Source organism: Capricornis sumatraensis, chromosome 1 (assembly GCF_032405125.1).
Source record: "Capricornis sumatraensis isolate serow.1 chromosome 1, serow.2, whole genome shotgun sequence".
Lineage (NCBI taxonomy): Eukaryota > Metazoa > Chordata > Mammalia > Artiodactyla > Bovidae > Capricornis > Capricornis sumatraensis.
In genome coordinates, this window is record NC_091069.1 from 19,061,850 (window position 1) to 19,205,584 (window position 143,735).

Below are 143,735 nucleotides of genomic sequence, written 5' to 3' on the forward strand. Positions count from 1 at the left end.
GAGAATTTTGAGCATTAGTTTGCTAGCATGTGAGATGAGTGCAATTGTGCGGTAGTTTGAACATTCTTTGGCATTGCCTTTCTTTGGGATTGGAATGAACTGAGCTTTTCCGGTCCTGTTGCCACTGCTGAGTTTTCCAAATTTGCTGGCATACTGAGTGCAGCACTTTCACAGTGTCATCATTTAGGATTTGAAATAGCTCAACTGGAATTCCATCACCTTCACTAGCTTTGTTTGTAGTGCTTCCGTAAGGCCCACTTGACTTCACATTCCAGGATGTCTGGCTCTAGGTGAGTGATCATACCATCGTGATTATCTGGGTCATGAAGATCTTTTTTGTATAGTTCTGTGTATTCTTGCCACCTCTTCTTAATATCTTCTGCTTCTGTTAGCTCCATACTATTTCTGTCTTTTATTGTGTCCATCTTCGCATGAAAATTTCCCTTGGTATCTCTAATTTTCTTGCAGAGATCTCTAGTCTTTCCCATTCTATTGTTTTCCTGGATTTGTTTGCACTGACCACTGAGGAAGGCTTTCTTACGTCTCCTTGCTATTCTTTGGAACTCTGCATTCAGATGGGTATAGCTTTCCTTTTCTCCTTTGCCTTTAGCTTGTCTTCTTTTCTCAGCTATTTGTAAGGAAGGCCTCCTCAGACAACCATTTCGCCTTTTTGCATTTCATTTTTCGCATTTCCCACCGGCTGTCGGAAAAGACTGAATCCGCTCAGCAGTAGGCGCCGCCCACCTTTTTTTTTACTGATTGGCTCCGGTTCCTAGAGTAGGAACGGGATGCTTTCTGGGAGGGATGCCGGATTAGCGGAGCTTCCTCCCATCGCTCGCGGAGGCTTCCCTGCGGCTGTAGAAGACGGAAATCCAGAGTCAAGAGTCTGGGTTTCCGCCCGGAGGGCTCTTCCCGCCGCTCCCGGAAGCTGCGCTCGCTGCCGGGGTAACGGGTCCCGGCGGCTGAAGCGGCTGAAGCGCCGTTATGGACCTGGAGGAGACGGTGAGAAGTCCGGCTGCCGCGCGACCAGGCGACGGGGCGGGAGGGCCGTGAGGCTGAGGAGAAGGCGCTGAAGGACGGCTGCTGGCTGTGGAGGCGCTCTGGTCTCGAAGTGGGGCGGGTCAGAAAGGGATGGAGCTGGCGGGCCGCGGGTACCGGCGTGGTGGGGGAGACAGGCTGGAGCCCCTGGCTGGCTGAGGTTGTGAGTGGAGACGGGGTGAGGTGTTGATCGAAGGGGGTGTGTTTTAGGGGGAGGATGAGCTTGTGGGTTTTGTGAGGTGGCCGCCCTCGTGGCTCACCTTCTCTAGACTGGACCACCCGCAGGTTCCCTTTGATGCTGGAGGTTGGGCGAGGGAGGCCTGGGGCTAGAACCCGAATGCCCCCCAAGTAACCCCTGTAGCCCCAAGTAACGTCACATCTCCCAGCACCTAGTCTTTGGGAATCCTCGTCTCGGCCTTGCGTAGGGAGGGCCAAATTCGGGTGTGAGGGCACAGCCAAGATTTCGCTAGTTACCAGTATAGGGTCCCTGAAAACTTGACCTGTTTTTGAAATCAATTGGCCGTGCGTTTTGCCAGTCTTTGATGAGAGTCCCTTGGACTGTGCGGAGATCCAACCAGTCCATCCTAAAGGAAATCAGTCCTGAATATTCATTGGAAGGACTGATGCTGAAGCTGAAACTCCAGTACTTTGGCCACCTGATGCAAAGAACTGACTCATTTGAAAAGACCCTGATGCTGGGAAAGATCAAGGCAGGAGGAGAAGTGGAGGACAGAGGATGAGATGGTTGGATGGCATCACCGACTCAATGGACATGAATATGAGTAAACTCCAAGAGTTGGTGATGGACACGGAGGCCTGGCATGCTGCAGTCCATGGGGTTGCAAAGTCAGACATGACTGAGGGACTGAACTGAACTGAACTGAACTGGTGGTGTTAGAGGAATATTGGGTAATTAGATCAATGATAATAAGATTTCACACACCAAAGAGCTGAGAATTGATTATTCAGTGCCAGTCTATGTATATACAGAAGCATCATGCTGATAGAAGGCTTTTCTCATTGTAGGTGCTCGATAAATGTCTCTTGAATGATGGTTAACGGTGTGTAGATACTGGGTTAATGAAATGAACAACTAGAACTCACCATGAGCCTGTAGAGTTATGAGTAGGGCTCTTGTCTGTTTTGCTCAACGTCACATCTCCAGCACCTAGTTAAGTGTATACATAGTAGGTACTCCTTGGATTGCTGAATGAACAAATGGAAACTTGAAATAACCGTAATAAAACTCTGGTTCCTTTATGTTGGGTTATGTGTTCTTAGTGTCCTGGAGGAAGTTCCAAATGGTATGCTGTTTATGTCTTCTCTATACTTAAATCTCATCATCTTTTTTCCTCACAGCATTTTCAAGTTTTATTTACTCATCTTCCCCCACCCCCCACTTTATCCCTACCACCTTTTTTCTTCCCTTTCCCACACACTGTGTGTTTTAGTTTAATTCTGTTTCAAACTGCTCAGACTGAACTGCTGTTCTCCTTGTTTGTAGATAATAGTCTCTGGTATGTTTTCTATTTTCAGTGATTCTTTACTGATAGAGTAAAATTGCAGGGAAACCTTTAGGTAGAATGGCAGGGTTTAGGTGCAGTGTGTTAAATGTGACGTTCCTTTTCTCCCACAGAGAGAGTTCAGAGAGCGCTGTTCTCAGTGTGCCGCTGTTTCTTGGGGTCTTACTGATGAAGGCAAATATTATTGCACTTCTTGCCACAATGTTACAGAAGTAAGTAACAGGTCTCATTTATGAATTTGCTTGTGCTTTAAAAATTGCAATGTTAGCCTAATATATGGCATAGTACCCCCCCCCCCACACCGCCAAATTGATCTATTTTTATTACTAAGCAGTGCCCAAATACCGAGAATATAAGTTGTCCTCAAGTACTGACACAAGGGTTAAAGACTTTGAATTAGATTTAGGATGAGCTTCTGAAACTATCTTGGGCCATAAATATAAGTGTTTTCCTGATTCAGACTGTATGGTGTATTTATAAGGGGAAATAATTAAACTTGCACTACTTGGATGATGATAAATTTCTTTTCATTAGTTAGTACTTATTTAAGAGTTTTTAATGTGCCATGATAGCATGGAGGTTTGGAATATACAATGTTAGAGGACTATCATGAGTATTAGAAATATACATTGTTTTCATTATGTCTTTGCACAATGCCTTACACATCATGAGTGTTTTCTTATCCATTCATTCATTTCCTCCTCTTTACAATGTGTGAGATACACTATTATGCCTGTCTACAGGTAGGGCAAGTGGGCCTCATCAGGTGAGTTTGCCAAAGTCTCATGGCTAGATAGTGTTGAGGCAGGATTTGAACCTGAGGCTTCTGACTCCAGTGTTCATTTTATTCTACCACACCTGCCTCTTAGGACAAAGGCTGACATCCTGTCCTGTGGGTCCTTGGTAAATGGGACTGCATTCACACAGGAAATGCTAGGTCCTCTTCTCGTCACCACAACCCTCAGGACAGAACAACATAACCGAATAATCCAGAGGGTGGACAGCCTGCTGTTGGGTGGGCTAAACACACCAGGACTTTTCTCTCCGGAAGAGGATTTGCTCAAACTCTACAGAGCCAGTAAGAGGAGATATGTTTATTATCTTTGCCCTGTAGTCCTCCGGGATTTTTGAGAAAAGTGGTTAGTTTAGCTTGCAACTATTATTGAGACAGTCATTGTTCTTCATTCTGCTTCCCATTTGCTCACCCACAGTATTCATAAGATGTGAACTCACTGGATGAAATTGTTGGGGTGATGATATGTTCATTACTTCGTTTGTGGTGATGGTTTCACGGATATACATACACACACATCAGATCATACACTTTAAATATGCACAGTTTGGTCCTTTGCTTTGATGTTTGTTGAGGCATTAACAGTTTTTGGTTTTGTACCAGCAGTGCAAATGTAAACATGGTGAAGCAAGATGTGTATAATGGACTGTCATTAGCAGATGAAGACAGCATATACTTTCTTTGGAGAAATTAAACTATTAATACATTAACTAATTGCTTTCTTTTATTTGTCTTTGATAGTATTTCTGTTTATTTCTGTCTGATAAAATCTGCTGCAGTCAGTTTTTAACCTGAAAGATCCTAATACCAGTATTTCCACATTTGAAAGGTACCAGCTTTGTATGGAATAACCTGTCAAGAGTGGAGCCTTCTGGACGGTGGGCACCATCTTCCTATAGGCCCAGAACCTATCTCAGTGCCTCCCGTGTGATAGACAGAGCTGTGTGTTGCATAACCTCAGTGGTTCTCTTGGCTTTATGGCACGTTCTTTAGATAGAAAAGGACGTGACTGGTGTGGGCTTGGTGTGCCAATGTTTAAATCCACCTGGTGGGAAATGGCCGGTGAGCTGTGGTTACACCTATGGAGAGTGGAGGTTGTGGTACAGCTTTCCGTGTTTTTCTGCTCCTTTCATTGCCCCTCCACTTACTCTTGTATGTAATTTTCATTTTCTAGATACCCATCATCTGAAGGAAGGCCTTCTGAATTGATAAAGGAATTAGAATGTTATCTTGATTGACTTTATACAGGAATAATATTTTCAGGTCTTAAATCTGATCTATGTATAGACATTCTTGCAAGTATTTTGTGGGTATTTAATAAAGGTATAAGTGAAGATTGTGTGAGTTTAACAGATTTATATGATCATAAGAACAGATTTACTGTAGAAAATGTAGAAATGATGAAGGTGAAAGCTACAATCACCAGTGAGCTCAACATACATTTCAGTAGCTTCCATTTAGTCTTTTATATGAGAGACTGTCTGTATATGAGAGGGGCAAGGGGATATGGGTGAGTACCCCCAATCTTGTGTGAATGTGTTAATTAACTGTATAAATAGTCCACAGTAAAACCATTCCGTGGTTACAGCTTCAGTCTGGGTATTTAGCTTTTTTTTAGCTTTTAGTTATTTTGCATTTTGTCTAATTCTTATTTTAAGCCTTCCTCCGCCATCCCCCCCACCCCCACTCTTTATAGGTTTTACCTTTTTTTGTTGGGTAATTGCTCTGGTATGTGTTCTGAAGTGTCTTATGTTCTCAGTGTGGCCAACCCCATCCACCAGAACAGCTTTGAATGTGGTTTCTGTGGAATACAGAGAGAATGTATTCCAAAAATCCTGTTGTTAGAGGCATTTCTTTTATTCTTAATGAAAGTTGAAGGTAAATTTCATTCCAAATCTCTAGATTTAGACAAATACATAGGTAGTGTTCATTGTTGGTTAAAAATCTTCACCTTTCCCCCATCACGTAGGGCTGATGCTTTTATTAACTTATTTTGGTTGTGAGAGAACCGGAATCTTAGGTCCCAGCCCTTGAGAGCACTTGGAATTGAAGACTTTGGGGTGAACTGTACTCATCAATAAGTCATTCTAAAATCCTATAGGTCTGATTAAGAATGAAAGTAGTATTTTTATAATTTCATAAAACTGTTTTAGAGTATGATTCAAACACATAGAAAAGTGGAATGAAATAATCTGTGTGTAGCTTAGGCATTGCTAACTATAATAAATACAGAAATTATTTTAGTTTCAAAGTGGTTTGGGGTGGAGAAAAAAGGGTGAATAAATTTGACTTTAGGTGTCAAACAGTTAAAAACTGATTGAAAATAAAAGGTTATTCATTTGACAGTCATTTATCTGGTATAACTATTCTCCACACAGTTTTAGGTACTAAGAAGTTCTGAATCAGAAAATAACATAAAGGCTAACCAGAGTGTTCCACTTTGTCTAATTTTCCCAAAATGCTACGGTCACTGGTCCCGGCATCCATGGTCTGGTTCATTGCACGCCCCAGGGCATGCTTGGAAACACGGTCGAGGAGAAGTGAAGCTACCTGTGTATGGCCCTTTTTAATGGTTTGCTTCTGTTTCCTGCAGAGATCTAGGGAAGTTATAGACACTGGGGCTATTCCTAATACTAAAATACAAGCCATCAACCGGGGACTTAAAAGAAAACGAAAACTTGGTAAGCTCTTTCTTCATATGTGCTTAGTATTTTTCAATCATGTTTTCATTTTCATAATTTGGGGGTGTGCAATTGGAATTTTAAATAGATTCTAATGAAGTTGCCAGAATTTTAAGCCAAAATCGAATTAAATTTGATAATTATTTTTGGTAAAATTGGAAGCAACTTCTTAAAGCATACCCATTTTTTATTCTGTTTATTGTAGATGATTTAATTTTTCAGTGGTGCAACTACTATGCAAAAAATACTATTAGTCAAGGGAGTGTATTTCTTTGTATCTGTTGGCGTATGTTTCTCTATTCTGTATCTGTAATCTCTCATGACTTGCTGTGCTTTTAAAGAAAACTGCTTCTTTTCTGGCATGTTTCAACTATGGAGTTGTCAGGTTAGGCAAGTTAAATATGATACTCAGCTTTCAGAAATCCATTTCTCACAGTGATTTTGAACACACCCTTTTATAATAGGGAAAATTAATTTCCTTTAAAATAACCTCAGCTAGGGTGTACTGTGAAAGGCAATCTATTTCATTAATCCAGGGAGTACATATAATTAACCATTATTGAGAAGAATCTAAGGTGAAGTTTAGTTGATGCTTTTTATTTTTGTGACTGATTGCCTAGAGCCAGATGCTCAGGTTTGAAATTAGGCTAATGATAATGGCGGACTCTTCTACATGAGGTAGCTTTAAGGATACATACATGAAATATATAATATATATAAATGTTTGTGAAATAACTGCATGAAATACATTGCTGTTCTTAGATGAATAACAGAGAATGCCTAGATGCCAACTCATGTTCCTGTTTAAACTTTAGTAGTGACAGTTTTTATTAGGCTAAAACCTGATTAATCTTAATTAAATTTAACTAGAGTAAAACCTGATCAATTTGGACTTGGCATCTAGGTAGTAAAAATTGTATAGTTTAAGCTTAAATTGCTGAAAGAACATCAGGTGTTTCAAATTAAATGTTGAGAGTCTTATATTCAACCTCTTTTTCCTTACTTTCTTCATGTGTAAAGTAAGAGGATAATACCATTTATTATAGAGAGTAGGAACCCAGACTCAGAATTTAAGATACAACTGTATTAGTGTGTCAGAACAGGGTGCAGGAAGGAGAGAGCACACGTGGCTGGCTATAGCTCAGGGAGTTTAAACTCCCTCACCTTTGCAGGCTTCTTATTTTCAGTTCAGATCAGTCGCTCAGTCGTGTCCGACTCTTAGCGACCCCATGAATCTCAGCACACCAGGCCTCCCTGTCCATCACCATCTCCCGGAGTTCACTCAGACTCACGTCCATCGAGTCCGTGATGCCATCCAGCCATCTCATCCTCAGTCGTCCCCTTCTCCTCCTGCCCCCAATCCCTCCCAGCATCAGTCTTTTCCAATGAGTCAACTCTTCGCATGAGATGTCCAAAGTACTGGAGCTTCAGCTTTAGCATCATTCCTTCCAAAGAAATCCCAGGGTTGATCTCCTTCAGAATGGACTGGTTGGATCTCCTTGCAGTCCAAGGGACTCCCAAGAGTCTTCTCCAACACCACAGTTCAAAAGCATCAATTCTTCGGCACTCAGCCTTCTTCACAGTCCAACTCTCACATCCATACATGACCACTGGAAAAACCATAGCCTTGACTAGCCGGACCTTAGTCGGCAAAGTAATGTCTCTGCTTTTGAATATGCTATCTAGGTTGGTCATAACTTTTCTTCCAAGGAGTAAACGTCTTTTAATTTCATGGCTGCAGTCTCCTATGCAAACTAAAACCCTTTCCAGAAAGTGAGTTAGGCAGCAGAGGCGGGGAGACCTTGTGACACTGAGGTTAGGGAGGGGCACAGGAACCCTGTGACTTTCTGTGGGGAAGAGGGCATCTTGGAGTCATAGCAGCAGACTTCAGAAGCTTATTTTTTCAGAGTTGCAGTATTTGTCAACCTGGGATGGGTAAAACATAAGAGTCTTAACAGATTTGAGCATTTTCTTTTAACTGGTAGTTTTATTTAAACATGTAGCATTGTCCATTCCTTCAGAATCTCTTAAGACTGTTTTGAGGTTGCAAGAAAATAACCTATTAATACTTAAAATACATGGTGACTGGACCGAGTTCAATAAATCTTAGTTTCCTTGCTTTCGGTTTCACACTCGTACCTGGAACCTTCCTGATGAAAGGAGAAAGCTGTTGAGCAGTTCATTTTCTTTGTGTGTTCTTGTTGTATGCCCTTTCCTGCCATCTTGGAGCTTCCCTTCTTTGCTTTGGTTCATTCATTCTCCAAATACTCATTGTTCCCTTTCTGTTTGAGTTGGAACAGAGGAGTCGGAGGAGAAACAGTGGCTGAGTGTTGAGTATCCTTTAATTTAGGCTTCTGCTGGGCATTGTTCAGTACATTTATAAAACTTGTTTTCTTTTTTTAATGTGGTGACTAACCATTTTGCTGCCCTTATATTGATATTTCAGAAAAATTAAATTTACTTTAGCATTTGTGTACAGATTTGCCAGATTGGAAGCGAGAGTATAAGAATGGAAACTCTACTCAGGGATATGAAAAAATTCCAGTTGAAGTGTGTGAAACACAATTGTAACTGTGCAGTAGCATTACATTTAGTAAGTAAGAAACTCAGATGTCTGAAGTCTGTCATTTGTCATTTAGAGAAAGGCTGGGATTGGTATGTGTGTGAAGGTTTTCAGCACATACTTTATCAACAAGCAGAAGCCTTGCAGAGCCTTGGAGTAGGCCCAGAGTTAAAGGTAAGTCCATTTGAGTTCAGATATTAGCCTTTCATTTTGTTGTTTGAGGAACAGTAGACTTAGAGTGGAATTAAGAGTAGTAGGGTTATCAGTAATAGCACTTGGCCTATTAGAAACAATCATTTTTCTGATGATTTTTCTTTAATCCTTTTGCAAGACCAGCAATCCCCAAAATGTGTTCTCTAGGGGAACTATACTGTAAATAAGCAGTACATCCAAAAGAAAGTAAGAAAGGTTTTAGTCTTCAGATAATTAGGAAACATTAGGTTAAAGTAAAACAAATAACTTGGTCCACTTATTGGTGCCTTTTATGTGTTAATGTGCTGTTTCATTTCCTAGGGGATGCAATGTGCAGTATTCACAATTTGAGAGTAAAATCCTCTGGTGTATGTGAGTGGGTGGGATGGGGGGAGTAGCATCCATCAGGACTTCCAGAAAATGCACTTTGTGCAGTGGTACATTAAATCAGTGGTTTTCAAACTTGAGTGTGTATCAGAATCAACTTGGAAGGCTTGTTAAAACACAGATTGCTTGACCCCATTCCAGAGTTTCTGATAAGCAGGTCTGGAGTAGGGCCCAAGAATCTGCATTTCTAACAAGTTTCCAGGTAACACTGATGCTGCTGGAGTCAGCTTAGTTGGAGAGAAGTTTCCATGTGTATGTGGAATGAGTGAATAGGACATTATATAGCACTATGCTTATAAATGAAAACAAGAGCAAAAAGTGAAGGAAGAAAGATCAGCTACTGAAGTCACCAAGAAAAGATTGGTAAAGCAGCCTTTCCTATTCAAAGCAATGAATGTCTGCAGCAGGCAGGCAGAGTCACTCATAGGCCAGTGCATAGCCCAAGTGGTGAGCCTTAACCTTGACAGTCATTGCTTAGGTAAGATTGCTGGTAGCCTGCAGGTTTGTGAATCTGGTTTCTCCTGGCATAGGTATCCGATATATGAGAGTTTTTAATAAATGGTTTCAGGTAGTTCCACCAAATAGCTTCAGTAGGGTTTACACCTGTATAGCTTTCTGTTGATACCTACTTCATTGAGATTATCCTAAAAACAGTTTCTCTGAAATAAACTGATAAGTATGACTGTTTAGACCTGACCAGCTAAATGCTGCAGGAATGGTGTTATGGTAACCCAGGCTCCAGAGTCAGAACTGACTCTAGATCCTATTTATGGGTCATTTTGGCCATGTTACTCAGTGTCTTCAGTGGTAAAATATGAGCTAATAACTGTTTTGCAGGATTGTGTTAAAGCTTATGGATGCCTTGTGCCCAGTAGGTGATGAATAAATGGAAAAGCTGCTTTGTTTTGTTTTATTTTCACTTGGACAGAGGGTGGGAGGAGGAAGGGGTGTCAGTAGGTCACTAAACGCAATAGCAACTTTGCTCCTAACTAGAAGTGTAGTCACATGTAAGTGACTTTCTTTCTCTGGATCTTAATTTATTTAACTTGTAAAAAGAAGGGATTCAACTAGGTGATTTTAAGGAACTAGTTCCTTCCTTGCCTAAAATCTAAGATTAGGAAGACTATATTCAGTGCTTCTCATATACCTGATACTGAAATGATAATTCTTTCAAGGAAATTTAAGTAAGGTAAGAATACATTTAGATGGAAGCAGTATGTGAAGTACAAGAGAATAGAGGTTCTGTGGTCTGGATGTGCCAGTATATTTTCATCATAACCTGAAGCATTCTTGTTTCTCTTCCACATTAGAATGAAGTTTTGCATAATTTTTGGAAGCGCTACCTTCAGAAGAGCAAGCAGGCATATTGTAAAAACCCAGTTCATACCAGCAGAAGGAAAACTACGGTAAGTCACATGTCTGACAAGTGGGACCAAAAGACATATCTGGTGAGAGATAGAAATGAAGATGAAGTTCCACCTTACCTGAATTATGGTTTTCAGAGGAGTTCCATTGAAGAGGTTTCATTTATAGTCTAGAAGGAAAGGGTCAGTGATGTAGGCATTGAAATTAATTTTGACTTCTTATTGACGAGTTGAAACATAAAGAAAATTGTGGTTAAGTTTCTAAAAAGAAGTTTAAAGGAGTTTCTATCATTGTACTATTAAAAACTGTTTCACAGATGTTACTCTTTTTGCTTGGAACACCTGCTTACTTTACCTGGCATTTCAAGATTCAGCTCAGTTGTCATCTGGATGCTTTACCACCCCACCCCCATCCATCAAAGCAGTTATATTTTTAGCAGTTTGCTTTTCACTGCTTATTAAATGTGCCATGGATCATTTTGTTTGGAAAAGGGGAGGATTCCACTGCTGGGAAATGCAAGTTTGATAAGCTTTGACGTGTTTTATGTGTGGTTCTTACTCTCTAGGACTGTCAAGGGATTCTGACTCTGTTTGACACACATTTGTTAAGAGCTTGGAAACTTGGCCCAGTGTTTCCTTGTTTGGTTAGGGTCTCATAGGTTCCACACGCAGAGTTTAGTGAAAGAAATGAGACATTTAGAAATTGCAGGAATGAGAAGTCAAATAGCAGATGGAGCAGGAATAATGATAGTTCAGTTTTAGGCAGTAAGTTTGAGACAGCTATTGGACATCCAGGAGGAAATATGGAGTCCTCAGATACAATTCAGTTCCAGGGGAGAGATCTGGACTGGAGATAGAAATTTGGAAGTTGTCAGCTCACACTATAATCAAATCTAAAATACCAGTGTTTGTAAGATGCACCATTATTTTTAAGTACCCCCAAGAAAAAAGAAAATGCTGCAAATTAAATTGTGCCATGACGCTGACTGTAAGATAGTCCTGATTTCAGGGATGTTAAAATATGGAGATGGGGGAGTGCACATTAGAATTGAAAACAGTATACATAGTAGATGGTATTTAAAACTACAAGACCAGATGACATCCCTGAGGAGTAAAGACAGAGAAGAGGACCAAGAACTGAGCTCTGAATATTCATTGGAAGGACCCTGATGCTGGGAAAGGTTGAGAGCAAAAGGAGAAGGGGCCAACAGAGGATGAAGTGGTTGGATAGCATCAGTGACTCAATGGACGTGAGTCTGAGCAAACTCCAGGAGATGGTGAAGGACCAGGAAGCTTGGCATGCTGCCATCCATGGGGTTGCAGAGAGTTGGACACGACTTAGCGACTGAACAACAGTGAAAGGTGGAGTCAAGTGCACAGAGGGAGACATTGTTGTAGATGGGAGCAGGGAAGGGCGCAGAGGCTGACAGAGGGCTGAGCGTGTGCTGTGGGAGTTTCCTTAGGATTGCTTCAGTTTTCTCAGTGATCTCCATGTATCGGCCAGCTTAATGGTTGCCTGGCCCCTCGTGGGCTCACCTACCAGAGGGGATGTGCTTGACAGAAGAAACAAGCATTATCCTGTCCCTGGGTTATTTTTTCCGTCTCATTCTCTGTGAGTTCCTTTAATATGAGCTTTTTCTCCTCACAGTGAGATCAAGTTTCTGGCCTACATGACTGAGAGTGTGGCTTTTTGACTGTAATCAGCTCCCCAAGGTCATGTCAGTTAATGAGGCCTTTAGGTAGCTGGCCAGCTGACCTTTCTAAGGGACACTCTGACCGCTGTTTCAACGATACACTTGTGAAAAATTAAATCATGGTAAGAGATAATGTATGATTGTCAAGCCTCAGTGTGTCTGGAGTCATTATTGACACTTGATGTTTTTATTGGTGTTGATGCTAGAGCTATAGGAGAGGTGTTAGTTACAGAGAGAACTGGGCCTGTTGTGTCTGCCTGTTTCTCTGCTCGTGCTTGTTTGGCATCCTTATCTGAGAAACATGGCCCGGAGCTGCTGAGGAGCACGTGCAGAAGTCTGGCTCTCTTTGTCTCAGGGACCAGGCAGATGGCTGCAGGTCTCTAGAGTGGTTCCTTCTCTGGTGTTTGTGATGCTCAAGCATTGTTTACAGTTTGTGGAAATGAATTATGTTGTAATTCCAATATAATCATAATTTATATTCTTTTACAAAATAGGTATTAGAAGATAATTCAAGCCATTCAGACTGGGAGAGTGAGCCTGAGCTGCTGAGTGACGTGAGCTGTCTGTCTTTTGCTGAAAGTGGAGCAGAGTCTCAGCCTGATGTCCGCACCCCAAAGCCTTTCCCCGTCATCAAAGCATCACACTCAGGTAAAGATGACAAACTAATGCTCTGGCAGTGCATCTTAGAAATAATGTAGTCCTGTCTCTTCATATTCCAAGGAAGGGAACTTAGCCTAGCAAGGAAGAATGATTTGTTGAATCATATGGCAAGGAGAAAGGTAAACTGAATGAAATGTTAGGGCAGTTTTTAAAAAGGTACCTTGTTTCTGCATGAGCTTTTAGGTGTGATTTTTACAGGGAACTAAACAGTAGGGCTTCCTGGGTGGCTTAGATGGGAAAGAATCTACCTGCAGAAGACCAAGGTTCCATCTCTGCTGGTTGGGAAGATCCCTTGAAGAAGGGAATTTCTCCCCACTTCAGGAGCTGTTCTTGAGAATCCCATGGGCGGAGGAGCCTGGCGGGCTACAGTCCATGGGGTGTAAAGAGTCAGACATGACTGAATGACTAACACTTTCACTTTTCAAGCAATAGGTAGATCCAAAAAGGAGGCTAGCTCAAGTAAGATAGCCGTGGGCTCAGAATATTAGAGAAAAGTTGTAGCAAAGAACTAATAGAACTTAGCCATGTGGTAAGATAGACAGGAGTCAAAGATAAGCTGCCCAGTTTCTCTGCGTAGACTAATGCAGGCCGAATCAGATCACCATATTGTGTGTGTGTGTGTGTGTGTGTGTGTGTGTGTGTGTGTGTGTGTGTGTGTGTACGCACACATGTCCATGTATGTCTTACTTCCTGATTTAATTCCATAATTTAAAATAGATAAGGAGTGTATTTAAGGTTACAGATTCAGACTTTCTCCTCAGAGCATTTATTCATGATTTTAGTTGTTTCTACATTACTTTTAGAAACAAAAACAAAGAAACATGATGGAAAACAGAGAAAAATTTTATTATAGATTGTGAAGGTCTTGATGTGTACTACTACAGTTGTTTGGGAGATAGCCTGCAAACTTCCTGGTGTTAGGAATTGCTGAAGTCTGCATTACATGTGGTTGTGTAAAATTTTCAGCAAAACATTTCTAGTATGGACTGCTTCTTTGCAAGCCCCTCACCCTCCAGAGATTAAAAATTCCTTTTATCAGCATATCCATGTTTCTTTTTATTTTTTGTCATTTCCTTTTTTTCCTTCAGCATAACTGCATTTCTTGATGGGCTGCACAATGACACAGTTATCAAATAAGTTACATTTTGTGTCCAAAGAAGTTAGGTCTTAGGATAATCGGGCAGCATGGCATGTGGGGCTTCCTTTTCCGTGCCTCAGGCCACCTGACTCAAAAAATCTCAGAAAACCAGGACTCTGAAGCCATCCGAGCCTTTTTAGTAAGACATCGTGATTGTTTACCTGTGCTAGGGATTTTTGTTTGCATGTTTGTTTCTTAGTAAATGATGATCCTTAGAGCTTTATTTTCATTTTTCTATTAAATGTAACTATTAAAACAACTCATTATTAATGTAAAACTATAAAATTCAGATATTCATGGGAATTCCCTGGCAGTCCAGTGGTTAGAAGTCGGCCCTTCCACTGCTGGGGCCCGGGTTTAATCCCTCATTAGGGAATTAAGATCCTGTAAGCTGTGTGGCCTGGCTGAAAAAAAAAACAAACAAAAAAAATAACAACAGATGTTCATAAAGAAAGTAAACTCATGAGTTATTGTACCACCCCAAAATAACCACTGTCACTGTATTCTTCTACATTCTAGAAGGTTTTTTATTCATATATATATATAGAGAGAGAGAAAGCATGAGTTTTGTTTTCCAAAAATGTGAACTACTTCTTGATTCTTTAAATTTTTTGATCAAAATTCTACATGCATGTTGATTCAGTTTGATTTATAGGACTTGCTACACAAATAAAAATAAATTGCAGTCCACTATCTCCCTCAAATGTCCCATTTCCCAGAGGCATTCATTTTCAACTTTTTTTTAAACGCTGTATCGCTGTATCACATGCTTCTGTTACTACATCTTGATGTCTTGTTTTGCACACGAGCAATTAAATTCCCACTATGGATGATGAATCCTTAGCTCTTTCACTCATCCCTCACTGTCCCTCCCCACCCCCTGCCATGTAGTTACCAACACACAATTATGAATTTCTCCTTCTCTAGCTTTCCAATATAATTTTTTGCTTGGTCAGTTTTTTGGTGCTTAAATTGTAAATGTATATAAATATCCATCAGAGCTGAGTCATATAGCTTACTATGATTACTTTTTCTGTATATGCTTTGGTTTTTCCAGAGTTGATAATTTGTTTGCTCCTGCTGCTGCTAAGTCACTTCAGTCGTGTCCGACTCCGTGTGACCCCATAGACAGCAGCCCACCAGGCTTCCTGTCCCTGGGATTCTCCAGGCAAGAATACTGGAGTGGGTTGCCATTTCCTTCTCCAGTGCATGAAAGTAAAAAGTGAAAGTGAAGTCGCTCATTCGTGTCCGACTCTTAGCAACCCCATGGACTGCAGCCTACCAGGCTCCTCTGTCCATGGATTCTCCAGGCAAGCTTTCTATTTATTTATTACTAATCTATAATCTGGGCTTCCCAGGTGGCTCAGTGGTAAGAATCTGCCTGCCAGTGCAGAAGACACAGATTTGATCCCTGGGTTGGGAAGATTCCCTCGAGAAGGAAATGGCAATCCAATCCACTATTGTTGCCTGGAGAACCCCATGGACAGAGGAGCCTGGCAGGCTACAGTCCATGGGGTCACAGAAGAGTCAAATACAACTTAGTGAAACTATGAATCTATAATCCATGAATCTATAATCTATTACTAATGTATCTCCACACTTCCCCTCAGTTCTGACAATCTCTCAATTCCTTAGCTGTCAATTTCGTCTTCCATAATAGATCCTGGAACTTCTGAGCTGCTTTGATCTAGAATGATGTATCTCCAGACCTCTGTCTTGGGGATCTCTTTACCACCATCCCGAGAAGTCTGCCACCTGTCTGTGGTTAAATTTCTGATTTCTTTATCTCACTTCATCTTCTTTCTTGGTTCACACCCTCAATTTGTGGAGCATCTTTTCTTATTTTGCTGAGGATATTAATGTTATTTCCCACTGATTTAAAGATTTGACGGTAAAGTGTCTTCCTACAATGTGGGAGACCCAGGTTCAATCCCTGGGTCAGGAACATCTCCTAGAGAAGGAAATGGCAACCCACTCCAGTATGCTTGCCTGGAAAATCCCATGGATGGAGGAGCCTAGTAGGCTACAGTCCATGGGGTCGCAAAGAATTGGACACGACTGAGCGACTTTACTTTCTTTCTTTCTTTGCCTTTTATACTAGAGAGTTTCTTCAAGTGTTTAGCAAGCCTAAGAAGGCTAGTCCTGTTTAAGAATGGAGATTGAAAAGTTGATTGAAAGCTTTCTACCCACAGTAAGTCTTGTCACTTCTGCTCTGGTTTATTTTCTCAGTAAACCTCCAGCATTGTCATCTTTAAATCTTTTACCCCTCAGCTGACCAGATTTTCCAGAAACATCTCTGAGTCTTTTTTTTTTGTAGGGTATAACCCCGACTGTCCTGGGAACTAATTTTCGGGCAAGACTGGGGAGGAGGAGTCATTTGGCTGCATGGAGCTTGGGAAGGAATCTGGGTGTATAACTTTTTGATTAGGCTTCCAAGCAGTCCTCCTGGTGTTGGTCTTACCTCATGCATTTTCCAGGCCTACCTGGTTTAACCAACTCCTGAGCCTTCCTTAGAGGTCCCCAGGGAAAATTACATTGAATTCTGCCTTCCCTACTGCTGGCTATGAATCCAGCTTTCTCAGCACTGCTAAGGCAATAATCACCTGTCCATTTGCTTTTCAGCTTTTAACATTTTATTGCTGTTATCTCTTTTTCCACGTTATTTGTTCTTATATATATATATTTTAAAAATTTCTTTATAATTAAAGTAGGACAAAACAGAAGCTAATGTGTTGTTTTCAATCTGCCATCTTAACTGGAAGTTCCTACATGTTTTTATATATGTAATATATAGAGAAGTTTTTAAAATGATATTTTATAAAAATCTGTGTCCCTGTATATTCTTTTAAAACCATAGTCATCAGCCTTTAGCATCCATCGGAGGGATGGTAGGGATGGAGGGCCGGTGAGCTCAATAATTTGCATCCCTACCATGTTCTCAGGTGATGCTAACATACCTGGTCCAACAGCTGTACCTGGACAACCGTCCAATGTGTTTACACAAAGCATTGTGTAAATTGTTATGCACTGTTTTCATTGCATGGAGTTAGTTAATTAAATTTCTAGTCACTTAGGTTGTTTTAAATTATTTCCTTATTATAAACAGTGTTGCCATAACATTCCTTGACCCTGAACCTTTGCATTTTTTAAAAATCATTTCACTAAGATGAAATCTTTGAAGTAGAGCTGCTAGACCATTGGTCACCAAATATTTATTGGGTTCCTTCTCTACCTGGAGCCTGTTCTGAGCTCTGTGGATCCCATGGTGAACAATACTGTCTGTCTTCAAGCTGCGTAGAGTGTCCTGGGAGGAGCTGGACAATAAATGCACATGTGAAAAAGAATAGGGCAGTTCCTGATAAATGCTATGAAGAAAGGATCTTTAGGATTTAGAAAAGGGGATTTTGAAGGATAAATTGGAGAGTTTTTGCCCAAGAAAACTTGGAGTCTCTCAGGGTTATTCCTAGTCCTGGTTTTCCATCTACCCTCATTCCTGGCTTTAAACACCAGCTATATTCAACAACTCTAAAATTCCTATCCTCTCAACTCTAGAATTTTATATTCAGCTGCCTACTCAGCATTTCCGTTTGCATGTTTAATAAAGTTTTACACTTAACATGTGCGGGTCTGATATCTTGATTTCTCTGGTCAGGCCTGATCTGCCACCTTCCTTGTCTCAGTAAGGGACATCTCCATTCTTCTTGTTGCTCAGGCCCCAAAACCTTAGACTTCTACTCGTTTCCCCTTGTTTTCTCATACTTCACATCCAGTCCATCAGCATATCTTTCTGACTCTGCCTTCAGAATATGTCCAGGGTCCAGCTGCCCATCACCATCTACAGGATAAGGACCCATTGCTGCAGACCTGGCATCATGGTCTCCTGTGTGCCGTCCCCTAATTCCATTCTTCATAGCAGCCAGAGTAACCTTTTAAAAATCAGAAATGAGATTATGTTGCTCTTCTGTTTAAAAGTTTCTGGAAAACTCTTATTATACTTAGTTGAAAATCTGAAGGACAGATCATGGCCAACAAAGCCCTTTAACAGTTTGGTTTCTTGTCATCTAACAGTTCTCTCTGGTCATCTCCTGCCACTGTCCCCCTCACCCGTGGTGCTCTAGCCACACTGGCTTCCTTGCTGTTCCTTCAGGTTGACTCTGCTGATAGACTCGGTGTTCCTTCCCAGATGCTTCAGCCTTCCTCTCGGATTTCATCCCGCTCTCTGCTCAGGTGTCACCCTCCCCACAGGGCTTCTGGGACCACCCTTGTGAAAAAGCACAGGTCTCTTCCCTTCCCATTGCTCTGTATGCCCCTACATTGCTCTTTTCCATGTTGCTCTTAACCACTGTCTGTCAGGTTTTTGTTTTTTTTTTTTTTTGGTCATTTACTGTCCCTCACTACTAGTATGTAAACTTAAGGAGAGATGAGATACTGTACAGTCATTTCCCCAGACCTGGAAGAGAGGCACAGAGTAAGATGGACAAGTATTTGTGGAAGGAATGCACCCAGGATGAAATAATGCCACGGGGGAGGACGGCCGGAGCATGGGAGTGGGAGAGGTGCTGCCTTAGCTATTGTTTGGAGAGCCTGTCCGAGAAGGGGACACAGGAGTTGAGGCGTGACTCAAAGGAATGACACATTTTTGCTTCGCTTAGTAATTGTTTGTCCTTTTATTTATTTGAAAACTTGCTCCCGTTCACTACAAAAAATCCAGGAAAGACAGATCGCTCCTGAGACTCTCCACGCACCCCACTCCCACAGAGAACCAGCACTTAACGTTTTGGCCAGTTTTCTTCCAAATCATTACTGCCCTTTATTGCCAAGTTGCTCTGTGTAAAGAATCTATCGATAATTTTAAGATACTTAAAATACCTCTTTGGATTTTGCTGTTTTTCTTCTTTTCTTGTCCAAAATAGTTGCTTACACTTAAAAAAAAAATCTCCATTTGTCCCTTAAGAAACGACCTCTGTCTGTTCTGGGTCTCTTGATGGAGTGGAATATTCGCTGCGGAAGGAAAAGGGGATCATGAAGATGAGTGTACCACGGACGCTAGCCTTCTGCTATCTGTCATTACTTTGGCAGAGAGAGACAATTACTCTTTCAGATCTTTTAAGGTAAGCTGGGCCTCTTACGGTGATGCTTTTGCTGATTATCTGTGTGACAGCCTGTGGATATTTTGGATTTTACCAGGAGGCTTCAATTAAGGAAGGGAAAGATTAGGTAGTCTGAATTCTTACTCTGAAATGTAATTCTCCCTGGGCTAAGAATTCATCTCCTGGGTTTTCTTATTTATATAGTAGAAATAATAGTATTTATCTTACATTGGGTATTAGAGAATTTACCATCCAATGTGAATAAAATGCTTTGAAGGTGAAAAGTGACATTTGAGTACCTGTACAGTATTAAGTATTTTTCATTTTTAAGAGAGAAGATGAACAGATGACCTTCACATGGCAAATATTAGTAGTAGTTATGGAAAAGCATACCTTGGTGTTGTTAAGAGCTAAAAGATAGGTTGTCTGTGTTTATAAGCTAAAATGGAAAACAAAGCTATTAGAAGAACCTGTTATGTGGATAGTCAGCATGTACAGTTTTCAAGATTATCTGCAGGGTTTTATAGGTAATGAATAAATTATGGTATGGTATGTAAGAATTTCTCATTAAATAAAAGATGGACCACAAGCATTAATGTGTTCATTTTTCCTTGCTCATTATGTGTTCTAAGTGTGTGGGGTGATTTTCAGAGCGTAGATTTGGAACCAGAACCCTGGGTTCAAATCCTGGTTCTATCACTTATGTCCTATAGGACCTTGAGTAAGTTATTTAATTTCTTTCCACCTCTGTTTCCTCATTGGTAAAATGAGGTTACTAATAATAAGTACCTCAGAGAGTTCAAACTACTTTCAATACTTAGTACTACATGAAAAGCACATAGCACCTGGTGCATAACAAGAGCTCAGTTCTAGTTATTGCTGTTTATGTTTTCTTTATCATCATCATCATCATTGGCACTAGGCCCTTTGATTAAATAAAGTGCCTCCAGTAAACGAGAATAATGCCTTTGAATGTGGCCACATCAACCAAATGACAAGGCTTTTCTCAGATGTGATTAACTTGACATGCAGATAGTCCATGATTCAGTGAATTTTACTGTTACGTTAAAACCTCATCTTGTTCTGTCCGCCCTCATTGGGTGATCTCACCCTTCCCCAAGGCTCTAATTACCATCTGTATGATGACGACTCCTAGATCTGGATTTCCAGCCCAGACTTGTCTAGTGAGGGCCAGACCCATATATTCACATATTCAGCTGCCTGCTGGATACTCCTTCATCATCTTTCTCCTCAGTCCATCTCTCCCTCCACTGATTCCCTTCTTCATAAATACCCTGTTTCATCTCATACAGGCATCTGAGACCCGTCCTTGACTCTTTCCTCTCTCTGCATATAGTTTAATCAGTATGTCCTCTCAATTATACTTCCAAAATAACTCTGAGAACCGTGTTTCCCCCATTCCCTCTGTCTCTGTCTTCACCTGGGTTACTTAGCCACCTCTCAGGTGAATCTTGTGCCTCTCCTGTCCATTTCTTCCTGGTAACCTGAAGGATCTTACAGGAAGGATCGTGTCACTGGAGCTGGATGAAAGGGCTAGCTGTTCTACACAAGGCAATCTGTAAGGGGGTAACAAAACTCCCGTAGAAATCAAACAAGGAAGAAATAATAGTTGCCCATAAATAATAGAGAAAATTATTTGCCCAAAAATTCTTCTCAGGGAGAATATTTTATGTGGTTGGAGGGATGGGATAAGATCCTACACGTTTGTCTGTCTCTCTCCCCCTCTTCTTCTGCCTCTCTCCATACCCCTCTGTCTCCCTCCTTTTTTCCTTGCTTCCCCCTCCAAGGGGAATTGTAAACTGCCTTCAAGAAGATTAGATCTAATTAGCTGGAGGGCTTTTATTGTGCTCTGTGGGACACATAAATTTGAGACCTGGTTTAATTGCTTGAAGGAGTAGAAGAAAAGACTTTTATCACTGGTCCTCTCTCTTGCTTTTCTTGGAAAAGAGCTCTAAGTCACAGGTTCTCAAAGTTTGTGGTCCTGACCAGCAGCATCAGCAGCTTCTGGGAATTTGTTAGAAAGGCAAATTCTTGGACCCATTCTAACCCTCTGAGTCAGAAACTCTGGGAACAGGGCCTGGTAATCAATCTCTGTTTTAATAAGCCCTCTGGGGATTCTAAGGGATGCTAAAGTTTGAGAACTACTATTGCTACACCCTGAATAAACTATTTAAAGAACATTGATTTGAAGGGCCTACATTATTAGCCTTTCCACAATACCCATGTATCTTAACTGATCCTGTATATCACTTCTCTGTTAAATCCTTCAGCAGCATCCTCCTTAGGATAAATTCATAACCCTTGAGGAGCCTTTAAAGGACCCTGTACTTAACAATTATAATAAGTAAAAACAGCCAACATATATTCATTCCACAAATATTCACTGAATATCTACTATTTGCAGGTGTTGCTCTAGGGTCCAGACCCTTGAAATACATTTGTGAACGATATAGATAAGGTCCCTACTCTCCTAAAGTTTAAGACTATAGGAGAGGACAGATAAGGAAATACATAAATAAGTAAATCAGACAAGAGAATGCTGTTCAGAAGATTGAAATAGTGTGATAATGATAGAGAATGACCAGATGGCTGCTTTAGATGGGTTATTAGGGAAGGCCTCAGTGAGAAGGTGGGATTTAAACTGCACTCTGAATGAAAATAAAACCAGCTGTTGAGTATCAGAAGTACTAGCATTCCAGGTAAAGAGAGGTTGCTAGTGCCAGGCCCTAAAGCAGTTGCAAGCTCTGTATGATCCAGGAGCAGAGGAGGCTGATGTGATGGGAATGCGAATTTGAAGGAGTAGGAGGAAGATGAGGGCAAGGAGATAATAAACAGAACCAGACATAGGTCTTTGTAAACCAAGTTAGGAGTTTGGATTTTTTTTTTTTAAGTATAGTTTATATACAATTCACCTTTTTAAAGTATACAAGTCAGTGGTTTTCAGTATATTCACGGGGTGTGCAGCCATCACGTCTATTTCCTGGATGTATTCATCACTCCAAGAGAAAACCCCATACCCATCAGAAGTTTGCCTCTAAGTGTGACAGTAAGCCACCAAAGAGTTTAATGGAGAGACATGATCTGATCTGGTTTATGTTTTCAAGATTGTTCAGGCAACTGTGAGGAAAGTGGATTCTCGGTAGACACGAGTGGAAGCAGAGAGACTGGGTGGCCTTTTCTATACTTAGAGCAAGAGGCAGTGGCTTGGATTAGCGTGGTGGTGATAGAACCAGAATGAAGTGAAGGGGTTCAGGATGTGTTTTGTGGGTGGACACAGCTTAACTCTAATGCAGTGCTGCTTAAACTACCTGTAATGAATAGCTAGTTTGTTAAATGGCAGTCTGTCACAGATCGAAGCCTTTGGAAAGTACGATAGTAGTACAAGTAGAGATAGTATCTCCAGGGGTCATGACTGGAGTATTGGTTTCTTGGTCAGGAGGGGCGAATGAAACGCTGTCAGTCTATCCTACTGCTCTTTTTTTGCCTCTGTTTTTCTTTTTACCATTTCCTCCTACCTAACATACTGTGTATTTCACTTACTTGTTTTGTCATCTTTGTCTTCTCAGTGCAATGTAAACTCCATGGTAACAAGAATCGTTTATTGTTTTGTTCACTGCTGTGTCTCCCAGCCTCGAATAGTGCTGGGTATATAGTACTTGATAAATTTCTGTCGAATGAATGAATGAATTGTAGATAAGTATGCATGAATACTTATTTGTATTTATGTGCTAAGTTCTTCAACCTCAGTAATTTACTCAGAATAGTTGACCGGTTTCTATGTACCAGACATTGAGACAGAGTGGTAAACAAGTGTTTCTTTAATTGTTCTTCCAGTGATGGGTACCTACTGTGTACGGTCATAGGCAAATGGTGGGCAAGGAGGTATTCTAACAAGCAAAACAGAGATCAAAAAGGTCTCCTTGAGGAAGTGATTTAAAAGATGAGTAGAAACTAATCACATCAGAGAAAATAGGGATAGATAGAAGGAATGCCATATCTACAAGCCTGGTAAATTGGCAAATAAGATAAACATACCTTTCAGAAATATTTTATCTATTTGGGCAGAAACAGAAGAGATTATTAGATAATCAACTAAATCTTGTCTCTGCACAAGGGAACAGAAATACAGATATTTTCAGGTTAACTATTCTTAAATCTATTTGAGATATACAATATACTCAACTGCTTCTTAACTTTGTCTTTGAAATATAATATTTTCCCCTCTTTTGCTTACTTTGCCAAATCAGTACATATCTTATATTGAAAGTTTTTCAAAAATACAGATTTGTTGAAGAGGAACATATTCCTTACATACATGCTTTTCAGCATTTTCCGGAAGAGATGAAATTATATGGACGTGACAAAGGAATCTTTGCCATAGAGGTAAATTATTTTCTTTCTTACTTTGTAGTCACTTATGAGACATTAGAGCAATTTGGTAATTTATATTCATCTCCTGATTTACTAATTCATGTTGAAGTTTGAAAAAGTCATCTACTTTTTGTTCCATTCAAATATGGAACAGTAATCATATCTTAATAAAGAGTAGAACTATTATTTGTATTTTCTTTTTGTGGTTTCTTCATTGTTTAGGCTGTTTTCAGAATACAGCTTTAGTGTGAGATATGTGCACTGCAAATAAGTGTACTGTTGAGACTAAATTTCAGAAGTTTTATATAGAGAACTTGAACTAATCTCAAATTTTAAAAAACAGTGTGTTTTGTTGTTATTTGCTCACTATGTTGCTTTGGAGGAATGAACTGAAAGTTACTATGTTAGGGCTGCCCTGGTGGCTCTGATGGTAAAGAATCTGCCTGCAGTGTGGAAGACCCAAGTTCAATCCCTGGGTCAGGAAGGTCTCCTGGAGAAGAGAATGGCAAACCACTCGAGTATTCTTGCCTGGAGAATCCCATGGACAGAGGAGCTGGCGGGCTGTAGTCCACTACGACTGAGCGCCGGCACTTTTGTTTTGGGAGGCACTAAGTCTTTTGTTTACATTAGTCCTTCTCTAGCTCTCTTTTCATGTCTCCAGTGGAAGAGCTTCTGTTCTTTTAATTATGAGTCTTTATCACTATTTATAGTACTTAAAGGTTATATTCCCTTTGCTCTTCATCAGGTTTTCAGGGTACTAAATATTAATATTAAATATTATCCTGCATTTACCCACTTAAGGAATTCTTTTCATAGGCTTTCTTAACCTTCACAGCCTTCACGTTGTTTTCAGTTTATTTCAAGAGACATTTATGATCCTTACTAAACCTCTGCATGAATATGGTTCACCATCTTCCCAATTATACATGTGAGTAAACACCTCAGAGTGAAGTGAAGTGTTAGTTGCTCAGTCGTGTCCAACTCTTTATGACCCCATGGACTGGGATTCGCCAGACTCTTCTGTCCATGGGATTCTCCAGGTTGTCATTTCCTTCTCCAGGGGATATTCCTGACCCAGGGATTGAACCCGGGTCTCCTGCATTGCAGGCAGACTCTTTACTGTCTGAGCCACCAGGGAAGCTCAAAACCTTCAGAAGGTAGAATCATTTGCCAAGGTCATTGTACATAGTAGTCTCAAACTCAAAGTACAGCCTTCTGTTTTTTTCCCCTCATAATGTTTTGTATTGTATAGTTCCTATGGTGATGTCTTCAAATTCACTGATCTTTACTTCTTGTATTTGTAATCTGCTGGCTTTTTTCCACTATTTTTTTTCATTTCAGATTCCATGTGTTTCATTTCTAGAAATTTCCATTTTAGTCCTATTTTTATGTCTCTCACTATGTTTATGTTTTCTTTTTCATCCTCCAGTTTATTGACAGTATTTACAGTAGGTGTTTTAAGGTTTTCATTCGCTGATTCTGTTACCTCTGAGGCTGTTGACTGGTTTCTCTCCTGATTGTGTGCCACGTTTTCCTGCTTTCCATGCCTGGTGGTTTTGATTGGATGCAGACAGTGTGAATTTTGTGTTGATGGATACTGGATTTTTGTTCTGGTGTATGATTAGGTAGCTTGGATATCAGTTTGATCATTTAGAAACTTGTTTGCAAGCTTCTTACGGCTGTTCCAGAGCCTTTATTCTTGGACTAACTTAGCTCCTCCTACTAAATGATGACCCTCTGAAAGACTTCACCTAGTGCCCCCACTATTATGAAGCCTCTCCACTCCAGCTGGTGCCTTTTGTGAGCCCTGAGAATTGTCTGGATTCATTGGGAGAAAAGATCCAGTGATTTTTTTTTCTCCCCTGGCCTCAGGTTTTTTGTTTTTAAGCATGCACAGTTTGGTACTCAGCCAAAGACTTGAGAGGACCCCTTTGCAGACCTCCAGAGTTCTCTGTGCATCTGCGTCCTCACTCATATTCTGTCTGCAAATTACAGCCACCCTAGCTTCCAGGAACTCTAATCTCTATCTAACTCAGCAAGACCATGGGGGCTCTTGTTTCACTCCCTGCTCCCTGCACTGCAGGTTGCAGACTGCCTCCAGGCAGCATCCTTCAGCCGTTTGTTTCTCTTCTTTCAGGACACATCATCCTGTGCTTCCTGTTTTCTAATGCCTGAAATTGTTTCATATATTTTTTCTTAAAAAAAATTTATTATTTATTTACTTTATCGGGTCTTAGTTGCAGTAGGCAGGATCTTCGTTGCATCTTGTGGGGTCTTTTGGTGCAGTACATGAACTCTGGTTGGGGCATATGGGCTCAGTAGTGGCGTGCAGGCTCTCTAGTTCTGGGGCAAGGCCCCAGAGCGCATGGTCTCAGTCGCTGCGGCACGTGGGCCCTGCAGTGGTGCCGGCTTCGGTAGTTGCAGCACTCGGGGCATGTGAGATCTTAGTCCCCCAAATAGGAATCAAATCTGCATCCCTACATTGCAAGGCAGATTCTTAACCACTGGGCCACCAGGGGGAAGTCCCCTTATATATTTTTTCCAATTCTCTGTTTATCATGGGAAGTCAATTCCCATAGTAGTTAGTGCTTTAACGGCAGAAATAGAAGTGTTCCAAATACTACTTTTTAGACATTTAGAAATAGAGTCAATATTCAGATGCTTTTTAGCTGATTGTTACCTAAACAGTTCTTTCTTGAATGCCTGAAAGTATCCAACTGCTCATTTATTCCTGGATTTTTTTGAAAATTATAATCTCTATTCACAAATATTGTCTAATCTTTGCTTCTGAATTTTCTACCAGCTGGACCATGTTATTTGAGGATCATGGTTATAAACTTTTGTTTATACAAAATTCTTACCCTAATAACAATCTCTTTTGTTGACTAGTTTTAAATTAATCTTGACTGAGGGGGCAGGAGTAAAAGAGGGGAATGATTTCTTACAGAGATTTTGATAGAAAGTATAAGCTTAAAATAATATGAGACTATATCTGGATAACAGTAACTATTGCAATTTGCCTTTTTCACTTGTATCTTAGAGAGCTTTTTTTTGGAGGAATTAGCCTTTATATATATATAATTTTTAATTGGAGGATAATTGCTTTACAATGTTGTGTTGGTTTTTGCCATTCAACAGTGTGAATCAGCCGTAAGTATATATGTGTCCCTTCTCTCTTGAACCTCCTTCCCACCCCCATCCCACTCCTCTAGGTTGTAACAGAGCACTGGGTTGAGCTCCCTGTGTTAAACAGCAACTTCCCACTAGCTATCTGTTTTACATACGGCAACATATATGTTTCAGTGTTATTGTCTCAATTTGTCCCGGCTTCTCCTTCCCCCACTGTGTCCACAAGTCTGTTCTCTGCCTCTGCATCTCTATTCCTGCCCTGCAAAGAGGTTCATCAGTACCATTGCTCTAGATTCCATATATATGCATTAATATACAATATTTTTTTTTCACTTTCTGACTTACTTCACTCTTGTTAAAAGGCTCTAGGTTCATTCACCTCACTAGAACTGACTCAGATGTGTTCGTTTTTATGACTGAGTAATATTCCATTGTATATGTACCACAACTTCTGTATCCATTCATCTTTTGATGGATATCTAGGTGTCCTAGCTATTGTAAATAGCGCTGCAGCGAACATTGTGGTACACGTTATCTTTTTCAATTACGGTTTTCTCAGAGTATATACCCAGTAGTGGAATTGAAGTTAAAGCCTCTGCCTGGAATGCGGGAGACCCAGGTTCGATCCCTGTGTCGGGAAGATCCCCTGGAGAAGGAAATGGCAACCCACTCCAGTACTCGTGCCTGGAGAATCCCATGGAGGGAGGAGCCTGGTAGGCTACAGTGCATGGGGTCGCAAAGAGTCGGACACAACTGAGCAACTTCACTTTCAGTTTCATGGTAGTTTTATTTCTAGTTTTTGATGGAATCTCCATACTGTTCTCCATAGTGGCTGTATCAATTTACATTCCTACCAACAGTGCAGGAGGCTTCCCTTTTCTGCACATCCTGTCCAGCATTCATTGTTTGTAGATTTTTTGATTATGGCCATTCTGACCAGTGTGAGGAGATACCTCATTGTAGTTTTGATTTGCATTTCTCTAATAATGAGAGATGTCAAGCACCTTTTCATGCATTTATTGGTCATCTAAATGTCTTCTTTGGAGAAATGTCTGTTTAGGTCTTATGTCCATTTTTTGATTGGGTTGTTTGTTCTTCTGATATTGAGCTGCTTATATATTTTGGAGATTAATCCTTTGTCCATTGCCTCATTTGAAATTATTTTTCCCATTCTGAGGGTTGTCTTTTCATTTTGTTTAAGGTTTCTTTTGCTGTGTGAAAGCTTTAGAGTTTAATTAGGTCCCATTTGTTTTTATTTCCGTTACTCTAGGAGGTGGGTCATAGAAGATCTTGTTGCGATTTATATCAAAGAGTGTTCTGCCTATGTTTTCCTCTAAGAGTTTTATAGTCTCTGATGATTACATTTAGGTCTTTAATCCACTTTTAGTTTATTTTTGTGTATTTAGTTTTATTTTGTGTGTAGTTTATTTTCCTAACAAGGAAGTATTCTAATTGGTTGATTCCTTCAGCTCCATTTTATTTTCTCAAGATTGCTTTGGCTGTTCAGAGTCTTTTGTGTTTCCGTACAAATTATCAGATTTTTTGTTCTAGTTTTGTGAAAAATTACATTGGTAATTTGATAGGGACTGTATTGAATTTGTAGATTGCTTTAGGTAGTATAGTCATTTTAACAATATTGATTCTTCCAGTCCAGGAACATGGTATATCTTTAGAGAGCTTTTTTTTTTAAATAAACTTTTATTTGGGAATAGTTTTAGATTTATAAAAAAGCTGCAAAAATAAAAATATATCCTTTACCCAGATTCAAGTACTATTACTATTTTATCCTACAGTTTTATCCTTTGTACTGTTCTATGACTCTATCTATCTCTGCAATTCTATTTCTGAATCATTGAGGGTAAGTTATATTTACATGGCACATCATCCCTAAATATTTTAGTGTATATTTTCTAAGAATAGGGATAATCTCTTCAGTTAGTTGAGTTCAGTCACTCAGTCATGTCTGACTCTTTGTGACTCCGTGGACTGCATCACGCCAGGCCTCCCTGTCCATCACCAGCTCCTGGAATTTACTCAAACTTATGTCCATTGAGTCGGTGATGCCATCCAACCATCTCATCCTCTGTCATCCCCTTCTCCTCCTGCCCTCAATCTTTCCCAGCATCAGGTTTTTTTTCAAATGAGTCAGTTCTTCACATCAGGTGACCAGAGTACTGGAGCTTCAACTTCAGCATCAGTGCTTCCAGTGAATATTCAGGACTGATTTCCTTTAGGATGGACTGGTTGGATCTCCTTTCAATCCAAGGGACTCTCAAGCGTCTTCTCCCACACCACAGTTCAGAAGCATCAATTCTTCAGCACTTAGCTTACTTTATAGTCCAACTGTCACATCCATACATGACTACTGGAAAAACCATAGTATTGACTAGGCAGACCTTTGTTGGCAAAGTAATGTCTCTGCTTTTTAATATGCTATCTAGGTTGATCATAACTTTCCTTCCAAGGAGCAAGTATCTTTTAGTTTCATGACTGAAGTCACCATCTGCAGTGATTTTGGAGCCCAAAAAGATAAAGTCTGCCACTGTTTCCACTATTTCCCCATCTATTTGCCAAGAAGTGATGGGACCAGATGCCATGATTTAGTTTTCTTTTAATCTCTTGTATAACTGCAATTAACTTACTAACTTTAACTTTTTGTTTTTCTGGAAGCTGCACAGAATAAATATGCCACAATTACCTCACTAGTTGTCTATTGATGGAGATTAGTGTTTAAGGATACAAAGCTAAAAGGCTAAAGAAGGCAGCTAGGTGATGAATAGAAAACAAACAAATAGAACTGGAAACAATCTAAATGTCTGTCACCAGAAAAAAGGATAAAATGTGACATAGTCAGACATGGTGTATTAAACAACATTAGATACAAGCAGCAGGAATGAATCTAACATTCTCTCGAGTGTGACAAGCAAGTCTTAGAAAACTATGTACAGTATGATGCTATTTTGTTAAGCTCAGAAAAGAAGTTAAACTAAATATATAGGCATATTTATATGTATGATAAAACTATTTTTTTTTAAAGTTCATGGTAAACAAAATTCAGGATATTAGTTGCCTCTGGAGGGAGAACCACAGTGGGAGCACTAAAGGAGGAGTCCAGGGGCAGATGCAGCAGTTGGTTTGTTTGTATATTCTTTGCATCCCTAGCTCCTCTTTGACAGTAGGAATCATGTCATTCAGTTCAGTCGCTCAGTCATGTCCGACTCTTTGCGACCCCATGAATTGCAGCACGCCAGGCCTCCCTGTCCATCAGCAACTCCCAGAATTCACCCAAACTCATGTGCAGAGAGTCAGTGATGCCATCCAGCCATCTCATCCTCTGTCATCCCCTTCTCCTCTTGCCCCCAATCCCTCCCAGCATTAGAGTTTTTTCCAATGAGTCAACTCTTCTCATGAGGTGGCCAAAGTACTGGAGTTTCAGCTTCAGCATCATTCCTTCCAAAGAAATCCCAGGGCTGATCTCCTTTAGAATGGACTGGTTGGATCTCCTTGCAGTCCAAGGGACTCTCAAGAGTCTTCTCCAACACCACAGTTCAAAAGCATCAGCGCTCAGCCTTCTTCACAGTCCAACTCTCACATCCATACATGACTACTGGAAAAACCAGAGCCTTGACTAGGTGGACCTTAGTTGGCAAAGTAATGTCTCTGCTTTTGAATATGCTATCTAGGTTGGTCATAACTTTTCTTCCAAGGAGTAAGCGTCTTTTAATTTCATGGCTGCAATCACCATCTGCAGTGATTTTGGAGCCCAGAAAAATAAAGTCTGTACTTGTATTTGTCATCCATAGGACTTCATGGGCTTCCATGGTGGCTCAGTGATAAAGAATCCGCCTGGTAATGCAGGAGATGCAAGAGTTGCAAGTTTGATCCCTGAGTCGGGAAGATCACCTGGAGTAGGAAATGGCTACCCACTCCAGTATTCTTGTCTGGAGAATTCCATGGACAGAGGAGCCTGGAGAGCTTTAGTTCATGGGATCACAAAGTCAGACATGACTGAGCAGGTGCACACACACACACACACACACATAAAACCTCATATATAATACAATTCTGTATACATGGAAAAGGACTCTGTGTTTGTTGATTAAATGATTTGAAATAGCTGAAAAACAGAATTAAATACTTTATTTAGACAGAGTTCATATAGATTTGCTGGGGATTTTTTTCTACCTAAGTAGTAAGCTTCCAATCTGCTTCTTCTGTATTTATTATGTATCAGGAGGCTACTAAATAGTGGCATTTAGCTGAAAAAATAAAAAAGCATTCCACTGATATTGTAGTGGTAAATGCATAAGGGATGTAATTTCTGCTTATAAGTAAGGACATTTACAAACTCAATTTATGGGTGTGTCAGTATCACTCATGAAAACCAGCTTGTGAGATTAATAATCTTATCAATTCTTCGTACTGCTCACCCATGTACTGAAACCAATAGTAAATTACCCTAGTCAGAAAATGTAAGTTTGAGGCTACATGGATGACTTTTTTTTAGAAAAATAATACCTGATGTTTGCAGAGTGAAGCCAGTGATTTCATGTGAAGTGTCTGTGACTTAGTTTGATCCTGTGTCAGTACCCACCCCTGGTACCCAGCATGCTCAGCCCAGGCCTCCCCCAAACTCTGCCTCCCAGGAGAAGGAATGAGAACCAAGTTTTGTACTTGCCTAAGGAAAAGTGAGTAATGACAAAGGTTGTGCTGTGCTCGGTCGCTCGGTCGTGCCTGACTCTTTGCGACCCTGTGGGCTGCAGCCCGCCAGGCTCCTCTGTCCTTGGGATTCTCCAGGCAAGAACACTGGAGTGGGTTGCCATGCCCTCCTCCAGGAGATCTTCCCAACCCAGGGATCGAACCCAGCTCTCCTGCATTGCAGGTGGATTCTTTACCAACTGAACCACCAGGAAAGCCCCGTGACAAAGGTTAGCCTGCTGCAAAAATAATCATGTAACCCTGCCAAGATCAAGTGGAAATTATTTGGGGATTGTCTGCTCTTCTGGATACCACCTTCTAATATGCTTCAGTACAGATAGCTGAATTTAAATGTAGGTATTCTGCAATAAGCAGAATGTTTGGAGGGCAGACGCATCTTAAGAAGGAGAACTTCGGTAGGTTTTTCCCAACTCTGATCCTGAGGCCAAACCAAATGACCGTCTCCTTTTGAGTTGGTCATCGGTTCATAAATTTGTATTTGTTCATAAGGTTTATCTCGGTCTGGGCAAGTTGACAGCATGTGTCTGAAATGGTCTTATCCCCAGGACTAAGACTATATTTCACATAAAGTAATGTATTCACCATAGGCTTTCAGAAGACTAGATTTTGAATATAAAAAGTATATTTCTTGTTACTTCTAATAGATTTACAACAATTAAGTTAATTCTAGCAGACCAGAAATGCGAATTGAACTGTTTTATGAATCATAATGCATGTGGAATTCATTTTATCCTTCCTCCATAAGTAATATATTACAGTGCTTTGTCATCTCTTCTGACATAGTTTTATTCTTTATTAATTTCCCTTTGCCATAGAAAGTCTTGTTTTAGGTTTGGGTTAACAGGTGCATGTAGCATTAGCTTTTTCTCAGCTGAATTTTTGCTTTGGAACAACAATAAGTAAGGGTGCGGCACTGTGCTTTTTTTTAATAGCAAAGCAGGAAGTTCACCTCTGACAGGGTATTGTAATCAGGTTTATCACAAGAGCCTGCTGTTGTGTAACAGAAACTCTAGCTTGTCCTTACCTGTCTTCAGGCATTGCTTCATGAAGGAAAATAAACTCAGTGGAATATTTGTGAAATTCAATAAAATGCTTTCCCAAGCATGCCATTTTTAATGCATGCTAGAACAATTGATTATAGCCTTAAAAAACACATTTGCCTTGGGATTTCTGAATATTGTAATTAAATGAATCTGTAGCCCTCTAGAAGCCCTGTGTGTCATATTTACTATACGTTTTAGACACATCCTCCACTGTGGCTACTAATAATACATACTCCCTCCCCCTCTCCCCTTCATTTTTCAAGAAAAGTGGGGAAGGTTTGGGATGCCTTCAGATGACTGTTTACTTAGTTAGTTGACAGGCAGCTTTTCTTCATTGTACACTTCGTGTTTGCTCACAAAAGTGCATTCACTATTCCATAGTATGTTGAAACTTTTAAATGGAAACAGCTTTTCGTTAACAAAGGAAGCATTTTCTTCCCTCCCTTCATGTCTTAGCTTTCTCTACTAAGTCTTGGCTTCTTCAGCAGCTGTACCTCCACCAGAAATGACAAAAGGTGCGATTGTTCTAGGAGATGGTGATGAAGATAATGCCCGTGGAGTTTTGTGTGTGTGGGCTGCTTGGGACTGTTTTTCTTCTGTGTTTGGTTTTGTTTTGTTTTTGTTATTCCAGAAAGTTGAGCACACCTTAAAAAAAAAAAGAAACCAAAGGGAGGAGGGGAAAAAAAGGCTTTAAAGACCCTTGAACCTTTATCCTGTGTGAACTATTTCTTTCCATTAAGTTGTTCTGTTAATATTCATGTGGGCCTCCATAACAACAAATCTGACAAAACTCACTTTACAACATAGGGGAGTGGAATCCAGAGTAGAGAGTATTGATGTGGTTTGTTTCTTCTTCCAGGCGGGCCATGGGTTTGTCTTTCTGCCATTACTCTGACTTGTGTTGAGTTCAGAAGAGGAAACAGGTGTGAAAATTAAGTTTCAGAATTTCCAACCATCTCCTTTTTCTAAGTTGTGATTCCCAACTCCTGGGAGGTAAACTGTTTCATTTTCTTTATTTTTTAATTTGAAGATAACCTCCTCCTCTTTCTTTCTGCCCTCTGTCTCTTCTGCTGCTTTCTTTTTGAGTCAAATTTCTGAAGTGTAGTGCTAATCTGAAGCTTCATTTATTTCTAGCAAAAATCTTTCAGCTCATCTGGTAGAATAAACTAAAAATCTATTTTTTTTCAGAGACACCATCTCTGTATAGAGTACCAGATAAGCAAATTGCTGCTTAAGCCAAAGTTGGGCCTAAACAGACTTTTCTCTTATAGGTAGAATTTATTCTGCCAATGACTTAGCAGATAGTGGAAATACTTGTGTATTTTCAGCCTTTTTTTAAAAAAATCTTTATGTGTTTTAAACCCACAGACCAATTTCTAAACAGTTAGTATGTAACATATATATTATTCTACCATGGTCCTCAACAGTGATTCTAAGGCCTCTCAAGAATTAGTCATTTCGTCATCCCTCACTAGACTCAGCAAGAAGCAATAAAGAGGAACCTGGAAATCCATTCTGAAGTACATCTCCAGCTTTGTGAATGTTGATCAACAACATTCTAATCTCCTCTCTGAATGAGTGAAAAGAAAAGATGCAATGCTGGTTCAGCCAAACCCACTGAGTGGCACTTTGCCATGATGATTCATTTTGCCCCGGAGCAATCTTACGCCCTTTGTGAAACTAGGTCCCTGATGGTTTAAGGAAGAAAAAGACTCCTCCAGAGCCGTCAGTCACTGTCTGAGCCCCTCCAGATGACTATCTCGCTGGATCAAGCTTTAATACACTCTGAGTCTTCAAACTTTACTCCAGATTTTTTTCACCATCTTCCTCTGTAGGCCGCATGTCGCTCTTGGGATTGTTTGTGCAACCTCTGTTAGAGTAATCATCTAGCAGGTTTGAAATGTACCTGAGGGAAACTGAGACGAGCGTAATGATAACAGGTGTTCTCAGGTTCCCTCACTCCCACTCCCTTCCAGGATTACTACTGCTAGGCAGCGTGAATAGAAACCAGCTGACGTGCTCTTTTGTTCCTGGCTTTCTGTAGCATCTTAGCCATCGCTGGAATGTGTGGGTGCACTTCTCTCATCAGGCTTGTGAACTAAAACCATCTGAGGGTCTCTTCCAGGCTCCAGGAAGAAGGAGTGGAGAGCCAATTCATTTCATTTTATTATTATTTTGCACAAGAATATTGTGGAGAGTTTGTTTAAACTATAGGTTCTTAGACCTAGTGTTAGGGATGGATTTATGAAGTCTAGTGTGGGATTGAGGACTTTTAAATCAGCGTCTTGCAAGTGGTTCTGATAGAAATGTGCTCTGAGCAATACGGACTAGTCTTTTCATCTCTGGCTCTGTCTGTCTTATGTTATTGCATCTTGTTCCACAAAAAAAAAAAAAAAATTAGAGGTAAAGTAGACTAATTAGGGGATAACCAAAGACCAGTATAAAACAAAGTACTGTTATACCTAAACTCCTTTGTTTTCCTGGGCTCCAAAATCACTGCAGATGGTGACTGCAGCCATGAAATTAGAAGACGCTTACTCCTTGGAAAGAAAGTTATGAGCAACCTGGATAGCATATTCAAAAGCAGAGACATTACTTTGCCAACAAAGGTCCGTCTAGTCAAGGCTATGGTTTTTATAGTGGTCATGTATGGAAGTGAGAGTTGGACTGTGAAGAAAGCTGAGCACCGAAGAATCGCTGCTTTTGAACTGTGGTGTTGAAGAAGCCTCTTGAGAGTCCCTTGGACTGCAAGGAGATCCAACCAGTCTATCCTAAAGGAGACCAGTCCTGGGTGTCGTTGGAAGGACTGATGCTGAAGCTGAAACTCCAATACTTTGGCCACCTCATGTGAAGAGTTGACTCATTGGAAAAGACTCTGATGCTGGGAGGGATTGGGGGCAGGAGGAGAAGAGGACGACAGAGGATGAGATGGCTGGATGGCATCACTGACTCTCTGTACATGAGTTTGGGTGAATTCTGGGAGTTGGTGATGGACAGGGAGGCCTGGTGTGCTGCGATTCATGGGGTCGCAAAGAGTCGGACACGATTGAGTAACTGAACTGAACTGAACTGAACCGAACCCTGCAAAGTTTTAAACAGTATTCTAGTAGTCCTCTTATTCTACTTAACACATCATAGATTCCAAATGAAATATAGCACAAATGTCCAGCAACTTTTATGACATCCTTCCTTTAGGTGTGTTCTATACATGCGTACATTTTTCTGAAAGTCAAAATAAGACTATTCTAACACAGTCATTAAATGTTTACTGTAATTATTTTATATCCATGTTTTGGAATCTTGTCAAAATTAGAGCCTGCTTCTGCTCTCCAGGCCAAGGACAATGGCACGGAAACAAAAATGTGATCCTGTGATCACATTCTCTTCAACGGTGCTGTGTCATAGTCCTGCTGGTCTCCTGCCCCAGGTTGGATGCTTTGCTGAGCTGGTGGTGCAGCCCCCTAGGGTGGCCTGGCTTGGTTGGAGTAGGAACAGATGTGTGGGGAGGTTAGTCTGTAGCAAGCCCTGTAGAGCCGGTTGGGCCACCATTTCACGTGATGTTGGAGGCAGAAGGTAGCAGATGTCAGTGTGGATATTTTGTGTGTGTATTCAGTCGCTAAGTCATGTCCGTTTTGCGACCCCATGGACTGCAGCACACCAGGCTCCTCTGTCCTTCATTATTTCCTAGAGTTTGCTCAAATTCATTTCCATTGAGTCAGTGATGCCATCTAACCATCTCATCCTCTGCTGCCCTCTTCTCCTTTTGCCTTCAGTCTCTGCCAACATCAGGGTCTTTTCCAATGAGTCAGGTCTTTGCATCAGGTGGCCAAAGTATTGGAGCTTCAGCATCAACATCAGTCCTTCCAAGGAATATTCAGGACTGATTTCCTTTAGGATGGACTGGTTTGATCTCCTTGCAGTCCAAGGGACTCTCAAGAGTCTTCTCCAACACCACAGTTTGAAAGCATCAATTCTTTTTTGCTTATTAGATTCCTTTTCATTAATGATCTTACAATTACTTGTCATAAATTTATTATCCATTAAGTTGGTTTTCTGAGATGATTATTTTTCAAAGAGGAACATTCACTGCTCTAGTGTTTGTTTGCAGATAAAAGTACTTAATTTCATCTCCTACCTGCATTATTTAAAAGGATTGTGTGCTAAGTCGCTTTAGTCATGTCCTACTCTTTGTAGCTCCATGACTAGAATTCCTGTGTCCATGGAATTCTCCAGGCAAGAATACTGGAGTGGGTTGCCATTTCCTTCTCCAGGGGATCTTCCCGATCCAGGGATTGAACCCCAGTCTCCTGCATTGCAGCTTAAGCCATCAGGGAAGCAGGATTAGGGTTACCATAAATCTTGTCAGTAACGTTAATTGTTAACTTGAGAAGATACTTCAAATTCTGGGCAAAATGAAGCAGATGTCTAAATGAGTTGATTTTATAAAGATAAAAAGACAGCTTTTCCAAAAGGTCACTGAGAGTATATGTTTTCATTTTTAACTTTTTTTTTTTTTTTTTTGGCTCTTTTCAGTTTATTGCATGTAGGAGTTACACTAGTCCCAAGTTAAAAGCAAACCCCAAATTATGGTTACATTATACAGGCTGTGAGGTTTTTAAACTTGTGACTAGGGACAGAAGGGAAATTTACTCATTGCAAGGAAATCCTCACTTAAAGCTTCAGTAAGCCAAAAGCACTTAAAACCTGTGAACCTTCAGCTGGTCGTCCTTAGCCAGTCCAGTCTCCACCAGGAACTGGCATATGTTCTTGTGCTGGTTACCCTGTAGCTTAATTCCTTCTCCATATTCTGGATGCTCAATTACAGTACCATTGCAGGCAAATTTCTTCTTAAATGTCTTCACTAGTTTCTTTTTATCGTAATCATCATTGATCTCTTGGACAGTAGTAAGGGTCTTTCTGCCATTTCTCTGTTGAATTCTTACATGGATATAATCCTCAGCGCCAGCAGGAAGCAGATCATCACCCTCACTTACATCAGCAAAGGATCGAAAGAATGGAGGTTCTGGATAGGGGACATACAATATGATTCCTTTTCCTCAGTGGAAATGGCCTGTGGAAGGTGGTGGCGAGAGAAAGCGGGCAGGGGGACAGAGCCTCCATCGGGAGGCAGAGGGCGGGGGGGCGGCGGGGGGGGCACTGAGTCCCTGGCAGCAGCTCAGTGACTGGGTCATTTTTCCCTTTTTAAATTTACAGATTAAAATACAATTGTTACTAGTATTTTCATATACAAGTAGAATTACTGTACCTAAGCATTTAGAAACAGCCTTAAAAGGCCACATTGCTATTTTGTTAGACAGAAATTTACTTTGTATTCTTCAGCTACGTGTTGATCATATGTTAATAATATAGCATAAACTGAAAGCCTTTTTTCCCTAATAAAAAGTTCAGTTTCCCTAATTTTCAGTTCAGTTCAGTCACTCAATCATGTCTGACTCTTTGGGACCCTACGAATTGCAGCACGCCAGGCCTCCCTATCCATCACCAACTCCCGGAATTCACCCAAACTCCGAGTCGGTGATGCCATCCAGCCATCTCACCCTCTGTCGTCCCCTTCTCCTCCTGCCCCCAATCCCTCCCAGCATCAGAGTCTTTTCCAATGAGTCAACTCTTCACATGAGGTGGCCAAAGTATTGGAGTTTCAGCTTCAGCATCAGTCCTTCCAATGAACACCCAGGACTGGTCTCCTTTAGGATAGACTGGTTGGATCTCCTTGTAGTCCAAGGGACTCTCAAGAGTCTTCTCCAACACCACAGTTCAAAAGCATCAATTCTTCAGCGCTCAGCTTTCTTCACAGTCCAACTTTCACATAAAACCATAGCCTTGACTAGATGGACCTTTGTTGGCAAAGTAATGTCTCTGCTTTTGAATGTGCTATCTAGGTTGGTCATAACTTTCCTTCCAAGGAGTAAGCGTCTTCTAATTTCATGGCTGCAGTCACCATCTGCAGAGATTTTGGAGCCCCCCCAAAATGAAGTCTGACACTGTTTCCACTGTTTCCCCATCTACTTGCCATGAAGTAATGGGACCAGATGCCATGATCTTTGTTTTCTGAATGTTGAGCTTTGAGCCAACTTTTTCACTCTCCTCTTTCGCTTTCATCAAGAGGCTTTTTAGTTCCTCTTCACTTTCTGCCATAAGGATGGTATCATCTGCATATATGAGGTTATTAATATTTCTCCCGGCAATCTTGATTCCAGCTTGTGCTTCTTCCAGCCCAGCGTTTCTCATGATGTACTCTGCATATAAGTTAAATAAGCAGGGTGACAATATACAGCCTTGATGTTTTCCTATTTGGAACCAGTCTGTTGTTCCATGCCCAGTTCTAACTGTTGCTTCCTGACCTGCATATAGGTTTCTCAAGAGGCAGGTCAGGTGGTCTGGTATTCCCATCTCTTGAAGAATTTTCCACAGTTTATTGTGATCCACACAGTCAAAGGCTTTAGCATAGTCAATAAAGCAGAAATAGATGTTTTTCTGGAACTCTTGCATTTTCGATGATCCAGCGGATGTTGGCAGTTTGATCTCTGGTTTCTCTACCTTTTCTAAAACCAGCTTGAAACATCTGGAAGTTCACGGTTCACGTATTGCTGAAGCCTGGCTTGGAGAATTTTGAGCATTACTTTACTAGCATGTGAGATGAGTGCAATTGTGCAGTAGTTTGAGCATTCTTTGGCATTGCCTTTCTTTGGGACTGGAATGAAAACGGACCTTTTCCAGTCCTGTGGCCACTGCTGAGTTTTCCAAATTTGCTGGCATATTGAGTGCAGCACTTTCATAGCATCATCTTCCAGGATGTGAAATAGCTCAACTGGAATTCCATCACCTCCACTAGCTTTGTTCGTTGTGACGCTTTCTAAGGCCCACTTGACTTCACATTCCAGGATGTCTGGCTCTAGGTGAGTGATCACACCATCGTGATTATCTTGGTCATGAAGATCTTTTTTGTACAGTTCTTCTGTGTATTCTTGCCACCTCTTCTTAATATCTTCTGCTTCTGTTAGGTCCATACCATTTCTGTCCTTTATCGAGCCCATCTTTGTATGAAATGTTCTCTTGGTATCCCTAATTTTCTTGAAGAGATCTCTAGTCTTTCCCATTCTGTTGTTTTCCTCTATTTCTTTGCATTGGTTGCTGAGGAAGGGTTTATTATCTCTCCTTGCTATTCTTTAGAACTCTGCATTCAAATGGGTATATCTTTCCTTTTCTCCTTTGCTTTTCACTTCTCTTCTTTTCACAGCTATTTGTAAGGCCTCCCCAGACAGCCATTTTGCTTTTTTGCATTTCTTTTCCATAGGGATGGTCTTGATCCCTATCTGCTGTACAGTGTCACAAACCTCTGTCCATAGTTCATCAGGCACTCTATCTATCAGAAATCTATTTCTCACTTCCACTGTATAATCATAAGGAATGAAAAGTTTAGATACTGAAATACCAGTATCAAAATAAATATAATACAAAGAAGGTTGTAACCTCAAGCAAAGTAAAATTGGACATAGTTATAAATTCTGGAAATTTACAGTTTGTTTTCTGTAAGTAAGTCGCTCAGTCACGTCCGACTCTTTGCGACCCTGTGGACTATGGCTCGCCAGGCTCTTCTGTTCATGGGATTTTCCAGGCAAGAGTACTGGAGTGAGTTGCCATTTCCTTCTCCCCGGGATCTTCCCAACCCAAGGATGGATTGAACCCGGGTCTCCAGCATTGCAGGCAGATGCTGTACCATCTGAGCCAGTACCATTATAATGTATTCCCTTGTGCTTTATAATTGCATGTAAGCTGAATGTACCAAAGTAACATTGAACAGAGACATATTCGTTCCTTCACTTGGTTCCCACACACCTTCACACATATAGAAAATGGGCAAGACATGACAGAGCAATATTATTGGTACAAATTGTTGGGAAACAGATTTTCACTTAGAATAAGGAAGAACTTTGTAATGATTAAATGCATTACAAATTGAATAGACTACCTTCAGGAAAGGTATTGAGTTCCCATCACTAGAGATTTAAAAGAGCTAGACATACACCTGCTAGGGGTTTTGCAAATTTAGACCAGATACCTTTAAAGGTCTTGCCAACTCTGAATTTGCTGGTTGGATGATTTCTCCTGTAGCGTGATGTATGAAGTGATTGTTATACAAAATAGTTTACTGAAGTTTCTCTCTTACCATGTTTTTTTAAGCTAGACTTGCATACAGAAAAGTGAACATATCACAAATGTACCCAACCTGATGAACTTTCATTACCTGAACCAGCCCTCTAGATCAAGAAACAATGATCTCTGTACCCCAGAAGCTCCATCCAGTCCCCACTTCGAGTCATGATCACCTGCACCCTGAGAGTAATCTAACTCTATACCTCCAGTCAACTGTAATAAATATTGCCAAACAGGTTTCCAGAATGTTTGTATTCTAGCCTAATTTTAATGAGGTCCAACCATGTCAGAATGTTAGTCTTTCTGAAATTCCATAGATCTTAAAAAAAAAATCTTGGTTGTAGCACTTAACAGCTCTCTTATCCTATAGTTATTTTTGAACACTGACCTCCTTTTCTAGAGTATATATTCCTTGAAGAGATCACTTTATTCATCTTTATATTTCCTGAAGTATCTTACATAGAATAGACTCTAAATTTAATATTTTTATGTGAATGGATAAGTAAATGAGGAAAAATTATATGTAGTATCAATGAGAAAAATGTTTGGAAATTGCAAAAATATAAATAGCATACCAAATTAACTACAAGGGTGCCTGTAAAATGAACAGAATTAATTTATTAATATTGGCTCATACATTTTCCTGAATTCTGTAAGATACTCTTTCTTAGAGGCTAATGTGAGAAAATAGAAAGCTGAATTGCACATTTTTAACTATTAGACTTAAGCCCTGGTGTCATCTCCAACATAGAAGCATGTGAATATTATGTAACACTGAACTGAATCTGTTAGCTGTGAATTTGAAGGTTGGCGAGAGGGTGCTGGTTAGGGAAGGCGAGCAGAAAGTCCTGCTTTGCTAGGATTATGATGACATCATAATTCCAGTAGGATTGCAGCTTTATCCCAGATTCTTCCATGATTGGCAAGAAGTAATGGCTTCACTATATCATAGGTAAGGCCAGTAAGAATTGTTAGAGCCAGATAGAATTTTAGTGGCTTTTTAATTTATCACTATTACTGTTTAAAACAGCTCAGTGAGGATATTTGGGGTTTATGGGTGTTTCTCCTTAATGTTTTTAATCTATACTCCAAGTTTTATTCAGTGAATACATGTTATTTTTAAAATCAGGAAGTAGTTTTAAAAATAATTTATGTTGCAAAAATTGCTACTTTGACTATCTCTTTCATTCCAGTCTTGGCCTAACTATGAAGTTATCTTTAAAAAAATAATTGAAGTTGCCACATTCTTAGATTTGCCGCGTTTTCCAGACATAACTGAAAACTGCTATCTTCATCCAAACATCTTGTGTATGAAATACTTGATGGAGGTCAATCTCCCTGGTAAGTGTGAGGTGTATATTATGAGTAAGCCTTGACTTATTGAATTATTATGAAAAATGTATTGAATCCTCTCAATCAGAGACTATTAGAGTCACCTGACAGGGTTTACAGTAACATGAAGCTTAACTTCAAAATTCTTTCTTAAAATGTTTTGGACCATTTAAAATGGTTAAAAGGACACTTTCAGAAGTAATGAGTTCTGTTTTGGATGGGAGGGATAAGCTTGAAAGATAATGTTTGGTTTTTACAGTAAATTTTTGCTGAATACAAGTAACACATGATTCAGTATGTATTATTAATTACTTAGGAACCTCTACCAAAAAAGGGCAGCACTCCTTCATTTGCATGAAGCATGATTATTAAATAAAGAATTCCAATTTTTAAAATCCCAGAAGTTAATCTTCAGTGATATTTTTATTGTTTAGTAACATTGCTATTTCCAGTCCCTGAAACAAATGGAGATGAAGGTCTGGTAGGATGCAAAGGCAGCCTCACTAACCCTTCTTCACAATACACCAAGACACAGGTCACCCCAGCGGAATTCGCCGATGGAATCTATTCCTGAATTTCTTGCTAAACTAGAAATGTGAGAAATGCAGGGTTTCTATTCTTAACAGAAAATACAAACATGGCATGACTATATTATTGCTTATGCAGTATAAAAAAATGTGATTGAATATATTTTTAATAGGAAAGGAAAAGGCATGTTATATGAAAAAAATCTATAAAACTGCATGTATGATATAATTTTAGCTATAAAAATAAACATAAATTGGAGTAACATATGTATACAAATGTAAATCTAAGTCTTATAAAGTATTTTTTAAAGAGGAAAAAATAAGCTTCTCAAAGGTATCATTTATTAAGCTAAGGAATGTATGTCTCTTGCTGTAACTTTAGAAGTCACTGGCTCTTTGATTAAGATTCCAGAATTTGGGAAGTCTGATTTCTGCACTTTGGCATGTTACATATATCAGTTTATTGTTTTGGATTTTGGTTTTTTGAGTTACTTTTGGAGTGGTTTTTTCAAAATATGGCAGCTTCCTCTGTTCTTTTATATACTCCAAAATCGTAAGCTCATATATGGAAAGAATGCAAGGAATTACCAAAATATAACTGGCTTGGGCTGGGTTATGGCAAGTATCTAGCTCACATAGTTGCTATTGGACAGAAACGATGGTGGTAGTGTTTTCTGACCAGTGTGTATAACTTAATAGTATTTCTCACGTAACTCTTCCTGAGAGTAAGTAGAATTAAAACTGCTATAATATACAGAGAGAGACTGCTATCATCTGATGTTGTAAAGTGCTGTTTTAGAGACCATATTAAAAAGAGCCAGGATAGAAAAATTTTACTTCTCACAAAGTGTTCAATAGAAATAATTTGGAATATAGATAAAAAACTATACACAAATGTTATTGACCTTATTTATAATACTGAGAAATCAGAAATAAATATCCAATGGAAAGGTAATGTTTAAGTAAATATTTTGTATATTCAGTAGAACCATGTGCATCTTTTAAAATTATGTTTGTGAAGAGTATATAAAAGCATGGGAAATGTTTATGTCATAATAGAAAAGGAAATAGGCCAAATTATAAATTATATATAATATAATCATAGCTATATAAAATTAAAATATTCATGAAAATATTGGGAATAAATTTACCCCAATATTGAAGTGCTATTTCTAAGTTATAGTAATGCATTTTTTCTTTCTTCCCACTTTATGTATCTTATAAATGTCCTATACTGAGTTTGTATTACATAATAGTGGGAGGAAAGAGTAAACAAAATAGATCTACAAACTAAGATGTGGTGGTCCCTTCACCTTAGAAATTGCATTCTAAAATGTGACATTGATTGGCCTCCTACCCATGAAATTATAAGAAGACTTCTAGAATATTGCCATTTTCAAAGCTGAAAGTTTGCACTCTATAGTTCTCTTGTGCTGTTGATCAAAAAGAAGAGATCTGTGTACTTGGCCCTTTTTCAAAGAGAGGTTTTCGGGTTCCCAGAAAGCTAAAGGTGGTTTTAAGCATGCTAGGGCAACGAATGCCCCTCCTCAGTGCCTTTATGTATGACAATGTCGTCTTTGGAACTGGGCAGAAAGCAGCTTCCAGCAAGCATGTCACACACACACACCCTTGCTGAGTAAGCACTGCCTCCTTGGTGGCTCTGACTGAACTCCAAATACATCCCTTAGTTTTATCCCTCATCCTGGGACTGAGGAGCTGGCCAGAGAGAATTCCTGGCAGCTTTCATAATCATGTCTGTTTAATTTGTGGGGAACCCTGTAGAGTTTCCAAAGTGCCTTCATCTGTATTACCTCATCCGTGAAGGTGGAAAGGGAGGACAGGTGGGTGTGCTCATCTCAGATGAGATGTAGGCAGGTTGAGTGACGCCTGGCTGCCGGATGGCCGAGGCATCATATAATACTCCAGGTCACATAATACTCCAGGTCAGAATCTTAGTTTTTCTCTCCTGTCCTGGCTTCCTTCCTCATAATTTCTTTCATTTGCTTTTTATTACTATGTACTTTTAGTATAAGAGAAGCAATTCAAGATATTAATTTTAAATAAATAGGGGAGACATTCTTCAAGAAATACCATTTTTATAGTAATAAAATTCTGTATATAATACTTTAAATAGAGACATGTATATACTGTATGTAATGTTATTTGAACTGTTATAAAAGTGTGGTATACTACATTCAGAGAATAGAATCAACAGAACATAATGACTGACAGTATATAGGAAATGCAATACAACTTATTATGCTCTTGTACGTAACAACTGTTGTACTTGAATTTAATCAAAATATAGGTACTTCAGTTAGTAAGTAAAGAAATTTGCTTAGTAATTCAGAGTTTTCAAAGTATAATTCACTTGTCCTATCTTTTATGTCCTGTGTTTATCCTCACCATAACCCATTTTACAAGTGAAGAAACTGAGGTTGAGTGGCTCTAGTCCGGAGTCACAAAGCTCATGATCAGAAAGCCTAAATATATAGGCTGTAGGTGTTCTGGCTCCAAGTCCCAAGTTACTCAGCCTTGAATAATAGATGAGTCTGTGCTGAGCGTGTAATTTCTTTGGGAAAGCAGGGCAGCGGGTGAGATGCACACTGGGCCTTCCAGTGTGCTAGCCAGGCTCCCTAGCTTCCCAAGTGAGTGCACATTTTTAGAGAAGCCCTTGGTCCTACAGGAAAGTTAGTTTCAGGTAAATGCAGATTGCTGTAGAAACACAGACAAGGGGCGTGGATGAAGCAATAGAAGATGGATGTGTGCCTGTATATTTGGTGCCAAGATATGTGCCATAGATAGCAGGCATTTTGGGAAGTCAGAATAGGAGAAGATAGACCTTGCCAGGATTCGACCATATGTTTTTCTCTACACATTTCATTTTTTGGTTTATGTATACAGAAAATGGTATGTCTCAGAGTTCTGGCATAGTATCATATTTTAAGATAAAGCTTATCTCCTGGATGTATACATTAGTATGGTCTCATTAACCAAAGAATTTAATTTCACATTTTTCTGTTTTATTCTTCAACAGATGAAATGCATAATTTAACCTGCCTAGTGGTAAAAGCGACTGGAATAGGAGAAGCGGATTTTCTAAGATTTGATCCTATAGCTAAAAAGGCAAAAACTGTTAAATATGATGTGCAAGCTGTAGCTGTCATTGTAGTGGCATTGAAACTGCTCTTTTTATTGGATGACAATTTAGAATGGTAAGTGTATGTAGTCTTAGGAGAAAAAAATTTTATTATTTTCCCCTAATTATTCAGAGTAAAGGACTCCATATGTTATGTCTCAGTAGAAAGTAGAGACTCTCAGTTGTTATAGAACACTGACTAGTAGCAGCAGTTACTCCTTACCTAATGTTTTGGCTCAGGTATTTGTCAGAGATTTCATTCTCCTTTAGTAAGTTGTTTGGATCATGTTTTCTTCCATTTTTAGGAAGATGCACATGTGTCTCATTCTCCTGAGTTTTAAATCATACACAAATTCTAGAGTCACTAGCACTTCATCCATGTACCTTTTGGTTTCTGGTACTATGTGTCTTCAAAGATTATTTTGGAAAGTGAAAAAATCTTAAAATGCCAACAAAGAGTGGCAGTGTCTTCTTCCCTATTTCAGTGCTTGGTTCTGCATTAAAAGTTGGCATCAGTTTCAAGTACTGTTCTATACTTTTCTTTCAGAAGAATTCAAAATTTAACTGTCTTCAAATGAATGATTTCCAAATAAATTGATTTGTTTATTTGTGTCTCCAGGTCTTTGTCTAATATTGCCAAGAAATATAATGAAAAGAACAAAGAAGGTACTTTTTTTTTTTAGTCAATCAAGTGATTGTAAAAGGTGAATTAAAAGATACAATAAATACAGAGAAGAAGAAACTGAGAAATATATAAATTGTACCTTGTATCAGACTGTTTATATGTGTAGTTGTCTAATATATCTTCTATTCTCAAGGAGGTAATAGTCAAATCTAGGAGAACAGACATGTAAAAAGATGGTTTCAATATGTGGAATCTAGAAAAATAGTAAAGATCTTATTTGCAAAGCAAAAATAGAGACACAGCTGTGGAGAAGAAACGTATGATTACCAGAGGGGAAAAGGCAGGGGGGTGGGGTGAATTGGGAGATGGGGATTGACATCTCTACACTGCTATGTATAAGACAGATCACTGATGAGAACCTGCTGCGGAGCTGCGGGAGCTCTGCTCAGTGCTCTGTGGTGACTTAATTGGAAGAAAGTCCAAAAAAGGGGGATATATGTATATGTATGGCTGATTCAGTTTACAGCAGAAACTGACACCACAGTATAAAGCAGCTATATTCCTTTTTTTTTTTTTTAAAGGTAGTTTTGGTGTAATACAGGGCCACAGTATAGGTGAGAGCTCAGAACAGAAGGGAGAGACAGCAGATTGCTCAGGAGTCATATTAGAGCGTGAAGATAGTCAGTCCCTCCATAATTTCCAAGGGCTGGCATATAAATGTTCAGTCAGATCAGTGAGTAAAGACTCACATGAGCAACATGTGTTATAATAATGTGACATATTTGGTTAATAATCATGGATTTCATTTCTTTCAGATAAACCATGGTTTGATTTCAGAAAATGGTACCAAGTTATGAAGAAAGCTATTGATGAGAAGAAACAAAAGTGGGAGGAAGCCAGGGCAAAGTATGTTACCTCTTCTAGCTTTAGATTCACCTACTTTATTTTTCAAGTCTATTGCTTTACATCTGAAAGCTCAAGTTTCATCAGTTCAGATTCACCAGCATTATGACCCTTTTTTCTAGAATTAACCCCTCTGTCTAAACTGACATTTTAAAATATTTCTATTAACTATTAGTGAGTGAGTGAAAGTCACTCAGTCATGTCCGACTCTTTGCGACCCCATGGGCCATATAGTCCATGGAATTCTCCAGGCCAGAATACTGGAGTGGGTAACCTTTCCCTTCTTCAGGGGATCTTCCCAAACCAGGAATCAAACCGGGGTCTCCTTCATTGCAGGCAGATTTTTTACCAACTGAGCTATCAGGGAAGCCCTATAATGTCCTTTTAGGGGCATTCCTGGTGGTCCAGTGGTTAAGACACCACACTGCCAATGCAAGGGAGGTGGGGTCCATCCGTGGTCAGGGAACTAAGATCCCACATGCCACACTGTGTGGCCAGAAGATTTAAAAAATAGTAATATTAGTGTCCTCCTGATCCAGAATCCAGTCCAGGGAGCTGTATTGTACTCAGTACTCGTCTTTTCGTAATCTGCATGACTCTTCTCTGCATTTCTGGTATTCCTCCCTCTTTCGTTTCCCACAGTGGATCAGTTCCCATCTGTGCTTCCCACTGTTACAAAAGACTGCAGACGTCAGCCTGTGTCGTTTATAACTGGACTGTTCCTCCAAAATAAAGTTCCCGATACAAATCCAAACAAAGCAAAGCAGAAAGAGAGTAGCATATTTAATTCAGGCAGTCTCACTGTTTGACCTCGAGCTCTCCTCCTCATGTAGGTTCATTGTTGTCGTTTAGTCGCTAAGTTGTGCCCAACTCTTCATGACCCCCATGGACTGCAGCACGCCAGATTCCTCTGTCCATGGGTTTCCCAGGCAAGAATACTGGAGTGGGTTGCTGTTTCCTTCTCCAGGGGATCTTCCCGACCTAGGGATCAAATCCGCATCTCCTGAATTGGCAGGCGGATTCTTTACCACCGAGCAACAAGGAAGCCCACCCAGGTCCACCGTGGCAGAGTGGAAAGAGCATAGCATTAGAGACAGTGCAGGGGTGAATCCTGATTGTTTAAAACCAGCTGTTTAAATGCGACCCAGTTACTTAACTTCTTAGCCTCAGTGCACTGAAATGTAGTCAGCTCATAAATTTTCAGAGATACTGTCTTATGTGGTAGAGGGTACCTTGCTCTAGGTTTCTGATTTGAACGGATTTTGTATCTGTTCTTGGAACTTTGAGTCCCTGTGAAACTTTGAAGAAAAGGTTAACATTTCTGTAGTTTATGTAATTTTGCAACAGTACTCATTTGATAAAGTCATTTTATATCCCCTGAGAAAAATCAAGATTCCTCAAATTAGTTAAAATGATAACTCCAGTTTCTTCATCATAAAGTAAGGCTAATAATGCCTCCTTGATATTCTTAATCAAGAACTAAATTTCAGTGTTTGCAGATAGAATTAGAGTGTTTCTCCTCTGAATTTAAGAGAGCTTTTAAATCTAGAAACAGACTCCGGGGATGCATAAAGCGCTGTGGGAGAGAGGATCCTTGCTGAAGAGGGGAGGAGATGGGCAGTTTCTTCCTGTTCAGGTTGGACAGATAGTGAGGGTGAGCTTCTGACAGCTGTGGGCACCCGGGGAACGGAGGCCTTCCTCTTTTCTGTTGGAGAAGGAATGTCTTTAGTCACTGGCTCTCAGCAGGCACAAGAGTAGCAGCGAGAACAGAAGGCTATCCTGAGTTCTTAGGTAATCTTGGAGAACCAGACATCGGACCTTTCTTTTCTGGTGCTGCTGGGGTGGTCCCGACCAGTACTGAAAGGCTAGGTATTCAGAGGCCATGCCACTTGGGCATCTCAGGGTTGACAGGTGCCCTCTCATGAACCCAAACCAGGCACCAACTTACACTTCAGACATACCTGTTAGAGCCCAGATTCTTCCTGCAGTGCCTCAGTCAGCTGTGCATCAAAAGGCTCACTGACTTTTAGCTACTTTAAGGGAGAATTTAATGACCAAAGAACGTATGTCTAGTTTCAAAGTGGCATTTTCCAGACGGACACCAGGCCTCTGGGAAGAGCTTGTCCAAGGGATCTGTTACCAAGATCCTTCGTAGAGTCTGTGCTTTGGGATGACTGAGATGACTTCTAAGTCACTGCTGACTGCTCTGTGGGCACAGAGCTCCCATGTATGCCCATCACCTGTTCTACCCTTCCCCATCTCTGTTATTGACATAGATTTCTAATTTTTCTCTCTGTTCTTTTAGACCTCATCTTCCATATTGTCAGGTAAAAGTTGTTAAAGTATTTTCTACAGCTCAGCATAGGTCTCTATGCATGGATTGTGAGAAACACTAGTAAACTATAGTTGAAAACCTAAAAATAGCTTTAGAGAGTGCTTTGACTGCCAGTTTTCCTGGAGGAAAATTTAAAAGCATGTGCAGATCTTTGCAGCCTTTTAGGTTAGGCAAAAATTTTCTCAGATATGATACCAAAGCCGTGACCCATAAAAGAAAAAAAAGGTAAGTTAGACTTCATTAAAAGAAAGAACTTCTCTTCTAAAAACACTGTTAAGAAAAGCTACAGGCTAGGAGAAAATATGTTTAAATCACATATCTGATAGAAGGTTTGTATCCAGAATATATGATTTGTATCCAGATACATGGTTTGTATCCAGAATATATGAGTTGTATCCAGTATATGGTTTGTATCCAGAATTATTTTCATATAATAAGAAAACAACTCAGTTTTTTAAATGGGCCAAAAGTAAGTTCACACAGAAACCTATATATGAATATATAGAGATCTGTATACTTCATTCATAAGTAAACGAATGAAATCTTGTGGCCCAAAACTGGCAACAACCCAGATGCCTTTCAGGTGGTAATGGATAAACAAACTGTAGCATATCTGTAAAATGAAATACTCTTCAGTACTAGAAAGGAACAAACTTCTGATACATCCAGAAATATGAATGAATCATAAATACATTATGCCAATGAAAGACTCAAAAGGTTACATACGGTCTAATTTCATTTATATGACTTTCTGGAAAAGGCTAAGCTGTAAGAATAGAGAAACAGATTGGTGGTTGAGACCAAGTTTAGCTGAGGGTCAGGGGAGGAGTTGACCTTCAAGAGGCATGGGAGGTTTGAGAGTGTGGAACTATTCATGGTGGTGATTATACAACTGTATGTGTTTATCTAAAGTAGTGCAGCTATGCACTAAACAGGATTGGTTTTACTACATGTAAATTATACCTTAATATACAGCAGTGGAGAACCAAATCTTGAGGGAAGACTGGACAGACAGAGCATATGGGACCTCGTGGCTTCCTGGAGAAAATATTAAGACTTCATGCTGGGCCTCTATTTTTTGTAGTTTTGAAAAGAAGTAAACAAAGTAAATGCTTAAAGAAGGACTGTGTGACGAATGTTAATTATTTTCGATGGCCCACCTTTCCCATCTTCTGGGCATATGTCCTCAAGGAAATAATAACACCTCCTTGACTGCAACATAATTGCCACCTGTATGGGCATTTACTATAAATGCATAAGAAAATCTGTCTAGATGAGGAAGTCACAAGGCGTTTTTAATAGTGGGTTTATCTAGGGAGTGGGATTAAACTATTTAGGGAACTTCTTTATTATTAAAAGATTTTTTACCTTGAATATATTGTCACTTTTATTATTTGATAAATAAATAACAAAAAGATACTTGAAAGAATCACAAATGGCAAGCTCTCTGAATATTTAAATGTGGTATGATTTAGTTCACATATAATTTTCAGGAAGACCATAACCTATTCACAGTGATTACACCTCTGCATTAGAAGGCAGGCACTTACTGTTCACTTTGTACAAGTTATCAGAGTCAGAAGTACCACTACCTTATCTGCAGCAGAAGCGTGTTTGGCCAAAGACAAGGAGGAACAGTTGTTTCTTAGGTGGCCTCACTTTATGAGAACAAGAGGCATGGGAATTTTATGATGACAGTATAATCAATCATTTCTTACGGCATCTGGGAGGTTTTAGGTGGAACTTATCCTTCCATTGACTTCCTGCCTCCTGCAGTGCCACTCGCTTACGTCTAGGTCATGAGTGCTGTAGAGACGCATGTCAGCAGGTCATTCTAAGCCAGAACTATTATATGAGTATCGGGAATTTCAGATACTGCCATTGAGAAACTTCTCTGAAGTGTGTTGAGGCCCATTTCATCTCCATCCTGCTCCAAATGCGTCTTTATCTTTTCAGGTTTCTGTGGAAAGGTGAAAAGCCAATCTACTACTCAGCCATTGACAGGCCAGTGGTGTATAAAAGAAGAGGTGAGTAGGGTTTCTTCTTGTTGACACCAAGTAACAGCCCAGCTGTGGAAAAGCTAAGTGTTTTAAATTGAAAAGTGAATGCATAAGTCCTTTTCTCAGTTGTTTAACAAGTGTCCCATTGCACATCCAGAGAAACGTCCTTCTCTATAAGAAATGTCCGTAGAAATCTATTTCAGGAAGATTGCAGTATTCAAACAGAACTTAAGTTCTCGCCAAAATCTGAAATGCTGTGTATATCTATACTCTCAGAACTCTTTATTTGGAGAACTGCTTTTTTAGGTTTTTTGTTGTTTTTTTGTGTGTGGTAAAATATACATAACATAAAATTTACCTTTTTAGCCTTTTCAAGTTGTTCCTCGCCATCCCTCTTCCAGTGTCAGTTTCCCCTAGTTATGCCCTTATATCATGGAGCATTTGTCAAAACTACAAAACCACCGTTGGTGCATTACAATCAAGTAAACTGCCGACTTTGTCATTTAATGTGTTTTTATTTCATTTGTTTTCCTTTCATTTCCAGAAATGCTGGTGAGTCTACAGAAACAGTTTAGCACGCTGGTGGATTCAGCACCAAACATTGAAAAAAAAAAGCCTTCAAGTTTTCAATTCAACTGGACTGAAGAGGACAGCGAGAGGCCTTGTTTCCATGGGCATAGCCTCCAGGGAGTCCTGCAGCAGAAAGGCCAGTCCCTGACAACCAAGAATTCCCTCTACTGGCTGAGTACTCAGAAGTTCTGTAAAAGGTATGCGATGCTCTTAGAAGTCATGGGATAAAAACCACCCTGAAACCTCAGGTTTGGCCTGAAGCAGTAGTCTTTTCTCATTAGAAAAAATAAAAAGGGGCCACCTATGATTTAAAGGAGTTGGTCATAATGAGAGGCAGATGGGTTATTGGTTGGACTTTAGAAGATGGTGAGCTTATAATCAAGACCCACACATGGGACAGGAAGTTAGGACGTGATTCGTTAGTACCATCTGCCTTGTCTGCCTGCAGTCGGTCCGTGGGGGTTAGTGGGGAACCTACACCTTTGTGCTCTTCACGTGGCATGATCAGTGCATTTTTGGATGTTCTTAATGGTTGTAATCCTGTAACATAAGACAGTTAGTTACAAATAGACCTTGGTATAATCAGAGATGAAACAACCAAGATTTTTTTTCTCTGCATGAGTTATAAGGCTAAGCAATACACTCTATGCATCAAGTATGGTTATCACCATGGTTTTATGTACCAAAATCGTCTGTCAAATTACCTTGCCTATTTAGACCATAGCCTAAAACCACATAGTAAGCAAAAAAGGGTCCAGCTAACCAATAAAATGGCCAATGAGTCCATAACTAACGTATTACACTCTTCTCAGGAGGCCCTTTAGTCCTTCACTCTGCCGGGAGATGTGTGTCCATCAGGCTGAGTTGTCTGATTTCCAGATTCCTTGCCATCAGAAGATGCAGAGTAGGCGGGAGACTGAGAGGTATCTGCTGCTGAATGTCTTGACAGCAAATACAAGTGGTACTCGTTTGACAGACAGTAGAGGAACCAGCTGCAGAAGCAGACAAAAGAAGTCAAATTACATTGGTCTGAAGTTCGTTCATGACACACAATAGCTCCACAGAACTAAATAAACTTGACCATGTCTCTGCTTTAGCATGTCCCCAGATTAATGTGCATTCTCTCTGGGTTTGTTTTTCCTACCTGTATTTTCTAGTATTTCCACAATAAAAGTGGACAACTTGTCACCATATAATTGTGAAGGCTTTTGAAAATAGGCTGAATGTCCTCTGATTAATAATAACCAAATAATGTATAACTCAGTTTTAAAAGATGTCTATCCAAAATGGTTAAAATGGAATCTTTTGATGCTTAAGAGAGCAGATCTTCAGCTATATGGAGAATTTTATTACACAGGAGGACTCAGTTTTGAGGGTTCAGAAGAGACAAGCATTGTACTGGGAAATAATTTTGAGAACACTCAGGTCTTGAGAACTAAGCAGAGAAAGACTGTGAGAACCCTTCAGATCATGAGGGTGTTTATCCTTCTTGTCTGAGGCGGAGCTAACAATCTGGATGAATTTAAATGATTGTATGTTTTATTTGGTTTTATCACTTAAGACTTTAGGAAAATTAAAATTTTCCAAGTTTATGATAAGGGAAGTGAGTGAAGTGAAGTAACTCAGTCGTGTCGGACTCTTTACAACCCTATGGACTGTAGCCTACCAGGCTCTTCCCTCCATGGGATTCTCCAGGCAAGAGTACTGGAGCAGGTTGCCATTTCCTCCTTAAAAGATACTGTTGTTGATTCAACTTAGAAATAAAAAGTCCTACTGTACACCTTTTCTTATCTTTTTGTTGTAGAAATAGAGCTTGCTTTATGGTCCCTAGGCAAGGGAAACAATGTTTTTACCCTTTTTGTGATAATATTTTGTTTGAAAGAATCTTTCTTCATAGAGCCTAAATTAAAAATTAGAAAAGAAGAAAAGAGGGCACCATATTTGTGAGAATTCATATAAATGGCTTATACTCTGTTTCCATTAAACCAATCAATGCACAAGCATTTGAGGCTTTTAAATTTCCTACTAGTGAACATAGTAGGGTATTGGCTTTTTTGTATATTATTAAAATAGGCTTAAAAAGATTTTAAGTGAAAATTTAAAAATCAGTTTTAAAGGAGTATGGGCAAAGTGAACATTTTTGAGCCCTTACTTTGTGCCAGCTATTGGATAAGTGCTTAATATATATTCTCATTCAATCCTCTTTTCCATCTTATGAGGTAGTTATTTTTTTTCTGTTTTGCAGATGAAAGAACCAAAAGTAGTTATCCATAGTTACAACTGATGGGTGTCCGAGCTCTATGGTGCAAATGCAAACATTCTTTCAGGAATTTAGGGCCATATTTGTTACATAAATCATTGTCTAAATGTTTATACCATCTATCGTTCACTTGTTTTTAAAACTATTTATTATGGAAAACTTCAAATATATTCAAAGGTAGAGAGCACAATATAATTAATGCCCCCTACCCATAGTCACCCCCACATTAACAACTTTCCACGTGGCTAGACTTGTTTTCCCCATACCCTAGCCAGCTCACTGCTTTATCCCTCTACTCCCAGATTATTTGGAAGCAAGTCCCAAACTTCATAATTTTCTTAAACAAAGCCAGAATACCATTAATCTGACATTAAAAACTAGTAGTAATTCCTTAATCTCATCAAACATGCAGTGAATATCTAGGTTTTCCTGATTGTCAACAGTAAATTTTTAAATAACTCAGAATCCACGTAAAGTCCTTACATTGCCGGTGGTAGAGATAGCCCTTAAATGCTTTAGTTCATAAATTCCCCCTTTATCTCTTTTATTTCCCCCTTGCAGTTTACTTATTGAGTAATCCAGGTCATGTGTCCTGTACAATTTCCTGTAGTCTAGATTTTGCTGATTACAGCCCATGACACCTTTTAACGTGTTCCCCTTTCCCCCTGCTTCCATGTTGGTATAGGCAGAGATTGGCAGAGTTAATTAGCAGTTTTCATTAGTGTTTTAGAGATTTGATCAGATTCAGGTTCTACTTATTACTTTAAAATAAGCAAAATTGCTTCATTAACTCTTCCTTCTATAATACATACAGAATTGCAGCATATAGTATTAAGCCTGGTAACCTATTTTGGTTGGGAGCTGGGGATTCTTTTGTTGGTGTGTTTCAGTATGTCCAGAATCTCTCCCTGTGTGCTTTTGTTTGCCTTGACCGTGGTAAGAGGGGGGGCCCACCTGGAGTGGAGGAGGAGCTGTGAGAACTGGCTATGGACCACCTGTGTCCCACGCCTGATGGCCACAGACAATGCTAACATTTTTTTCCTTTATAAAATGTAGGATTCCTTCCAGATTGTTCGTTTCCTTCCAGCTCAGAGTACTATCTTAAGCCTAACCATTTACAGTTTTTAGGTTATTTGGGGGATATTCAAGGGACCAGTGCATACCTTTCTAAATGGCCCTTTAAACATGGTGTCTTTTTTCTTCCCCTTCTAGCCATTGTAAGCATGTGACAACCTACGAAGAATCCAATTTTTCTCTGAGTTACCAGTTTATACTAAATCTCTTCTCCTTCTTGCTGAGAATAAAGACTTCCTTTCTCCATGAAGAAGTGAGCTTAATAGAAAAGAGACTTTTTAAAGCAAAATATAATAAAACAAACAAGAAATCTTCGAGATCCAGGAAAACAAGAAAGTGCTGAAAGAAATGAAGTGGAAACTTGCCGGGGAAAATATATTAATAATGAAAGTAATGTCATTGTAATATAAAATTCTAGAGAATGGTGAAAAATAGAGTTTTATTGCATACAGCTACATACATACAAATACCTGTATCAAACAAAAATGTATGTTGGAAAACAGGTGAAATTTATTTGAATTTATTTTTAAATTATGAATGTTCTTGTTAAAATGTTAAGTAAATGGTATCCAGGAATTTGTATTCTTTGTATTTTTAAAAAATATTTGCTTATTTATTTGGCGGCACCGGGTCTTAGTTGCAGCATGTGGGAACTTTAGTTGTGGCATGTGGGATCTAGTTCCCCAACCAGGGATGGAACCTGGGCCCCTGAATTGGAAGCTCAGAGTCTTAACCATTGGACCAGCAGGGAAGTTGCTTCATTGTATTTTAAAGCTAAATTTTCTTTTTAAACTAGATCACTTACTTACTCTTTACACCCCAAAGTAAATCCCAGATGGATCAAAGATCTAAACATTATAATCTTTTATGTATACATGTATAAAGTCTTAGAAGAAAACAACTGTGAATGCTGTGATGATCTTGGAATGGGGAAGGACTTTATAAGAAGTCTCAAAACCAGAAAGCAGAAGGAAAAGATTAATAATATGACTACAAAGTCAAAGGCAACTGAAAAGCTGGGAAAATATCATTATAGTGTACAGTGAACAAAGGGATAAGTCCTTTAATATATCAATAGTGCTTGCAAAGCAATAGGAAAAAGATAGCTGAACAAGGGATATGAAAAGCTAGCTTTCTGAAAAAACAAAATACAAAGGCCAAGCTAAAAACAGGGTAGTCAATGTCACTCATTAAATGCAAGTTACAGAGATGTTGTTTCCCACATATTAAGTAGGCAAAGATTATACAGGTGTCTAATACCTGGTGTGGATATTGGAAAAAGGCATTCTGATTTCATCATTTATTTGTGCAACAAATACTTACTGAGCAACTTCTGTGTTCCAGACACACGCTAGATGCTGGAGGTACAGTACTGAACAAGGCAGGGACAGATAGTATACAAATAAATAATATTGGGCGCAATGAAGTGCAATGAGGAAAAAACAGGGTAAGCGATGTGTGATCAGGTGGGCCCTTTAGTACAAAGTAAATGAGAAGAATGGTCTGGGAAGTGACATTTGAGCTGAAACCAACCTGTGTGAAATCCAGTCGAGGGGGCAGGCCATGTGGCCATCCAGGTGGAGATCATTTTAGGCACAGGACGCCGTACTCGGAGTCTACCCAGGAAAAATAAAAGCATCTTTCCACACAAAGACTTACACACAAATATTCACAGCAACTTTATCTGAGATTGCTAACAGATAAACAGCCCAAATGGCCATCAACAGGTGAAAGGATGTGGTATATCCATACAAGGGAATACTACTTAGCTATAAAAAGAAACAAACTGTTGAAACAAGTCACAACACCTGCTAGGGAGTGGGGCAAGAGATTGAGGGGGCTATATAAGAAACACATCTTTCTAAGACTTAAAAAAATTGCCTTCCAAAGACCTGAACTGGAAAATTATTTGTATATGAGCTTTATGGAATCAACACCATGATCTGAAGTGCTATGGTAAAGAGCTGAATTTGCTAACAAGCCCTCCAGGGTGATTCTGATATACAATAGAGTGACAACCGCTACCCTCAGGGCCATCCACACAGCGCTCAGCCCCACCTGCGCCCTCCATATCCTTGCTGGGAGCAGGGAGGTACTTCTGGAGCCCTTCAACCCTCGGGGCTGGGCAGCCATTTCCTCTGTGCTGGTGTCACCCCGCCCGTGTTGACATGGGCTGCCCTGTAGGTGGTCTCCTCAAGCTTTCTCTGCCTAAACACCTGCCTCAGCTATTTCTAAATGAAAAAGAGATATGATTAGGAAATAAGGCAGAAGCAGGCACAGTGCCACAATGGATGTATGAACAGTGCCCAGTAGGAGCATAGAAGGGGAAGAGACCCACACCGCTGGGTGGAGGAGGACCTTTGTTCCCCTCAGGAATCAAATTTTTTCAAACTGATTGCCCGTTCAGGGGAAGTGATAAATTATTTTGCCACTAGAGTGACTTATACTTGTTGATTTGGATGGACTCTCTATTACGAACAAATCTTACTTAGTTTTTAAATTAAATCAGCACTGCAGTGAAACAACTTTATAATTTAGGTCACCATGGTAGCTCACTCGTGGCTCATGGTAGCTCACTTGTGGCTCAGTTGGTAAAGAGTCTGCTTGCAATGCAGGAGACCTGGGTTTGTTTCTTGGTTTGGGAAGATCCCCTGGAGAAGGAAGGGGCAACCCACTCCAGTATTCCTGCCTGCAGAATCTCACAGACAGAGGAGCCTGCCAGGCTCCTGAGCGACTGAGCACATATACCTAAAAGGAAGTATGAGAGAACCAAGTAGGATTTCACATGGTCTCAGAGCTGGAAAATGTTGTAATAGTGTGAAATCAGAGACTTCTAGGAAATGAAAATAGAATACACCAGATATTTCTGGGGGGAAAAAGAGTCCTGAAATCATTTTATGTCTTTGAATGATCAGTCTAAGCTGATGGTCGTGTAAATAGAGCACACGTGTGCTGAAAATGCTAACATTTTCATGTTTTTAGTTGCAGATCATCAAAACGTGAAAAGCACAGCTGTATAATGTATTAAATGTGCATCTGCCTATCTACTTACTGAACACTTTAATATTTCTCATTTAATATATCTAGATAAATCTATCTGCTATAACTATAGCAACAAAGTTTTGCTCATAGTAGACTAAAGAAAGAAATCTGTATGCAGGTCAGGAAGCAACAGTTAGAACTGGATAAGGAACAACAGATTGGTTCCAAATCGGGAAAGGAATACGTCAAGGCTGTATATTGTCACCTGCTTATTTAACTTCTATGCAGAGTACATCATGAAAAACGCTGGGCTGGATGAAGCACAAGCTGGAATCAAGATTTCCAGGAGAAATATCAATAACCTCAGATATGCAGATGACACTCTTATGGCAGAAAGCAAAGAAGAACTAAAGGGCCTCTTGATGACAGTGAAACAGGAGAGTGAAAAAGTTGGCTTAAAACTCAACATTCAGAAAACTAGGATCATGGCATCTGGTGGAAACAGTGACAGACTTTATTTTGGGGGGCTCCAGAATCACTGCAGATAGTGATTGCAGCCATGATATTAAAAGACACTTGCTTCTTGGAAGGAAAGTTATGACCAACCTAGACAGCATATTAAAAGGCAGCGACATTACTTTGCCAACAAAGGTCCGTCTGCTGCTGCTGCTAAGTCGCTTCAGTCGTGTCTGACTCTGTGCAACCCCATAGATGGCAGCCCACCAGGCTCCCCCGTCCCTGGGATTCTCCAGGCAAGAACATAGGAAAGGGTTGCCATTTCCTTCTCCAGTGTATGAAAGTGAAAAATGAAAGTGAAGTCACTCAGTCGTGTCCGACTCTTTGTGACCCCATGGACTGCAGCCTACCAGGTTCCTCTGGCCATGGAATTTTCCAGGCAAGAGTACTGTCTAGTCAAGGCTAGAGTTTTTCCAGTAGTCATGTTTGGATGTGAGAGTTGGACTATAAAGAAAACTGAGTGCTGAAGAATTGATGCTTTTGAACTGTGGCGTTGGAGAAGACTCTTGAGAGTCCCTTAGACTGCAAGGAGATCCAACCAGTCCATTCTAAAGGAAATCAGTCCTGAATATTCACTGAAGGGACTGATGCTGAAGCTGAAACTCCAATACTTTGGCCACCTGATGCAAAGAATGGGCTCATTTGAAAAGACACTGATGGTGGGAAAGATTGAAGGCAGGAGGAGAAGGGGACGACAGAGGATGAGAAGATTGGGCAGCATAACCAACTAAACAGACATGAGTTTGAGTGAACTCTGGGAGTTGGTGATGGACAGGGAGGCCTGATGTGCTGCAGTCCTAGGGGTGGCAAAGAGTTGGACATGAATGAGCAACTGAACTGACTAAAGTAAAAACTTTAAACTTGTCAAACATGTATCTTTAAAAATTTAAATCTGGTGAAAATACAATGAGCGGTGTGTTCCTACCAGAATACAGAACATTGGCCCAAACAGTTCATTAGTCTACAGGGAGAGCTCATACATTTTGAACATAGTTTTGTTAGTGCGGGTTCTTGTTTCTTTTTTTTTTTCAATCCTTCCCCAGCCAGGGGGAAAAAAAAAAATGCAGTTTGAGATTCTGTTAGACTTAAAAGCAACAGGAATGTCTCCTCCCTGCCAGCCGGGGCTCCTCTTGCAACAGATCAATCATCATTGTCACGGGGAAATGATGATGGCTCACAGCGGGGAGCCACACAGTGGGGAGCCAGGGGTGCCTTATCCCACGGAAGCTTGGCTTTTCCCTCCGGCCTAAAAGCAGCAGACCTGTGACTGGCACTCCGAAGTGGCACTTCTACAGCCCAAAGGAAAGAGGCCTAGCACTGACGCACAGAGTCTCTGCAGTTCTTTGTTATCTCTTTGGGTGCCCCCCTCCCCGTATTGGCACAAAGCCACCTAAGGAAATTAAAAAAAAAAAAAAAGCAGTACTAATTCAATCCTGGATTGACACAGGAAGCTATACTGCTCAGAAGGAAAGAAGGACCATTATTTCTGAGTCTCAAAGAAAACCTCGAGCAGAATCTCCAAAGTGTGGCAGCTATAAAAAGTTCTGCGAGTTATTATGGATTACTGTGTTAGTCACTCAGTCGTGTCCGACTCTTTGACCCCATGGACTGTAGCCTGCCAGGCTTCTCTGTCCATGGGATTCTCCAGGCAAGAATGCTGGAGCAGGTAGCCCTGAGGGTTCTTCCCAACCCAGGGATTGAACCCAGGTCTCCTGCATTGCAGGCAGATTCAGTACCATCTGAGCCCCTATTATATACTGCAGCTAGTTAAAAGTGTTTTAAAATGTATGTTTTTATCTTGAGTAGGTAGCTTTTTTAGCTGGTAACATTGTAAAATTTAAAATGCCTCTGCAATCTTGAAAGCTGAGTGAATTCACAGTATCAATTCTCACAGAAAGTTTCTCAGAGCTCCCTTCTTTGGGGCCCTTGTGAAGTATTTAAGCATGAAGTGACTTTAGTGCCAGACTTGCCTGATAATACGCTATGACTTGAGAAGAACTTACAAAAGAGGCCTTTTATTGACTATAAATTAAGAACCTGCTATTTCAGCTCACTTGGCCTTTTGCCCTCTGCAACAATGATTTCCTTCTGGAACAATTAGTACACGTTTTATGGATGTTTGAGTTGAACAGGGTGACTCACAGATATTCCCAAAGAAAATTTTAAGTTAGAATACCACTTAAATGTAATTATCTTTGTGTCACCATTGTTGTGCATGTTAATTCAGATGAAGTGATTAAGTTAGACATTACCTAAAATGAAGATGGTGGTCTCTGAATTTTAAAACTTCCAAGGTTAAAGTAGGAAAAATGTGTTCTTTACCACGTGAAAGGATCAGAAAAATATTATAAAATGTGTTTACTTATTTTCACCTTTCCCTCCTTAGAAATTCACACCAGAATTAACAGTCTCCCTGGAAAGGTCTCTGCTTGGGGTCCCAGGTGCCCTAAGCAGTCACCCTACTGGGGCCTGAAGGCAGGAACCTCCTCTCCCACCCCCGACCCAGCCACCCCAAACACAGTGTGTTCCTGCCAAGCCCTCTCCACGCCCATCTAGACACACTTTATTTCCCAAAGCACAGCCCAGGGATCCGAATCTGCTCAGGCCAGGGCTCGTGCAGACCAGACCCGGGGCTCCCCTGCCTGCCCCCTCCTCACCACTGCCTGCCCATCAGAATTGGGGAGGGTTGGCCTCAGAGTCTGCATTTCATCACCCGGCACCCCACTGCCCATCCCCAGGCACAGAGGGTAGGGACTACCCCCCACCCCCCACCCACCTCCCACCTCCCTGACCTCAACCGTCTTCATCTTCCCTCTGTCTGAAAAGGCGTCGAGAGGAGCTCCTTTCTTTTGATGCCTCTGCACCCACAGCACCTCCTATGTTTGGCCTTTATTGTCGCCTGATTCTGCCTGTGTGCTGTTGTCCTGACTAGGCTTTATTGTCCTTTGAGGCTGGGGGCCATTTCTCATGGCTCCATACAGAACCCTACCTCCAATATTTGTTTAATAAATGTCTTCGATGAAAGTAATGATGATTTTTTTTAGAAAAGGGAAAGGAAAGAATCCTGAGTTCTTATCAGTTTACCACAGTGCAATGATCACCGCTTAATGAGTGAGCTTAGTTGTCTGCCTTCCAGACGTTGGTTGTGAATCAAACCGAAGTACTTTTAAGACAGAAGGGGAAAAAATGGACATAGCTTTTGCCCAAGTATACCTGTGGCCTCACCCATAACTCTGTGATGCTCACAACGTGCCAGGCACTGTCCTCAGCACTTGACACAAATCACCTCTTCCGATCCTTTCATCTCATCTCAGATGACGTGGTGCTATGATTATCTTACAAATAAGGATGTTGAGCCGTTCTGATCCCAGTAGCCTAGCTCTAGAATCTGTAGGCTTTGCCAGCTTTCAGCGTTGTGTTTCAAAGAGCTGGTGATGTCAGTGCGGAATTTAAGGAACCCCACTGCTACCCAGAAGGAGACAACGTTAGCCTGCATGAGTGGAGTGTACCCTCACGGACACTCACTCCAAACCTCCACCCCAACCCTGCCTGTACTCTCTGCTCCTCATCTCTCAGTCACTAGCTCCATTCAACTAATCCCTAAGCCCTAAGTCGTACCCCCTCACTGTCACCCCCAACATCTCATCCCTCACTCATCTCTGGCAGTTCTACCACCGAGTACCTCTCTGGCCTCTTTCCCGTCTTCCATGACACAGTGACTGCCCAGGTCAGGCCCTCATCGCCTCCCTTCTGTGTGTGTGTTAGACTCTTTGCGACCCCATGAACATAATAGCCTACCGGGCTTCTATATCCATGGGATTCTCCAGGCAGGAATACTGGAGTGGATTGTCATTCCCTTCTCCAGAGGGTCTTCCCGATCCAGCGATCAAACCCTAGTCTCCTGCATCGTAGGCAGATTCTTCACCATTTGAGCTACAGGAAAGTCTCAAGACCTCTTACCTTTACAATTTCTCATTCCTCTGCCAACAGTTATTTTCCAAAAGTAGACCAAGTAACACTTTAAGGCTCAAAACCCTTTGATGGCTTCCTGCTGCCTGCAAGCCGATGGCTTGGCCTGGGGTCCATTAGACTGTGGTTCCTACACAACCAGCCCTGCCACATGCCCTGCCCCTGCCCCCTGCATTGAGGACAAGGGGCTCCTGGGGGAGCTGTGACCCTCGCACTCAGTACCTTTGCCCCTGCTGTAAGCTCTCTCAGGAGCCTCCTCCCTCATCTCAGGAGGATGTTTATTTTTCTGTGATGACCCTGCTTAAATGCCACCTCCTCCACTTTCCCTGCCTCAGCTGGCAGGATCCATTCTTCCCAACTCAGAGAGATTTGTTTCTTGTTAGGGTATTTATACCATTTGTGCTAAGGTGCCCGGGTCTTTAGATTGAGCTATTTGACCACCAGACTGTGAGTAAGGGCTGGGGGAAGACATTTGAGAACTTGTGGGAAGAACAGAGTTGACAAAGATAAAAGGAACATGTGAAATAAAAAGCATATTTAGAAGATTTCACACATGTAATTGGTGACAATGAGGTTTATACAGCTAATTTCCACTTCCAACCAGAGGTCATCAGAAACTTTGCAGGACTTTTCCTCTATGCGTTTTCGAGGAGTTGCCTGCACATCGGTTTTGCTTTACTAAGGACTGTATGTCAACTAAGAAGCGTTTCTTTGGTGCTTTGCCTGGTCCTCCCTCTACTTGTCAGCAGCCCTCTGGTTTCATGTATCTGAATTAGCATCTCCATCCTCTGATTCCCACTATGGCCCCAGAGTAGAGTCTTATGGATTTTTTGTGATGCTTTGAGGAACCTTTATTAAAAGGATTAAAGGATACTTAAGTAAGTAATCCTCAGCTATTTCCCAATCTCCAGGTAATACAGTCATAGTGATGCCCACAATGATTTCAGACCAAACGCACCTCAGTTATGAAACTCCAGGACCTGCTTCTACTTCTTTTTCTCTCTTGATGCTTGTCGCAAAGTTCTCCTGGCTTTTTTCCCCTTCTTCTCTTTTCAACCTCTACATCCTCCTTTCTCTAAATATCACCAAAGATGTAACTCAAAATTCCAGAGACTGGAATGGATAGGGTCATGGGCTTAGAGAAGATACACAGAAGTGAGTGTATCTACACATAAAAACAGAGTTCACGAACTGTCAGCTTTGGGCAAGTGACTTAATCATGTTCCCAGTTTCCTACCTACATGTGAGATAATTCTTCTCTTACAAGAAAATTTGATGACCCTAGAGACTATTATTCAGAGTGAAGTAAGTCAGAAAGAGAGAGATAAATATCGTATACTAATGCAAATATTTGCAATCTAGAAAGATGGTACTGATGAAATTATTTGCAGGGCAGCAAAGGAGAAACAGATATAGAGAACAGACCTATGAACACGGGGAGATGGGAGGAGAGGGTGAGATGTATGGAGAGAGTAACATGGAAACTTACATTACCATGTGTAAAATAGATAGCCAACGGGAATTCGCTGTATGTCTCAGGGAACTCAAACAGGGGCTCTGTGACAATCTAAAAGGGGTGGATGGGGAGGGAAATGGAGAGAGGTTCGGAGGGAGGGGACATGGTGTACCTATGACTGATTCTTGTCGATGTTTGACAGAAAACAACAAAATTTTGTAAAGCAATTAAACTTTAGTTAAAAAATAAATTTTTAAAAATTTGATGAGATGCGACAACAACTTTAGATGGATCTTGGTTGAGGGTGTTTTACCACTCGAACCCTTTTCTTCAAAGAGGAGAATATGCAGATGTGAGCCAGCAGGCAGAGTCAGGGCCTCCCAGTTCCCCTGATCAGGGCATTTTCATGAAATGACAGGAAGCATCGTGGCTCCACCTCGCACAGCGTTAGTCACAGGCCAGAGAGGCTTCCCAGGGGTGAAGGCCAGTGTTCCAAAGCTGAGAGCTCTCTGACAGCTCTGTTGCAACTATTGAGCCTTCACTGGAATGATTGATCTACAGTGAAGCCATGAGAAAAGAATGTGAGCTATCTGGGTTCAAGCTGCCAGAAAGAGGGTGACACCCAGCTTGACATGGTTCTTCGGCCTTCATTAGAAACACTTCTGCATCAAGTACCAGGTACCTTACAAGACTCACCTGAGACTGCAGCTGTCCTGGCCCGACAGGTGGGCAGGCAGGAAAGGGGCAGAGACTCCAGGAGCAAAGAACATTTGAGAAGAGAGGGCACGAAGACCAAACCACAGAGAGAGTCCTCAGGGTCAGCATGTTCTCTAAGCTTGGGAATTAACTATGCTTGTTTAGTCGCTAAGGCATGTCTGACTCTTTGCCACCCCATAGACTGTAGCCCACCAGGCTTCTCGGTCCATGGGCTTCTCCAGGCAAGAATACTGGAGTGGGTTGCCATTTCCTTCTCCTTCCTTAGAGAATGAGCAAACGCCATCTCCCAAGACAGATGTCATCACAAGAAACCCCAGCCATGACTCTGCCACATTTGTTCGAGTGTCCAGGCTCCTCTACGGTGGGGGCACAGGAGAAACACCAGGCATCATGCAGAAATACGTATCAGCAGCACCAGAGCCTGGGGAGAAAGTGTGGGATTTGGAAACAAGACGCCTGACTTCATACCCCAAATTCACTGGCTATGAGACTTTGAAAATGTTGTTTGATTTCTCTGGACCTTGTTTCTCCATCTACAAGATAGGCGTAACCCTGTCTCACAGGGTTGCTTTAAGACTCAAATGACTCAGGTACCCTTTGAATACCAAACGCCTCCAGAAGGTTACTGTCATCACCATCTTGAATAACAACAATCGTTGATCTTCTGTGTGTGTGTGTGCTTAGCTGCTCAGTCATGTCCGACTCTTGCAACCCCATAGACTATAGCCTGCCAGGCTTCTCTGTCCAGGGGATTCTCCAGTCAAGAATACGTGAGCGGGTTGCCATTCCTTCTCCAGGGGATCTTCCCAACCCAAGAAACGAACCCAGGTCTCCTGAATTGCAGGCAGACTACTGACTGAGCTACAAGGGAAGTACCTCTATAATATGCTTATCCCCACACTAGATGATGATGAGGGATCTTTAAAAATATGATATATAGTTTCTGTTTCTTAAGCCATTTATAATACAGTTAGGAAAATAGGGAGATGGAAGATTTACTATTTATTGAGTTCTAAAAGATCTGGTGGGGCTTCCTAGGTGGCTCAGTGGTAAAGAATCCTCCTGCCAATGTAGGAAGCGTGAGTTTGATCCCTGGGTTGGGATGATCCCCTGGAGAAGGAGATCATGAAACATAACCAACCAATCAGCCCTGGGCGATAGAGGTCATTAGCCTGTATTCTCCAGGGGTTCCATAAGTTCCCAAGTCACAGAGCTGGGAGACAAGGGTGGAGATGTCACACTCTTCTTTCCACACCCTGTTTGTCCAGAGTGGATGACTTTCATCTCACAGGAGGCGCTGGCAAACAGGGCAAGACACAATGGCTCTGGTGAACTGGCTGGTACAGATTCCTGGAAGTCAGCCATGGAGGCTGTGCCCTTGTCTTGCAACTACTTCAGCTGTCCCTTCAATAGAGGCTGCCTCCCCAGGGTATGTGATGTGCCTGCCTGTGATGAGCCCTGTGAATGGTTGGTCAGGCTACACCTAGATTGAACAGCCAACAAACAAGCACTTGGAGGGCATGGACAGGGCTCAGTCCCTGCTGGTCTCTAGAGAAGATGGAAGCTGACCATCCAGGGTCTTTGAGCCAGGCATCGCGTGAGATTCTTTAATTGCATTGTGGTTTTTTTTAAATCCTCAAAACTTGATACTGTTTTCCTCATTTTGCAGATGAGAAAATTGGGGACTGGCAGTGAGGTAGACTGCTTAAGGTAAGAACAGGAGGCAGATCTGAGCTTGGAATCCAGATCTGATGGGCTTGAAATCATCCCCATTCCTTCTCCAGGGAATCTTCCCAGCCCAAGAAACGAACCTGGGTCTCCTGAATTGCAGGCAGACTACTGACTGAGCTACAAGGGAAGTACCTCTATAATATGCTTATAGGCACTGCAAAACTCCTGCAAAACTGAATTACCTGAAAGGTGGAGATGCTTCTGATGAGTGTTTAATGAAGGCTAGCTGAGGGGCTGGGGGAGAAATTTGTATGGGAGGGAAAGGGGTCCTGGAGGAGATGACATTGGAGGTTGGCCTTGAAAGAGGAATAGGGACAGGAAGAGATAAGGTGGAGAGAAGAAAAAGCACAGGCAACCAGGGGCCTGAAATTGCCGGATGCTATCAGGGGACTCTGTGATGGGGTCCAGGGTGCAGGGCACTCTTAACTGGGACATACATTTGTGACTGTGCGTTGGGGAACTTGAATGCCAGGCTTAGGAGCTTGGACTTCCATCTGTAAACTGTGTGCAGCTAAGATCAGAACTATTCTTAGCAACTGCTATTAGACTCAGGAGACATTTAAGCTGGCAGGAACCAGATGACCCATCCAACCTCGTCCTTTCCCAGAGGCCCAGAAAGAAGTGACTCCACTGAACTTACCCAGCAGGTCAGTAGGACCTGGTCTAGTACCTAGGTCTGTGACATTCCCAATCCACCTTCCTGTCTGTCTTTCCACTTCTATGGGGCTGATAGAACCCAGGGGTCTCCTATGGGAGCACAACCCCAAATTCATTTCCTATTCTGAAGCTCAAGACTTGGGAAGCTACCTCAAAGATCTGCCTTCTCTTAAAAAAAAAAAAAAGACCCTATCCTTGACGTTAAAAATGTCATTGCCAAACAGTTGGAAGGACACTAAACCTCACTTGTGATTTTTTAAAATGCAAATTAAAAAAAAAAATGAGAAACTAGTTTTCATCTAAAGGCTAGCAAAGTCTGAGCATGCTCCTGTCTGGGGAGGTGGCACTTTAGGGTAGTTCCATGTCCTGTTGGTAGCAGTCCAACAGGGGCAGCCTTTTGGAAAACAGTTGGGTAAGATCTATACAGATTGGAACTGTGCACACCTTTTTCACAGCACTTCCAATTCTGGGGATTTATTCTACGTCTGTACTTGACCAAGTGTGCAGAGTGTGTAGATAGAGGGATATGTATTACAGAACATAATTGTGGAAAACTGGAGATAAAAACACTAATTGCTTGCAGGTATGGTCTAGTTATCATATATCAATACAAAGAAATAATCTGCAGCCATATTTTTTTCAGAGAGAGAGAGAGCTTTATTGAAACATTTAATACTGTGCTATTTCAAGTAAAGAACTTCACATTTTGCATAGAATTTAATTACACCTTACTTCACAGGGAAGTTGTGTCCGACTCTTGCGACTGCATGGACCGTAGGCCCATCAGGCTCCTCTCTCCATGGCATTTCCAAGGCAAGAATACTGGAGTGGGTTGCCATTTCCTTCTCCAGGGGATCTTCCCAAACCAGAGATCGAACTCAGATCTTCTGCACTCAAGAGGGTCTCCTGTATTGCAGGCGGTTCTTTAATGAGTGAGCCACCAGGGAAGCTGATACATAGTCTCAATAGTATATATATATGTCAATCGCCATCTCCCAATTCAACTGACCCCACAACAGTCATTTTTAAAAATACAGGCCATGTATAGGTGCTGACATGGAAAACGTGTAAGACTCTATAGTAAGTGACAGTGAGTAAGCTGAAGAGGGCCGTACACAGTATGGACTCCACTGTATAAGAAAATACACCATATGTATATTACTTATGGATATACAGGAAATATCTGGAAAGTTATAGGAAAACTGGAAGCAGTGGTTATCTCTTGGGAGGAGGGACAGGATGGAGGAGGGAGCAGCTCTGTGCTCTAAACCCTCTGTATTGTTACATCTTCTTTTTAAACTATAAATATATATTATTTTTATAATTCAAGAATAGTAGAAAAAAATTTAAATAAAAAAGATATTGTCAACAGCTTACAAATAGTGGTTTTTTTTTTTTACATTTAAAACAATTATTTATTTTTAATTGAAGGATAATCACTTGACAATATCGCATTGGTTTCTGCCATGCATCAACATGAATCAGTCATAGGTAAACATATATCCCCTCCCTCTTGAACCTCCCTCCCCCCCCATTCCTACCCCTCTAGGTTGTTACAGAGGCCCGGTTTGAGCTCCCTGAGCCACACAGCAAATTTCAACTGGCTATACAGATATGGATTTTGATTTCCATTTTAGAGAGCACTTAAAGACAAATGAAATCAGCTGGTATTCAGATTTACAAAATAGACCCAATGTTTTTTATTAATACATTGATTTTCTAATAACCTCTGGCCTTCGCTGTCCTTGTTTCTGGTTTTGCGGTTTGGTGTTTATTCATCCATTCCATATTGATCTTGTGCCTATTACATATCAGACTGTGGTGTTGGAGGAGACTCTTGAGAGTCCCTTGGACTGAAAGGAGATACAACCAGTCCATCCTAAAGGAAATCAGTCCTGAATATTCACTGGAAGGACTGACTGATGCTGAAGCTGAAACTCCACTACCTTGGCCACCTGATGTGAAGAATTGACTCATTTGAAAAGACCCTGATGCTGGGAAAGATTGAAGGCGGGAGGAGAAGGGGATGATGGAGGATGAGATGGTTGGATGATGACTCAATGGACATGAGTTTGAGTAAACTCTAGGAGTTGTTGATGGACAGGGAGACCTGGCGTGCTGCAGTCCATGGGGTTGCAAAGAGTCGGACACAACTGAGTGACTGAACTGAACTGATGTATCAGACAGGGGAATGGAAGCATGAGACTGTGCATCTCCTGCAATAGGAGGGTCATTTAAACCAGTCGAAGATGTGGCGCTGATGGGAGGAGGCTGAGGAGCAGAATGGATGCCTGCAGAGGAACATTGTCTCTTCAGGGATCACTTCCAGGACATCTTCTGTGCGGATACCAGGAGGCTGGGGACAGGAAAATGGAAGCAGTGTATTCCCCACTCTCTCTTGAAAAGCTCCCACTGTGGTGGAGACAGATGCAAGCAGAGAAACAAGTGTTACAGACAGACGGTGGTAAGTGTGTTAACGGGGTGATGCTTAAGTACTATGTGTGCACGAGGGACACTTAACCCAGCCCAGAAGGCTGTGGAGGCCGCCTGAAGGAAGGGGAGGGAGTCCAAGCCCGGCCTGGAGGGTGGAGTGGGTTCTCCCAAGCAGCAAGATGAGGAGAAGGGGCTGGGGGTTGGGAGTGGGGCGGGGGAGGTTCCCAGGGGAGAGGACCACGGCCAGGAGCAGAGTTGCAAAATGGCAGGCAAGCTGATCAGACACACTCCATGCAAAGGCATTGGGACTTATATTCTAAGTGTAATAAGGTGATGTGATCTAAAATCTGTGCTTTGTATAGGTCCCTCTGGCCATATCTGGAGATGGATCAGAGGAAGAAGAGGGAAAGACTACATACAGAGACATTGTTTCTCAAGTTGAGTCTCCTCTGCAGCACAACTCTGCGGAGCTGCACCATACCTGGGAACCACCCAGGTTTAATTTGTTTTTAAAGTTAGCCCACTTAAAAAAAAATTTCTTTAAACAAGTTAGTGAGTAAGAAAAATGAAGAGACCCTCTGGCTTTAGCATGGTACTCAGGGCTAGAGGACAGAAGCTGGCAACAGCAGAAAAGTGAAAAAAGTGAAGGTGAAGTCGCTTCGGTCATGTCTGACTCTTTGCAACCCCATGAACCATACGTAGCCTGCCAGGCTCCTCCGTCCATGGGATTTTCCAGGCAAGGATACTGGAGTGGGTTGTCATTTCCTTCTCCAGGGGATCTTCCCGATCCAGGGATTGATCCCGGGGCTCTAGCATTGCAGGCAGAGTCTTTACCGACTGAGCCACAAGGAAGGAGACAGTGAGAAGTGTCTGTGGCTGCTGTTTAGGCCCCAAGAGACCTGGAGACCAGGGAGCAGGAAGATGGTGGGAGTAGATGAGGGGCTAGGGCTAAGTAGAGGTCCCGATGGCCTGCATGTTGCTAAATCCTCATCTTCCTTGACGTCCTCGCAGCATGTGACCTGGTTGACCACGGTTTCCTCCTTGGTTCTGTTTTCCTCCTCCCTCAGGGACCGCCCCCCGCCCCCTGGCCTGTTTTCTCTGCAGAATCCTCTCCCTGTCTGTGTTGGAGGCTCCAGGATCCAGTGTTGGTCCTGTTCTTTCCTCCCCACGGCCACGGTGATTCACCCCATCTCCAGGCTCTCAACACCATCTCCGTACTGATGGTTCCCAGATGTCTTTTCAACCCAGACGTCTCCCTGCAACTCCAGACTCATATCCAATCATCTCCTGATACGTCTATTTGGGTCTCCAATAAAAGCCTTGAAATGAACATGTTCAAAATGCAACTCCTGACCTCCCCCGGACCTCCGCTGCCTGCAGTCTTCCCCATCTCAGTGATGGCTGAGCATTCTTCTCAGTTTTTGGCTGCAAAACTTGTAGTCCTTGGCTCTCTCTCTTTTTTTCTCACACCTCATATCTGATTTTTAGGAAATCTTGTTGGTTTTACCTCCAGAATAGATCCAGCATTTGACCATTTCTCACCACTCTACCCCACCACCCTAAGCCAAGCAACTGTTTTCTTTGGCCTGGTCTCCCAGCTCCCAGATCTGTCCCCTACCAGCCAACAGCCAGCTTCATCACTTTAAAACAACAAAGGCAAAACAACACGTGCCTTTGTTATTATTCAGTCGCTCAGTCCTGTCTGACTCTTTGCAACCCCACAGACGGCAGCACACCAGGCTTCGCTGTCCTTCAACATCCCCCAGAGCTTGCTCAAACTCATGTCCATTGAGTCACTTGCCTGCCATACTCCAACCCTTTCAATGCTTTCCCACCTCACTCAGTAAAACCCAAGTCTGCAAAAAGGCCCACAAGGCCCGCAGTGTTCCCTGTCCCCATCTCCCCTGCCCTTCAGCACTCCAGCCCTTCAGTGAGGGGTTACTGAACACACCAGGTGTTCCCAACTTCTGCGGTGCCATGCCTCCACCTGGATCACCCCTCCCCACCTCCTGAAGGCCTCACCTCCTTCAAGTCTTCAAATGGATCTCGCCCTCTGCTCCCAGCTGCCGCCTCTACTTTCCCTCCCACATAGCTTTCTAACCTATCAGTACAATTAATTAATTTTGTTATGGCCCAGTTCCCCCAAGTCGGATGCTGGAAGAAGGCAGGGAATACTGTCCCCTGTGCTCACTGCAGGCATCCCCATCACCTAGAGCAATGCCTGGCATAGAGGCCGGTCTCTCAATAAATACTTGTGGAAGGAAGAGCAGACCCTGGAGAAGGGAGCTTCCACTTGGAAAGGCCAGCTGGGGCAGGAGTAGGCAGGGGTGGAAATGCACAGAAGCTGGCCGGGGAGAGGAGTGACAGAGGAGTGATGCGACTTGGAGGTGCTGGGAGGGGCGGCAGTGGTGGAGGGTAAGAATGCAGGGTGGCTGGAGATGTCCAGACGCAGTTCCCAGAGGGCTAAAGAGGTGGGCAGGGATGGAAGTTCGAGGTTGGTGGGGGCGCCCGGAGTTGGGGGGCGGCCCACAGAAGAGGAACGGGCACTTGGGATGGGGGCGGCTGGGGTGATGCTGGGGCTACCACTCGGCGGACACCCACCCAACCCTGGCCGCGCGGGGGCGGGGCGGGAGGCGGGAGAGAAGAGCCGTCTTAGCAGGTCGTGGCAGTTTTGTGGCGACTGTCACACAGCGAACAATCTAAAGTGGATGAACAGGGTGGGGGGGAGGTGGTTCTAAAGCCAGACAGCTTCGGGCGGCGGCTGGGGGACGGGGGTAAGGAGGGACACGGTCTGTGCTTCCTCGGGTAAAAGGCAGAGGAGCCTCGTAAGGAAGAGGGACGCGCTCTGAGAGGTGAGAGGGGCGAAAGGGTGCAGGGCCCCGGCTCCACCGGCCCCAGGCTGGGAGGTGCCCGAGGCGGCCGAGCAGCGGACCGCGGGGCGCGGTGAGGATGCAGCCGCCAGGTGGGGAGGGGAGGCTCCGTCACTGGAGCGGCGGTGGGCTTGAAAGAGCGCCCAGAGCCCCGGGAAGGCGGCGCCGGGGCCCGGCCAGTCCGGCGGGTGCGGCGGCCGAGCACGGTGGCCGCGGGGCACAGCCGGGACGCAGCGCCCGGCCTCCCCAGCCGCGGGCGCGCCAGGGACCGCCGGGCGGCAGCAAGTGCGCGCCCGAGGGCCTCGCGGCTTGGCTGGAGTCTGGGCGGGAGCTGGGCCCCGGAGAGCCGGGCGCGCTGCACGGACGCAGCCACGCGGAGCGGCCGGGCCCCGTCCCGCCCCCCAGGGGCCCATCGGCCCCGCCCCGCGGCCCGGCCCGCCGGCCAATCAGACCGCGGCGCCCGCCCCCCCAGGCCCCGAGGCCCCGCCCCGTGCAGGCGCCGCCAGCCAATGGGAGGCTGAGGCGGGGCCCCCTGTGCGCGCTGCCCGTGCCCGGCCGGCTCCGAGCGAGAAAAGCCGACCCAACCCGTCCGGGCCGCTGCTCCGGACCCGCCGCCGCCGCTGCCGCCGCCGCCGCCGCCGCCTCCTCCTCCCCCCCGGATCGGGTGTACTGTCCCAACCCGAAAGTCCAGTTCTGCGGCCCGGCAGCGGCGAGCGAGCGCGATGACACAGGAGTACGACAAGTGAGTGAGGGCGCCGGCGTACGCGAGGCCGGCCGTGCCGCCGGGGCCGCTGCTGCCTGCCCGCCCGGCCGGTCGGCCGCACCTGCCGCGAGGCCGAGCGGGGGGCGCGGGGCTGGGCGGCGGGAGGGGGCGCGGGGCTAGCTGTCCGCGGCCTCGGCTTCTCCGCACCCCCTCCCTGCCTTTGTTCCTCCAAAGCCCCCCTGCCCAGGGGGAGCCCCCTGCCATGGGGGGTTGCGGCCCTGCGCTACGGAGTGGAACCCCCACCTCTCCCGCAGCTTCGGGGTCCTGGTCTGGGGTGGGTGGGGGGCCACCCCTCGGGCGCGCCCCGATTCTGCTCTCCGGGGGAGGGGGGCGCGGAGGCCTCGCCTCCCACCCCCCACCTCCCCCCCTCCCCTAACCCGGGCGGCTTTGCTCTTTGGGACGCACTCCCGCGGCTGCAAAAGGGAAGCCTTCTCAGGTAATCAAGTCTCTCGTCGCTCAACCGTGTCGTTCGGTCGCCTGCTAGAACCTCGGAACCGAGAGATCTAGGGAAAAGTTGAAGTGCTCGGGTGTCCTGGCAGTTTCTTTTTTTTTTCCCCTGGCTGACTGTGTGAGTGAGAAAATTGCTGTAGGAGTTCTTTTGCCGCTTGCATCATTGGTGGTAATTACAGATTGCTGTAATTAAAAATGCTCAGAAATATCAAGAAGGATGAGACTTTGAAATCAGGGTGGTAAACTAGGAAGCTTTGTACTTATTAATAATGCTTTCTGGAGCTCGTGATTGAAGAAATGTTTTCATTAACTATAAGGCGGTAATGTAAGCCGTTAACATTAGGAGACACCGGGCGAGGGACGCTTCTGTATCTCCTTTGCAGCTTTTCTGTAAATATAAAATTGTTCAGAAAAAAATGCAAGTAAATCGCACCCAACCAATCAGTTATATTTGAGATCAGTGAATCCAGGGCACAGCAGTACTTTTCCCAGTTTTGTAATTAATTGCTGAGAATCATTTTGTGTAAGGGTGCTCTTTTTCTGGAGGAGAGGTTTAGATAGTATTATATATGGAACAGCTTAAGTGGAATAACTTAAATTAACCTTGTGTTGTACAGTATGAAGATAAATTATTGCTTGAAAATATATAATTCAAGGAGAGGGCAGTGATGAGCCTTTAGGGACTGTCATGAGGAAGTAGACTAAAAAAGGCAGCTGGTTTCGTGTTTATTTCTTGACTTATAGTTTAGATAAGGCATATTTCCAGAGCTAAAATTTTGGCCTGAGGCACAGTTTGGAAATAGTTTAAGACACCTTCAGGGTGATCACACACAAAATCATTTGCAAAGAAATGTTTATTTTCTGTTGCTTGTGCAGATTTGGGATGGGGGTAGAAGAAGGGAAGCTGAAGAACTAACATTAGGGGAACTGAATGAGCCAAGTACTGTCATAGTCTTCTGGAAGTAGCTATTATACTATTAATATTACAGCTTAGCAAGATCCCAGAGAGTAATCCCGGGGTACCACTGGCTCAGCAGCTCTTGTTCTCTCCTGGTGGCGCAAGGAATGCTCCTTTGTATATTCTTAATTTTTTTTTTTAAATTTGAGATTTGTAGGAAGTCTTCATTTTTAAACCAACTATGCACTTTGAACAACCCATTGTGTTTGTTTTGGGTTAAAATAGTATACCACCTTCAAGATTTCTTTTCTTGCCAAATGTGCACTCCTTGCAATAGGATTTAATTTTGACTGAGGATGAATTAAGTTGTTGGATTCCCTTCTCCCCTCCTTTTTCAGAATCTCTGTTTTTAAAGGGCCTAGGTGACTGCCAAACCCTAACCTTGTTGATTACTTGAGAAGATAATCAGTCTTTCTACATTCACTTTTAGAGTAGGTAGGTCACCTTTAGGCAATTTACATATTTCATTTGTGTGTTGCAATGAGAATAGCTCCTTTAATTTGCTTGTTAGAATGGTGATGATTCGGAGTAGTTCTGAATATTTAAACTTTTTTTTTTTTTTTCAAAGAAAAAAGTGCTTGATTTTGCTGGAGGTAGTTTTCCACTTTTTCTTTTTATTGACTTACTAAACAGAGCCAACTGAACAGTTGTTGAGGCTGTTTACATTTCAGGTTTTTGGAATCAGTCGTGTTTGCTTTACTCTTTTAAGTTAAATCTTCTATAAGACTCTACTAAAGTTCTCCGTTGATGTTCTGGATTTTTCCCACCAAACTACAGCATTAATGTGAAGCAGTTCTTGCCCCGTATGAAAAACCAGGAAAGATTTTTGAGGACAGATTCCTCAACCTATTTCCTTAAAAAAAAAAATCTCTTTTTGTCCAGCGGCTTCATTTATTATTGTAGATTCTTAAGTGTTTATCTCTAAGATAAACAGTGAACTCCCATGCCAGAAAATTGTGTCTCCTTATTGGTTTACAGTCCCCTTTGGCCACATTCCATGCTCAATCTGCTGGCAATCAGTAGAATATTCTAACTTTCTCATATACCCCCGAGGATTAATCCAAGTTATCCCTTCTTCCTTCCATCCCCCCCTTGTTGGTAGTTTGAGGCATGGCATCACCAGGAGAAAGAGGGAAATAGCAGTATAGCAGCTTGAGGATGGAACCAGATGTACTTTTGAAGAGGGGACAGTCCTGAGTGCCTGTGTTTGAGGAGAGTGTGTGTTCTCCTTGGCCTTGCTTTGTCCTTGTGTTTGTTTATGTAAAGCGTTTGAATAGCTTCACATTTTCTTGGAGTGAGTTTTTGACTTTTGGTTTTAGTGGGGTTTTTTTTGTGTGTCACTTAGTGTGTCCTGGGTTCCACATGAAGGTAACTGCAGGTTCCCTGGCTGTCTAAATACTGTACATCTTCCTGGGTAACCCATTGGGCTACATTTAAGTGGGTTGTCTTCTGATCGTGTCTTAACTTACTTTACTAATGATGAAATAATGGAACAGTGGACTCTTTTATTGCAAAATCAAGAATTGGCTGTTTGCTTTTTCAAAAATTAGCTTATGATGATTTGCAATAGAAGATGTGATATATATATATAGAGAGAGAGACACACACACACATATATATGTTGTTTTTTTCTTTTCTTTTAAAAAAAATCTCTCCCAAGCAAACGGCCAGTCTTGGTTCTTCAGAATGAAGCACTTTATTCACAGCGGCGTTCCTATACTAGTGAGGATGAAGCCTGGAAGTCTTTCCTGGAAAACCCACTCACTGCAGCAACCAAAGCGATGATGAGTATCAATGGCGATGAGGACAGTGCCGCCGCGCTGGGCTTGCTCTATGACTACTACAAGGTGGGTTTGCTTGCTCTTCAGAACCCTGTAACTACTGTGCAAGGTGCACTTGATCCAACAGGGTAAAAAACAGTAATTTGCTGGTAGACTGTAATGCAAGTTGCTTCTGTAGTGACTATAAATAGTTTAATGAGTGCTTTGACGTACTGTGGTTCAAAGCTGAAAATCTACAATCACGGAATCAAAAGGTTGTTTCTAAAACGTGTGCAGTAGCCAACTGTTCTGGCTCTATCTGAAAGGTGAAGCTACTTCGAAAGAAGAAATTCACTGTGTCTTAATGAGGGTGATCATTTTTTCAGAGGTAGCTCTTAGCGCCATCAAGAGTGGACAGGGGTTCCCTTTGCCTGTGTGCTAACCCTTTCTTCCTAGGTAGTCAGCGTGGTTTCCTTGCCCCTAAGTGGTATTGGAGGGCATCTGATTTGATTTGATTGTGAGATTTCATGGGGAAAAAAAAAAAACCCACTCATATTTTCTAGTTTAAGGTTCAGGATGTGTTTTATTGTCTGTTCCTCGAGGTTTGGATTAGTTTTAATTCAGTGCAGTCTGTCCTCTGCCTGAAGCTTTACCTGGTGTTTGTATCTGGATTGACACCCCTGGTCTGTGTCATCATCATTGTCCCAATGATACCAGGTACCACCTACTGATTACCTGTACTGTGCTAGACATGTTACCAGAGTGCATGTTGTTTCTGATCCGTCCAGGAACCCTGCAAGTTCTGTGCCATTATCCCCATTTTGTGGGTGATAAAAAATAAGGTTCTCAGGTCACACGACTAGTATGTACAGCCAGGACTTCGGGTTGTGCCAGGCCCCCTCTTCCGTATGCCATGCTGCCTCCTGGGGGCGGGGCTTTGCTTGCTGTGTTCACTCTGGCATTCTTTTTAACCAATAACCCACATGCAGGGATGGCTATATATTATAGTTTGTTTTCACCATCTTTCTGTCTTTAAAACTTCCACATCTATAGAAAATTTAAAATAACAAGATAGCTTACTCTCAGATTCACCAGTTTCCAGCTCTTTGTTACATTCTGACACTGTATTCTTTTTGGAATACAAGAAATGCAGAGGGTAAAAAGCAAGAAAGATAGCTTGATTATCAAAATTGGGTGGGGAGGAGGAACCTAAACCAAAGCTCTGTTTTCTGATGTAAGGCCATGTGTCCAGCTTGTATTTGAGGGAATGAGGTAAGGTTGTTTTTTTTTTCCTTTAGATATGAATGGAAACTTGCATAGTAACCAAGGATGCCAGAAGAAACTTTGCCTGGGAAGTGTAGCCACAAAGGGTTCCTTTGAAGTAGAACTTATATATCTGTTCTTCTTGTGGCTTGTTTTATTGACTCAGTATAGAAGCTGTAAGTTCCTAAGTATTAATTATGAAGTTTGAAGTTAGATATTTTAAACTGAAACTTTCTAGAATGGGAGGAAACCAACAAGTTTAGTGCCAGAAAAACCTGTGTAATAACACTAGTTGCAGTGATTGTATGTGCGTGTGTTTTAAATAAAGGGTCCTAAAAGTATTATACATCTTAGGAGGAGATAAATCCTCATGTCTGCCCATCAAGAGTGGCAGTCTTAGTAGTACTATATGTCAGCCTTCTTGCAACAGATGTGGGGTTATTTATTTTCCTTTTTTAAACCAACTGACTTACTTGTTTCAATTCTTTGAATGTACCCCTCAGTCATTTTTCCATAATAACCTTGGTAAAGCTTAAAAAACACGTTGTTTCTACCAGAAACAATAATTCATTCTGTCTTTAAGGGTAAAATAAGAATGTAGGAATAGAGTTTCTACTTTTACGTTGAAAACTAGTTTCAAATGTCTTATTGTTTTTGGAGTTTGTATTGCAGATAAGTCTCAGTTGGGTTGATGTCTACAGGACACCCACTAATGTTGGCCTGCTCTCACTTGTGCAGAGAAGCAGGCTCGAAGAAGGAATAGACCCAACAGAGTCTGCTTTGTCCTTTGAGTGACAGACGTTGTGAATCCCAGTGTCTCTGATGAAATGTATCATTTGGAGTCACCGTTTGGATCTTGGAGTGAACTGTTAATGTGGCTGATGCCTTTGATTTTGTGTTTGATCCGAAGGGAAGAGTGGCAGAGAAGAGCAGGGAGAACGCTGAAAGAGCCTGGTTGTCTTTTCAGTAGCTTCTTCTCTGTTATGTTACGTAGATAAATGGGTAAAACCCAACCAGAGGTATTTCTCTAAAGAGATGAAACCCACACTCCATGACAAAGTAAATTTGTGATGTTCTGAGTTTCTTTGCCAACTGAAGAGAAGCTGGTTTTTGCATATCAACCCAGTGGCCAGATTGTGGACTCCTTGAGAGCAGACACTGTCTTATTCATTGCGTGTCCTTGGAGCTGGGGTTCGGTAGGCAGTCCATAATCGTCTGAAGGGTTGCACTTACCGAAAAGTAGGGACTGTGTCTCTACTTTGGGAGTGAGAACGAAACTGTGGTCCTGTATGTTGATATCTCAGGTTCCGCGAGAGAGAAGGTCATCAGCAGCAAAGGCAGATGTTGAGCACCCCGAGCCGGACCATAGCAAAAGGTAAGGTTTAAGACAGAGCGTGAAACAGTACACTACAGATTCCCGGTTTCTGTGAAAGTTAAAGCAAGAGCTTAAGTGAACAGGAACTAGAGGAAGACATAGGTAAGTTGGACTCTTTATGTCTGAACACAGATTTCATTACTGATCTGCCCCTTACTCTGATTCTGTTACTGAGAAGTCACCAGTTTCTGTAGAAGTTCCCTTTTCCTAAAAACAAAAACAATAACTTTCTCTTCATCCAAAGGGTTTTTTTTTTTTTTTTTTAACTAACAACATGACTGCACTGTTTGCTTATTTGTCTTAGGTTCTCTTAAGAACAGTGTGGCTTAAGGCAATGGCAGGGGTCCATTTAAAAAAGTCATCACCAATGACCTTAAGTAACTACCCATGTGAAACTTAATAGAGTATGTTCAGCTGTATTCCAAATGCCTATTGAGGTTATTTTTGAAATATTTTAAGTTAAAACTTTCAGAAAATTAAGGCTTGACTTTATAGACCTGGGAAAAAAGCTAAATATATCTTTAAAATTGTTCTGAGTTCTCTTAGTAATACAAGAATGAAACATTTTTGAAGAAAGAATGATCACTTGGAATCCCACTCTGCTGACAGTTTATCTGATCACTGTTTGGGCAGGCAGGTGCATTTCATGTGGTTGTGGTTGTATTCACAGGTAGGATTTTCTTCTACTTAATACGTTACATAAGTTTTTTCTACATTACTGTTTTAGTCTTCATAATTTGGAAAAGGGCTTATAGCTGTTATTTTTTACTTTTTGTTATAGGCACTTTCAAACATAACAAAAGTAGAAAAGTAGCATAAGCCAATAGGTACTCAGCTTCAACTGTTATCAGCTTAATTCCTGCTGTTTGATCCTTGCTGCTGCTGCTGTTGTTCAGCCCCTAAGTCATGTCTGACTCTTGTGACCCCATGGACTGCAATGCGCCAGACTGCCCTGTCCTTCACTGTCTCCCGGAATTTGCTCAAATTCATGTCCATTGAGTCAGTGATGCTATTTAACCATTTCATCCTCTTTCACCCCCTTCTCCTCCTGCCCTCAATCTTTCCCAGCATCAGCGTCTTTTCCAGTGAGTTGGCACATCAGGTGGTCAAAGTATTGGAGCTTCAGCTTCAGCATCAGTTCTTCCAATGAATATTTAGAGTTGATTTCCTTTAGGATTGACTGGTATCTGTTTGATCTACTCTTTCCTTTCTCCAACTTTCTAATTAGTTAATATTTAAATTTTGTTTATTTTTGCTGGAGTATTTTAAATCAAACTCTAGCTATCCTGAGTATCAGGGCTGTATCTGATTTTTGCTGTTACAAAGCCTTAATGAACAACTTTCTAGATAGCTTTTTCTTTTTTCTCCTTTTTCTGTAAAGAAATTTCTTTAAAATAGTCATGGGAGTGAATTTATGGTTTTAAGTTTGACTATTTTATTGATCTTGAAATCTGCCAAATTACCAAATTGTTTTTTTCCTTGTATCAGCCTGTATGATTTGAGGGAACTTTGAAAATTTATGAATTTTACCCTAAGCTAAATATCTTATATTGCACAGGATATTTGTTGAGCCAAAAGTAACTCTATGTTGATGTATATGATGGTTCAGTACAATCATGGGGTGAGGGGTGGTGTTGGTGAAAGTGAAAGTGTTAGTCGCTCAGTCCATGTCCAACTCTTTGTGACCCCATGGACTGTAGCCCACCAGACTCCTGTCCATGGAATTCTCCAGGCCAGAATACTGGAGTAGGTAGCCATTCCTTTCTCCAGCGGATCTTCCCCACCCAGGGATCAAACCCAGGTCTCCCGCATTGCAGGTGGATTCTTTACAAGCACTGAGCCATCCCGGAAGCCCCCAGGAAAAGTGACGGCTGTGGGCCCCCGTGTGCCAGGCATCACTGCACACTTTTCAGTGTACTTTCCTTTCATCCTCATCACAACCTTGTGAGGATAGGTACCATCATTATCCTCATTTATAGATGAGCATGTAGTTACTAAGAGATCTTGAATCTACCTTACCTGACTCTGGCATCTATACTTTAACCACCAGCCTATACTGCTCCAGTTAATCATGTGTGTAGCTTCAGACTGCTAGTAAAATACGCCAATTTTATGGGGGTTATTGGAAATAAAATATAGTAGAGGAAAGCTCTGAGTTCTCAGCATTCCAAATGAAGTTTTACTCAGTGCTTTGACTTGTAACTGTAGAGGGCTTTTTCCTTTCTCTTGTGATGAGTTATCATGCCATTGCCTATTCATTTGGTTTCTACCAAATGTGTTATTATTACTATTGCCCAGGACCCAACAGCCCAGTGCCATTCGGAAAGTTAATTGTCACAGGAATTGTATCAGCTCTGAGTTTGAAAACACGCTTTTCTCTCCTTAAAGAAATGTACCAAACGTGCCGGAGCAGCCCCTCATCTCTGCTGGCGAGAATAGGGTGCAAGTGCTGAAGAACGTGCCGTTCAACATCGTCCTTCCGCATGGCAACCAGCTGGGCGTCGACAAGAGAGGACACCTGACGGCCCCCGACACCACGGTCACCGTCTCCATCGCAGCGATGCCCACTCACTCCATCAAGACGGAAAGCCAGCCCCACGGCTTCGCTGTGGGCATCCCCCCAGCAGTATATCACCCCGAGCCCACGGAGCGTGTGGTGGTTTTCGACCGGAACCTGAATGCTGACCAGTTCGGCTCTGGTGCTCAACCCCCAAATGCGCAAAGGCGCACTCCAGACTCTACCTTCTCGGAGACCTTCAAGGAAGGCGTTCAGGAGGTACAGGAAACGCAAGCATCTTCCTAAGACGCTGCGTGTTTGTTTAAGTATTGGGTTCCACCACTTCCTTGTTATATAAGCTTGAAACTCAGCCTGTGAGTGGATTGGGAACAAAAGAGGTTTCACTTTTTTTTTTTTTTTTTTTTAAGAGAAAAGGTCCACGGGTATAATTTGTAAACTAAACCTATAAAACCAGAAATTATTATCAAGGGCACATGGCTAATCTTACCAGCAGCTGAGTTAACAATTATGATTTCAACCAAGCGCTTTGCTGGAGAGTAAGAAGGAAAGCCACATACATAATTTCCACAGACGACAGACACAGCCTCACAGTCTGTTTTCAGCCTTGGTCCTCAACCAAACCAAGCTCCCTGCAACCGGTCTTAGTATAAAAGGAGTTATCATATATTTGCCTGGTATTTCTTGGTTGGCAGTATTGTCGGGGAGCAGGTAGATCTCAATGACAAATGCACTGTGTGACATTTACCCATCACTTCCAGTACTTACTTCCAAGGATTTCAGGGTGATGAACATGTCACTCAGGTCTAAGTGAGGGACTGAGGACGTTTGGAACTGTGTTTAATGACTTGTGGGGGGACGGAGTGTCCCTCCCCGCTTACAGAGTGAATAGAACAGTAGCCTTTCCTGAGAAAGCACCTCACTCCAGCCAGCCACCGTGCCAACCTGATACCGTTGTCTGAACTTGGTTCAGTGGCAGAGCTGACTCCTAAGGGTCATAAGATTGGGAGTGCAGACCCCAGAGTTTAGGCAGAAGTGGGGTGTGTGGGAAAGGTGGGAGAAGAGAGAAGGAAGCGCTTTGTGAGAGTACCTACATAGATTGTCTTAGTTTGATCAAGTGACGTATAAAATGGACATTTTTTTCTAATTTTCTCTTTAAATTTTTTGTAGAGTTAAAATTTTTGGCTTAGACAACTTTTAAAAGAGCGGTGGGTTGCCTTAAGCCGTAGACTCTGATCCTGTACCCAACGTCGGTCTTCAGTGAGCCTGATCACCAGTTACATCCTTGTGGCTTATTACATTGGTATTTCAGGTTTTCTTCCCCTCGGATCTCAGTCTGCGGATGCCTGGCATGAATTCAGAGGACTATGTTTTTGACAGTGTTTCTGGGTAATAGTTGTCTTTCAATTTGATTTTTAACTTTCAATTTGTGCAACTTAACTCTTTTTGTTAATTTGATCTTGAAAAATCAGAGGTGGCTTTTGGCGGCTTTCAACTCTGCCTTCCTGCAGTTAGTGTGGTGGCATCTTTGCTGGAGGACTTTTGCTTTGTTTTAGTGCAGTCGGTTTTGATCTCTGAACTGTGTTTCCCGTTTCCCTGATTCTTGGTGTTGGTGCTTTCCCTTCCCTTTGGTTTCTTTATGTGATGTAGTAGAGTGGAATCTCAGAGAAGACATGAAAGGATTAAATCAGATCTGAGGTCCCATTCTGTTTCCAAAAGTATATAATCCTGTGATAATTTAGGAACAGCATCAAGTGGATTAAGGCTTTTGTATTTTTATTAGTCTCACTAATTATAAGCCAACTGTTTACTGGGCTGACAACCTCTTTTATGCATCACAGAATTACATCTCACTCTGCAAATATGAATATTTTCAACATTATATATAAACATCTTCAGGTTTTTTTAGGAGTCTGGGATTTCATTCTGTAATTTCATTTTATGCATTTTTATGTGTGTTGTGTTTTAAAATAAAAGTTTTATTTAAAAGTCTAGGATTTTACGGGAATATGTAAGGCACACCTGCTTCAAGGTCCAGAAGTCACAAACTCCGGTCCCTTCAGGACCTGAGATGCAGGGGTCAGCAGGCTTTTTCTCTGAGGGATCAGATGACAAATATTTCAGGCAATGTTGGCCATATGGCCTCTGTCGAAACTGCTCAGCTCTGCCCAGCTCTGGGCTGTAGCACAGAAGCAGTCATAATGCAGAATCAAAGGGCATAGCCACATTCCAGTAAAACTTCATTTATAAAGATAGGGGTAATGTGCCAACCCCCGGCCTGACAAGGTTATTATACAGCTTCAGGGGGATTTATAGGTGGGGCTAGAAGATAATAGAAATGTAGAGGACCGTGGAATACCATCCGAGGACATTTAAATTATAGGTAAAAACAGCAAAAAAGTGCTACGCGGGCCAAGTCAGATTTCGTCAGAGGCCTGCCAGCCTCCTGTTTGCAACCCTTGCTGGGTGGCAGCATGTCCTGTGAGATCTCCTTCCAGAGTGCTTGTCACTCATTCGTAGCTTTAGTATCGTTAGCCTCCAAACCTCTAGTTTGTTAACATGGCTTCATTGGTTTTCCAGAGGTGGTCTGTAGTCCCACATCTGGGAGGATCTCTGGGCTGCTTGAGGTGATTTGGGGAAGAGCAGCGAATGCTGGTGGTGAGATGACACTGTCAGTTGGGATGTTTCGCCTGCTGTGTGCATGCCTCCCCACTGCAGCATCTCACGTCTGAGCTCAGGCATAGGGGAAGCTTCCAAGGGGGTGGATTAGAGGTCTGTGACTCTTATTGTATTCTAGGAACAACTTTGAATACACCCTGGAAGCCTCCAAATCGCTCCGACAGAAACCAGGAGACAGCACTATGACGTACCTGAACAAAGGCCAGTTCTATCCTGTCACGCTAAAGGAAGTGAGCGGCAACGAGGGCGTCCACCACCCCATCAGCAAAGTCCGCGTGAGTCCTGCTCTGGGCCGGTTGCAGCTCATTATTGCCAGGTCCAAAGCAGATCTAAATTAAGGTCCCCGTGGTTGAGACTCCGTGCTCCCACTACAGGGAGATTGGGATCCATCCCTGCTCGGGGAACAGGGATCCTGCGTGCCACACAGGGTGGCCAAAAAATTAAATAAATTTAAAAAATAATGAAATTGCATTTTCATTTCAAAATAATGAAATTTCCCTACAAAAAATTACAATTTTAAGATAATGAAATTTTTTTAATTAAAAAAACTTTTTTTGTTTTAAACTTTTCATTTCGTATTAGGGTATAGCCAAATAAAAATGTTGTGGTGAAAACTAAACAAAACAGTGTTGTAGTAGTTTCAGGTGAACGGTGAAGGGACTCAACCATGTGTATATGCATGTATCCATTCTTCCCCAAAGCCCCCTCCCATCCAGGCTGACACATAACACTGAGCAGAATTCCAGTAGGTCTTTGTTGGTTTTCCATTTAAAATATAGCAGTGTGTACATGACCTTCCCAAACTCCGAAACTATCTGTCCCCACTTCCACCCCGCCACCCAGAAGTTCATTTTCTGTCTACGAGTCTCTTTCTGTTTTGTAAATTAATTTGTATCATAAAATTGCCATATCAATTCACTGCAAAATAAAAAAACTAGGTTTTCTGAAAGATACTCCGCCTGTAGCGTCTTTATTTGATAATGTTTCCTCTCTCCCAGAGTGTGATCATGGTGGTTTTTGCTGAGGACAAGAGCAGAGAAGACCAGCTGAGGCACTGGAAATACTGGCACTCGCGGCAGCACACGGCAAAACAAAGGTGTATTGACATAGGTAAGGAGCCCTGGAGCCGGCTTCCATTCCCAGAGGTGTATTGACATAGGTAAGGAGCCCCGGAGCTCGCTTTCATTCCCAGAGGCGCTCGCATCCAGATTTTTCTAAATCCAGTTATTTTTGGCAGTGATCAGCTTCCTGCCGAACACATTTGAATTTTTCTGCCAGCCACTGCTCCGTTCCAAACCCTGTCCTTGGCCTCCTGGAATCGGTGCTCTTAACGTTACTTCCTTCATGAGGACAGGTGCCCCCTGCAGAGGCTTCCCACGTGACACTGGGGCCCGGAGCTACAGAGCCTGGCTCACAGAAGAGCGTGCTGCTTTCCAGCCTACAGATTTGTTTTGAGGGATGATGTCTTCTTTAAGTCATTTTGAATCTTTTGGAGATAATTGTAAGGTGGAGGAAAAGAATCAACAAGTAAAAGAAAATACTACTGTTGTGCAGTAACACAATTAGTCTTCCCTAGTTGCATGCTGAACTGCATTGCAAGTCTCTTCTGTCTGTAAATACACCCAAAGATTCATCATCACTCGCAGTACAGCAGCAGACCCATGCACGTCATATTTTGTCAAGCAGCTTAGTGAAAACCCTGTTCTTGTCGTGAGTGTGAAAGCACTGTCTAGATCACAGAACAACTCTTAATCTTTGAGTTACTTCTTTTCTTTGCCTTTGGTAGTGTTCATGTTCTCTTTCAGAAGTATAAAAAGAATCGAGTTCCAGTCTTGATTCTCTGGACTAGTTCTGTGCCCTTGGGACAGTTATTTAAACTTTTTAGACCTAAATGTCCTAATTTTGACATAACGGGATAAAATTAAATACATCTAAGCTTGGCTCTGTGAAAAAGATTCTGTGATTCTTTTTCTACCTTCTTTGAACTTCTGTCAACCCAACAAAATATTAATTTAAATTATCCAGCAATGATTATATGAAAAGCTGAACCTTACAGTGAATTGCTATAATCTCACGTTGGAAACTGGAAATCATGAGTTCCCTCTCTCATCCCTCACCCAGCTGACTACAAAGAAAGCTTCAATACCATCAGCAACATCGAGGAGATCGCTTATAATGCCATTTCTTTCACTTGGGACATTAACGATGAAGCAAAGGTAGGTGACCAGCTCTTGGAGGAGTGGGAGGGGCTTAGTGATTTGACAGCTGTTTTTTTTTTTGGCACAGTTTTTCTCATTTTCACTCCTTTGCTACGGAGGAGGGAGAACAGGCGGGGCTAGGAAGGCAGGTCACAGCCGTGGTCCCCAGGGGCTCGGAGCACGACGGGCCTCCAGGAGAACAACAGCGCCCCTCCTTGGCCTGCCCCCGCGTCCTGTTCCTTAGCCAGCTGGGTCTCACTTCCTGCCTTTTCATTAGTGCACATTTTCTGGAAGCATAGTGTCTTCCCAGATGTTCTAGAACCGTCCCTCTCCCCTTTTCTGTTCTTTCTTCCTCCTCAAAATACAGTCTTGGTGGACACTCTGTGTCCCGGGTAGCAGGGCCCTCGCGGGGCCAGCAGCCACTATCCGGCCTCAGTTTGGACTCCTGAGTGTGGGCATTGCTTCCTCCTTTGTGAAGTGGAGTTAATCCATTTCTGCCCCCCTCCAGGCATGTTGTAAGGGTTGTCGGAATAGGACCGTGAAGCTGGGGGAGTTTCTACAGCTTGTCATCAGCAGGTTCCATCTCATGTTGATGCCTTGTGAAGGCAACTCGGTTACTACGGCTCTTCTCTCTTGGGCTTTGACAAGTGAAGAACTGCCTCCAATTCAGATGGTCATTTGGAAGTTTTAGTACCTTTTAAGAAAAACTAAGTATATTTTAAAGTCATTCCTGCCCTTCCCACAGCCTTCTCTTCTTTTAGTATAAAATATTAGTACTCATTGGAAAAGACCTTGACGTTGGGAAAGATTGAAGGCAGGAGGAGAAGGGGACGACAGAGGATGAGATGGTTGGATGGCATCACAAACTCGATGGACGTGAGTTTGAGCTTTGGGAGGTGGTGATGGACAGGGAAGCCTGATGTGCTGCAGTCCATGGGGTTGCAAAGTGTTGGACGTGACTGAGCAACTGTACTGAACAGTGTTCCACTATTTTCTTTTCATTAAAGTTTGGAAGCTCAGGTAACACAGTAGAAACACATGAATTTGGGGCAGTTGTTAATATAAGATTGATCTTAATATTTGTGGCAGTAGTAGGAATACTTTTCTCTATCAAGGTCCACGTTCAAAGTTATCCTCACCTTCCTGTCGTTTCTCAAGTTCTCTTCTATTTATTCAACAAGAATTTTAGCAGTTGCGGAGTAAGACACTACATTAAGTGCTAAATATCGTCGAATTTAATTTTTCCCACCTGATTGCTTGTAAAAAATTCTCTGACTGGATTCTTGAGAACCGTTTTAAGTTTGTACTATAATTGCTTTCCTTTCTTATTGTCTAAAGCAAAAATGCGTCTTAAGAGCGCAGGGTATAGTCAGTGGGGTCCCCCAGTCTGTTAGGAAGCTTAAGTTCTTGTAGTTGCCCCGAGGGTTTCCTGCTGACCACCTCCAGCCTATGCAAACGTCTGTAGGCTGCTTATCCCAGAATTTGGAACAAACACTGCGGAGAAGCTAGTAGAAGGAAAAGTGAACTTTCCACTTTATATAGTTGTTGCAGTTATTCTGAAATGAGATGCCTTAAATAGGGCTTGGTGTGCAAGCAGCCTATAAGAAGAGTGGGCCCTGTGTCCCTGCCCACCCACCCCTGGGTGCTTCTGTCCTTGAATCAGGCAGGTCTGTCCTGATCACCATGAGGGGCTGTGGGGAAATTGTGGAGGAGCTGATCAAGCACCCCTGAGTCCTGAACTCGCTTTTCTGACTTATCTGTGATCTCGGGTTGGTCCCTTGATTCACCGGCTCAGTTGCCTCCCTGTTCCCCTTGGAGAATGAAAACCTCACAGTGGCCAGCTCTGTTGGGGTGTCGTCAGGACTCAGCAGGTGCTTGTCGGGGTGCGTGGAGGTCGTGATGGAAAGGCCCTGCGTGTGGGCAGGGCGGCTTGTTTGTTCACTGGGTCACTCCTCAGGGTGGGAGTAATGAAAACCCGGCTGACGGGCGGGGATAATGGGTGGTTTCATTCTGAAGGCCTTCAGCATGTTTGTATTAAAGAGAAATATTGTCGGAGGCGTGTCCCTAAGTAGTCTTAATAGCGTTGCTAATTGATGTAGGTAAATTCAGTTTCATTTCCCCTTCCAGACCCCCGCGCAGACTTGATTTTTTTCAGCCGTTGCCAGCTCCTGGATGGTGCTGGTGTCATTTCTTAATGAGGCTGCTGCCTTTTGAAGCAGTATCAGGCATCAGTTTCAAGCGTTTGTTGGAATGAAGTCTGTAGATGTTTTGCTTCCCCTGGCCAAGTTGATGTTTTCTGTCTTTACACTTAAAGTAATGGATGCCCCAGGGTAACTAGTGTGAACAGATGGAGACGCAGAATCCTGTACAGGTGGCTTTTTTTGAACTTCAGTTTCTGAAATCATCCCACTTTCTTGTCTTGATTTAGGATGCGTTTGTTGATTCTTAATTCCAGTTCATTCTCCCCCACAAACATAGGGTTTCTTAGAGACATGTGGCATTCCTTTCTCCCCCAACTTAAAAAAAAAAAAAAAGATACCTAACATATACCCTTTTTGCCACACCAGGAGAAGTTAAGAGCAGAGTTCTAGCCCAGGGTCAACACGAGCATCTTCTGTATAGATTCCACTGTTCTTCAGGGGTGATTGTTTTTAGGACTCATCCGGTTTAATCTTGAGCACCTTGGCTTAGGTTCTAGTTTGGGGAAAGCCCTATCTAAGTTAGACTCATCTTCTCCTGTTCCTGTCTACACTCCGCTTACCAGCGTAAGCATGTACTTGCTGTTACCATGGAAATGCAAAGAAATTATGAAACTTACATTAAAAAAAAAGTTTATTAGACTTCAAAGCATCAGGGGAAAAGGAAGTTGCTTGGAAAAGCAGAAATGTCTTAGAAACAAGCCCCCGTGGCAGCCCTGGTCTCTCCCGTGTCTAGACCCAGTTCGTTCGTTTTTCTGTACTCCACACAAAATTAGGTCTGTTTGGGTAGCCATGCATCTTCTCAAGAGTCAGGAGTACCCAGACAAATTAAAGTTCGTCTGGCATTCACACTTCATTGAGAAATGACTTCATCAGATTTCTTCCTTCCTGATTTATGACTGAGATCATACGCTTGAGGTGATTCTGGTAGGGAGAAGCGGTTCCCTGCAAAACCTTAAAACAGGGTGCTCGGGTGGAGTTTAGAATTCATCAGGTAGGAGGGCACTGGTCCCTGGAGGATTAGGAGATTGCTGCGGGGGTCGGGGGCGACGTAAAGGAAGGTGGGAGGAAGATAAACCCAGACTTGGGCTCTGTAAAGATTTCTTCCAAAGCCAGCTGTGCCCCTTGCCCCCAGTTGCAAGAATTCGTAACTTCATCCTCCAAATATCCAGCCACCTGCTGTGCCCCGGCCCAGTGCTCTGTCCTGGCTGAAAACACTGGTGTAGTTCAGGTGTATCTCGGGTTAAATGGGCTTTTGTGGCCTGAGATCCTAAATATAGCATCGTGTTTCTAAGGAAATGAAACTTCACCAATGAACTTTGGAGACACAGATAACTTATTGGCTGGGTTATCTGTTCTGCACCAGTTTCCGTGTTTCCAGTCAAGTGAGTCGTTCTGGATAGCCTTCACGTCCTGGAACAAGGTTTAATTTTTTGCTTGGACTACAGATCTAAGAGTTTACAAGAGCATTGAGATTTGGATAGTGATACGGAGTAAGGGCCTCTCAAAGCCTGAAGATCTAAAATAAACAGAGGGAAAAAAAGTTAGGGGGAGAGGATTAACTTGTCTGAACGTTAGGTTTAGGCCTGGCACCATGCTGAGGGGCTTTCCCTGTGTTGGCACCTAGCGGGCAGTGCCGCCTGCCCAGTACCCAGGAATTGGGTGCTCATTCCTCCAGGTGGGAAGACATTTGCTGCTTGTCATCCAGGTGAGATCACCCAAGGAGGCAGGCATCTCCACCTTGAAATGGACAGGAAGTGATCCTGCCAGGGGGAGACATCTAAAAGTCAGCCCTAATTATTAATAGAGAGGCATTATGGATTCACTAATACAGATTACCTTGATAAGTAGAGCACTTTTGCTGCAAGGGAACAGTTTATACTGATTGTTGGATGAGTGGTGTCTGGCTCCAGAGGAGTGGAAATTATAAACCAAAAATCCCCCATATGAAATCAAGTGACCCAGGACAGCCAGTTCTGAGGGAGCCTGGCATCCAGCGGAGCCCCGCTTGCAGGAAGGGGTTGTGCTAGTGGGACAGGACATACTTGGTTATAGTTAACTGGACAGTGTAGGAGGTGGGAAGGAAAGCAGGGGCCGCTGCAAGCAGAGCCCAGCGTTGCTTTGATCGTCTGTACGTGCTCTGAGCTCCTGGGTATGGAGCATACCTTTTAAAGATGTGATGAAATGCCAGGGAGGTGGACTATCTCACATGTTTTTTTCCAGAGGTGACTTCTAGATTCTTACTGCCAGGTGGGTTGGGTGCAGCTGCCAATCACACAATTTCGTCTTCTAAACACTAACAGTGAAGAGTTTGCTGTCAGACACGTGCTCAGCTCCTGCTAAAGTGAGCACCATCAGAGGAGGAGTAGGTGTGGAGTCTTGGTTTCTTTCCTGGATTTTGCCTTCGTGGCTTAAAACCACCCGAAGACTCATAAGAGTCCGTCCTGTGGGCCGTGCTTCTTGATGTCTTCATCGGACCCGCAGGAGGAGGCGCTCGAGGTCGGGTGGGAGGAGGGCTCTTGCGGTGGATGGAGCTGCGCCTTCTTCTCCTCCTGGCAAGATCTCATCTCTGGGAGGGGGTGGTCAGAGCCCGTTTCAACACGTCATTCATCTCTTCCTGGTTCAGTTCCCTTGCCTGGTTCACCTTTGGGGCAGGGCTGGGGCCCGCAGAGAAGAGACAGGACCAGATCAGAGCATCCTCTCCCTCGTAGGGGAGAGAGCGCTGTGTGCTTTGAATTCTAACGTGCCAGCTCTCAGGAGAAGCCAAGGCGTTCTGCCGGGTTGTCCTTCTGCGCCGAATGTGTTCTGTGTCACCGAGAGGCTCGTGTTACAAAGTAAAGAGGATTGGAGTAGAACACAGAGCCCACCAGGAACACCGAGAGCCTGGGTTGGGCTGGAGTGCGGCGGTCTTTCCCTTTGTTCCCTGTCTCAGCAGAGGGCTATGGCACTCCTGCCGCAGGATGACAGAGGGGTGGACCTGTGCTGGTGACTCGAACTTAAGGCTTTCTGTGTGTGCTTGTGGGATGCAGGTTTATGAGTATAATAACAGTTTGTTGTTTCATCTAAGCATAATATTTGGAATTCATCATGAGAGTAGTCTTTAGTTTGTTTGGAGTGAGCCTACTGCTTGCATTTAGAGGGATTCCATCCTGGTGAAGCACCCAGCAAGCGCTCCAGTAAAAGAAGGTGTTGCCACCCTGGTTGCATTAAGCGTGGGGCAGGTTTGGTTTGTTTCTCAACTTTAAATTTCCAGTGTGAATGGGAGGGAGGCGGGAGAGGTGAGTCAGACATCTTACTTGCGATTGCAATTAAGTGTAGGCAGGGAATTTCAAACAAAAGTGTATCTTCCCTGGCCTAAATAGTGGAGGAAGCCAGGAGGCATTGTTACTTTTAAAATGGAGGTATGAGACTTTCGGAGTCCAGCCAGATGCGGGCTGGACTCTCCAAGCGTCCTGTCCTTAGACCCTAGAGGAACTCAAGGGAGCCCGGGGGCTTCTGAGCTGACCCTCTTTCTACACCATGCAGTTGGAAAGTACGTGAAAGTGAAAGATAAAAAATGTTGGTGCCAGAAAGTCACTCTCCTCTACAGGGAATGAACAGTCTTTGAGCTGTGGTTTGATCAGAACTGAAAGTGATGAGAAATTTTTCTGGATTGGAAATGTGTGGGGAATGCCTTTCATTAGATGATATGGGATGAATTCTTGGCTTTGTAGTTGGAAAGCTGACTCTCAAGAGACTGCCCTGGGTCTGACTACGAGGGAGGTTTCTCTTTTTAGAGCGAGGGTTGTTGGGCTTGGGCTGGAAGCGTTTCACATGTTACCCTAGTGTCTGGGCAGGAGGTCGGCCCCGTGGTGAGACCGAATGCGCCAATTCCTGGTGGGCCTCCCGAACCTGCAGGTGCTAAAAGCGCACGTTCATTGCCGCACACGTCTGCGGGTGAGGGCCAGGCCGTGATGGTTTTGGTTGGACGAGGGAGGCACTTGGCAGCTGAAGAAAGCCTCAGTTTGGTAGTGAAACCTGCATCTTGTGAAACGGGTTTGAGACACTGTGTCAGCCTCTATGAAAAAGTGCTGTCACTTAAACTTGTTTTTCAGTCTTTCTGGAGTGGGGCAGGTCAGAGTTTCCCCCTCCCTCCACCCTGCCGTGGTCACAAAGCAATGAGCTGTCTCTCAAGCTTTCTTCTCTGACGCTTTGTCACCTTAACCCGCCTGCTCCTGGGTCCTTCCTGGAAATTCCATCTCAAGTGGTTTTCTGAGTCTGTCATCTCAGCCAGAGAGGGTTGACTCTACCCGGACATTATTAGTCATAACTGAATTTGCCTGGAATAGAGATTTGGGGACAGTGTAGGACTTGGGAGTTAAGGTTTTCTTTTTTTTTTTTTTTAACAAGGCTTGTGTGAGACTCCAAATCTAGTAGTAAAAATAAGTGGACTCTATATTAATTACCCAGTTAAGCACTTTTTTTTTTAGCTTTTTTAAAAAAAGTTCCAGCGTCTCATTTGAAATTTTGACTGGAAGTCAGCTTGCTGGCCAAGCCTACCCTTGTGACCGTCTGCTCCCGGTCCTATACTCTGTACTAGAGATGCTGGCAAGTGGTCTGTGTTTGGCTTGCTTCGCACCTGCATCCAGATCTTCGCATTTCAAACAATCATTCTGTTTATTTGGGACAACAGGTGCCAAGCCTCTGTATCTGCCAAGTGTCCTTAAGTTCACCAGGCCCTGCCTGTAGGACGTGACAGAGGGAAGACGGCCCGCCGGTGCCTCCAGGAAGCTTTTCTCTCTCCCCTTCTCTTTCTTTGTCTTTGGGACTTCTCCCGGCTCTCTGCAATCTGTTGCAGAGACCAAAGCTGACATGTGGGTGGCGTGGGAAGGCAGCGCTGTGGCCGCAGTTGGGGCGATGACTAGACCCTTGTGTTGTCTTTGGGGAGACGCCCCACGTTGCTGGCAGAAGATTGCAAGTCGGTGCTTTGCTCTCTCCACACCCCTCCCCTCGCCACCCAGCCTTCCTGTTCTTTCTCTCCTCTCCTGATGGCCGTCTGATCGTCTAAGAAAGAACGCACGCACACGCTGGTCGCCCGTTTGAAGGCTCTTGTTTCATGCCGATGTTAATTCTATAGTGGGACTTTTTACTCCCAGCGTGTCATCAGAATAGTGGGGAGGTGTGACTTTCCTGGGATTAGCCGATGAGTCAGTGGTGGAGCTGGACTCTGCGTCTCCGTCCTGACTCAGCCTCTGATACCTTCTGGGGTGTAATTAATTAATTAGGCCTGCGCATCGGGAGTAAGCAGGGGAGCGGCTAGGCTCCTGCAGAACTGAGATAATCAGAGGTGGTTGGTTTGGGTCCTCCCCCCACAGCTGTGGGAGAGGGAATGTTGAAGATTAGGTGTCTGCTGTAGAGTACTCAGTAGATGTTCCTGTCTGATTAGGCTTGGACCTTGATTCCTTCATTTAAACCGTTTCCTACTCCATTGGTTTCAGCTGGCATAACTTCCCTATACACATATTGGAAAAATGGGGATTTTGTTATCTTGAAGTAGTGCTATTAGATTTGGGGTGAGAATAAACGTATGCTGTTGATCTCACGTTGTAATTTAATTTGTCAGGAGGTTTCTAACTAAGAAAAGCGACTTAGAAATATTTTCAAGTGATTTTTTTTCTTTTGACTGATGTGGGAATGAGTTAAATGAAAGCTTGTTCTAGGATTCCTGCTTTCAACTTAGCAGATCAGTTACATCCCAGGAACGAGATTATGAATGTGATCTCTTTGACTAAGTTGAGTTTAATACTAGAATGAGTTAAAGCAGTAATGACTCCCAGAGGCAGCTGGGACAATACCCACGAGGGCTGCCACTGCCTACCGGGGCCGAGGCATCAGCTAAGTCTCGTGAGTTACAGGAAGTCACCTGGAAATTGGGCGTAGAAGCCCTGTTTGATTTGGAATATTGGAACCTTTGATTTCATGCCTCCTGATCAGAAAAGATCCTTCTGCTCGCAGCCCCTTGAGGGTCACTCTTTCCCCTGTTTTCTGCTGCAACACAGTTTTTCCACTAGGAACTTCTTCAGGCTTTCTGTGTTCATTGTGTCGTTGTGATTTCAAGAGCACAGATTTGTGCAGAAGGCGTAGGTCCTGGCTCTGGCTTGGTCACCTGTGTCCCGTGTATCTTTTACTGCCTGACTCTCCAGAGCCTGAGCCACAACTGGACGCTGTGTCTCTCTTGAGTTAAGGTGTTGAGTAGCCAGATTCTGAGCCAGGTGATGCTCACGTTCAAGGTAAACGTTTCTGGGGAGCGCAACAAGAAGTGCATTCTTGGAATATAAAACATTTTTTGGTTATCAGCTTTCTGAAGCATCTTCCACAGTTAAATCAGCCCATTTTTCTTTTTTTCTTTTCCTTCTTCTATTAGATCTCTTCTCTTTTCTTGCTTGTATTTACCAGGCAGTTAGAACTCCCTCGAATTGTCTGAATGTGCACTTAATTCACAGTGACCCACCTGGAATTCTGATCAGGCATGCTCTCAGCTGTGCAGGCTGATGCTTTTCGAAAATCCTTGTTGTGTACAGTCTTAACTTCCAAGATGAAAGCACCATTCTCCCCTGACAAATTGTTTCTGTCATTATCGATCCCTTTAACTCATTTCTAATACCCTTCCAGGAAATGCTATGCAAGGTAGTTAATTGTTGCTACTGTGTGGACGGTATGTTCCGTTCATTCAGCACATTATTCATTGTGCTTTTCTCTCTAGGATCACTCTGAGGGAGTGAAAAACAGTATAAGCAGAAAGCCTGTCCTCAAAAGAGGGGACACTTTCTATGTGATGTACAGGTCATAGTGAGGTTTAAAAAATGCTCCCAAGGTTTCCAGGTTAAGGGGGTCCCTTCAGCTAAGGGAGGCAAAGACTTTATGGAAGAGACGGCACCGGGCACTGTGCTTTGAGAGATGGCGGCTGCAGAGTGTTTTTGCAAAGGCCGTCTGATGGGACCTTTCTTCTCCCTTATTCCTGCCCCCAGAGTAGCTCCTGTGAATTTCAGAGGCACCTGCAACAGCTCAGTCTGCAGAAGTGCTCTGATGTATTGTAGCATGGGAAACAGCACCAGGACTTAGCTGCTACGATGCTCGAATCTTGTAAGAAAGTCGTAGACGTTACCACACTGTCCGTATGACAGGAAGCTATGTAAACGCTTCTGTGGGGAGCTAGGTAAACGTTTCTGGGGAGCGCAACAAGGAGAAGTGCATTCTTGGGATATAAAACATTTTTTGGTTATCAGCTTTCTGAAGCATCTTCCACAGTTAAATCAGACCATTTTTCTTTTTTTCTTTTCCTTCTTCTATTAGATCTCTTCTCTTTTCTTGCTTGTATTTACCAGGCAGTTAGAACTCCCTCGAACTGTCTGAGTGTGCACTTAATTCACAGTGACCCACATGGAATTCTGATCAGGCATGCTCTGATGTGCTCCCCACATACGTTTACCATGTGAAGGGATAACATGCCTAATTATCACATCCCACTGTTAGGTACCTGCAGTTGCTGTAGAGGAAAGATGTCACTGTACATAATACTTTAAAGTGTAAAAGTAAATCAGTACAGTAGACAGTCACCTCATGGCTCACTTTGTGGCCTTACCTCTGCCCTAGAACTTACCATATCTGTCCCTCTCTGTGTATCAGTGAGCCTCGAAATTCCATAATCTTTTTCCAGATTGAGGGGTATATGTAGTCAGTTGTTCATTTTACAGTTAACTATATCCAGTGTGTATGAAAAACTGCTTGATGTCCTGGATTCTAAAGATGACCTCAGTGTTCACATGTGCTTGGAAAAAAGATGTGAAGTGAATAACCTGTGAACTTGGGCAGCAAGATAACCTAACCTCGAAAAAGTCTCATCTGTGCACTGGGGGCAGAAGAGAGCCAGTTTCAGAGGTTGTTTTGAGGGCCAAAGGGTCAGGTACATTGTCAGAATACAGCAAATGAAACTCACATACAGCAGCATGCAGTTTTGTTTGGCTGGACTTTAGGAATCTGGGGGTCATCCATTCAGTGAACGTTTTTTGTTCTTATTGGCCAGGCACTGCCAGGGTGCTTTGGGAATGTAAAGCTGAGTGGAACACGGCCCAGTTCTCCGGAAATTCAGAATTTAGTGGAGAAGGTTGCTGCTCTAGTATGCGCAGTCATAGAAGTAGACAGAAAAGAGTAGAACTTACCTTAGAATAGGGAGATGAGAGAAGGTTCCCTTAGGCGACGCTTGTGTGAGTCCTAAAGAGCAGTTAAGAATGAGCCAAGTGTTCAGAGCCCAGAATGAGCCTGTGACCGTGATGTGAGTGAGTGCAGAGCTCAAATCAGAACCTGACACTCAAGGTGAGTGAGGGGTGGGGTGAGGAGGTGAGTCCAGACCCTGAAGGCCCTGTCCTGCCCGAGTGAGGACCTACCCTGTAAGCAAGCTGTCTCAAATCCTTGGGGTCTATGGACCGAGGAGATCAGGGTTGGAGTTTCTTTGCATTTTCAACTCAGTGATAAGACTTTTTAAATTCACAGGTATACTCTGGTGGCCAGCTGCTGCCAGGAGGTTTCCTCGCTAGTGTTTGTGCTTAGGTATTAAGTTAGAGCCAGACACAGGCCAGGTGAGTTCCTGGGGGTGCTGTGTGGTCAAACAGTATGCATTCAGCTGTTTGAATAGAGCAGATATTTCTCAGACTAGGATTGGATATGTTCTTAGGGGGCAAGGAAGAACTTTTTTTTCTCTTTCAAAAAGGATGCATGTGTTATTCACATTTGAGAAACATGCTGTAGGTGCTGGGGATCACGGCTGGACAGGTGGGTTGCATCACAGGCAGCTCTTGACTGATGAGGATTCAGTCTATCACATAGGCAGAGGTGAGCGACTGAGCGCCGTTGAGTAAGAATAGATGATTAAGGTTCTGTATGGTCCCGGTGTTTGGTGGGTGCCTAATGTCAGGGAAGCAGGCTCTCTCTTTTCGTTTCCTGATTTGTGGCCATTTTATTGTTTAGACAGTCCTCTCCTAGGGGTTGGAAGAAAGGTGGGTTAATTATGTAAATTTATATTAGCTTTTTTTTTTTTTTTGGTTGTTTTTGTCTGTTCTGGGGGCAGGGCACTGTTATGTGTATTTAAAGTTTTGTTACGATTTGAAACTTGTTAAATTAAGATTTGGAGGTGGATTTTTTATCTAATGGATTTTTTTAATCTACCTATGGTTTTTCTGTCTCTCATTAACTGTTTTTAGTTCAGCACCAGTTAGGAGAAATGCAAAAAATATACTAAACACCAGGAAAAAAATTTTTTTTAATGGATCACACATAATCCCTGCCATCAAGGGGCTTAGAGCAGCGGTCCCCGGCCTCTTTGGCACCAGGGGCTGGTTCTGCGGAAGACAGGTTTTCCACGGACAGGGTGGGGAGGACGGTTTCGGGATGATTCAGGCACATGAGACTTATTGTGCACGTTCTCTCTATCGTGATTACATCAGCTCCATCTCACATCGTCGGGCAGTAGGGGACCCTTGGCTTGCAGCACTCACAGGGCGACAGAGTCACCAGGGATTCGGTAGAGGTGGTGTGTTCGGTGCTCTTGCCCCTTCCTTTCCCTGACCTAGGGATGGGTGCAGAGGCCCTTGGCCTGAAAAAGGCCACAGGGATGCTACTTAACTACCACATGATAGATACTAATATGGAGCTGTGATTCTCTGGGGGTAGCTAGGGAAATGCATCTCAGAGAAGTCCTTTCAGTTGTTATTAGGTCTTTAGTCATAAGAGAGATGTCAGTAGCGAATGAAATAAAGGTTATCATAAATTGAGAGAGTGAAAGTCACTCAGTCGTGTCCAACTCTTTTTGACCCCATGGACTATACAGTCCATGGAATTCTCCAGGCCAGAATACTGGAGTGGGTAGCCTTTCCCTTCTCCAGGGTATCTTCCCAACCCAGGGGTCGAACCCAGATCTCCTGTATTGCAGGCGGATTCTTTACCAGCTGAGCCCCCAAAATAAGGATCCCCCAAAGTGTGTATAAAAAGTCCTGTGAAGGAGGTGGGACCCAAACAGTGTGGAGCTGGCACACGGAGCCCTTGAGAGCTCAGGTCCGTTCCTTCAGGCTTTCTCTAAGCTCTTCAGTTGTCCCCATCACCGAGGTGACGTCACGCGGCTCAACTCTCACCTCTCACTTATGAGCGTTGCTTTGATACTTTGTCATAATGTAAAAATTAGAGCCCTTGAAATGAAAAGGTTATTCCTTAAAAAAAAAGTTTAATTAAGAAAATTTGATCCAAACTGTCATAAGGGTGGTTCAGAAGGTTCTCAGTGAATCTAAAGGTTCACATTTTGAAATTTTTCTTTCCTCGCATTGAGAAAACCATACTATGAAAGTCAGAGGAAATGATTTTCACCAGTGTAGCAGCAATGTCATTGTCTTATGATAACGTGTAAAATTTCACCAAAATCAGTGGGGAAAAAAATTAAAGCTGTATTATCTGGCTCTCAGTTTTTTTCCTTGTATGTGAAGAATAGTAGGGAGTGAGTATGACTGTTGTGGTAGATTTTTGATAAGAAAAGCCTTTTTGTTTATGAAAATTAACCTAATATATTTAAATTAATCAGTCTCATCACTCAGCTTTTGACTAAACTGCTTATAACTTTTGTAACTTCCACCTTATGAATTCTGATTACTTTGTTAGTGCTTTCTTTCTGTGAATTAGGTAGATAAACAATATTTCTAGAACTTCTCCCTACAAATGAAATTCACTTGTTTCAGCTCACACATCTGACTATTCCCTTTAGACTAGAGAGTCAGTAAGTTTTCTGGAATTATGTCTTGGTTGGTGGTATAGATGATGAAGCCCCCAAAGAGCATGCAAGTTGAGAGTTTATAAAATCTGTTCTCAGCCGTGTTCTCTCCACCTGCTGGAACATGAGCTGCTCACTGTGACTGTCTTCTGAGCACACTGGTTCCGTCTTCCTCCTCTCTTTCTTCCCGTCTGAGGGGTAGCAGTGGGCACAGCAGCTGGCTGGTGAGCTGTATTGTGTGGCTGCCATAATGCTTCCTGGGAAAATCATCGTAAACTAGCTCAGGGTCTGATTGCTTGTTGGTTCTGTGCTTGTCAACATTTGGAATGAAAAAAAAATCTATACAAGTTACTTCTTCGATAATGCAATTCTTTATTCTTTTGTTTTTATTTTCAAACTGAGTTTTGAGGACAAAATTAAATCTTTTGAAAAAGTCTAAGTACATGAAAACAAAATTAGATTTTTTGAAAAGTTCTAAGTTCGTGAATTCTCAGCTAGTAATGAGGAACTGTCTTAGAAAAATGGGCTGGACATTGAAAGAGGAATCTTGCCAAGCATCTTCCACCTGTTTAGCGGGGTTTTGTGTGTGTGTGGTGGGGGGGAGGGTTAGGTTTTTTTTTTCCTCTGGTGATTTTGGATGGGAACATTGATTGCTCATCTTTTGAGTTTATGTTCCAATTATTTGAATAAAATCTAACTTTTCCTCTAAATCAGTGGTAAAGAAATACGAAAGTAGAGTAAGGGTCATTATTTGCGTTCTTAAAGATCTTTACGTCATTCTGAAGAAGGAAGGTTGTGTATCATTCAGCCTACTCTCAGATTTCAGATATAAGACTCTTTAAAGTGTGTGTGTATCTGTGTGTGTCTGTGTACATGCACGCATACTTGTGTTTTATAGAGGAGGATGGATGCATAATAGTTCCTCTTTCTATCTCTTTCCCACCTTCTTTAGCGGATACTGGAGTTTTTCTGTAATCTCATTATAGAAAGTATTTCTCTACACAGTGAGAATGGTCTGAACATTCTGTCTTATCCAGACATGGGTGACTTGGCCTGTTGTCCAAGGTCAAGTCAAGGCCAAGCCGCCAGGTAGAACCAGCCCCTGGGGTTGACGTGGCTGAGGATCAGAACACCCCCGTCTTGTTGCTGCCCCAGGACCCGGGGCAGAGCTCTGTCTTGTGTTGTACATTTGCTGTCTCTCTGTCGAGAAGTGTGTCACCTTCCTAAATAAAGATTCCCGGACACCACGCTTCTCCTTCATGACTTGGTGGAGTCCCCTCGGCAAGCCTGGGCTATGTTGATGGGGGCGGGTGGTCCATGGGAGAGGTCACACTGGTGAGACGTCCCCAGCGCCTGTCTTCTCAGAAGGCCACTTGTGTGCAAAGTGGAAAAGCTGAGTCACAAAAAGGGCCTGACACTTCCTCACTGTTCCCACGTTGTGGTGATGTGAAGATCAGTTACATCCCAGCGGCTTGGAGACTGGCCCTTAGGGCCTGGCCATCCAGCGGCCTATTCTCAAGGCACCACCACCCTTCTCAGCTCACGTGTTGTTTGTGGTGGCGGCTTTAGCACCATCACTGCAGAGCTGGGTGGTCGCATTTGGCCCATGAAGGTGAAAACTCTTTATCAGACACTGCAGAAAAAGTTAGCCCATTCCTGGTTTAGATGAATACTTGAGAACTCCCTCATGTATCTCGGTTGTGTTTATTCACTCCTCTCTCTACATTTTCTTTCTCTTGTTAAAAACCTACGTGCTGAGCATGTGCTGTGTCCCAGCCCCAGGAACAGAAAGGCTGGCCTCTGTCCTCCTTGGGGACGACACCAGCAGTCAGCCTGACACCCCTATCCAGACACACAGCTCATTCCCACTCATCAGCTCCTGTGAAAACCAAACATCACACGAGGAATAAACTTAAGTACAGTCTGACAGACCCCCTTCTCTGGTCTGTTTATCTTCTAAGCTAGGAATTCTTGAGGATTTGCATGACCTTGTTGAATAGTAAGGTTGAGCAGATGCTTTAATCTTTATCTTTCCATTGATTAAATGAACATTATTATTTGATAGGACTGTATCTCTGTAAAAAAATTTTTTTAATATAAAAATGCCTGATGGGATAAATATAAACACGTGTAAGCACATCTGAACTTCTTAAAGAAAGGAAATCATACACTGAAACTTGTTTTACTAACCTCAGAGTTTTGGAGCCAAAGGAGCTCTTTTATGGCTCAAAGTGTGTAACTTCGTAAACAGTTACTTACTTGACAGCAGTGGTTTTCTCTTGGCCAACCACGAGAATGACCAGAGAGGACCTGAAACTGTCCTCAAGCCCAAAACCCACCCCGGGCCACTGGGAGCAGGAACAGCAGGGGCGGCCCGTACAGGCTGACGGCCTGGACTTCCAGGCAAGTCAGGGTGTCCAGTGCTCACACTTCCAGGCAGGCTGATGTTCTGGCCACACTTTGAGAACCACTGTTGCACAAGATTCTTAATTTTATACAAGTAGTTAGTTAGTATGATTGCTTTAAGTGGCAACCTTACATGGTACTCTTTTAAGAGTGTGATATGTAAAAGTTGATTGATCAACATATTACATAAAATTGTTGTTACTAGACTTACAGAGTAGGAATGTAGGGTTCATCATCTTTCAGTATAAATTCCAACCTGGCACTGCAGTTAAAAGTCAGCTAGGGGTGGTCTCAACAACCCTGTGCTTGGCCAGTGGACCCTGGCCCATGTCACAGCACAGTGACAGAGCTGGGACCAAAATTGGATGCTTCGATTTTCAGACCAAAGCCTTTCCTGCTGACCACATCACTGCTTGCTAGGACGTCTGTACGGCATCTTGCCCCCTTGTCAGCCTTTGGTTGAGGCTTAGACACGGCATGCATGTCCCCCTCAGGGCCGGCGTGTCCCCCTCAGGGCTGGCTGTCCCTGGGACTGTCCGGCGTGTTCCCGTGCCGCCCTCGTCTTTCTCCTGCGGGCCTTTAGCCCACTGACTCTGAACTTCGTGTTCCTGGACCAAACACTGCACATGCTGTTCACCTTTTACTGGTATGTCTGCTTGTCTGCAGAGACAAGGTGGCATTTTTTAATGCTGAATTAGGGATGCTGTCCACTCTCTCTGATCCCATGTAGACAACTGCCAGGTTTGGAAAGAGTTGGTGTTAAAAGATTGAAGAACGTATACAAGAAAGTAATCACAAGGGGTCGTGGATGGCAGGGAGAGCGGTGTCTCTCTGAAGGCTCCGTGTTTATACTGACCCTGGGATTTGGCGCCTGCTTACTTCTGCTCTGAATAGAAACTTGATGCTGGGAAGCCAGGGGAGGTTAGGTTTTAGGTTGGATTACCGTGAAATCCTCTTGTAAAGGGAATATCACTTTGGGGCAAAGACTTCCTGGAATTGTGGAGGGTAAAGTGTAGTTTTCCCAGGCAGCTGTTTTTGAGTTAGGAATTGAGCCTTGCGGCCTAGAGTGATAAGAGAAAAGCTTAGATTTTCTACCAAGTTGTAAAATAGAAAATGTGACCGTTTGGTTACTGTATGCGTTCTGTAATTGCATGAACTGTTGTCATTCTGTCTGCGATTCTGTTTGTCCTTCTTTCATCTATTCCATAGGCTAACTTTTTAAGTTGGACTTATAGATTGTACATGAAATGTTTTTTAAGAAAACGTATATGAAAAGGTATAAAGTCAAAGCCTTGAGTTTCTGTCGATCTGTGGATCTGAAATTCACATGTGCTACTTTGCCTGTGTATCTAGATGTATGTATTTAAAAAATTAGAGCAATTTGCTCATATGCTGAAAATTAGGTAAACGGAAAGAAAAAATGATAGGCAAGGTAAGGCAGTACTAGATCAGAAACTGTGCCAAGTATTAAGAAAGATGCCAACAGCTCTGGGAACTCTGCTCAATGTTCTGTGGCAGACTGGATGGGAAGGGGCTTGAGGGAGAGTGGATACGTGGATATGTGTGGCTGAGTCCCTTCGTTCTTCACCTGAAATTGTCGCAACATTGTTAATCAGCTAGACCCCAACACAAAATGAAAAGTTTTTATTAAAAAAGGTGCCAAATGGAGAAAATGGACCTAGGCTACTGAGTATTTACCATGTAGTTTGGGGCTTCCCTGATAGTTCAGTTGGTCAAGAATCTGCCTCCAATGTGGGATACCCCAGTTCAATTCCTAGGTTGGGAAGATCCCCTGAAGGAAAAGGCTACCCACTGCAGTATTCTGGCCTGGAGAATTCCATGGACTGTATGGCCCATGGGGTCTCAGAGTCGGACACAACTGAGCGACTTGCACTCACTCACTAACAGTGCACCAGTGTAGGAGGCCTGTGTTTAGCTGTTAGGGCTGCTGGGTTGTCACCTCATGGACTGGCCATAATCCAGAATAAGGGTCTGGGGCCTTCAAATGTGCCAGGCTGTTTTAAAAACTGTAGTTCCAGTAATACCCACCATGTGGTGCTTATGCATCAGAAATAAATTCTAAAACGACAGCATTGACTGGGAACTCAAACAGCTGTGGACCGGGCATGCTGCTGCTGCTAAGTCGCTTCAGTCGTGTCCGACTCTGTGCGACCCTATAGATGGCAGCCAACCAGGCTCCTCCGTCCCTGGGATTCTCAAGGCAAGAACGCTGGAGTGGGTTGCCATTGCCTTCTCCAATGCATGAAAGTGAAAAGTGAAAGTGAAAGTGAAGTCGTGTCCGACTCTTTGCCTCCATCCATGGGATTTTCCAGGCATGAGGAGGTTAAAATCCAGACTCACAGATACGGGGAGGCGGGTGGGGGGCCCTGAGCATGTTCATGCTTGTGTACAGGATTAACCTGAGTCTCTGTAACAGCCTTCAGTGCCACTTCAGTCGTGTGACTCACTGAGTTCATAAACTCCAGGATGTTGGAAAATAGGTTTTACAGGTTATCCTAGGAGATGGTAGAGACACAAATGCAGCCAGAATCCCCAAAGAGTTTGCAGCAGGCTCTCAAAAAGCTGCAAAGAGCACCTGTGCCTCTTGAAACTTTTAATGATGACATCAAGAAAGACAACCGGCCTCATCCACCTTCCTATTAGGAGGAGAATTGACAGGGATCAGAGCTGTCATTCCTATGACCAAAAGTGATTTTATATTAACCCCTTATTACTTCTTAAAAAAAAAAAATCTTCTTTTAAATGAGAAGACAAGCTCTCGTTTCAAGCATTATCTGAATCATTTCCATGGTGTTAGTATTTTTACCAGCTGTGCAAGAGGTTACTGTCGGTGCCTGTTGCTTACAGAATCTTTTTCTTCCGTTTGCAGGTTTTTATCTCCGTGAACTGCTTGAGCACAGACTTCTCTTCTCAGAAGGGTGTGAAGGGGTTACCTCTGAACATCCAGATTGACACCTACAGCTATAACAACCGCAGCAACAAGCCTGTGCATCGGGCATACTGCCAGATAAAGGTCTTCTGTGACAAGGTAAGGCCATCGACTGGATGTAGACACTTAGAATCTACCCTTCCTCATAGAAAAGACCAGGGCCTTTCTTATACTTAAGTCCAGTAAGGATGTACTTTGAACTGTGGTGTTGGAGAAGTGGTGATGCTTTTGAATTGTGGTGTTGGAGAAGACTCTTGAGAGTCCCTTGGATTGCAAGGAGATCCAACCAGTCCCTCCTAAAGGAAATCAGTCCTGAATATTCATTGGAAGGATTGATGCTGATGCTGAAACTCCAATCCTTTGGCCAGCTGATGGGAAAAACTGACTCATTGGAAAAGACCCTGAAGCTGGAAACGATTGAAGGCAGGAGGAGAACGAGACAACAGAAGATGAGATGGTTGGATGGCATCACCAACTTGATGGACATGAGTTTGAGCAAGCTCCGGGAGTTAGTGATGGATAGGGAAGCCTGGCGTGCTGCAATCCATGGGGTTGCAAAGAGTCGGACACTACTGAGCAACTAATAGAACTGAAGCATATATTGCTGATCACATAATATAGCCGATCTTAAATTAGCAGTCCATGTTTTAGCCATGCAAAATCACATAATTCAGGGGAGAAAACCAATCTCCTTTTGACTGAAAAACCAGAAGGGTTGATAAGCACGTTCTGTCGGGCATGCCTGACAGGGTGGGATGCAGGGACACTGCGCCCAGTCCTGGGTGGGCCCTCAGCTCTCAGGGACCTGTGGGCAGTGGCCTGGAGTTGGAGCTCTTCCTGAGCTCTGTGTCCGAGGACTCCCAGTCTGCGTCGTCACTGGCACAGCTCCCTCCAGGCTTTTTGGCAGGTTGTCCGGCAGCTCACTAAGGCAAGGGAAGGTGAGCTTCAGATTCTTGCTGACAGCAGCAGGTGGATGGGAAGCGAGAGCACGGACCCACATGATGTCAGTGTCATTCCTTTTCTCTGCTGTGACTCCTTGTTTTCTGGAGAAGAGATGGGCACTTTTGCCAGGTGCAGTGCTCAGCTGGATTAAATCCAGAAAGAAGCTGGCAGGCCCTGGTGCCATGGGGATTGAAGACAGTGGTGTCCTCCAGAATGGGGCAGAACTGTCCACTGAACTAAGATTGAAGATGACTCTGACTTTTCCTACTCAGAAATACCGGGTTGTATTTTTTTTTCTTGCTAGTCTCCTCTTTTCATCCTGTTTGAACCTCTGTGTTATGAAGATTTTTTTAGAAGGTGCTAAGAACCCGGAAGGGAATTTGCCATCAGAGGCCTGGTGTCCTGACTTGTGGTTTGGGTGCACGGAGCACTGTGTCGGCTCCAGGGGCTGAGCCTGAGACCTTCCAGGTCCAAAGGGCAGGTCCAGTGATGTTTATCAAGTACCTGTCATGTGCCTCGTCATGTTGTATCAGTTGTATTAGTCTTCTGTTGTTGCTGTTGACAAATGACTACAAACTTAGTGGCTCGAAATGACACGCATCTGTCATCTTCCAGTTCTGTAGGTCAGGGAGTCTGACCCAAGTCTTACTGGACAAAAGTCAAGGTGGCAGAAGCCTGATTCCGTCTGGAGTCTCTCGTGGAGAACCCGTTCCCCTGCCTTTCCGCTGTCTAGGGCTGCCCACAACCTTGGCTCGTGGCTGCGCCCGCCTTGAGAGCCATCCTGCCCCCTCCTCCTCCGGCTCTTCCGTTGTGTGGACACTTGTGACTCTGCCTATCTTGCAGTCAGCCCAGCCTCCTCCTCTTGCTGTGGAAGCGACGGAGGCCCAGGCTCTGGGCATCAGACGTGGGCATCTCTTAGGGCCCTCATTCCTCCTCCGTTCCCCCTGCCTGCCCCCCACTTTCTCACATGCTGCATCTTAACCAGTGGTAAGTCACATCTGCTCTGGAGCAGAGGTCTCTGACCCCGACTCAGATTTCCTTTGTTCACGCCACATTCTTCTTAGAGCCAAAAGAAAAACAATTGTTATGTCCATGTCCTTTTTCTAAAAATTCTAGGGAGAGGTTAAAGTTTTATCCATTTAATTAAAAAAAATTTTTTTAATGTGCTCACATCTTTCCCTGTGCCTTGTCCACACTGCTGCAGTCCCACCTATGTAGCTTTCATCTCTGGAAGATCAGTTTGGATCTATTTTATGTCTTCCAAGACTCTGCTTACCATGTTCAGTTTTTCCCACAGGCTCTTTGAGCACACGGACTGTGGCTTCGGTAGCCTAGCCGTGGATTCCCGTGTCAGTTCTGGGTTGTTGCAGTGGTTCCATCCTCCTCCTCACTCGGGGTTTCCTGGCTCCTGGGATCTTACAGGACACCAAAGGCAGTGACCTTGACCTTGCTGGCTGTCGGGTGTGCCTGTCAGCCGTGAGTCTTCCTGAGCCTTGTCCTGAGATCTGGCGAACCTCCTTGGAAACAGTTGCATCTTCCAGGTCTTCTGTTGGATCTTCCAGTTCTGCTAGGCGGGTCTGGGGGCTTCCCTGGTGGCCCACTGGTAAAGAACCCTCCTGCTAATGCAGGAGTTGCAGGTTCTGTATCCCTGGGTCGGGAAGATCCGCCTGGAGAAGGAAATGGCAACCCACTCCAGTATTCTTGCCTGGGAAATCCCACAGACAAGGGAGCCTGGCAGGCTACCGTCCATGGGGTTGCAAAGACTTTGATATGGAGTTATTTTTAGACCATCAGAAGGAACTGAGCAAGACACAGACCAACCCCAGACGGTAACGGCGAGGAGCCTGATGACCTTCGCCTGTTCTTCTCTGTCAGGGACGTAGTGTTTGCATCAGCGTCACGTAGCAGTGGTGATGGGCAAGTTTGTGTGTATTGCTACATTAGTGATGTATCGATAAACGTAGAAGGTGGTTTTTCATTCTATGTTTTAAAATGTTGTTTTATTGTATAATCATGCCAAATCAACTGGATGATTTTTATTGCCACTGTTTGCTATCAGGGAATGTATTTACTGAAGAATAAATAACCAGTTCTTTAACAGAAAAAAGTGCTACTCACTCAGTCGTGTCTGACTCTGCAGCCCATGGATTGTTGCTTTCTTGGCTCCTCTGTCTGTGAGATTCTCCAGGCAAAAATCACTGGAGTGGATTGCCACTCCCTTCTCCAGGGGATCTTCCCGACCCAGGGATTGAACCCAGATCTCCTGCATTGCAGGCAGATTCTTTACCGTGGAGCTGCCAGGGAATGTGAATAACTTTGTAAACAAATCTGCACCATCTAGACATAAATGCAAGTAGGTCAAGCAAAATAGCTAACGAATAATTTTGTTTCCATTTTGCCTACTTGCTCAATTTCAGGTTGCTTTGTTCCTAAGGTACTTGTGGGGCCACCTGTGCAGCACTGCTGTTCTTTGTGTAGTTCTGTGTACCATGTGTGTATATCCTCTTTGTAGGCCTGGGAGTAAAGCTTTCCTTTTAAGTGACTACAGATTTCTAGCTAAATATTTGCTCTTGTGAGTCATAGTTGGTTGGATCTATCACTTAGTCAATGCCAAGACCTTGGACAGAATCACAGTTTTCAGTAACCACACTGGCTGTGAAGTGAAGTGAAGTGAAGTCGCTTAGTCGTGTCCGACTCTTTGCGACCCCGTGTACTGTAGCCTGCCAGGCTCCTCTGTCCATGGGATTTTCCAGGCAAGAATACTGGAGTGGGTTGCCATTTCCTTCTCCAGTGGATCTTCCCAACCCAGGGATCGAACCCAGGTCTCCCGCATTGTAAGCAGACGCTTTTACCATCTGAGCCACATTGGCTGTACAGGACAGTATACTCAAAGTGGGATCAGCTTGTATTTTTTTCTCTCATTTTCTTGTTATTAGACGACAAGAAAAGTCACTTGTGTCTTTGAAGCCAGTGTGCAGTACGTTAGCTGATTTTCTTGGCTTCCATTTGACCTGGCCTCATCCATTGTTGAGGGGAATTCTGCCCTCTTAGTTTTTTAAACAAGGGTTTTCCTGTGATTTTTTTTTCTAGTTTAAAAATAGTTTTAAGAAAGGGCTTTTTTAGAGGAAACTACCATAATAAGCTCCACAAGTATCATAGGCAGTGCAGTGCATCTCCAAAGAGGAGGTATTTTCCCACCGAAGGTCAGGATAAGAGCTAAGCATTTTAAGAGGGCCAGTGAACAGAGCCACGTCTTGTCTTCTCTCCACCCAGGGAGCCGAACGAAAGATCAGAGATGAAGAACGAAAACAAAGCAAAAGAAAAGGCAAGTGCACTGACCCCAGCTCCCAGTTGAGCGCCTGTAAGTAGAAGTGTTTCTTCTGCCAAGCGTTTTAGACCTTTTCGTTCCAACAGTAACTCAAGTTTGTAAACAGAAGCTAGCGTAGTGGTTAGTTTCTCCTTATTGCTGAGAAGTGATATCTTTGCTTCCTTCAACCAGGAAGCAAGGACCGACGAGGGCTTGAACTAAGTCGTGCTCAGGGAACTCCAGGAAGGAGTCCTGAGTTTTTCCAGAGTTCAGACGATTTTGGCCCTCAGTTTTGGCTCCCATTCCTGACAAATAACACACATTCCACTTGAATAGCTGATAATGAGATTGGAACTGGCCTAGATTTTTAAGAGTAATAGTAACACCCTTTGGAATTCAGGTTGTCTTAATTTGAAATAGCGTGGTGTTCTTCTGTCAGATATTCTTAACACTTGTAGAATCTATAGGGCTTCTGTTTGGACGTTGCACCGGGAAAGCTTTTTTTTTTTCTTTTTCCTTTTTAATATGGCCAGCATTCATATTCACAGAATCCCGTAGCTCTCAGCTAAAAGGAAGGAAAAAAGCACACTCTGCACAGCTGGAGCTCGGACAGCTGCAACTGCTTTCTGCATGGCCGGCGCCCAGCAGATGTGGCCTGAGCATGCCCGTCCGGGCTCTGCCGCTGGCCTCACAGTGCAGCTCAGGAGATGTCCCTTCAGAGAGCCACTCAGCAGCTTGGAAAGCTCATCTCTAAGCACCTCAGGGCCGGGGGCTGGGGGACGGTGGAGTCTGTAATTTAGTAAATAAAGAGTTAGACAGTCACGTTGTCTCTTCGCCTCCCTGGCGTTCGGTTCTGAAGATGAAAGTCTGGAGTTGAGGTGCCTGTTCTGAAGTCAAGAGTACACCGCTGTCAGAACAGATTACCTAATGAGGAGATCCAGGGTGAAACTACCTCTAAATTATGTTTATACAATCGTTAAGTTTTAGCCTTTCAGGCAGAAGTATCACATACTTTGTCTCTGTTCTGGATCTTTCTCTGTGTGTGTGTGTGTCTTTGTGTTTAAACATGGCTTTTTCTCTCCTGCCTTTGGTAAGATGTGCGATTGATTTTAGTGCAAATACAAACACATTAAGTGTAATTTTTCGCAGTTCAGGCAGCATGACCTGTATCTGCTGTTCTGCTATAATTTAAGTTTCTTAAACAAGAAAGATGCTCTGTAGCCTGCCTGCAGTCTGGGAATAGAAGCTGCTGACTGTGGTGTCCTCGTGTTATTTTTTTTTTTTCAGTTTCCGACGTCAAAGTGCCGCTTCTTCCCTCTCACAAACGCATGGACATCACGGTTTTCAAGCCCTTCATTGATCTCGACACCCAGCCTGTCCTTTTCATCCCCGACGTGCACTTTGCCAGTCTTCAGCGGGGTGCTCACGTAGGTAACCCAGATCCCAGGGTGGCTGCTAGGAGGCGACAGGTCACAGAAGGAGAGTCTTTGGCAAACAGAAGCCAGAGCTTGGTGAGGTCTGCCCAGGGTTAGGGATCAGCTCTTTGGAGTGTCTGGTTCGGGCAACGTATTGTTCTCACGGTCAGGTGTGTGTAAGCATCATTGCCGTGGAACCACAGCCCCAGACTTAATTCTGACTTAATTCTGTATGGATGTTATCTGTTGGTGTCTTCAGCTCTTTAAAAGGCACTGGAATAATAACATGTGAAGTTGAGTCTGTGATCTTGTGAATTTCACTTCCATGGGTCTGGACAGGAGGGAAAAGCCAGAGGAATACCAGGAGTGGGAGCCTTAATAGGATGAAGGATGTCTGAGCGCTCTCCTCACAGTTTCAGTTAGGGGACCGTCACTGGCACATGTTTGGTCGCGTCTCGGCCACTAATCTGAAATTTATCAAAGCTGCAGTCACGCTCTACTTGGAGCAGAAGCTCAGTGGAGGTTGGACTTGGGTGGAGTGGAGCATGCCCTCCACCTGAGTTCAGGTAGATGCCCCAGAGACATATGCCAGGAGCTTTGTACACAGATTCCTACAGACAGATGTGTTTGCAGAGTTCTTCAGGAAAGGCGCTGCCAGGGTGTCCAGTTTCTCATGGGTCTAGGGTGAGCAGGGCTCACTAATAGTTTGCTGTAAAGGGCCCAAGAATAAACATTTTAGGCTTTTTGGGGGTTGAAGGCTCTCTGTTGTGACTTGCGTCTACTGTTATGGGGCCAAAATCACCATAAACACTGTGCCAGGAATGGGCGTGGCTGTGCACCAGTAAATACTGTATTTACATAAATGGGCATTAGGCCAGACTTGGTTCATGGGGTGTAGTTTGCCAGCTCCTGAACTGGAGGAGTTCAAGACATCTTTAAGAATCTGGTCATTGAATAATAAGGCTAACGGATTTTGTGTGAGATTGGTTACATTCCAAATTACTTTCGTTTTAGGAATAATTTGTTTAAGGTCTGAAATATTTTAGCATATGCTTGAAAAACAATCTTTTTTTTTTCCCTTGGTCTTAGGTCCTTCCCATTGCCTCAGAAGAGTTGGAGGGTGAAGGGTAAGGTTTATGTTTGGTTTTACTAAATTCTTTTTATTTTGAAACATTCTCAAACCTCTAGAATAATTACAATACAGAGAACTCCTTTTTTCCTGAGCCGCTGGAGAGTAAGTTGCTGGCGGTGACCCAACACCCCTGCGTCCTTGGTTGTTGTTGTTCAGTTGCTCAGTTGTGTCTGACTCTTTGTGACCCCATGGACTGCAGCACGCCAGGCTGCCCTGTCCATCACCAGCTCCCGGAGCTTGCTCAAACTCATGTGCATTGAGTCAGTGATGCCATCCAACCATCTCATCTGCTGTTGTCCCCTTCTCCTCCTGCCTTCAATCTTTTCCCAGCATCAGGGTCTTTTCCAGTGAGTCAGTTCTTTGAATCCAGTGGCCAAAGTGTTGGAGCTTCAGCTTCAGCATCAGTCCTTCCAATGAACATTCAGGACTGATTTCCTTTAGGATAGACTGGTTGGATCTCCTTGCAGTCCAAGGGACTCTCAAGAGCCTTCTCCAACACCACAGTTCAAAAGCATCAATTCTTCGGCACTCAGCTCTCCTTATAGTCCAACTCTCGTATCCATACGTGACTACTGGAAAAACCATAGCTTTAACTAGACAGACCTTTATAGGCAAAGTGATGTCTCTGTTTTTTAATACTCTGTCTAGGTTTGTATGTTTCCACAAATGAGGATGTTCCCCTGCATAACACAGTCAGAATGTTGACATCAAGGCCTTAGCACGGTACCAGCCAGTCCAGACTTTGCTGTTGTTCCAAAACTATCCTTTATGGCAAAAAAGAGTCCCTTTCAGACTCACACAGAGTCTTTCGTTGTCCTGGCTCCTGAATCTCCTTCCGTCGGGAATAGCCTTCACCTCTCCTTGGCTTTCCTGAGCTACTGCTTCTTCAGGTCACACTCCCGCCGTTTTGTAGGCTGTCCCTCTGTCTGGGTCTGTCCGTGGTTTCCTCTCAGGGTAGATGATGCATCTGGGCAGGACTGGCACAGACGAGGCCCTGCTCTCAGCGTGTCCTGTCGGGGACACGTGTTTTCAGGGCACTCCTGCTGGCAATGTTCGCTCTGGTCACTTGATTCAGACAGGCTCTGCCAGGCTTCTCTGCTGTATAGTGAAACTCCTTCTCCTCTTGTAGGTGTTTTGAGGGGAGGTGCTTTGTAAACATCTCACTCCTTGTCAAGCTTTTAACTTCTCATTTGTATTACATCAGCATGGACTTGTGGTTTCCCATTGTATTCAATACTCTATGATTCGGTCATCGTTTACTCTGCTCATGTGGTCCCAGGGCCAGCGGGGTCCCTCTCGCTTGCTCCTGGATCACTCCTGCTCGACCCTCCTGCCCTCACTGCTCTAGCACTTCCTCACCTTCTGCCCTACTCTGGCCCAGAATCAGCCTCTGCTCTAAGAAACCCAGGTTCCTTGTGGAGATCGAGCTTTGGAAAACCGGAGGAGCTTCACAGCCGGTTGCTGTGATGGTGTCGATGCCCCCTGCTCCCGGGGGCACCCTTCTCAGCCTCGCCAGCAGTGCTTCCGCCCAGCGCTCCACCCGCCCAGCGCTCCACCAGGCGAGGGTCTGGTCCCCTTCTGTGAGCCATCCCAGCTCCCCACGCCCACCCAAATGGGCCACGAGCCTCGCGGAAGACAGGCTCTCCACAGCCTCTCTAACTCGTGTTCTCAGACCTGAGTCCTGCAAGTACTTTCATTGGAGGGCTCTTCTGTGCTGGAAGCTGAGACACAGCATTTTAAGCTCCAGCTGCTATTCTTAAAGTGATGGTCCTGCTCAGAAGCTCGCACTTACTTCATTTTCAGTTGTTTTTTTTTTTTTTTACTATTTTCTTGCTCACTCACTGAGCCTCACAACAGTGAGCTCACTGTGACTTGTGCCTTTGATAGCCAGTCCCACCGGTTTCTTCACTTCTTTTTTCATGAAAGTCGCTCAGTCGTGTCCGACTCTTTGCGACTCCATGGACTGGGGTTCATGCAAGTCTCCAAACCAGAATATTGGAATGGGTGGCCTTTCCCTTCTCCAGGAGATCTTCCCAACCTAGGAATCGAACCCAGGTCTCCCACATTGCGGGTGGATTCTTTACCAGCTGAGCCACCAGGGAAGCCCAAGAATACTGGAGTGGGTAGCCTATCCCTGCTCCAGGGGCTCTTCCTAACCCAGGAATCGAACCGGGGTCTCCTGCATCGCAGGCGGATTGTTTACCAACTGAGCTATCAGGGAAGCCCTTCTTTCTTCATATGCACCTGGAAATGTTTCCCCTCCCTTTGTATTTCCACCAACACTGCCGTATTTTGGGGGGTTTGATGCTGTGATTGTCTCCAGAGTCGTCCCATTCGTCTTCTGCTCGTAGATCCTGGTGTCTGCTCCAGTCTCTGCCACACCCCGATTGTAGCCTTCTTGACTCTCAGAATGACCCCCTGATCACTGCAACATAAAAGTCTAAACTTCCTGAGAGCTGAGTGATCGAGGTTTTCTGGATTAGATTCATCTTCCTCCGGGACTTTCTGTCTCAGCCAGCCTGGCTGAGCATTTTCCCGCTCACACATCCTCCCTCTTTTGACGCACTCTCTCCTCTGTTACCACCTTCACACGCATCTCACATCCCACCTCCTTCATAGGTTTTTTTTTTTTTCCTGAAGAGAAACCCCATTCCTAAGAGGGCAGCTGGAGCTGTGTGAGAGCAACAGGGGTGTCCGGCAGGCTCCTGAGTGTGGTCCCCCTCTGCTATTCGGTCGCACGAGCCCGGGTCAGTCAGCTTCTTCCCTTGAGCCCCAGATTTTCATCCACAAAATAAAGGCTGGCCCATTTTAAAACGAAGGACATTTTAAATGTAAAATCCAGTGATAACACCTGGAAACTCCTTTTGTTTCTGCAAGTGATTGAAAGTGAAGTCACTAATTGCACACCTCGGATCATCTGCAGGTCCAGCTTGAAGAGGGGGCCGTACAGCTCGGAAGACGACTTTGTGATCCCGCCTCCTGCTAAGCTGACCCGGGTAGAAGAACCAAAGAGAGGTGTGTTGGTTTACGTTTCATAGTGGGATTTTCCAGTGGGAAGTGAGCTCTGAATCCAGCCAAAGCATGAATTCCTCAAGCAGACCTCATCAGTGTTGACTTCCCTTGATTGTTCCTCCATCAGAGCAGCTCCTCCTGGCTTGAGCCGGGACTTCCAGCAGAGTTAAAAAGAAGCTGAAAGCTGTGTTCCTTGAGACAGATTTTATATTGGTTCATGTTTGCCGTCCTTAACGTGGACGTCTCTTTTTATTTTTCCCAATACCCGCAATCCGTTTTCTTGTTTTGCTCCTATCAATGAATTACACTTTTCCCTCCTTCTTCCCCACTGGGGATCAGTGCTGCTCTACGTGCGGAAGGAGTCAGAAGAAGTGTTCGATGCCCTGATGCTCAAGACTCCATCCTTGAAAGGCCTGATGGAAGCTGTAAGTAGTAGGAGCTTCATAATCCTCTTACTTGCACAGAATTCGATCAGAACAAATTTTACCAGCCCATCCAGGTTCCTCGGTGGTGCTAAAGCCTTTCCTGAGTCCCAGCACCTTGTCTGTGGCCGAGGCACGTGCCACGTTTCACCCTGACCCCCACACCCCCAGCTTAGTCTTCAGCAGTTGCAAGGTTGTACCTACCTCACACCACTGTGCCCAGCACACCCATTGGTAGATAGTAATCACCCACCAGCGTCTAGTCCACTGAACTGAGTGGATTTGTAATGACCCTTGGAATGGTTTAACTTTCCTGTGCTTGGTTAAAGAGAGACTGCCACTTAACAAACTACTTAGAAGCCAACAAAAAATTATTTCTATCAAAATCTTGAAAACTTCCACACATAAAACAGTGGCTTCTTCATCGGCCTTTGAAACTCCTGATCTTGGGGAATGACTGAATTTGTGTCCAGACATTACCCGAAGCCTATTTGTGAAAAGGCAGAGTTGTGACCAGAGGTGACCACAGCCAGGTGATTTAAAGTGAAGTCACTAGTTGTACACTTCTGATCACCTGCATGTCCAGCTTGAGAAGGGGCCCATACAACTTCCATGGCTCAGAGATCCTTCTGCCGCAGCATCTCAGCAAATGCCCCAAGAGCACACTGACCCCAGCCTGCCCTTGGGGACATCATAGAGACACGAGAAGGGTGCCAGGCTGATCCCTGTTTTGGCTTTGCCCCAGAGTGAAATTCAAGGGGTCAGCACTGTGTCTTGATATGTATCCACCTCGGGCCCCTGTAAATTATCAGAATCTTTGAGCTCAAAGTGAGTCCATAACTCGGCTAGAAGCAGGTTTCCCCTGACTACTGCCAAATGTTGAATTCATTTAACAAACGTTTGTGAAGGGCCTACTTTGTGCCAGGCACTGTTCTTGGCACTGGAGATACCGGAGTACATGACCCAGTGCTGAATGGAGTTTACATTCTGGTTAGGAAGATGGCTACAGTGAAATCGGCAGAGGCCACTGTGTAATTTTCCAGGTAGCACTGATGGATGCGGGGAGACATACCAGTAACCTCAAATATGCAGATGACAACACCCTTATGGCTGAAAGCGAAGAACTAAAGAGACTCTTGATGAAAGTGAAAGAGGAGAGTGACAAAGTTTGCTTAAAGCTCAGCATTCAGAAAACGAAGATCATGGCATCTGGTCCCATCACTTCAGGGCAAATAGATGGGAAACAGTGGAAACAGTGAGAGACTTTATTTTTTGAGGCTCCAAAATCACTGCAGATGGTGACTGCAGCCATGAAATTAAAAGATGCTTGCTCCTTGGAAGAAAAGTTATGACCAACCTAGACAGCATATTAAAAAGCAGAGACATTACTTTGCCAACAAAGGTCCGTCTAGTCAAGGCTATGGTTTTTCCAGTGGTCGTGTGTGGATGTGAGAGTTGGACTATAAAGAAAGCTGAGCAGCAAAGAATTGATGCTTTTGAACTATGGTGTTGGAGAAGACTCTTCAGAGTCCCTTGGACTGCAAGGAGACCCAACCAGTCCATCCTAAAGGAAATCAGTCCTGAATGTTCATTGGAAGGACTGATGCTGAAGCTGAAACTCCAATACTTTGACCACCTGATGCAAAGAACAGACTCATTTGAAAAGACCCTGAAGCTGGGAAAGATTGCAGGAGGAGAAGGGGACGACAGAGGATGAGATGGTTGGGTGGCATCACCGACTAGACGGGCATGAGTCTGAGTAAGTTTCAGGAGTTGGTGATGGACAGGGAAGCCTGGTGTGCTGCAGACCATGGGGGTCGCAAAGAGTCAGACACGACTGAGCGACTGGACTGAACTGATGGATGCTGCGGGGAGAACTGAGGCAGTGCAGGGGGTGGCAGCCAGGGGGCGCTGTCTCTCGGTCTCTAAGAAGCGGATGTCACCGCAGCTCCTCTGCGCCTCAGCCAGCGGCGCCCAGCGCCACCTGTCGCCCTCTGCTCTGGGTCATTCGGCTTCCTGTGACTTCTCCCGGTTCCTCCGCTTCCTTGTCTCCTGATAGCCCCTCCTCACCTCTTGATGATGGAGAGAGAGGAGAGCGTGGAAAAGACTGGGACTCGCTGTGCAAATATAATTCATTCACAGTGCTTGAGGAATTCATCCCAGCCTCCCATCTCCTGGGCTGGGGGTTTCATAAACACAGTGATAGTCCAGTGGTACAGAAAAGAGGTGAACGTGTATGATGGCAGCTTGGATGTGGTTTCGATGTGTGTGATGTATCTTTGTTAGATTGAAAATGATCTGCAGGCCGGTCTTCTGAAGCCCCGATCTCAGGGCCGCCCAGAGCCGTGCTCTTCAGATCAAGGGTGGGCAGGGCGGTGACCCCTGGGTGGGAGCAGTCTGGATACCTCCTCAGGTAACAGTGTCTGACCTAGATTGAATCAGCCCCTGGTCCTTGGAGTAGCTGTCCCCTCCCTGTGCAGACAGCTCCACGCCCAAGAGGAAACCTCCAGAGCTCACTGCACTGTGTGGACCCCGCGTCCCTGGTCGGGAGGGAAGGTGGGCCAGGACTGGGGCCCTCGGCCACGCCTTAGCCAGAGCCCACTGCCCTCAAACAGTTCCTTCCTTCCGGTGAGTCTGTATCCGAAATGTACTCCTGCTTCGGGCTGGACACGCCTTAATCCCACGATAGTCGTGGGGTATGTGAGGTGAGGGTCTCTCTTTCCTGTTGAGAGGAGGCCAAGGTTTAGAACAGTTACCTGCCAGTGGAAACTGAGTCAGAACTGGCACCGTTTAGGCGTGTCTCACTCCAGAGTGAGGCCTTTGTGCACTGAGTAAAGTGCCTAGACAGGATGCTTGTCAACGCTCACGGAGCCTGCAGCTCAGAGAGGGGCCCTTGTGGACGTCAGCATGCTCGGAGCTCACAGCTCAGAGGGGCCCACGTGGATGCCAACATGCATGGACCCTGCAGTTTGGAGAGGGGCCCACGTGGATGCCAACATGCATGGAGCCTGCAGTTCGGAGAGGGGCCCACGTGGATGCCAACATGCATGGAGCGCTCAGCTCAGAGAGGGGCCCACGTGGATGCCAACATGCATGGAGCGCTCAGCTCAGAGAGGGGCCCACGTGGATGCCAACATGCATGGAGCGCTCAGCTCAGAGAGGGGCCCACGTGGATGCCAACATGCATGGAGCTCACAGCTCAGAGAGGGCCCCACGTGGATGCCAACATGCATGGAGCGCTCAGCTCAGAGAGGGCCCCATGTGGATGCCAACATGGAGCGCTCAGCTCAGAGAGGGCCCCACGTGGATGCCAACATGCATGGAGCGCTCAGCTCAGAGAGGTGGACCGAGGACTTTAGTTTTCTTGTTGCAGCAGCGTTCGCTCATCAGGCAGGACAAGTACAGCACACGGATTTTGGGTGGAAAGAGTAGGTCTGTACTTCCTCTGTAAACATAACTCTTCTCTGTAAGGTATTAATTTCAAAACACCATGGCCATATAATAGAGTTGTGACATCTGTGACTTTGGGAAGCAAGAGACCCCTGATTCCAGCTCTCTCCAAAGCCGGGTAGCCCCTCCTCCGCAGGATAGACAGGCGTTCATCTGTGTCTTTGTGTGTGCAGATGAGAGAAACAGAAAGCCAAGTGTCTGTACCACTGTATGAAGGTATTTGTTTTGTCAAGTCATGAACACACAACTTTGTAATATTATTTTTCTTTTGTTTCTTTAGATCTCTGACAAATATGATGTTCCCCAAGAAAAGATTGGGAAAATCTTCAAGAAGTGTAAAAAAGGGTAAGTGCTGACTGGCAACCTTAGACCTTCTGATGTCAGTGTCATAGAGCAGAGACTAGGAGTGATGTCAGTGTTATAGAACAGCCCCTCTGAGTGATGTCAGTGTCATAGAGCAGAGACTAGGAGTGATGTCAGTGTTATAGAACAGCCCCTCTGAGTGATGTCGGTGTCATAGAACAGCCTCTCTGACTGATGTCAGTGCCATAGAGCAGAGACTAGGAGTGATGTCAGTGTTATAGAACAGCCCCTCTGAGTGATGTCAGTTTTATAGAACAGCCCCTCTGAGTGATGTCAGTGTCATAGAACAGTCCCTCTGAGTGATGTCAGTGCCATAGAGCAGAGACTAGGAGTGATGTCAGTGTTATAGAACAGCCCCTCTGAGTGATGTCGGTGCCATTGAACAGCCCCTCTGAGTGATGTCTGTCATAGAACAGCCCCTCTGAGTGATGTCAGTGTCATAGAACAGCACTCTGAGTGATGTCAGTGTCATAGAACAGCCCCTCTGTTTGATGTCAGTGTTATAGAACAGCCCCTCTGAGTGATGTCGGTGCCATTGAACAGCCCCTCTGAGTGATGTCTGTCATAGAACAGCCCCTCTGAGTGATGTCAGTGTCATAGAACAGCACTCTGAGTGATGTCAGTGTCATAGAACAGCCCCTCTGAGTGATGTCAGTGTTATAGAACAGCCCCTCTGAGTGATGTCAGTGTCATAGAACAGCCCCTCTGAGTGATGTCAGTGTCATAGAGACTAGGAGTGATGTCAGTGTCATAGAACAGCCTCTCTGAGTAATGTTAGTGTCATAGAAAATTAATTTTATCCACCTGAATTTGTGCCCAGTCAATAACCAGTTATAGAAATATCAGTGCAAAAATAACAGTTTTTCATACTAGATTATCCACATAAAGTTGATTTATTTTTCTAGGGCATTTTTGTGCATTTTTTCCAAGTAAAATCTTTATTTCTCCCATGCTTGGCAGCAGTGCAGTGGCTCCAAATTCCAGAGCGCATGATGAAATTTACCAAGGCTGACAACAGTCACTGCCCCATTTATTGAGCCCCCATCATGAGTCGGGTGCTGGACCAGGCACACGTGTGTTACTTAATTCTCATGTTACCATTACTCTAAGACAGGAGTTACTACTCAGTTTCTGGATGAGGCAGCTGAGGCCCAGAGAGCCTAGGAAGATTTTCCAGAATCAGGGTCAGCTTAGTGTCGAGGCCAAGCTTCAAGTTCTGTTTGACCAACACCAAAGCCTTTGCTCCATCTCCCTCCACCCTCCTGCCCTTAGTCATGTTTTCAATCATGGAATGTTGCTTTTTTGTTCAGAAGTTAATATTTTTAGAATTGTACTTAAGTGTCAGTACTGTTTGGCATGGGTATACAGAGTAAGCATTTTGGGGCTTAATTCTAAAGCCTGTGGAATGTCCTCGATGGGCCTAGTGGGAAGGGTTGGCCTTGATAGTAGATTGGCTAAACTTTGAGGGTAACTCATTGGGAAAAAGAGTCGTCAGGGAGCTGTGGCTTCCAGACGCGTAGGTTGACTTGACTTATGTGCCTTCTGTAGCTGGACCATGTGATTCTTCTGTAGACTGACTTTGTTCACTGTAATAAGTACTGTTTATTGAAAGATCACTGCACACCGAAATAATAACTCAGCTACTGTGTTTTCTTTATCGTACACCCTGCACGTGAAGTGCTTCACCCAAGCGCCTCATTTCATCCCTACAACAACCATGTAAGATTGACCCTACTATTATACCCATTTCACAGATGGGGAAAGTGAGGCATAGGGAATGTAACTAGTTTGCCTCACATGGCACAGCTAGCAAGTGGCAGTGCTAGCTGTGGAGTTTGGGTGTTACTGCAGAGCAGGCAGGAGTGAGCAGGCCTGTCTCATCTCCCTTTTCCAGGATCCTGGTGAACATGGACGACAATATCGTGAAGCATTACTCCAATGAAGACACCTTCCAGCTGCAGATGGAAGAGTCCGGGGGATCGTTCAAGCTCACCCTCACTGAGATCTGAGGATGCCCCGCCCACGACTCCCAGCGAGCTCAGTGAAGCTGTCACCTGGGCTTTTGGGGTTGGCAAGCCACAGGTTCGCCAGTCGGCCACCTTCCAAATGTGGGTGGATGTCAGTGGAAGTTGGAGGTGGCACTGCTTTTGGCTTGGAGATAGCATTGAATGTATTGCATTGACATTTTTCAGATGACCCCAGAAAGCATATTTGAATTTTCTGCTATAAATACTTAGGATTAAAAGTGGAAACTTTGTTCCAAGATTTGCTAGGTTACCTGGGAACCTTTAGGATATCTGCTACATTATTTATGGAACTGTCTCTTCAGCACGGTGCACGTCAGACTCGGTGTGACTCTGACCGCCTCAGGTCACGGGCACGGTGCCCCCAGCAGACAGGGGTGCCCTCTCTCCTCGGCCTCTCATTCCCCAGTAAGTGTTTACTCCAACAGGGCAGGTTACCGAAATCTTCCTTTGCGACTCTCTTGAACATATCAACTGCCTCTATTATGAAGAACCCGAACGGTGACAGTGTGCCTCCGTCAGGCTAAAGCTGCATGTGTGTAAGTGCAATACGTCTTGAAGGCCTGTGTCTGTAAATGTGTACATACCTGTCCTATATAAATAGATAATATATACGTGTGGTGTCTGTACATACAGTGAGGAGATGCGAAGAGGTCTACCCTAAGGACTTTCTTGAGATGAGAGGATAAGTTATTTCTGACCACCTACACCCAGCAGGTAGCATGCTGTGCTTAGTGAATCCTGCTCACAAGCTTTCTCTGGGTTTTTCCGAACACAGCCACCATTCTGTAGCATGGCAAAACCTCAGATGACAGAGATGCTGCACGCTCTTGAGAAGGTTGTTATTTGGATGTCTGCCCTGTTTAACAAATGAAGTAAAGGAAAAAGCACTACTGCAGCTCACGTCTGTTGTGTCTGCTAGTATCAGTCAGGTGTCCCCGACAGCGGGAAAAAACGCAGTGGTCACGGCGCGTACTGTCGTCACCGTGAACCAGGAGATGCAACTCGGGTCGGAGTGCTTCCAGATCTCTGTGCTATAGGAAATGACTTCTGTTTTATCACGTTTCAGAACCTCCAGGCTTTACAGTTCTAAAAAGCATTCATGAGTTTATGAGACTGTATTACCATGGGGAACCTTTTTATACATGTTTAAATATATAAAAATACTAAAGAGTGTAATTTTGTAACGGAAATAAAAATTGCAGGTATCTTTAGGTTCAGGGAAGTAGAATAGGCTCTTTGTATACATAGGATTGATAGTTGCATTCTTCCATTAAAATATTCTAATGAAGTATGTGAACTAAATTGCTGGCTTTCTAAGATAAGATCTTATGGGACACGGGTCATATAATAATGTTTTGTATTTTGTTTTATGAAATTGATTTTGTCTTATTTTTAATTGTATAATTGAAGATGTATTTTAAACCAAAGGGATTAAATTTTTATATGTCTATTTCGTAATATGTCCTTTCCTGTTATTTAGCTTGGCGTTTCCTTTCATTAGTCAGTAAAAGCAGAATCTGAGATCTTAAAAAGTAGAGCTGAAAAGAATCAGCTTCGTGTTTTCTCCTTGTTTCCCAGCATGTAAACTTGGGAAAACTCTCTTCCTTCCTCTTAGTCTTGCCTTAGAGGGTCTGAAATGATCTGAGTAATTGTTAACTGAGGGGGTCCCAACTGAGTTTTTAACTACCTCCAAAATTTAACCACCAAAGCTTAAGGTAAATGCTTTCAAACCTGAAATCTCAGGGTTCTTAGTTTAAAGCTGAACAGAAAACGTTTGGTTTAAAAATCTACCAGGGACTTCTCTGGCAGTCCAGTGGTTGGGACTCTGCATTCTCACTGTGGAGGGTCCAGGTTCCATTCCTAGTCAGGGAAGTAAGAACCTGTAAGCTGTGTAGCTTGGCCAAAAAAAAGGAACAAAAAGCTACCAGTAATGTTTCAGATCATCAGAATTTCTAAATCAAACGGCTGTTGTTAAGTACGCACCGGTAATCCAGGGCCAAAATGTGATAGACACTTAAGTATATTTCTAGTGAACACATCATCACAGAAATGAAGTAACTCCCAGGGAGGTCTCCTGCAATGCCTGTGGACCTCTTGCTCTAATCGTGGGGCCACAGGTCAGAACTCCTGAGGGGGAGACCCCGTGCGTGGTCCCCTGAGGCCCCAGAGCCTGTGGGTTGGGGCCTTTGTGGCCTCTCCCAGGGGACCCTTCTGGACTCTGCTGCCCTGTCCCCTCACACTTCCTGCCTTCCCTCTGTCTTTGTTTCTTTCTCCCTTGGTCACTTAGCTTTTGCCTTTTGTCTCAGAGCTTGGCTTTGCCCTGGAGGCGAGGGGCTTCTCCAGTCTCCCCAGTGGAGAGCCCAGGTCTCCTGACCCTGCACACACACACACACACACACACACACGGCACCCTGTGACCCTAACCTGCCCACCACCCTCCCCAGCCTCTTGTCTCCCTGGATTGCTGGCAGCCTGCCTGGTGCCCAGGTGCTCAGTCCATTATCCTGCAATGATGAGGTGACAAGCTGGTGCCCTTGACGAGATGGGTTAGAAGTCAGAAGCTCAGAAGTGAGCGTGGCTGGACCTGGCCCCATGGCACGCAGTGGGGGTCATCTGCCTAACCTGGCGGCAGTCAGGAAAGCAGCGCCTGAGACAGGGCCCTGGAGCAGGGGTGTCAAGGAGCCTTCTGGACGTCATGGGACGGAGTCACAAGGGGTGCATGCGGCCCAAAGGTGCAGAGGGCGGGGTCACCACGCCTGCTTCCGCCGACCGGGTGTGCACTTGTTCAAGGTCAGTGTCCTCTGTCCACCCTGTGGAGCTGGCATCATCCAACATCAGCAACATCTGCATCTCACCTGCAAACACTGCCACCAGCATACAAGCACGGCCTGCTGGGCGGTGTGGTCAGGCCTTGAACCCATACCCTGGCTGCCCTGAGGGCGTCACAGCAGGTGTGCACCAACAGGCCACAGTCCCTTCTCTGCTCTGATCACTTATGTCTCACACACACACCCTCGATCCTGAACTCCTTTAGCCATCATCCCCCTTCAAATCTTTTAGCCAAATTTTAGAAAATTTTACAAATGTAACGCATGCCAAGAAAAAAAACACACGCCAGGAGACGGAATGAGGAGAGCTCCAGGAGAGCGTCTCCGACAGGTGAGCTTTCTGACACCCAGTCCGACGCCCCAGAGAGAACCAACCATGCATTCCTCCAAGGCCAGAATCCTCCAGGCAAACTCAGGTGCACTGTGCATATTGTTTTGCAGGTAGGGTCATACTGTTCTTTGCAGATATTTTCATTTATCACTATTCTTTAGACAAGAGTTCTTTTTAGTGACTGCATTGTATTCCATTGTAGAAACGACCACCACCTAATCAGTACCCAGGGCTTCCCTGGTGGCTCAAATGGTAAAGAATCTGCCTTCAGTGCAGGAGATGTGGGTTCGATCCCTGGGTCGGGAAGATTCCCTAGAGGAGATTCCAGTATTCTTGCCTGGAGAATCCCGTGGACAGAGGAGCCTGGTGGGCTACAGTCCATGGGGTCACATAGAGTTGAACACGACTGAGTGACTGAACAACAAATCAGTACCTACTGATAGACATTTAGACCAAGATTTTGCTATTACAAGCATTGCTGCCAAAAAATGTAGAAAGGGCTGTCCTTCCATACCTGTGAAGTGGAACTGCACAGTGAGTTCTTAGCAGAGGAGTACTGAGTCAGAGACAGTGGTCAGTAAACTTTCTGTAGAGACTGTGAAACTGCTATCCAGAGAGAACCAGTTTCATTCCTGCCCACTGACTGTGAGTCTGTCTCTCGACGTCTCAGCGCTTTGATTCGTGTGTCTGTTGGAGGGGAGTTGAGCGTAACTTCTTGTTTGGGGGCTGTTTGTTCTTTGTTCTCTGTTTACCTCCTTGAAAGACTAATCTGTTTATTGTCCCGCTTCCTCATTTCTTACGCACTCAGCCTGGGGGCAGCCTGACTTCTGTCCCTGCCACACCGTGCAGTGAGCTCAGTGCCAGGTGCTGGATGGTCTCCTTTAATCCTCCCAGGGCCTGTGAGTGGGGCATACCCCCATTTCACAGCTGAGGCCCAGGAGATGGCACCGCTAGGGAAAGAAGCAGTGTGTCCAACTCCAAACCTCCAGTTCTCTCCACTGCCATATGCTGTGTCCACTGCAAATGCTCCGGCCAAGGTTGCGGATGACCTAGCTGCTCATCTTCTCTCTCTCTCTCTCTCTCTCTCTCTCTCTCTCTCTCTCTCTCTCTCTCTCTCTCTCTCTCTCTCTCTCTCGGACATTTGACCATAAAGAAAACCTCAATTTCTTTGGCTTTTGTGATGGGTATATCAGCTAGAAAGTTTTGGTTGCAAAATCAGAAATGGCAAGCTGGTTAAACAATAAAGGAAATGTATTGCTCTCCTAACACTGAAGCTGAAGGTGTCCTAGGTTGGTCCTGGACCTTGATGTCACTGGCAGCCTAATTTCTTGCCTCCTTTTGGGGCTCCATCCTAAGTTTTACTCTCCCTGTGTGGTCTCAAGATGACTGCCAACAATTCCTAAATCTGTGTGTCTCCTGGTTCAAGTCCAGAGGCGCAGGACTCCCAGCAAATGTCCTGAAATTCATTTGGATCAGAACATCTCAGTTTACCCATCCGCTGGTGAACTGTCATTAGTTGTCTCCAAAAAATTCTCCTCCCCTCAACCACACGGCTTGGATAATTGAAATCAGGGCTTTGGGGAGATAGGAGAGGGGACACGGGTCAGAGAAAGAATAAGACATGCTTACCAGGCAGCATCCTCTGATCCTCCTATGTCTGGCTGACCCTCTCTGACCCCACACCTGCCCAGGAAGTGCTGCTCTTCTCATCTCTCCATCCTCAGATTCTAATGTCTTGAGCATAGACTATTCCCAGATTTCTTTCTCCAATCCAAACTGTCCCTTTAGCTCCAAATCCAAACCATATTGAACATTCTCTGCCAGGCTCAGGGGTATCCTGAGTCTCCAGCCCTCAGACAGTTCTAGTCTGAGGGCACCTCGGTCACCTTGTCATTCCACTGATGAAATAGGAATGGCAGGAAATAGCTTCTCCAGAAAACTGGTGAGTACCTGTGTGCAAAGGGGAGAAAACCACAGGAACTCAGCGGGCTGTCTTTAAAATTCCTGGGGGGGTCCAGTGATCTGGGGCATGTCAAGATAACCCTCCAGGGTGAAGGTCCTCCCCTTTCATGCTCCCCACCCCTCACGACCCTGCCCCCCAGGCTCCTTCTCATTTTTTTTCATAGCACTTGTTGCTTTCTAACCTACCATGTGCTGTGCACATTTGCTTCAGTAGTGTTTGACCCTGTAGCCTCATTGATCATAGCCTCATGGATCATGGCCCAGCAGACTCCTCTGTCCATGGGGATTCTCCTGGCAAGAATACTGGAGTGTGTTGCCATGTCCTCCTCCAAGGAAGGGATCTTCCTGACCCAGGGATTGAACCTGAATTGCCTGTGCCTCCTCACTGCAGGCAGATTCTTTAGCACTGAGTCACCGGGGAAGCCCAACATTTCAGGCAAGTGGAATCTTCCCAGACCAGGGATCAAAACTGTGTTCCCTGCAGTGACAGGCGGATTCTTAACCACTGAACCACCAGGGAAGTCTGGCCTGCAGGACCTTAGTCATGGCATGTGGGATCTAGTTTCCTGATCCGGGATCAAACCCAGGCCCCCTGCACTGGGAGTGCCAAGCCTTAGCCACTGGACCACCTGGCAAGTAACCTAACCTACCATATATCTTACTTGATTATTATGCTTATTGCTTGTCGTTCACCTCCTGTTATGCCCAAGTCGCAAAATCTCCCAATGACCACCATGGAGCCGATATCCGATGCAAAAGCAAGAGAGTTTTTATTACCAAGCTCAAGCTGGGGCTCCCACCGATACCGACACAGAGGCTATAGGGAGGAGCCCTGAGTTTGGGGTTACAATGCTTTTATAGGGAATATTCAGGTAAAAGGGTAAAAAGGGGGTGTTCAGGCTGAAGGACAACTGATTGGTTACTTTCTTCTATAGGGTTTGTGTGTGGATTCTTGATTGGTTTTTACTTTCAAGGTAAATCACAAGTTCCTGAACGTTAAGTCAGGAGGTTTAACCTAAGGGCCGATTGGCTTGTGGGCAGTGGGGCAAGGTTGGGTAATATCCAAAGTCTAAGTCTGCCTGGAACCTTTACAAAATGGAGTTCTTTTACAAGATGGAATAGCTTAGGCTCTTCATTCCCCCCTTCTCAAGGACCCAAGACAGACCCGATCATGGGTCTGTGGTTGGCTTTATATCGTCTTTTACCAGGGGTGGGTTTGGTAGGGCTGCATATTGGGACCTAAGCACCATAAGCTGCACCATGTTGATGCGGCCTTTGATTAAGTTTATCAACTTATTTAGTAAACATGGTCCGAAAGTGAATAGCAAGAGTGAAATGATCAAGGGCCCAGCCAGAGAAGATATGAGGATCGTGAGCCAGGGAGATGAACTGAACCAGGATTCAAACCAACTCTGAGACTTTTCTCTTTCTCTTTTTCTCTGACTCAGCCCTTCTCTTATCTCGGCCAGGGACTCCCTGACTATCCCCGAGTGATTCACATAAAAACAACGTTCTTCCCCTAACGCAGCACATAGGCCCCCTGAGAGACTTCATACTCAAGATACTTCTTGGGAATTGGGGCGGAGGTCTCTTTCTTCGGTAACTTCTTCCTGCTGTGCGTGGGCGTAGGCCTGCCTAGCAGAGCAGAAGTCTCCCTCTCTACCTGATCTAAGTTGGGGTTTTCCACATCTGAAACCAGCTTCTACCCTTGTAGTAACAGCAATTTAGTTGGCCCCTCTCCGAGATGAAATAGACAAGGGCCAAACAGGAGACCTAACAGGATGGTCATCTCTGGTCCCCGGAAACAGAAGGCAACATTTGGGGTGAGGGTTGCAGGCTTTGTGACCCTTTCTGATTGGTTGGTGGTGAGGCAACAGAGCTGTGCTCCAGGAATCTTGTGTTCAGTCTGAAGTTACCATCTCCCACCTGGGTGGGGGCTCAAAGACATTATATGCATATTTCTTTGAGTAGGAACCAGGACTCCGTCTGGAGGCTGTACCAACTTTTGATTGTTTCTGTTTTTGTATCCCCTCCCTTCCCTGATTAGCAATTGTTTGAATCCACACTTTGGAATTCAGGGAAGGTCAAGGAGGCTGAACAAAGTCTATATCCTACAGATAAGAAATGGAGAACACAGAACAGATCTGTACTCCAGAGCCCCACCGAGTCCCGCTCAGTTTTAATTTTAGGGGACTAGGCAACTATGACTGTAATAACTTTCTGTCAAAATGGGGCATAGGACTGCCCCAGCTTGGAGTATAGACACTGAATTGGAAGTATTTCTGAGTTCCAAGTTCTAGATCTGAGTCTTGTATGATTAAAATCCTAATTCCTTGGCCTGCCATTTTGGTGTAACAGACCCAATTAGAAGTAGTTGGAGAAGTGATAACTGGAGTTTAGTAGACAAAATAAATCTCATTTCTTTTTAGAAGAATAGGCCTGTAACCCAGTCTGGACCTGGCACTTCAGGGAGACTTGTAGCCATGTAGCCAGTTGCCTAGTTTTATAAAAAGTAAGGTTACTAGCTTCCAGCGACATTGTTTTGAAAATGGTAACATCCAAGCCTGACATGACTCAGAAAACTCAAGTGTTTAGCAATAGAAAGTCTAATCTGAAAGTACACCCATAGCATCACCTAGTTATTTCCCAGGATATCTGAACCATAGCTACTCTATTTTGACTTTTAATTGTAAACTTTTCCTTAATAGCCAAAGCAGATTTCACCGTTAATGATGTCAGTGTTTCTCTAGGTACGAGAAGATGCAAGAATTGGGATTCATAAAATCTTCTCCTGAAAAGATCTAACTATCTGAAGGCCTGTTCTGCCAGTTTTTCCCAGAGCACAGAGTGCCTCATTCCTGATTTTCACCCTGAACTTCTTTCAGGGGCGTTGAAAGTCAGCAGTTGCAGCGGCCATGATTTAATCTTTGTAGATGTAGATGGTGAGTGTCAGTCTTCAGTTGGCAGAGCCCCTTTTTGCTCATAAACTCGACCATGATTTTGAGGGGGGCATTTCATGACCATTTTATCCCGTGGTGCTGAGAATGTCCATTCTCAGGTTTGGCAAAGATCTGTTGACAGGCCACTCAATGTGCTATTACTGGGCTAAGCCATAAAACAGTATCCAAAATTCTCTGGACCACCTGTCTTACTAGCTTCTTGGTCCAGGAAAATATTCCCTCTTGTTGCTTCTGGCCATATCTAGAGTTACCATCATCGATCTCATATGGGACTATATATTATTCTATTAGAGGCCTCACACACATATTTAATAGTGTAAGAAACAGCAATTTTGTAAAACAGGTGAAATACAAATAACATAGATAGCAGCACTAGTAAAGTCACAAGTAAGACTTATGTTAAGAACTTCCATTAGATGTAGCCCAGTATATCTCAGGTCATCTGCACAGTGACCTGAATATGACTATAATTTTTTTTTTTAAGTAAATTTTCTCTGGGCCAACCACTTAGAGTCTGGCAGTAGAGAAATTTACCAAGGTAACCCAGAACTAGACACAGGTAATTGGCCACAAACCCAACAATTGGATTGATTTTTAAAACTAGCATAGGATCATGCCTATAATAGAAAAGCATTTGACTTATATGCAAAGGTCTAAGAAGTCAAGAAAACATAAATGATCATATGAATCAGGTCCAGCATCTCGGGGAAGCTGTCTACCTCTGATGTCGTCGTCTCCTCATCCTGGTGTAGTGTAAAAAAAAAGTCCTTCCATCCATGTTGGAGACAGTCCCTTAAATTATTATTTTTTTCCAGTCCTGGTTGCAGGTCAAGAGGCATCTGATCTTTATCCAAAGATAGATTACTGAGATAAGCTTCGGAAAAAAACTTAGGGCGTTCTTCAAGAATTCAATTAAAATTTACATTAATATCACATAACAGCAAAGAACTATCTAAGATATAAGTCTTACTAGATGCAGACCTCCATTAACAAACTGGTATTTAACATTTTGAAATATCTTTTTCTCCTTAAAGTTACCCTTATTTTTATTAAATATAACCAAATTAAGGCTAGTTTGTTTGCTAAATAGGTCTGTTCTCACCAATTTTGGTCTGATGATTTTTATAACCATAATTGATTATAGGCTTTTTATTTTGCTGAAACATTTATAGAGTCTCAGACTGAACTTTTAAAATAAAACAGGGCTGGGAAACTTACACCAAAGGCTTATCAAAGATTTTGCCTAACAAATCTAGGTGGATTCTTCCCTTTTTAAGGTCTCAAAAACTTCTTGAGATTTTTTGTACCCATGAGATAACCTTCCTAACTCATTTGATAAACTTACTGGAAACCTAAGAACTTCCAATTTTGGGAGGAGTCAGATAGAAAATATAATTGTTTTGTTTATAACGTTTAATTTTACCAAAGTATAGTCATAATTAGTTTGAGAGGAAGATTTTCCCTACTCCCTGAAAACATAAGATTCAAACCCATAATTTTTCAGATAGAAACCATAAAAGTTATAAGCATATTCACTGGTTCATTCAGTTCTTTTGTTAACTTTTGTGAAGTCATCAGGTTTTCCATTAAAATACCAGGACATATCAGAATGTTAAAAACTCCATATAATTTCTAGGATATCTGTATTAGTAATTTTACCATACATTATAACATGAGCAGATTTATTACTCATTTGATAATCTTTTCCATGTAATTTAACCAACCAAATAAACACAGTTTAATATCTCTCTTTGGGATGTTCCAGGGGCCCTTTGAAGCACCCCAAAGTTAGCTAGAGATCAAAAGAACTTCAAAAGAGTTCTATTTAGGAAGTTTTATCAAAAAGGTCAATTAAAAGGGTTTAGAACATTTGGTCAGATTTAGTCAATGTTGATGGGTGTATCACTTGAGGTAATTTCCTTGTGGACAAACTTGTAACAGATATAATATTTAACTTATATTAAACCTAGGTACAATGAAAATATTCTACTTAATGTTAATTACTCTAAGACATGTCTGTGTTAGGTCCACAAACAAACATTAATATCAGGTATTTAACATTGAATATTTCCCAGTTCACATGAACCTGGAATTTATTGTTTAATTTAGAATTGCTTGATTTGTAAGCGCTTACCTTTTTTAAGCCAAATAAATAGAGCTCATATACAAATTAACCTAAAAAATATTACCCAGAGACAAAGACATACCAAGACATATTTAGACAGGCACAGTGCAAGATCTAGCTTCAAGTCTTTTTTCCCTTTTTCCTCAGTGTCAGGAGTTAGAGATAGTCTAGATAAGTGTTCCTGAGAGCCCTGGTCTCAAGGCAAAGGGAAAGAAAATCAAGTTCTAACAAAATGGCGGCAGGTCTAAACCACATGGTGGCCAGACAAAGCAAAATTTCCTTCTCCAGGGGATCTTCTCAACCCAGGGATCGAACCCAGGTCTCCCATATTGCAGGCAGACGCTTTAACCTCGGCTCCACCAGGGAAGCCCTTAAATACAAAAATACAGTCTCTCAGAAAACCTCCTATAGAGACACAGAACTTCAGATCTAAGTACTAACATCAAAGATTTCAAGGGAGGAAAGGAAGCCAGGTTGAAAAAGAAGGGGGAGGAGGTGGGAGAGGGGGGCAAAAGGGGTGGCCTTACAGACGTCTCCAGCCACCTACAGATACCCAGGCATTACGGGACTTTTCCCTGGGCCTCCAGAGAAGGGAGGACTGGAACTCGGCCCTACCAGAAATCAGAACCAGAATTCGAGTTCTCTGCCAAGAGGAGGTGATCAGTCTCCAATTCTCAGCTCAGGCTGAGGGCCCTTCAACCAGATTCCTGCGTCCAGGACCGGGGGACTAGGAAAACAGGGAAGGATAGGAAGGGTTAAGGAGAGGAAAGAGAGAGGGAAGGGGAGAGCAGTCAATAAAGTCTCTTGTTCCTTACCGATTGGGGCACTCTGGCCAGTTGTCTGCGTCAGGAGAAGACCAGGAACAAAAGGGTCCCAGTTGCGGCCGCTGGGTCTGGTCCATTGGCAGGCAAGCTGGCCCCTGAGTACCCCGAGTGGTCAGGATGTCAGTCTCGGGGAAGAAGAGTCCCCGCCAGAGTCGTCGTTTGTTGCAGGAAGAGGGACCCCTTCCAGGGCCCGAAACTGGGCTCTTGTCTAACACTCGGAAATGAATTGTCCAAGGAGACACATGTGCTGACAAAGGGAACTTGGTCAGGGTGTCCAATCCGCGGTCGGAAGATGATATCTTGGTCACCGGTGGGGGTCGTTGGGAGACGTCCCCAACCCTCTCAAAGGGGACGGAGTGCCCCTGCTCTCTGTTGACAATAGCGGGTTGCTCCCCCTGAACGGCCGGAGGCTGTTGTCCTACTTTCAGTTTTGCCTCTGGACTCCTGAAGATCTGTTTCTTCTGTCTGTCTGTCTGTCTGTGTGGCTGTCTGTGTTGTTTGTGTCAATTTACCAACGCCTGATTGATCCAGGAACTATGGGGGAACGTCAGTCTAGCCCTACTCCTCTATCTGTGATGACTGTGTCGGTATCCTCTATCTCTACCGCTGTGTCGGTATCAGTGGGAGCCCCAGCTCGAGCTTGGTAAAAAAACTCTCTTGCTCTTGCATCAGATATCAGCTCCCTTGTGGTCATTGGAAGATTTTGTGACTTGGGCATAACACTCCTTCGCTAGGATGTTCCCTCCATCAGAACAAGGGTTTTGTCTGACTTGGTCCCTAATGAATTTCAAGAGCCTCCAGGAATGCTGGTGCCTTGTGGACCCTTGAGTGGGCGTCTTGTATCAGCCACCCTAGATTCATCCTTCACCCCCGCCCAGCTCTCCTCCTGGGGACACACCTGCGGGACCATGCAGCCTGTATGGCAAGGGAGGAGAGCCTCGGGCAGGAACCTCAGGGTCGGGGACCGATTTCTGACTCCCCACAAGCCACCTCAAGCAGGCTGACCCCCAAGCACGTGGTTTCCACATGCTCTTTCCCTCAGGGATGGGATCACTTCCTTGTTCCTTCAGGGGTGAGCTGGTACTCACTGTAGGTCACAAACTGTCCCCCTAGGACCCCTTACATTCCATCTTGATAAACTATCCTGTTTTTGTTTTTTTTAACTTTTATTTTACATTGAAGTATAACCGATTAACAATGTAGTGACAGTTTCGGGTGATCAGCGAAGGGACTCGGTCATATGTCTACATGTATCCATTCTCCTCCAAACTCCCCACCCCTCCAGGCTGCCACTGCCTGTCTTTGAATAGCACTATTTTGAATGTGTCCTCTAATTCCTCTTGAGACCCCGATTGATACAATGATCAATACACTTCCACTGAATGACTGAATGGCTCCAGTGCTGTAAGATAACTGGATCACAGACCATGGGACTTTGTGATCCTGACTGTTCTTTCCTTTTTTCCTTAAAAAATTTTTTTATTTCATTTATTTGGCTGTGACGGGTCGTACTTATAGCATGCAGGCTGCCGTAGTTGTGGCAGTTCAGTTCAGTTCAGTTGCTCAGTCGACTCTTTGTGAGCCCATGGACTGCAGCACGCCAGGCCTCCCTGTCCATCACCAACTCCCGGAGTTTACTCAAACTCATGTCCATTGAGTCGGTGATGCCATTCAACCATCTCGTCCTCTGTCATCCCCTTCTCCTCCTGCCTTCAATCTTTCCCAGCATCAGGGTCTTTTCAAATGAGTCAGCTCTTCGCATCAGGTGGCCAAAGTACTGGAGCTTCAGCTTCAGCATCAGTCCTTCCAATGAATATTCAGAACTGATTTCCTTTAGAATGGACTGGTTGGAGACCAGAAGAGAGTCCAAGGGACTCTCAAAAGTCTTCTCCAACACCACAGTTCAAAAGTATCAATTCTTTGGCACTCAGCTTTCTTTATAGTCCAGCTCTCACATCCATACATGACTGCTGCAAAAACCATGGCCTTAACTAGACGGACCTTTGTTGGCAAAGTAATGTCTCTGCTTTTTAATATGCTGTGTAGGTTGGTCATAACTTTTCTTCCAAGGAGTAAGCATCTTTTAATTTCATGGCTGCAGTCGCCATCTGTAGTGATTTTGGAGCCCTCCAAAATAAAGTCAACCACTGTTTCCACTGTTTCCTCCTCTATTTGCTATGAAGTAATGGGACAGGATGCCATGATCTTTGTTTTCTGAATGTTGAGCTTTAAGCCAACTTTTTCACTCTCCTCTTTTACTTTCATCAAGAGGCTCTTTAGTTCTTCTTCACTTTCTGCCGCAAGGGTGGTGTCATCTGCATATCTGAGGTTATTGGTATTTCTCCAAGCAATCTTGATTCCAGCAGTAGCTGTGGCACTCGGGCTTAATTGCTCCAAGGCATGTGGGAATCTTAGTTCCCCAACCAGAGATCGAACCATTATCCCCTGCATTGACAGGCAGATGCTTAACCTTGGACCAGCAGCGAAGTCCTCTGACTGTTCCTCCTTTGCATGGTCTCCTGTATGATACTGCTGAAGAGGTGCTCCCTCGTGATCTCTAGTATGAAATGCTGAGGAAGGCTAGGCAGGTTTTTTGGAGAATCACGCATCTGGGGTTGGGGCCTGGGGTGGGGTGCGATTCTTGCAGGGATTAGGAAAGAAAGCTTGACTTTCTTTCCCAGAAATGTTCCCAACCAGCATGCCTGTGTTCAGGTTTCATTACGTACTTGAAGGAAGATCATTTCAAGGGTCTGAGTGGATTTTTACTTCTGGCCTCTACTCCTTTCTGTGCATGGTTCTCCTGTTCCTTTTTACAGAAAATTAAGTCCAGGGCCCCGGGGAGCCGCCTCACACTCACAGGCACACCAGCCCCTGTGATCAGGAGCTTCTGAGGCCAGACAGCAAGTGACACAGACACTCCTGGTCACGTCTCTCCACTGAAAACACACACACACACACACACACACACACACACACACTTACTCAGGGCTTCCCTGGTGGCTCAGATGGGATGGTAAAGAATCCGCCTGCAATGCGGGAGACCCAGTGGGTTCTATTCCTGGGTTGGGAAGATCCCCTGGAGAAGGGAAATGCTACTCACTCCAGTATTCTGGCCTGGAGAATTCCATGGACTACAGTCCATGGGGTCACAAAGAGTCCGACATGACTGAGTGACTTTCACTTCACTTTCACTTATTTTTCAGGAAAAGCATAGAAGATAAAAACTAAAGTAGTACAGAAAAAAATTTTTTTTTACTCTTGATTTCTTTTGAGGATTTTCTTGCTTCCTATCTCTCTCCCCGCTCCTCCTCCTTTCCCACTCCCTCCATTCTTTCCTTCCTTCTTTCTTTTCTTCCTTCCATCCCATATGTTAAGAACTCAACTGCTGACCAGGGGGTTATTACATTATAGGAAGAGAAAATGCTTGAGAGTCCAGCTGACCTGCTACCTAAGCAGGAGGAGAGGTCTTTCCCTGGAAATAACCCTCTGCAGGGGCAAGGCATGAACCCTTCTGATCCCAGAAGCTCAAAATTCACCAGGCTGTTTATTTATTTATTTTTTTCACCAGGCTGTTTAGCATGCAGACTGCTCTGCCTAGGCCACCTTAGAGGAGGGCAGGAAAGTGGATTTTGCCCACTGGAATGGATACAGAATCTTTTCCCCAAGATAAATCTATACACAGACCATAAATCTTTCACAAAATTTAGTTAAAATTGGATCACAGGCCTAAAATAAAATACAAAAGAAAACTAACATTCTTAGAAGGCAACACAGAAGAAAATCTAGATGACTTTGGATATGATGATGAATTTTTAGGTATGAACCGTGAGAAAAATAACTGATCAGCTAGATTTACTGAATTTTAAAACATTGGCTCTGCAAAAGACAATGTCATGAGAATGAGAAGACAAGTCACTGGCTGGGGAAAAAACAGTTGTGAAAAACATGTCTGATAAAGGACTGTTTTCTAAAATACACAGAACACTTTAAAAACTCAATAATAAGAAAACAAACTTACCAAACTAAGAAACAGGCCAAATACCGTAACAGACACCTCACCAAAAAAAGACATGCCAACAGCAAATACACATATGAAGAGATGCTTCACATCATCTGACATTAAGGGAGTGCAAATTAAAACAACCAAGAAATGCCATCACACATCCATGAGAATGCCCAAAGTCCAGAAAAACACTGAGGGCACTAAATGCCCGCGAGGATGCAGAGTAACAGGAACCCCCAGATGTTGCTGGCAGGGATGCAAAATGGTGCAGCCATTTGGGAAGACAGTTTGGCAGTTTCTTACAAAACCGTACCCTTACCATAGATATGATCCAGCCATCATGCTCCTTGGTATTTACCCAAAAGAGCTGAAAACATACCCCCACAAAGCCCGTCAGCTAGATGTTTACAGCCCCGCTCTATTCATAACTTCCAAAACTTGGAGCAACCCACATGTCCTTCAGTAGGTGAATGAATAAATCAACTGTGATACATCCAGTCAATGGAGTGCTGCTTGGCACTAAAAACCAATGCATTACTAAGGGAAAGGTGTCAATCTGAAAATGCTATGCCACCTATATGACATTCTGGAAAGAAAGAAAGCAATAGGGACAGTAAAAATAGCAGTGGTTCCCAGGGTTTCTGGGGGATGGATGAAAAACCAGAACACGGAGGATGCTTGGGACAGCAAAAATATTCTGTGTGATACAGTAATGATGGATACATGTCGACACGCTATTATAGGCTGTCCAAGCCTGTGGAATGCGCATCACCGAGTGTGAACCGTCATATAGACTCGCAGGGGACAATGACGTAGCACAGAGGGTTGTCTATGGTGACAAACGTCCCACTGATCATGGGGGTTGGGGGCTGCTGGGCATGTGTGAGCCTGGGCGGGGGGGCGAGTATATGGAAAATCTCTGTACTTTCCTCTCAGTTGTGCTACAAACCCCAAATTGCTCTTAAAAAATAAAGTCCTAATAAAAAACTTTTGTTCACCCAAAAAATGCATAGACCTGCAGCCAAAACCAAAGAACGCTCCTCTGGGGCTGTGCTCACCACCTGTCCTGGGCCCCCACCCCAGGCAGCGTTGGGGGTGATCCTGTCCCCAAGATGGGCACTGCGGGCAGCCCGTGCACCCAGATCTTGGGCTCAGCAGTTTAGGTGGTCAGGTGGACAAAGCCTCTCGGCCTCCTGGGATTTTGAGGCTAAGTCAGCTCTCTGTTGCAGTTCCGGGCCTCCCAGCAAGCCAGATGGTCCCCGAACCTCACCCTGCCATGTCCATGTCCTGCTGGACCAGACAGGGGCAGTGGCCAGCCCAAGCCTGGCAGCCAGCACGGATGGCCCAGTTACCAGCCACCGCTGTGTGCATGTGGGTTGTGATAAGAGTAGGCAAACATCCTGCAGGCCACGAGGGCTGGAGGCTGCAGCTCCCAAGGGAGAAGGTGCCCCAGGGACAGAGGCTCCCCTCCAGGAGGGATCCCCTGGGGAGAAGCCGTGGGAGAGGAGGAACTGCCCTTAGGGTCGGTTCTGCCTTTGATTCTCATAGGCAACGCTGTGAGACGGGAGGGCTGGCATCATCATCCACTTCACAGAGGAACCAACAGGCTCAGAGAGGCTCAGCGGCCAGCTCCCATCACTCAGCAGTGGACACAGCTGGCCAGCCCGTGGCCCTCCCGAGCCACAAGGCGCCGGGTGTCTGAAGATGGCTGTGACCCTCCTGTCCAGTCTCCACCCTGCTCCCCATAACTGACTCCCATTTTCCATTTCTAGTCCCATGGAGTCTGTCTTCCAAGCTGGGTGGGCCCAGCTCAGCAGAAGCGGGCCGGACGCCCCTTCAGTCTGAACCAGCTGCTTCCCTTCCCACTCCCTCTGGGTTGGGTGGGGGATGTGAGGGGTATCTAGTGCCCCCCAGCTCTGATTTCCAATGGCAGCCACAGAGGGTACGGGGCGGCGGGAGGAGCAGGTGGCCCTGGGCCGGCCCACCCCAGGAGGGTGCTATCTGGGGAGACATGATCCTCGCACCTTTACTCCCTAGACAGGGTTTCCTGAGGGTCTGTGATCGTATTTGAAATAGCTGAGCGAAAGTCTCCATCTAGTCAGGCCGACGTCTGGGATTCCTCAGTTGATTATATGCGTCGTGTCTGACTCTCTGCGACCCTGTGGACTTCAGCCCGCCAGGCTCCTCTGTCCGTGGCATTCTCCAGGCAACAATACTGGAGTGCGCTGCCATTTCCTCTTCTGGGGGATCTTCCTGACTAGGGAAGATCCTGTGTCTCCTGCATCTCCTGCATTGGCAGGTGGGTTCTTTACCACGAGTGCCACCTGGGAAGCCTGGGATTCTCCAAAGACAGTTTCTACCAATGGGGTTTGTTTTTTTTTGGCCTCTGTATAAGCCATACTTTCTTATTTCTTCTCATGTCTTACAATGTATTTTCGTTGCTGAAACTGAGCATTTTCAATAATAAAACTTGGTTCCTTGGGCAATCAGCTTCCTCTCCTTGCATGCAGTGGCCTGGAAGGGGTGGACAGGCCCAATAGTGGGGAAACAGGGATGGATAGGCCCATTAGGGGGGGAAACTCTCGAACTGAGCCCTGACCCATCTCTCTCCTTTCTGTCCCATATCTCCTCCAAGAGCCTCTTCCCTTTTCATGGAGGGACAGACGGTTAGCTCTGAGGGGCCTCACACCCGTGGATCCCCTATCACACCCCCATCCACCTGGCTCTCTGTCCCCAGAAAGCCCTCCAATTGTGAAGCCAGGCCCCGAGGCTGCAGAAGCCTGGGTCAGAGACAGCAGCAGCCCCGGGGCCTCCGCCTGCCCGCCTGCCAGCACAGCAGATGCAGCCCAGGCCTCCTTGAGGTCGCGTGGCCTCCCCTGGGTGGCTGACAGCCAGCCCAGGGCTGGCCTGTGGGTGTCTGGTCCGGCTGGCCGCCAGCCACCCTCCGCCCACCGGTCCTGGAGCGAGGCCACCGCCGGCGCGACGCTCTGACCTTTCCCCCACTTCCCGTTCCAGCCTCCAGATGCTTCCAGGTCCCCGAAGCCAACAGGAATCACGTGCGGCCGGCCCCTGCCTCCCCTCTCAGGCTTGGGCCTCAGGGCAGCACAAGTGAGCAGGGAGGGCCGGGTTGCAGGCCTGCAGGGCCTGGACCACCCCGCGCTCCCCTCCTCCATTCAGCACCTGCCCTGCCAGCGTTGGGCTCCTTTGGCCCCTGATGTCCTCCTCCCTTGAGCAACAGTCCTGAAGGCAGGCTCAGTGACCCACACTCTCATGCTGCCCACGCTGTGGGTGGTCTTCCTCCCGGGACCCTCCCGGGCACTCGAGCCTCTGTCATCTGCTTGGAGTTCCCTGAACACTCCTAGGCCCAACTCTCAGCTCCTCGTCTAGGGTCACAGCGCCACAGGGCTCCCCAAATCCTCACGGTCCAGACCCTGTCCCTAAGACAGACAGACAGAGTGCTTCTTTTCCCCTCAGGCCCGTGACCCTTCAGAGACGGGGGGCTTTGCCAGAGAGCCATGACCAGGAGACAGGGCCGGGTGAAAACGCAGCCCCAGCCCCAGCCTGAGATGCACATGGAGAAACCAGGCACGGAGAGGTAAGCAGGGGCCAGAGAGACTGAGCCTGGTGACCACAGCCCCACACCCGCCTGGACCCTGGAGCAGAGGGCAGGAGTGGGGGACTCGGGATGGATTTGGTCCCGACTCTCTTACACCTCCATAAAATTGGAAAATATATATATAACTAAACTTAAAGATAGTTGGGAAGGAAAGTCGTTTTTGTTATTGTTTTAAATATTTTATTGAGGAGGACACTAAACATATGCAAAAGTAGACAGAACAGCATGGTGAACTCCTATGGAACCATGATCCAGCCACAAAAATGCCCATTTGACCAGGGGTCTGCAAGTTACGGCCTAAGAGCCAACTTCAACATACTACTTGTTTTTATGAATAAAGTTTTGAGAATAGTTTTTTCAATCACTCATAAAACCATCAATCCCATTACCCAAATGTGATCCCTGCTGATGTTCTGGTCAATTTCTGAGTTTTGAATTCTCTTTTTATTTTCTCCTAAATCTAGCTCAAGGACTTCTCAGGTGGCCAGTGGTAAAGAATCCACCTGCCAATGCAGGAGATGCAGATTCAGTCTCTAGGTCGGGAAGATCCCCTGGAGAAGGAAATGACAATCCACTCTGGTATTCTTGCCTAGAAAATCCCATGGACAGAGCAGCCTGGTGGGCTACAGTCCATGGGGTTACAAAGAGTCAGACACGACTGAGCGACTAACACTTTTTTCAGTTTTCCAGTTTCTGTGGTGTAAGTATTCTCATGAGGGCTGATCTCAAGCTATGATATGACACCACCAAACGTGGGCTGGAGGGGGTGTGCACACTATGGGTGCCAGCCGGCTCCGGCCACCATGGATGGCTCTACTCCTTCTGACAGTTGACAACCGCAGAGGTCGGAGATGAGTGGGCTCCAGGCAGGTGACGTGTGTGGCCAGGAGCACTTTTTTCATAGGTACTCAAAGTTCCGGCTCAGCCCTACCTTAGAAGGTGGAGCCCCCATATCTTGGCATGTATTGTCTGTGTTTGCTGTGCTTCTTTGTTGCACGTGGGGGAAAGAACTTGGAGTACGCCCAGCATCAGCTGCTTCTTGTCCTCTGCAGTGTGGAAGCAGGGCCCTCGGCGTGAGAACTGGGGCTCATCCTCTCCCCCTGTGGGCAGGCAAATGCTTGGGGAGCAGCAGACAGGCTGTGTGTGTGAGGCTGAGGCACTGTCTCTAAGGCCAAGGTGCTAGGGCTCCCCAGAAGAGGCAGCTCAGCACCAGCTGTTAGCTCAGCCCCTGGGCTCAATGAGGCCTGCAGGAGCTAAGGGCACACATCTGTGTGAAGCCCTGGGGATGGGGGAGCCTGCCTTGCCCCTCCAGACCTTCCACCACCATCCAACATACACGCACACACAGTGGCCTAAAGGGAGAGGGACAAGAGCAGGGAGGCCCGAACCAGGGCAATGGTCTGGGGGAGGCTGGTAGCACCTGAAAGCCACGGTCACCGAAGCTGAGACTGCCCCTTGCCTCTCGACATCGGGTCCTCAGCAGCTCTTGGCCTCTGGGTGTGATGGTTAGTCTTCCCTGTCAGCTTGGCCAGACTCTCATCACCAGTTAGTCCATCAACACTAACCTAGAGGGTTGCTGGGAAGGGATTTTGTCCATGTGGTTAATGTCCACAGTCAGGTGGCTTTAAGCAAAGGAGGTTGCTCTCCGTAATGTGAGTGGGTCTCTTCCAACCAGCGAAAGGCCTTATAGCAAAGCTGAAGTCACCCTGAAGAAGAAGAAATTCCACCTGTGTCTGCAGTGGTCGGTCCTGCCCAAGAGGGTCCAGCCTGCCACCCGTCAACTGAACTTCTAACTCACCTAACCAGCCCCCACAATTGTGCAAGTCACTTCCTTGTAATAAATATCTCTTGTGTTCTGTCTCTCCATATATATATGTAATATTACACAATATATATCATACATGATAGTACATATTAATAATAATATACTGTATGTGGAAATCTCATACTTGTTGTTTTAGTTGCTAAGTTGTGTCCGACTCTTTGCCACCCAATGGACTGCAGCCCGCCAGGCTCCTCTGTCCATAAGATGCTCCAGGCAAGAATACTGGAGTGGGTTGCCACTTCCTCCTCCAGGGGATCTTCCCAGATCTGAGACTGAACTCATGTCCCTTATGTCTCCTGTATTGGCAGGCGGGTTCTTTACCACTAGTGCCACCTGGAAAGCCCTCACGTTGGTATACTATTCAGCAGAAAACAAAAAAAGCCCAAATTATTGTCTGCCTCCCACCCCTACCTCCCACACCAACACACCCACCCACCCCCCCACCGCCCCCACCCCCCCCACTCCTCCTTTATGCTTCCTTTTTTCTTTCCTCTTTGAGGCTCGGCTCAAACATGGCCAAGAGGCAGGGTTCTGACCCCAGGATGAAGTGCTGGTCTGCCTTGGGCTCCCCACTCCCCACACAGTTCCTCTGGCCCAGCCTCCAATGCCTGGTCACCCCTGTGTCCTCCGGACGGTGAACTCTGGGACACCAGCAACAGGCTTACTCTCCGGAACTCTGAGACCAGCTCCGGGCTGGCTGTCAGCAAGGGTCTGTTGAAATGAATGAATGAATAACGTGTCACTTTCCGAATGGGAGTGGGGGTCATTGAACCCTTTTGTGTCTTCTGAAGGAAGAGTAGCATCTCCACGTGAATGGAGCACGATCTCAGGAACAAATGCTTCCCACCCCTCTCTCCAGTTTGGACTGCCAGAGCATCTGGGGTTCAGCTGATGCTTGCTGGAATCCACAGAGGCTGGCTGGACTATTTTATCTGTGCTTCTGCCAGTCTACTACCACCATACCAACCAAGTCCTCTTCTACCCCAGAGGGGGAAACCCCAGAGGCTGAGGCCAAAAGAAGCCTGCTGTGCTAACCTCTCCCCAGAGGCTGCAGAGCCCATCAGCCCGGGTGTGTCCCTCGGCAGGGGAAGTGGGCCAGGCCCACCCAGCTTCAGAGGGATTGCCCCAGGGTGGGGCGCTTCCTGCTCTTGGGGTACCAGACAAAGCCCTCGGAGGGCCCTGAGGGACCAGGGGCCTCCAGCGCCCCTTCCCACCTGCCTCCTCCCTGAGGAATGCTCTGGGCCTGCGACATCCTCGTCCCTCCCTTCCTTCCAGGCCCAGAACTGTGAAGGGAGCCAGGAAGCCGGAGGGTGGGGAGCTTGCATGATGTCCCAGCTTTGCTCTGAGACAACTGAGGGCCTTCCCAGACAGTCCAGCAGCTAAGACTCCATACTCCCAGTTCACAGGGCGTGGGTTTGATCCTTCGTCGGGGAACTAAGATCCCACATGCTGCGTGGCACTGCCAAAAAGAAATTGAAACGGCTGAGCAATGAAGTGCGTGTGTGTCCAAAACAGCTCAAAGGCCTGGCTGTAGGACGGGGTGCCCTCCGAGAATGCCCTGGGATCACCCCAGCTGAGGCTGGCCTGACACCCCGGCCTCCCTACCAGGCCACCCACCCTGGAGGTGCAAGCTCAATGGCTTCCTGTCCTACACTAGTGATCTGGGAGTGCCTTCCTCTATCCCCGGGGACTCTGGCCCCTGCCCCTGCCAGGGTTTCTGGGGGTCCCATGTCCAGGGTGATGGGTGCTGTCCCAATGTGGGGATCCCAGCTTTCCCCTCCGCCCTAGACATAGAATAAAAAGCTCCCCCTCTCTCCCAGCATCACAAATGGGTCTGACATGAGGGGGAGTTTGGGCCCAGCCAAACCAGAGAAATCATCTCTCTGGATGCGGGCTCGTCTGACGCCCTGAAAGGGCCATGGTTTGTGAGCATCACCTCTAATTCCTAACACAACCCTGCTAGGGAGGTGTGATTGCTCTCATTTTAGAGTTGAAGAAACTGATCTCCTGAAAACAGTGGTCCCTGCCTAGGGGATCACGAGGAGAAAGCGGGGGAAAGCAGTTGTAAACGTGTGTGTATAAGAGATCATCACTACAGCCCACATGGCCCACTCTTGACTCAGGTGGCCTAAGCTCTGGGGTCAGGCCTGGAGATCAGACAAAGCAGGGATCAAGAGGTCCCTTCTCAGGAGAGACTCAGGCCTCCCTAG

At 44.1% G+C, this 143,735-nt stretch overlaps 2 protein-coding genes and 1 pseudogene across 2 annotated transcripts; 2 read left to right on the plus strand and 1 right to left on the minus strand.

Annotated features, from left to right (window-relative positions):
- The first annotated feature begins 954 nt into the window (after positions 1-954).
- TAF1B (TATA-box binding protein associated factor, RNA polymerase I subunit B) lies at positions 955-55,758 on the plus strand. Its single transcript, XM_068980322.1, has 15 exons — positions 955-1,002; positions 2,675-2,773; positions 5,948-6,035; positions 8,675-8,772; positions 10,488-10,583; positions 12,730-12,883; positions 18,988-19,144; positions 23,428-23,527; positions 41,775-41,922; positions 45,478-45,655; positions 46,199-46,245; positions 47,020-47,110; positions 51,399-51,469; positions 51,987-52,209; positions 55,485-55,758. The coding sequence occupies exons 1-15, from the start codon at positions 985-987 to the stop codon at positions 55,687-55,689; spliced, it is 1,773 nt and encodes a 590-aa protein (XP_068836423.1). The 5' UTR covers positions 955-984; the 3' UTR covers positions 55,690-55,758.
- On the minus strand, positions 37,104-37,444 carry LOC138090446 (eukaryotic translation initiation factor 1 pseudogene; annotated as a pseudogene).
- A 17,641-nt stretch (positions 55,759-73,399) lies between the features above and the next one.
- On the plus strand, positions 73,400-121,146 carry GRHL1 (grainyhead like transcription factor 1). Its single transcript, XM_068977693.1, has 16 exons — positions 73,400-73,419; positions 76,509-76,695; positions 79,176-79,246; positions 81,635-82,022; positions 83,074-83,150; positions 84,559-84,715; positions 85,439-85,550; positions 86,562-86,656; positions 104,922-105,080; positions 109,197-109,284; positions 110,518-110,657; positions 111,735-111,772; positions 114,701-114,792; positions 115,129-115,214; positions 118,942-119,006; positions 120,919-121,146. The coding sequence occupies exons 1-16, from the start codon at positions 73,400-73,402 to the stop codon at positions 121,031-121,033; spliced, it is 1,890 nt and encodes a 629-aa protein (XP_068833794.1). The 3' UTR covers positions 121,034-121,146.
- The last annotated feature ends 22,589 nt before the right edge of the window (positions 121,147-143,735 follow it).

Coding starts and splice junctions, on each gene's coding strand:
- TAF1B (XM_068980322.1), top strand. Junction 19,145..23,427: donor ACTCTTTCAGATCTTTTAAG/GTAAGCTGGGCC, acceptor TCAAAAATACAG/ATTTGTTGAAGAGGAACATA. Junction 52,210..55,484: donor ACTCAGAAGTTCTGTAAAAG/GTATGCGATGCT, acceptor TTCCCCTTCTAG/CCATTGTAAGCATGTGACAA.
- GRHL1 (XM_068977693.1), top strand. CDS start 73,400: ATGACACAGGAGTACGACAA. Junction 73,420..76,508: donor ATGACACAGGAGTACGACAA/GTGAGTGAGGGC, acceptor ATCTCTCCCAAG/CAAACGGCCAGTCTTGGTTC. Junction 82,023..83,073: donor TCAAGGAAGGCGTTCAGGAG/GTACAGGAAACG, acceptor TTGGTATTTCAG/GTTTTCTTCCCCTCGGATCT.